The sequence below is a fragment of the Ahaetulla prasina genome, chromosome 4 (assembly GCF_028640845.1).
Source record: "Ahaetulla prasina isolate Xishuangbanna chromosome 4, ASM2864084v1, whole genome shotgun sequence".
NCBI lineage: Eukaryota > Metazoa > Chordata > Lepidosauria > Squamata > Colubridae > Ahaetulla > Ahaetulla prasina.
Genome location: NC_080542.1, coordinates 90,929,584 through 91,054,608, shown reverse-complemented (window position 1 = coordinate 91,054,608; position 125,025 = coordinate 90,929,584). Strand labels below are relative to the sequence as shown.

The following is a 125,025-nucleotide window of genomic DNA, read 5'->3' as shown; positions in this document are numbered from 1 at the left end:
CTAGTTGTTCTGGTGTGCAGTGCTCTATAATGTCGTTTTGAGGGTAGGAGTTGAAACAGTTTATGTCCAGGATGCGAGGGATCTGCAAATATTTTCACGGCCCTCTTCTTGATTCGTGCAGTATACAGGTCCTCAATGGAAGGCAGGTTGGTAGCAATTATTTTTTCTGCAGTTCTAATTATCCTCTGAAGTCTGTGTTTTTCTTTCTTTCTTTCTTTTTTTATTCAAAAAGTTTTACAAAATTTTTTCCCCCTTCCCCCCCTCCTCCCCTCCTTCGCAACCCCTCCCCGACTTCCCGGAACGAGCACAAGGTATAGTTAAAAATAAAACAAACATATGCTAAAAATTTTCATCCCAACTTAATTATACCCCTACAATCATCAATTCCTAACTTCCCCAAAAGCAATCAAAATAATACATCATAATCATTCAAAACAGTCTGATAACTCTTAGTCTGATATCTCGTTGAATATAGTCAATCCATTTTTCCATTCCTTTAAGTATCTTTCTTGCGTATTGTCTTTCAAAAGGCTGATATCTTCGCCATCTCAGCCAAATTGGCAACTTTCAATATCCATTCTTCTATTGTTGGTACTTCTTTTTCTTCCAATATTGTCCTATTAGTAATCTTGCTGCAGTTATTAGATTTAAAATCAATTTAGTCTCAATTACTGTACAATCCGTAATAATTCCCAACAAGAAAAATTACGGCAGGAACTTTATCTTCTTTTCAGAACATTTTGTAAAATCCACCAAATTTTTATCCAAAAGGCCTTTATGTCCTTACAAGTCCACCAAATGTGAAAATATGTAGCGTCATCACAATTACATCTCCAACATTTTGCTTGCATTTCTGGATACATACACGATAATTTTTAGGATCTAGATGCCATCTATAAAACATTTTATAAAAATTTTCCTCAGATTCTGTGCCTCGTGAATTTAACATTTCTAACCCAAATTTTTCCCACGTTTCCAATAATATTGGCTCCTAAAAATTTTGTGCCCACTTTATCATACAGTCCTTTACCAAGTCCCTTTCAGAATCTATTTCAAGTAACACATTATACAATCTCTTTATATGCTCCTGAGACTGATTTCTAATTTGCTTTACCAAATTTCCCTCGTTCTGCTCTATACCAATTTTCTGATCTCCTTCCATCTAGCACGTAGTTGCTCATATTGAAACCAAGTATAATTTTTCCCTTCCTCTCTTAATACTTGCAGAGATTTTAACTGCAAATTACCTCTTTCAGTATACAAAAGATCTTTATATGTAATCATTTCCTGATTCTGTTCTATGTTTATATTTTCTACTGTATGTCTAGGACTTGCCCATATAGGAACCTTATAATTTAGTTTATAAGAGTATTTTTCCAACCACGCAGAAGGGCATTTCTTAGCACATGATTTTTAAAGGCCTTATCCACCTTTTTGTCATAAATTAAATATGCATGCCATCCATATAGCAAATCATAACCTTCTATATTCAAAATTCTGTCCTCTGTTAAATTAAACCAATCACTTATTGCAGAGAGAGCAGCTGCTTCATAATATAATTTAAAATTAGGCATTTTAAACCTCCCTTTCCGAGAATCTTGAATTATTTTCATTTTAACCCTAGCTTTTTTACCTTCCCATATAAATTTGTTAATTCCCTTCTGCCATTCCTCAAGATTCTTATCTTTCTTAATTATTGGTATCATCTGAAAGAGGAATAAAAATCTAGGTACAACATTCATTTTAATAGCAGCAATTCTCCCAGCAAAGATAATTGCAATTTTTCCAAACAATCAACTCCTTCTGAACTTTTTGCCATAAAACCTCATAGTTATTCTTATACAATTTCACATTTGATGACGTAATATAAACCCCTAAGTACTTAACCTTCTTTACAATTTCAAATCCTGTTACTTCCTCTAGTTTTTCTTTCTGTTGTCTGGCCATATTTTTATTATCACTTTTGTCTTTTCTGATTTACCTTAAACCCTGAGACATTCCCATATTGATCAATTATTTCCAACAAAGATTTACTAGAATTTATAGGGTTTGTTAAAGTAATCACCAAATCATCTGCAAAAGCTCTTAACTTATATTCATACTGTCTAACTCTAATTCCTCTATCTCCTTTACTTCGTATTTTATCCAATAATGGTTCTAGAGTTAAAATAAACAATAATGGTGATAAAGGACATCCCTGTCTTGTTCCTTTCGCAATCTTAAAAGGTTCTGTTAAGCTACCATTGATTATAATCTGTGCTGTTTGCTCTCCATAAATTGCCCTAATTATTCTTAAAAAACCATCTCCAAATTGCATCTTTTCTATTAATTTAAATAAAAAATCCCAATGCAATCGATCAAAAGCTTTCTCTGCATCGAGAAAAATAAATGATGCTGGAATAAAATTTTTCTTTTCTAAGTACTCCAGTAAATTAACAATCTGCCTAACATTATTCCTCATCTGTCTCCCTTTTATAAATCCAGATTGATCATTATGAATTCTTCGCTGCAGAATCAACATTAATCTATTAGCTATTATTTTAACAAAAATCTTATAATCATTATTTAAAAGTGAGATTGGCCTATAATTCCCAGGTTTAGAGCAATCCTGTTCCTCTTTTGGTATCAATGAAATAAAAGAGGTTCTCCATGAGGGGGGAATTCCCCCTCCTAGCTGTATCTGATTAAATAATTTCTTAAGTGGACCTAACATCTCATCCTGTAAATTCCTATAATAACTAACTGTGAGCCCATCCGTACCAGGAGTTTTCCCCATTTTTAATTGTTTAATTACCAAAATAATTTCTTCCGAGGTTATAGTTCATCCGTTTGTTCTAAAGTTAAATTTTTAACCTTATATTCCTTCAAATAATTATCAATATCCCTATTCAATATATTATCTTTAAGATATAAATTTGTATAATATTCTAAAAAAGCTTTTTTAATTTTATCCTGTTGATATCTCTCTTTGCCTTTATATTCTATTTTTTCTATAGTACGTTGTTTTTGTCTTTTCCTTAAAGTGTATGCTAACCACCTACCAGGTCTATTTGCATTACAAAAAGTATTATGTTTGGCATATTGTATATTTGTTGCCACCTGATCAGCCATTATCATATTAAATTGATTCTGTAATAACTTTATTGCATCTTTAAGTTTTTGATCATGTGGATTATGTATTAATAATTGTTGTTTCTTATAAATTTCCTCTTCTAAATACCTACGCTGTCTTTGTTGCTTATTTCTCTGTCTATTATTAAGATATATTAATACACCTCTCATAAAAGCTTTACTGGAGTCCCAAACCATTTCTATCGATGTTTCATTATTCAAATTATAATCAAAAAATTCTTTCATCTGCTTTTTACATTGATTTACATTATCCTGATATCTAAACAAATTTTCATTTAATCTCCAAGTTCTTCTACCCTCTTTTCCATATTGCAATTCCATCCAAACAGGACTATGATCAGACAAACATCTTGGAAATATCTTAGTTTTCTTAACCCTAAAAAGCAAATCATTAGAAATTAAAATAAAATCAATACGTGAGAAGGATTGATGCCTATCAGAGAAAAAAGTATAGTCTCTTTCCTCCAAATTCCGCAGTCTCCATACATCTCTTAACTCAAAATCTTCTATCATATCAAAAAAGGATTTAGGCAGCTTTGCATGTGCAGGTATCTTCTTGGAAGAAATTCTCTTGTCCTTTCGTGTATCTATTACTCCATTCCAATCTCCCAATATAATGCACGATTTATAATCCCATAGAATCAACTTATCATATAACATTCTATAAAATTTTTCTTGTTGCTGATTGGGTGCATATATACCAAGCAAGAGAGTCCTTTTTGTTTCTATTATAAGTTCAATAGCAATATATCTTCCGTGAATATCTGCCTCTATTAACTTGGCTGGTATATCTTTTCTCAAATAAACCACTATGCCATGTTTTTTCTCCAAAGCTGAAGCAACAAAATGTTTACCTAACTTTGAGTTTATTAGGTACTTTTGATCTGATAATTTAATATGCGTTTCTTGTAAGCAAATAACATCATTTTTAATTGTTTCAAATAATGAAATATTTTTCTTCTCTTCTGAGCTGAGTTCAAACCATTGACATTCCAAGTCAAGATTTTATTTGCCATTACTGGGCTGCTGAAGCCTTTGAGCAATCAACTGAAGATCGTCCTCCCGTATCTTGACGTGCTCCTCCACCGCTTCTGTAGCAGAATCCTGAACTTTACTTTGAGTTTGTTGCTCCTTTTCTTTACGCTTAAGGGCTCCCCTCGTCAGTCTTTGTTCTTGTGGTTGTTCCTCTGATGGTAACATCACTGGAATCACCTCAGCTTCCACACCCATTTGAGTCTCTTGAATTCTTTTTTCTATTATTTCTATTTCAAATTTCAGCACTGTAGAAAGAAAATCTTTGGCCTTAAGCACTGTGTCAATACGATATCTCCTTCCTTGATAATACACTGTCAAGCCAAATTGAATCTGGTATTTCTTAAGTTCTTGTGTGAAAAATGTAAAGTCCTTTCTATCCCTTAACATCTTGGGAGGAATCTCTTTCAAAACCTTCAACTCCTGTTCCCCTATTTTCAAGTTTTTCTGAAAAGCAACTTGCAAAATTTGATTCCTCACTGTTCTTTTCAAAAAATAAATCACAATGTCTCTAGGAAGTTTCTTTTGCCTAGCAATCCAAGAATTAACTCTATAAATTTTGTCAATTTGATAAGCAACCTCTTGTGGATCAAGTTCAATAAATTCAGCCAGAGCTTCTGATAAAAATTTTTTTAAATCTTCCCCTTTCTCCTCATTCAAACCCCTAATTCTCAGAGCTCCTTCCATCATTCTATACTGCATCACCACCACTTGATCTTCATTTTTATCCAATTTGATTTGCATTCCCCCCATTCTATTTTCTATTTGTTGATTTGACTGAACAATTTCTTGCACCTCCTCCTCCACCACCTCCAGTCTTTTTGCCAAACCTTGAAAAGCCATCAAGATATCTTCTCTTATTTTTTTATTATTCTCTTTTATTTCTTCTCTTATTTTCTCATTATTATCCATAATCTCCTTAAACCTTTCTTCAGACACGGTTCAGAACCCCTTCTGCCCCCAGTCTTAGGTGGTTTAGTAGCCATTTCAGTTTTTAAAATTCACAAAATATAAGTCTAGAAACTTCTCTTTTCCCCTTTAAGTATAGGAGAGCTCAGTTCACTTCATTAAAATCCACACATAACATTTCTTATCTTCTTAGTTGCACAGACTGTTTGAAATTCCATTCGTCACTTTCACTCCCGTTCAGGCGCCATCTTTAAGAGTCAATTAAAACAAAGGAAAAAAAATTTCTCTTTTTTAAAAGGTAGAAGTCAGGAAATCAAAAATACTTGCAATCCAATAATTGTCCGCTGGCACTCATTCCGTCTGCTTAAAGAGATCCATGAAGATAAGACAATTAGCAGAGATGGACACTTTCTTCTTTTCCTGCTTTTGCAGGCACGCACTGAAGTCGGAGTATGGCAGGAATATTTATGGGACCCGTCGACCCTTCGGGGCTCTGCTTAATTAAAACAAAGCCTCTGGGGAGGTCTACCAACATTTCCCTGCTGCTCTTATCTTTTCCCTTTCATCCAGGGAAAAAGATTAAAGCCGGCTTTTCCTGGCTTTTACGGTGTTCAGTGCGGAGCCCCTTTAATTAGGGGCTCAGCGAAGAGGTGGAGCCACCGGAAGAGCAAGTCTGTGTTTTTCTTGTTGGGTTGCAGAACCGAACCAGACAGTTATAGAGGTGCAAATGACAGACTCAATAATTCCTCTGTAGAACTGGATCAGCAGCTCCAAGAAGAAACACATCAGTTTAACATGAAGGTTGTGAAAATGGCAATTAATTAATAGAGCAAAATACAAGCTTATAATTATAAGAAATTTTACTTCAATTATAATTGAAATAGGAAGATGGCTCATTATGTAGAACAATACAGGAAATATTAGAAATATTTGGGAAATTCTATTCAGAGCTATACAAAGATCAAGATCACTCAAAAGTAACAACAGCCACGAAAGAGGAAATGTCAGTTATGCTAGTGGAGGAAATATCAAGTGCCATAAAATCAGTAAAAAATGGCAAAGCTTCAGGAAATGACTGTCAGTGATGACGAACCTTTTTCTTGTTGCGTGCCGGAAGTGTGTGCATGCGTGCATGATAGCACACATACGTGCCAGCACCCATAATGCAATGCGACCCCCCCCCTGCACATGTGCACACGACCCCCTCCTCATGCATGCACCCTGAATTGCGCATGCACCCCCCAGCATATGTACTCCCCCCCATTGGGCCTGGAACATTGTTATTGCCAGTCAGGGCTGTTTAGCCCAAATGATTCTTGCTGAGTCTATACACGGTGGGCTTTCTGATAAACTGGCGAGGCTGCGCAATTACTGTAGCGGCTTGTAAAGCTCGGGCTTAGCCTGTGGGTTGCCAAGTCCGGAGTCGGCAGCAGCTTCTTCCTGTCACTCAGCCCTTGCTTTGGGGGGACTTTTTCCACATTCAGGCCTGAAGTTTACTGGACTTTTCCACTCTGCATGTGCTCAGAGGCAGTCTGCAGTCCTCTGGATCCAAGTCTTGGTGTTGGTAAAAAAGCAAATTTCTGAAATTGATTGGGTGTGAAGGAATGGTGGCAAGGATGGGCAAGCCAAGCTTCCCTGTCTCCCCATCCAAGCAGGCTTCTGGCATAGTCCCAGAACTCTGAGGGGAGGGAGGGAAGCCCAGTCCTGCTGCTCCTGCCGCCGCCGCCACCTCGGCCCCGGCAACAGTGGTTCTCATGCTGCCGTTTCCTTGCAAGCACCAGGGGCAGGGCAGAGAGGGCAGTGGAAGGCTGCGGTGGCAGGCCGTTCATGCCAACTAAGAGGCAGAGGCTGCTCCTGGAACAGGCAGGAGAAGGAGAAGCCGCTGGCGGGGAGGTGAGGTGCCCCAGAAGGAGAGGGTTCCACCAATCTTTAATTGCGCGAACGTCCCCAATCCTACTCTCTCTCTCTCTGTCTCTCTCTCCTCCCATCCACCACAAAATCAATGCAGCAAACAAGCACTCCGGTCCCGATCTCTCCTGAGTATCCTTCAGACATGAACGCATGTTACTTTACAGGCGCCTCTACTTTCAGTAATCCCATCCAAGCACAGATGGGTGGATAGGAGGTTCTGCAGAGTAGAGGATTAACTTTTCAGCACCCTCCCCATCCCGCGATCCAAATCCAACTGCCTTCTCCACGTCCCAAGGACACATACACACACCCTGCGCTCAGCAGCCACTTCTACCGGGGAAGGGGCAGAAGGGTTGCCGGAGTTTCTCCTTTTTCATGCCCTGATATCTTTTGAGACTAAACTAAAACTGTTACCTGACGAATCTGAATCTCTCAGGAGAGATCGGGACTGGGATGCTTATTTGCCAAATTGATTTTTTGGAAGGAAAAGAGAGAGCGGGTGGGGAGGTGGGGGAGAGAGAGATTCAGATTCTTCAATATCAGTTTTAGGACGGAGAAACTGCATCCGCCCTTCCCCAGCTCATGGACACAACTGCAAAACCCATCTGGAGTTGAGAGAGGACTTCAAGACAATCATTACCCTGCATCCTCCTCGACTTGCAACAGATGGCTCGGGTGGGGCGCAAGAAGGCGAAGCCGGTAGAAGTGGCTGCTAAGCGCACTGTGTGTGTGTGTGTGTGTGTGTGTGTGTGTGTGTCCATGGGACACGGAGAAGCCAGTTAGGTTTGGAAAGTGGGATGGGAGTGTGTGCTGAAAAGTTAACCCTTCCTCCCCACCCCGCTGTCTCTTTTCTTTCCGAAAAATCAATTCGGCAAATAAGCACCCCAGTCCCGATCTCTCCTGAGAGATTCAGATTCGTCAGGTAACAGTTTTAGTTTAGTCTCAAAAGATATCAGGACAGGGAAAAGGAGAAACTCTGGCCACCCTTCTGCCCCTTCCCGGTGGAAGTGGCTGCTGAGCGCAGGGAGTGTGTGTGTGTATCCTTGGGATGTGGAGAAGCCAGTTGGGTTTAGATCGTGGGATGGGGGGGGGGGTTGCTGAAAAGTTAATCCTCGACTCTGCAGAACCCCCTACCCACCCATCTGTGGTTGGATGGGGTTGCTGAAAGTAGAGGTGCCTGTAAAGTAACATGCGTTCATGTCTGAAGGATACTCAGGAGAGATTGGGACCGGAGTGCTTATTTGCCGAACTGATTTTTCAGAAGGAAAAAAGAGAGGGGAGTGGGATAAGGGAGGGAGAGAGAGAGATTCAGATTTTTCAGGTATCTGTTTTAGTTTAGTCTCAAAAGATTTCAAGTCATGGAAAAGGAGAAACTCCATCCATATTTCTGCTGCTTCCCTGGCGTTGCGGGGGTCAGGCAGGGGTGCCACGCCACCTGCAGTTGGCCCCTCGCCTGACCTCCACCATGCCCGCTGCTGTGCCACCGGCTGAGCCAACGATCTCTTCTGAGTAACCTTCAAACATGAACTAAACCCGCGCTGCAGCCGCACGTTAATTTACACCCCCACTTCACCTTCTTGCACCCTACCTGAGCCATCTGTTGCAAGCCAAGGAGGATGCAGAGGATGATTGTGTCCCTGTCTCAAAGTCCCTTCTCAAGTCCAGAAGGGTTTTTGCAGTTGTGACCCTGAGCTAATGCTGGGGAAAGAGCAGAAGGGCGGCCAGCTGCTCCACCCGCTGCTCCTTCTCTGGTATTGGTTTGGCCAGCGGCGCAGATGCGGGCATGTTGGAGATCAGGCAACGGGTACAACCGCAGGCAGTGCGGCACCCCCACCCGCCCCACATCAAGTCCACCACTGAACAAGGCTCTCTGGCCTCTGCAGGGTGAGGTGGTGATGCCCACAGTCCAGGGGACATGTGAGACTGGCAGAGTGAGCCAAGAGGGTTTCTTGGCCCTGCTTTGACAGCGGCCATATGGTCATCTGCGCAGGCAGCCCATCCCCCCCACCCTCACTGGCTGCTGGTCCATCAAAGCCCCACCAGCTGCACCTACTCGGCCGGCAGCTCCCAGAAGGAGCAGCCCAGGCAGGGCGGTGGAGGCCATGCGTTCTAAGGGTGAGGTGATCTGGTAAAGACGCTGCTGTCACGACCCACACATACACCCCCCATGCCCCGTTTTGGGCCTGGGAAGGCTCTTGCCAGCACGAACAGTCTGCTGCAACCTCTCCTCCTCCTCCTGCCAGCCTTAAGCTCCGGGCAGCATCCAGCATGGCCGTTCACTCCTCTCTAACCACTTCTTCCAAGGGAGCATGGCCACTTCCCAGCTGGCGCACCTCTTACCGCTTATGGCGGACCAGAGAGGGTGGCGGCAGGTTGTTTCCACCAGCTAAGAGTCAGCGGTGGCTCCTCATCCTCCTGCATGCCTCGTGCTCCGGGCAGCATCAAGCCAACCATGCCTGGCATCCCCCTGCGGCAGCCCCTGTGGATCCCAGGCAGTGCAGCTTTGGGGTCTTTCCTCACGGTGTCAGTGGCAAGGTCGGCAGGCAGATGGACTGGCGCAGGGTAGTGACTGGGGGAGCACTCCTGGCTGGCAAGGGGGAATGGATGTCCCAGGGCATGCATGCGCAGCGGCCAGCTAGTCTTTTGTTTACTGGTACAGCAAGCAGCTAACCATTGATCTTCCGGTTTCTGGCGCTGCCACACACATGAAGGTCAGCTGATTGTCGCATGCGCATGCACACCAGTAACCAGAAAACTAGCTGGCTGTTGTGTCTCGCCCGCCCCGCTCTCTGCAGCCAGGCCCCTCTCATCTCCTGCTATCTCAGCCAGAGACTGATAGTGCAGATGAATGGCCTGGCATGCCTCCAGCCCCCAGTCCTGGCACCATGCCTGGACAGACTGAGCAAGACGAATGGCCTGGCATGCCTCCAGCCCCCAGTCCTGGCACTATGCCCGTACAGACTGAGCAAATAAACCTCCCCCCCCCCACAGCATGTGAGCAGGAAGCCAGTCATGAGCTGGAATTGCCGGCAGCTGGAGGGTGGACAGATCCCCGCTTCCGGAGAATGGAGAGGCGACATCAGCAAAAGGAAGGGAGGGGCAGGCCTGGATAAGTGCTGAGTCATGGAGCCATACCCCATGGCCTATATAAAGGATCTGCTTTCTGGCATTCCTTGAGTCAGGCAAAGTCTAATCTGATTGCTGAAGTCACACCTTGGATTCCTGCCTGCCCTGAGAACTCTGACAGGACTTTGGCAAAGCTGCAGAGGCTTCGTGGCCACGCTTGAGACAGACTTTCCAGACCCAGCCGTCAGAGGAGGAGTGGGACACGACATTGGCTGATGCGCATGTGAGCACCAAAAACCCGAAAGAGGAATGGGTGAGGCTGCGTGTGCCAGGCGAAATGGCTCTGCATGCCACTTCCGGCACACGTGCCATAGGTTTGCCATCACGGGACTATATTATGGTTGAAATGCTGAAAGCTGGTGGTCATAATTTACATAGTATACTAACAAAACTATACTCAAGATGGCTCAGAGAAGAAAACATACCTAATACATGGGAAAAATGAAGAAGTGATTCTTATATATAAGAAAGGGCCCTAAGATGATTTTAAAAAATATTGCCAATAAACCTTCTTTCATTCTACAAGGCTTTCACCAAGATAAGAGCAAAAAGAATATTGACAGCATTAAATAATGCACAGTCAAAAGAGCATGCAAAGTTCAGAAATGGTTACAGCACAATGGATCACATCCAGGTTGTTCAGCAAGTCATTGAAAGGCACAATGTGTACACCATGACTCTGTGCATGACTTTGATTACAATATTCCAGCAAGGAATAATTTAGGTATTACTCAACTAAGGCATAGATATTGCTTACATAAACTTATTACAATCAATATATGAAAAAACAATGGCAACAATTTGCCTTAATGATCTTAAAGTGGAAATCAACATAGAATGAGGTACACAACAAGGCAGTGGTGAAATCCTAATTTTTTTACTACCAGTTCGATGGGCATGGCTTGGTGGGCTTGGTGTGGCTTGGTGGGTGTGTCAGGGGAAGGATACTGGAAAATCTCCATTCCCACCCCTTTCTCGGGCCAATCAGAGGTAGTATTTGCTGGTTCTCTGAACTACTCAAAATTTCTGTTACCAGTTCTCCAGAACTGTCAGAACCTGCTGGATTTCATCCCTGCAACAAGGTGATACAGTATTACTTATCCTTTTCTCAGCCTGCCTTGAAGACATATTTCGCCAACCTGACTGGGCAAAAGATGGAATAAAAATCACTGGCACCTATTTTAATCAGTTAAGATTTGCAGATGATGTTATCTTCTCACGAGGCTCCGAAGATATATACAAGAGCTGCACATGGAAAGATACATGCTTGGCATTACAAGACAAGGTAGTGAAGGGATGTAATAATAATAGAATCAGTAAAATTAATTTAACTGCTCTTTTGCTTCTGTAAGAATTAGAATTGCCTCTGCCACTTGCTTCTACCAGTAATTAACTCCTACTATCTTGTTTTTCTGTATGACCCTGTGCCTGGTGCATGTCTCAAACAAGAAGCGGGGTGTGTTATGACCTGGCAGGGTTCAGACATTGGGCAAATAACTGTGTTGCTAAGCTCCCAGCCCCCCACCTTCCTTGCTGCACTGGTGAAAGAGAGAATGGATATGCAGGGCTACAAGGAAATCTTTAAGGCATGGGTACCCAACCATTGTCTCCGATTGGTTACCTGCAGGTGTAATATGTTTATCACACCCTCGCTAGGTGTGGCTTTTTTCCTTATGGGCTGGCTACCTGTATGTTGTGGGAAATAGTCCACCCAGCTCTTTCTTTGTACAAATAAAAGCTATCATTTTTCAAGCCTCTTCTTGAATCTCTTTTTGGTGACTCTGATACTCAAGAAAGACCTGAACATAGGGACTTCCATGCTGATGTCATGGCAGGACAGTTGTGGCAAGGAGAGCTCCCTGAAGCCCAGCCGATTTCTGCCTGCCTGGAGATTCTTCAGGGCCAAAGTCACCCGGTAGGCATGACGAAGATAGAAAGGGCTCTCCATAGATTGCAGGTGGATAGCAGTCCCTTTGCTCGATCCGGAGGAACCTTCCTGACACGTGGAGAAGAAGATGGCCGTAATAGCTGAACTGGAGCTGTGACAGCCAGAACAAAGAAAGCATGAAGCAGCAGCGGAAAGAGGAACAGTGTATTGGATCTGGGTAAGGATTGCCTTATTTCTACCCAGAATTAAATTAAATTCTCCAAAAGTACTTTAAGAAAGTGGGGCTCCAGAGAAAGAGGGAGGGAATTGTCTTTCCTCCCTCCAAAGAAAGTGGCAAGTGAAAGTTTTGAGCTGATTACAAATCTGCCTGAATAGAGAGAGAAGCGAATGAAAAATAAATTTTAAATGGAAAGAGAAGGACTGGACTGGCTATTTTAATAAGATTATTACCTAAGATATGGATATGGACAATATGCTTTTTTAAAAGCTATTTTCTCGTTATTTTTGGTTATAGTGAGCAAAAGTTTTCCTCTTTCTATTGATTTTTAAAACTTGCAGTAGTAACAGAGAAAGAGAGTAAGGGTAACACCTACTGGCCAAAGACAATATACAAAGGAAATATTTTGGAAGTGACTGAGTTAGATAAGAGACTGAATTTACCATACTTTTTGGAGTATAAGACGCACCCTCCCCCAAAAGAGGGTGGAAATGTCGGTACATCTTATAGACTGACTATGGCCATTTTTGGCCTCTCAAAACCCCACCCCACATGACCCATTTTAGCCAAAAATGGGCCCATTTTTCACAAAAATGGGATGTGCAGAGGGTTTGGGAGGCCAGTAGAGTACTCCTGGGGGCTGGGGAGGTAAAAAATGGGCCTGTTTTTTGCAAAACTGGCCTTACTTTTCACAAAAATGAGATGTGCAGATGTTTTAGGAGGACTGCAGAGTGCTCCTGGGAGCTGGAGACGGTAAACATGGGATACGTGGGGGGTTTGAGAGGCCAAATATGGGGCCATTTTTCACAAAAATGGGATGTGCAGAGGATTTGGGAGGCCTTCAGAGTGTTCCTGGGGCACCAGATACATAGAGGCCAAAAACTTTTTTCTTGTTTTCCTCTTCGAGAGCTTGGTGTGTCTTATACTCCGGTGCATCTTATAGTCAAAAAAATAATGTAAATACTTTGTTTTGGGAATTGCTGCACCTGGTGTTTAGAGATAGATTGAAGACGGAATTTGTTTTTGAAACCAATGTGGGAGAAGCAAGTGGCAGCTGTATTGAAGAACCCCTTTTGAACTCTTGTGGATTATAAATGCTTTTGACTGACTGACAGAAATAGTGGAAGACATAAATCTCTTTTGAGAACATAGGAAAAGATTTTGAGTCTAGCTTGATATCTTGGATTATTGGAGGAGTAAGACTGGGGGACTCAACGGGCCTTGTGGATTATAAATGCTAATTGACAAGAGACAAGATAGAATAATGCAGCGGTTCTCAACCTGGGGGTCAGGACCCCATTGGGGGTCGAATGACGATTTGCCAGGGGTCGCCTAAGACCATTGGAAATATGAGAAGTATACTTGCGAGTCGAAGAATCGCGCTCCAATGGTTGACTCCACAAGCAGCTGCAGGCTCTTCAAATCGCTAGCTGAATTCGGCTTCAGGCGCAATGAATTAAAAAAGAGAGAAATCTTTGCTCTGATGTCTCCCTCTCAAGCCAGCTGCAATCATTCCCAATCGCTAGCCTAATCTGGCTTCAGGTGCAATAAACTTAATAGGGGAGGAGTCTCCACTTTAATGCCTCCATCCTCAAGGCAATCGCAAGCAGTTCAGATTGCTAGCCAATATGGCTTCAGGCGCGATAAATTCAAAATGAAAATAATTTTATGGTTGGGGTTGCCACATTGTGGAAAATTGTATTAAAGGGGTCACCACATCGTGGGGAATTGTATTAAAGGGGTCGCAGCACTATAAAGGTTGAGAACCATTGGAAGAACGGATGTTCCTAAGGACAAATATTTTTTTTTCTATTTTTTTCTTTTTGATTCCCTTCACAAAGGACTGAGTGGATTGACTTTCTGGATTATAAATTTAACTGACTGAAAATTTAGCCAAAAATGGGCCCATTTTTCACAAAAATGGGATGTGCAGAGGGTTTGGGAGGCCTCTGAATTTGAAGGAACTGGACTCATGATTTGATCATTTTTTTTCTCTTTTTAAAAAATTTGACATGTGGGGTATTAAAGTGTTGGGGAGCTGCCTGTAGATAGCGTCTGACTGTTAGTGAGGCTGGTGGGTGTACCTTGTGTCTAGCTTGGGAAGAAAGGAAACAAGGGATTAATATTAGCTGCTGAGATGACAAGTATTCCAAATGTGACTAAAATAGGAAAGAAAGCATCTTCTACACCATTATCAGCCTCCTCAAGCCCATTCAATCAGAGGTCATTAGAAAGCATGTTGAAGCAAGATAAATCAAATATATTTCAAAAGAAAATGCAAGCGATGTTTCAGTTGCTACAGGAGGCCATGACAAAAAATCATATGAGATAAAAAAAGACTCAGGGGAAGAAATGATATGAGCGAGATGAAAGAAAAAATGCAAAATGTAGATGAAAAATTTGAGAACTTTCAGCAAATGATGATAAAAAACAAAGAATTCAGAAAATGGAGAAGCAGAGAAAAAAGTTGATGAAATAAATTAAAGATTGACACAAGCCAATAAAGTGCTAGAAAATAAAATGATAATGCTGGAAACAGAAAAGGCAGCCCACTATTTAAGATTCCAGAATATAGAAGAGGAAAAAGGGGAAGACCTACCAGACATAATGAAATAACTGTTGGCAAATGCATTAGAAATCGATAAGTAGGAGATGGAGGCAGAGATAGATGAAATGTTTAGAATACATATGAGCTATGTGAGGAGGCACAAACTTCCAAGAGAAGTATGTGTGAGATTTGTAAAAAAGTCGACAAGAGATTAAATACTTAATAAGACAAGAGACAAACCATTACAATATAAGGGGAAACAATTGGCGGTCTTGAAACAGATCCCTAGAAGAATAAGAGACCTAGGTAAACAATACCAATTATTGACTACTATGTTGATTAAATATAATGTAAACTTCAGATGGCTGATACCTGAAGGTATACTAGTTACTTGGCATGAAAAAAGATACAGACTGGACTCATTGGATAAAGTAATGGAATTTTATGATAACCACTTTAATATGGATGAGAGACAGAAAGAGGAGAAATAGAAGATAAAGCAGTGGTTCCCAACCTTTTCTTGTTTGAGGCACAACCTTTTCTTGTTTGAGGCACCCTTGGAAAGCCTTTCAAAAGTTCCCGGCACCCTTATAAGGAAATAGATATTTAAAATCTCCGTAGCTCAAAAGTTCCCGGCACCCTCAAAAGATCTCACGGCACCCCTTAGTGCCGCGGCACACTGGTTGGGAACCACTGAGATAAAGTATCAACTACAGAAGAAATATGTATACAGCAAGAAAGCAAAGTTCAGAAAAAAGAACAAGCAGAGTGAGAAGGAGCAAGAGCAAAGGAACAGAAAGAAATAAGAGCAACTAGGAGAATAAGACCTATATACAAGTGAAGCAATGCAAGAAGAAATAAAGATTCTATCAATTAACAGAAATGGATTGAATTCCCCCATGAATAGAAAAAAATATTCACAAAACTATGAAGTCTAAGATTAGATATAATATCATTACAAGAAGTACATATTAAAAAGCACCATAATAAATTATTGGAGTATCCTAAATTGAGGAAACTATACTCTTAATTATTGCAACAAAAGAAAAGAGAAGTGGCATTATATATTAAAGAAACAATAAACACTAAACAAATCTTTAAAGATGAAGAAGGGAGAATTTTGATGGTGGAAGTGACATTAAGAGCTGCGGTGGCGCAGTGGCTAGAATGCAGTATTGTAGGCTACTTCTGCTGATCACTGGCTGCCAGCAGTTTGGCAGATTGAATCTCATGAGGCTCAAGGTTGACTCACTCTTCCATACTTCCGAGGTTGGTAAAACGAGTACCCAGATTGTTGGGAGCAATATGCTGACTCTGTAAACAGCTTAGAGAAGGCTGTAAAGCACTGTAAAGCAGTATATAAGTCTAAGTGATATTGCTATTAAATAAAAAAGATACTTTTAATTGCAATATACGCGCTGAATAATGGACAGGAAATTATTTATTTATTTATTTATTTATTTAAGTAATTTTTATTAAACAGTTTTTTAAAAAAAAGACAAAAACAAAAACAAAAACGAAATATTGACACTTTCTTCTTTTCAACAGTTTCGCGTCAGTGATCAATACTTATACATTTTTTCTCTCTTATCCTAATGTATCTTTTATACATATATTTCTAATATATCATATGTATATCACTATAATATATTATATTTTTCTAATTATTTTTACATATATACTTAGATATATATACAAGTGTACTCAATTTCATTTCCACAATTTCTGTTTCTTCCTATTTGTTCTTCTATTTCTACTCCTAGTTTATCCGTTATTTAATCGTTCCTTGCACTTCTTCCCCCTTTTCCTCCAACCATTTGTACCATCTCTCTCATACTAAATAATATTCTGTTTCCTCTTTTTCTTGTATCTCCTTTGTAAGCTTATCCATTTCTGCACATTCCATAATTTTTCTAATTACATTGTCTTCAGATGGTATATTGTCATTTTTCCAGTTCTGTGCGTAGACTATTCGTGCTGAAGCATTTTTACTGGGAATAATACCAGGGTCATATGAAAAGGAAATATGGTATTTAATTATCCACATAGAAATTTTTTATTTAAAACTTCATAAGAAGATATTTGAAACATAGTATTAAAATATTTGTCTGATAGGAGACTTTAATGCAATAGCTGATACAAAATGTGATTATAAAAGTAGTAAAATAAGGAAAAAAACCAAGAAATACCTAGAACCTTTTTTTAAAATGGCAGAAGAACTATGTATACAGGATACTTGGAGAAAAAGAAAATAGTAGAGGGGAGACTTCATTACAAAATGTTTGGGACACAGTGAAAGCATATATTAGGGGATTAGCTATAATGTATATAGTGAGGAAAAGCAAGAGAAAGAAACAATATCAAAAGATACTAGAAGAAGAGCACAAAAGACTTGGACTAGAACTACAAAAGATGAATTTAAAAAATCAATGGAAATATTTAAACATAAGCTAAACATAATAGAAAAAGAAAAACTGGCACAACAAATAAAAAAACCAAAAACAATTTAAAAAAAAAAATGCCAATAAACCAGGAAGATGGTTAGCCTATAAACTGAAGAAGGAGAAAGAGAAGAAATCTACAAGATGGGGAAGGTACATTACATTACCAAATGGAAAATAAAAAGAATATAATTTAGGAGTTCTACAAGAAGTTATATAATGATGAAAAAAATTCAGAGGAAAAAATAATACAACACTTGGAAAAAGCTAACTTGCCAAAAGTGTCTGAAACAGTGAAGAATATGCTGAATGAAAAAATAACAATTGTAGAACTAGTAGAGGCAATTAAAAGACAAAAAACAATGAAACAGCAGGTCCAGATGGTCTATCAGCAGAAATCTATAAAAATTTACAAGATACACTGAGCTTGTCAATGTTAGAGGTATATAATGAAATTCTATTAGAAGCCAAGGTATCATATATATAGATGTAAGCCAATATCACTTTAATCCCGAAAGAAAATTCAGATCTAACAGAAATAAAGAACTATAGGCCAATATCCTAATAGAAGAATAGAACAGAACAGAACAGAACAGAACAGAACAGAACAGAATAGAATTCTTTATTGGCCAAGTGTGATTGGACACACAAGGAATTTGTCTTGGTGCATATGCTGTCATATGCACCATACATAAAATAAAAGATACATTTGTCAAAAATCATAAGGTACAATACTTAATGATAGTCATAGGGAACAAATAAGCAATCAAATCATATTAGGAAACAGTCAATATAAATCATAAGGATACCAACAACAAGGTTACAGTCGTACAGTCATAAGTGGGAGGAGATGGGTGATAGGAATGATGAGAAGATTAATAGTAGTGCACACTTAGTAAATAGTTTCAGTGTTGAGGGAACTATTTGTTTAGCAGAGTGATGCTGTTTGGGAAAAAACTGCTCTTGTGTCTAGTTGTGCAGTGCTCTATAGCGTCGTTTTGAGGGTAGGAGTTGAAACAATTTATGTCCAGGATGCAAGAGGTCTGTAAATATTTTCACAGCCCTTATTAAATGCAGATTACAAAATATGTGCTTCAATAATAGCTGAAAGACATAAGAGATTCTTGAATGAGTTTATACACTCTGATCAAAATCGTTTTTTACTTAAAAGGCAAAATAATGTGAGAATTATCTTAGATACGTTGAAATATTATGAAGTACACAAGAAAAACAGTTGGCATTGATCTTTTTAGATGTTCAGAAAGCTTTTGATAATGTAAATTGACTATTTATGGTGCAAGAAAGTGTATGGACTTTGGTGAAAAATTTATAAACATGATCAAGGCAATTTATACAAATCATAATTTTAATATAGAAAATGTTTTTATCAAGAACTGGCCCTTCTTATCATCACAAGAAACCAAATATAGATGAGAAATGGTAACTAACATAAATGGTTAAGCTGTACTGATATATTGGAATTTTTCCAAGGAGATTTCAAAATAAAATTTTATGATATATATGTCAAAGATTTTCTTATGTAAAAGTACCAGAGAGATTTATAATTGATAAAAGGACTTTTGGTTCTGAACATTGTAATACAAAATTTGAAAGAGAATTATGTACAAATTATGAACATGTTACTGCTAAAATCTATAAAAGTTTACTAAAATTTGAAACTGAAGAACAAGTGAAAGAATGTATGACAAAATGGGCTAAAATGTTGATTATAATATACAAGTGGAGCAATTTGAAAATACCGTGTTTCCACAAAAATAAGATCCTGTCTTATATTTTTTGAACCCTGAAATAAGGGCTTGGCCTTATTTTTTTGGGGGGGGGGTGTTATTACTTTGGGGCACAATTTGGGGGTGGCAGGTGGGGAGGGGTGGGGAAGGGAATAAACAAGGGGCAGGAAGCCCTGCCATGCCTGGTGAGGTGGGGGGAAGAGATGGCAAGAATCACAGCTGCTTTTGCAGCTCATTGAGGCTGCAAAAGCAGCAGGAGGCTCCATGCGTCTCATGCCCCCTTCAAGAAGAGTCTTACCTCAATCAGTTGCCAAGAACATGGCCCCAATTGAGGCTTCCTGTGGTGGAGCCTGCAGCCTGGCAATTGAGAGGGTCTTGTGGGGGGAGAAAGCCCTTTTATGCAACCCAGCCTCTCTTTCAGGAGGGCAGGAAGCCACCTCCTACCATGCAGCCGGCTGGGAACTGCTACCTGGCTGGACATGGAACTCCAGCAGGAAGGTGTCTCCTTTGGGCTACTGAGCGCCAGCCTGCAAGCCTACTTGGTGCTGCAGGTACCAGGCTACAATCCTGGGTCTGATGGGTGCTGCAGCTCTCAGGCCAGCTGTGCACAGAGCTGGCATGAGAGTTGCAGTGGCCATCAGGACCAGAGCCTGAAAAGTGCCTCGCTTGGCATAGCTGTAGCTCAACCCCTGCAGCACTGAATAAGTGTACAGGCCGGTGCTCAGCAGGCCGGCACCTATCAGGCGCCCAAACACTTTTCACCCATTTTGTCTCCTTCTCTCTGTGTGTGAGTGACAGAGAGAGAGAAAAAGAGAAATGGTGGAGGGGAACCGGGTTTGAGGACCAAGCCTCCCCTGCCCAGGAAGATCAGGTAGATGAGATGCTGGGCAGTGAGGGTGGCGGTCGTCACCTGCCACAAGCACCAGGTGGAAGTACCTGCTGTGCAGGGCTGGCTGAGCCTGCATCACATGGCTGGCTGAGGGGGGGGGATGGTACAGCTTTCTGAATGCGAGCCTTTTCTAGTCACAGGACACCAGGCCCTTCCCGCCCTCTGTTTCTGAGCAGAGAGGCTGTCCTTGGAGGGCGAAGCGGTGGCTTCCTCCTCCTTCTCCCTGAAGGCTCACCCCACTTAAAGGCCCAGTGCAGTGCTTCCTGTAGTCTGCCCATGCTCTCCTTTGGGCGCCCCTCCAAGTGCACCGATCGTGCAGCCTCCTTGCCCCTCAAGCTAAACCAGCCAAAAGGCACACACAAATTCATTCACAGCATCGAGCTGAACCTGTCCAGAGCCTCACCACTTTCAGTCGCTGCCTCCCTGGCCTGAGGCTCCCGCAGTGCACCCGTTCATTTAGGGAGGATGTGCCCTTTTCTGGACAGTCACTGCTTTGGAGAAATGTCACAGCGGTTACAATGTGGCACTATTTCTCCAACTTTTAGGCCATATATTCATGCATCTAAAGAAGACCTTGCTTGGCCTTTAAACAACAGGCTCCACTTTTGTCAGGCTCCTCGGCTCCTGGTTCAGGGTTTTTAAACACCACTTTGGGCTTTGAGGCTCTGTTTCTGAATGGCCTTTGGACATAGCTAATCTCCACACGGCTCGCCCACAAATGGCACAGGCCAGGAGCCTTTTACCCCCGGTTCTTCTGTCAGGGCTCTACTGAATGGTCACCTCCCCACATATCCCTGGCCTGCCTTTGTCAACATTACAGAAGATGCAACACTGTATGCTGCCCAGAAGCATGTAGTCTCTCACAGTAATGAGAATTGCCTGCAGTTCTCCTTACTGTGAAAGGTTGTATGTTGCAAATAACGAAGCAAGGTGATGGGGTTGGGTGGAGGAGAAACAAGGCAGGGTCTGCAGCGCTTCCCCAAGGCCCCAAATCGACATGGACGGCCTGCCTTTTCAGCCAGGCCACCCATGCCAAACCCCCCTCCCCCCCAGGGCAGCCACATCCCTTCACTAACCTGCTTTCCAGCTGTTCTCTGCTGGGCGTTCAGGACAAGAAAATAGTCTGCTGGACAAGGGTAAAAAAAATACCGGTAGTGCAGACCTTCCAACTTCTCATGAAGAAAAAAAATCTTGCGAAGTTGGAAGGTGTTTTTACCTTAATCTCACAGACTACTTTTTTTGCCCTACATGTGACAGTGGAACATGGAACTGGAAAGCAGGTTAGTGAAGTGATGTGGCTGCCTTGGGAGGTTTGGGTAAGGGACCTCTGTGTGTGTGTGTGTGTGTGTGTGTGTGTGTGTGTGAGAGAGAGAGAGAGAGAGAGAGAGAGAGAGAGAAAGAGAGAGGGGGTGGGTGGGACAGAGAGAACATTACTGCCAGTCCTGGATAACTTTCCGAGGTTGGATCAGATCTCTTTCTCTCTCACACACACACCATTCTTAAAGAACGATTAAAGAACGATTAGCAGAAAAAAAGGGGTGGGATTTTCCTGCAGCCTGTCCTTTCTCTGGGATTGCAGCAGACATACATCCCCAAAATGCTCTACCCTGAGCCTTCAGCCTTGCAATCCTGGCAGGAGCATCTGTGCTGCGATCCCAAATAAAGAATGATTCACAGGAAAAGGGGAAGGAGGACGGCAGCTGAGGAGGTGCTCTGAAGATCTGGGCTGAGTTGCCTTTGCTGGCTCAGCTGATCAGCGGGCAACTATTATGGTGCTGAACCTGCAGGAGGTACCAGGGAAAGGAAGGGCTTATTTTTAGGGGAGGGCATATATTTATGCCTACCTGAAAAATCAGGCTTAACCTTATTTTCGGGACATGTCGTATTTTCAGGAAAACATGGTATGTGGATGAAAGGATTAAAATTTACATTATAATCTTAAAAGAAAACTTTTATAAAATGATGTAGTTAGTATATGTCACCAGAAAAATTTTCTAAATACTTGTCTATGATACTTCAACTGATGGACAAACAGAAAAAATTCATGGACTTTGCTCTTTTGTATGATAATGACAGTGTTTATATATACAATGGTGCGAAAACTTGACATTAAGTGAAGATGAAAATGGCCGAGATTGCAAAAGAGATAGCTTTGATTGGAGATGCTGACTGAAAGACCTTTTAGGACTTTTTGTGGGAAACAGAAAAAAATGAAATTATAATATATTGTAGTAATATAAACATGCAAGTTATGTTGTAAACTTAAGACTGGAGAATTTATATCTGTTGTAAAATAAAATCAGAAATCATTTCTTTGTAGTTCACTTTTTTCCAGCATTTTGCCTTTGCTTTTTTTTTTTTACTCTTTTCTCTCAAATATTAGTTTGTTTTTTTAGTTTTAAAAAAATCTACTAGTTATTTTTTTAAAAAAAGTTTGGTCCTTCTGTATGATCACATTAGAAAGCAAATTTCTGTATTATTTTCTTTTGTTTGAAACTAAAGTTGAACAAAGTAGGTAGGAGTCTGAATACAACAGAAACAAGCTTTATTGATTCATTTTAAACAATGATTACTCTAAACGAAAATCTTCATTGACTAAAAAAGCCAACTGTTTAAGTACACAAGTATTTTGCAAACTATTCTGTCCTCAGAACTATAAACTTATTATTTGCTGGCAGCAGCTTTGTTTTTGAAATACGGTAAAGATTATGAAACCTCTAATTCTAACCCTGAACTGTGAGCATATTTTGACACAGAAAAAGAACATGCCCTTCTGAATGACCATGCCTAAAAAGCTGTATTCTGAATTGTTTTTTTAAAGTTAAAAACCAAAAGATCAAATTATTAAGTGTCTGAAAACAACAAACAATCTTTATTTATTTATTTTAAGCAATGATTACTGAAACCAAATCTTGACTAAAAAAGCCAGGCTTTTCCTGCCCATTTCATATTCTCTTTCAACCATTTAAGTACAGAAGTACGCTCCAAACTATAAATTTGGTCCTTATTAATATTGACTATCAAATGCTTTATGAAAAGCTTTGGCTTAGTTATCTGAACAGCTTGAAACAGTCTTTCTGTAGCATTCTGATATTTTTCACTGTTTGGAATACTGTTACCTTCACATCTGGAAAAAAATGCAAAATCACAAGAGTTATGATTAACATTCTATTGTTGTGGAAGATTTTCAATAGCAACATTTCTGTGACTAGAAAAGACAGCAGAGTTTATGTCAATTTTATTAGTCTATTGGTTGTCAAATAAATATCTAAATTAATAATAAAATAATATATCTTTTGTAGGGGATAAATCAATACATGAGCAACTTTTTCAGCTGATTTGGAATATATGCTAACCTTTTTAATACTATTTGAAGTATTTGATTGGAAGCTCCAGGACTCTGAATACTACTGGCATTTGAAACCAAAAACATTTCAATTGCTAACAGCATTTCAACTTCACTCATATAAGATGGAATCAGTAAAGGTTTACGATAAAAATTTCCTTCTGGTGGTGAATAGCAACCCAATGCTAAAGCACCTAAAAATGACAAAAAAAGAAAAAAGAAGGGTTAATATCAGCTAAACATGTATCTCTTGTTTTGGTAGCTTATTACAAGTTTTAGACAACTGAAATTTCTCCATTTTCATACTGTTGATTCCTCTGGATATTTTGGTAAGTGGAAAAGAGAAGAAAAGAAGAATTAGCAATCCTCAGAGTTTATTTAGTATGCTCAAAGATGTTTTAGATACGCCAGTACAACTAGGAAGCTGTAAAACATTTTTAACATTCTTCCACTGATTCTTAAACAATCTAAGACTTGGCTAGGGTTTTTTTTTCTTTTTACAAAAAAACCCACCAAGTTATATTGCTGCAGTATTTTTTTCTGCCATAAATCTCTTCTAAAATAACTCAGTGTGTGACATTAAAAAAAATGGGTCCACCTGAAAATATATGTATCACATCTTAAATCATAACAGATAGACAATATCTAAATGTTAATAATTATTGGTAGAAAATATGTTTTGTTATGAGCCCAAGTTACCATTATGTTCTAGAAGTTTTGTTGAACTGTTTCAGATTGCTGGAGTTCAATATAAATACAATCTGGAATGTAACAGTTGTTTTGGGGCTTATCAACACAAAATCTAGAAGAATCCCCAAGTAATTTTTTAGGACAGGTAGATTATTACTAGTGTATGTGGCCTCATTCTTTGTAAGGCTAGCATGTTGGCCTGCCTGCTACCAGACCATCCCTATGCCCTGCCATAGGGACCACTGTCTATACATATGTTCTCCAGCCTTGCTTTTCCTGCTCTTTACCCCTGTTCAACCCATTCCAGCCCAGAACAAATGTATCTAGAATATGAGATCCATTCTTCCCAGAAACAGACCAAAACATTCAGACCAAAACATGTTTTAATTTGGGCATGATGCACCCCAAAAAATCTGTTCCATGCACAGAATGGTTAATTTAGACATGTCTTACACAATCTTTTAATAATCTCAAATCATTTTATTGTTTGTTTCTCAGTCTACAACAGGGGTAGTCAACCTTTTTATACCTACCGCTCACTTTTGTATCTCTGTTAGTAGTAAAATTTTCTAACCACCCACCGATTCCACAGTAATGCGCCATGTATCGTCATCTGCGCATGCCTCTCGCACATCGTGGATTGGGTTTGGGGAGGGCGCTGGCTACCAGCTCTGCTTGTCTGTTACAGCTGGGTGGTGTGGGGGGAGATGCGTGAGGTATTCTTGGACAAGGCTCTTTTGTTTGCGGTCGCACTATAGCACCATTTAGTTTTACTTATGTAACGTGAACTAAACTTATGCGATACAAATAGTATATTTTCAGAAATTTAAATTGTCACAGGGAATTTTATGAAAACCTAATGTAAATGTTTTTAAATAATGCTATGAACATTTTAAAAAAAGTAAATTAAATTAAAAAAAGGAAAGTGCTTCAATATCGGACAAAACCTCTACCGCCCACCATGAAAGCTGGAATGCTCACTAGTGGGCGGTAGGGACCAGGTTGGCTACCACTGGTCTACAACATATTTTGTGCAATGAATTGTTTCATAAATTGAAAATGATATGCAAGTACATGTCCCCCAAATTACTCTGGATAGTGCTCAATATTAATGTAGCCATAATAATTTTTAGAGCAAATATTTTCATAAGAAGTTGGTCTAACATAAAAAATGATGTGTCTTTAAGAAAGCTTACTTTTATAATGTTTCCTGGCCTTAATCCACAAACAGTTTCTTCCTAGTGCTGTGATTAATGCTCGAAGTAAATTAAATTCAATATGAATATTTCTTGCAAGCATGAATGACACTACAATAGATGATATTTCAATGTTCCTGCTTTCTGAACAAGCACTTAGCAGTTTATTAAACAAAAAGCCATACTGGGATACATCCAGAGAGTCTGTAAGAGAAAATTCAGGAATATTTTTCAGCTATGGAGCATACTACTTTTTCCATCAGTGAAATGATGCAAACTATATAAAATATTTTTCTTATTTTTAATTTTTATATCGATGCCAAGAACAATTGAGAAACTTTTTTTTTCCTCCTTCAATTTCATACAGAATATTGTTACATATATAAGAAGTCAAATAAAAGGACTATAATAAATCTTATATATATACTGGTACTAAATTTCCCCTGTCAGAGGGATGTTTTTTATCACCATTATTGTTTATTTTAACTCTGGAGCCATTATAGGATAAAATATGAGAATCGAAGGAGACAGAGGGAATTAAAATCAGACAACATGAATATAAACTGAGAGCTTTTGCAGATGATTTGGTGATTACTTTAACAAATCCCATAAACTCAAGTTTATCTCTGTTGGAAATAATTGATCGATATGGAAAGGTTTCAGGGTTTAAGGTAAATCAGAATAAAACAAAAGTGATAATAACAAATATGACAAGACAACAGAAAGAAAAATTAGAGGAAATAACAGGATTTGAAATTGTAAAAAAGGTTAAATATTTAGGGGTTTATATTACACCATCAAATGTGAAATTGTACAAGAATAATTATGAGGTGTTATGGCAAAAAGTTCAGAAGGAGTTGATTGTTTGGAAAAAAATGCAATTATCGTTGCTGGGGAGAATAGGTAAAGGTAAAGGTTCCCCTCGCACATATCTGCTAGTCGTTGCCAACTCTAGGGGACGGTGCTCATCTCTGTTTCAAAGCCGAAGAGCCAGCGCTGTCCGAAGACGTCTCTGTGGTCATGTGGCCAGCATGACTCAACGCCAAAGGCGCTTCCTAGCCCCTCAACGTCCTAGCCCCTGAGCCACCGCTGGGGAGAATAGCTGCTATCAAAATGAATGTTTTACCTAGATTTTTATTCCTCTTTCAGATGATACCAATAATTAAGAAAGATAAAAATTTGGAGGAATGGCAGACTGGAATTAATAAATTTATATGGGAAAGTAAAAAAGCGAGGGTTAAAATGAAAATAATTCAAGATTCTTGGGAAAGGGGAGGTTTAAAAATGCCCAATTTTATTGCTGGCAGCAATAAAGGCTCTTGGATCACCACGCCTTCTTGAATCTCTTGAAGTTTTTCTATCACTTCTGTTTCAACTTTCAAAACTGTAGAAAGAAAATCCTTTGCCTTTAAAACAGTGTCAATTCTATATCTCCTTCCTTGATAAAATACTGTCAGTCCAACTGGCACCTCCCATCTGAATTGAATCTGATGTTTTTTAAGTTCTTGTGTAAAAAAACAAATTCCTTCCTATCTCTTAACATCTTAGAAGGAATCTCTTTCAACACCTTCAGCTCCTGTTCTCCAATTTTTAAAGTTGTCTGATATGAAGCTTGCAGAATCTGATTTCTCATAGTTCTTTTCACAAAATAAACCACAATGTCCCGAGGAAGCTTCCTCTGTCTTGCGATCCAGGAGTTAACTCTATATATTTTATCAATTTGGTAAGCTACCTCTTGGGGTTCCACTTCAATAAATTCAGCCAATGCTTCTGATATAATTTTTCTTAAATCTTCTCCTCGCTGTTCTTGCATACCACGAATTCTAAGAGCTCCTTCCATAAGTTTATATTGTAATATCACAACCTGATCTTCATTTTGATCCACTTTTTTCTGAACACCTTGCATTTTATCTTCTAAATGCTTATTTGACTGAGAGATCTGTTGCATTTCCTCTTCCAATCCCTCAATTTTTTTACTCAGTCCTTGAACTGCCATGAGAATATCTTCTCTTATTTTTGCATTAAAATTCTCCATCATCTCTTTTTGCCTATTTTCAGAAAGTTTTAATTGTACTTTCAATATATCCTCAAGACTTGGTTCAGATCCCCTTCTTCCAGAAGGCTTTAAAGGTTTAGCTGCCATTCTGTCTTCAAAAAGATCAGGAATTTAAACTTAACAACTTTCCTTTACTCCATTCAGTATAAGAGAACTCCGTTTGTAACAATCCACAAATAACGCTACTTTGTTGTACTAAAAAATTTTACTTTCACTTTCAGACGCCATTTTAAAAGTCAATTAATCAGAGACAAAGAAAGGTTTCAGGTTTCAAAAAGGGAGTCGGTACTTGCCGTGTTGATTCTACATCAAAGATCGAACGCTTGTGAAATTCCCGTCTGCTTAGAAAATCAATCAATTTAATAAGTCCTTTTGAGCAGAAGCGACTCTCCTACTCCTTTTTCCTGATAAAAAACAGGAGCGCGTTTGAAGTTGGAGATAGTGGAATTCGGTGGGATCATAAATCCAGGAAAATTCGCTCTTAAGAGCAAACTCCCTGTCTAGATCTACCACTTTTCCACAGCTCTGCACACCCCCTTATGCCCAAAGGGTATGCTAAGGTCAGTGAACAGTGATTTATACTGTTTCACTGACTTTTACAATCTTCTAACGCGGAGTGCCCTGTTTGCTGCCAGCATTAGAGGAACCACAAGAGCAAAGGGTGACAAGAGGAGCTCTTAAGCGTAAAGAAGAGCAACAGTCTCAAAGTAAAAGTCAGGACCCCAGTATGGAAGCTGTGGGAGGAGCCAGACGGAAGATACCGGAGGAGGATCTTCCGTCGTTTGCTTCAAAGCTTCAGGAGGCCAGTAATGGCAAATAGAATTTTGTCATGGAATGTTAATGGCTTGAATTCAGCTCAGAAAAGAAGGAAAATATTTCACTACTTGAAACAATTTAAAAATGATGTGATTTGCCTGCAAGAGACACATATAAAATTATCAGACCAAAAATACTTAATTAACTCAAAATTAGGTAAACATTTTGTTGCATCAGCTTTGGAAAAGAAGCATGGAATTGTTGTATATATCAGGAAGGATGTTGTATATATCAGGAAGGATATACCAGCTAAGTTAATTGAGGCAGATACTCAAGGAAGATTTATTGCTATTGAACTGGTGATAGATGCAAAAAAGATGCAAAAAAGACTTTGCTGATAGGTATTTATGCACCTAATCAGCAACAAATTTTTATCAATTTTAAATGGGGTATGGTAAATTTTAAATTTCCAGGCTAATTTAAAATAAGTTTTTTAAATCGCATTTTAATTGTACTTTGTATTGTGTGTTTTATTTTGCCTGTACACCGCCCTGAGTCCTTCGGGAGAAGGGCGGTATAAAAATCAAATAAATAATAATAATAATAATAATAATAATAACAAGAAAAGTTTTATAAAATGTTACACGAGAGGTTGATCCTCTGGGATTATAGTTCGTTTATTTTATTAGGAGACTGGAATGGAGTAATTGATACAAGAAGTGATAAGAGAACCTCTTCCAAGAAGATACCTATACATGCAAAACTACCAAAATCCTTTTTTGAAATGATGGAAGACTTTGAGTTTAGAGATATATGGAGGTTACGGAATCCAGATGAGAGAGATTTTACTTTTTTCCCCGATAGGCACCAATCTTTCTCACGTATTGATTTTATTTTAATTTCTAATGACTTGCTTTCTAGGGTGAAGAAAATGAAGATATTTCTGAGGTGTTTAACTGACCATAGCCCAGTATGGATGGAATTATTACAAGGGAAAAAAGGTGGTAGAACATGGAGGTTGAATGAAAATCTGTTTGGATATGAGGATAATGTAAATCATTGTAAGAAACAGTTGAAAGAATTTTTTGATTTTAATATGCACAAAGGGACACCTATAGGAACTGTGTGGGAGGCGAGTAAAGCTTTTATTAGAGGGATATTGATATACTTGGACAACAGGCAAAGGAATAATAAACAAAGGCAGCGTAGGTACTTGGAAGAAGAAATTCAAAGGAAGCAACAGTTATTAATTCAAAACCCACAAGATCACAAACTTAAAGAGGCTATAAAAATATTACAGAGTCAATTTAATATGTTAATGGCAGACCAGGTGGCAACAAATATACAATATGCTAAACATAATACCTTTTGTAATGCAAATAAACCTGGGAGATGGTTGGCATATAACTTAAGGAAAAAACAGAAAGCACGTGTCATACAAAAAATAGAATATAAAGGCAAAGAGATATATCAACAGGATAAAATTAAAAAGGCATTCTCAGAATTTTACACTGCTTTATATGCAAAAGACAAAATATCGAATAGGGACATTTATGATTATTTGAAAGATTATAAGGTTAATATTCTAACACTAGAACAGAGGGAGGAGCTGAATCGGCCGATAGCTACTGGAGAAATAGTGGAGGCAATTAAACAATTAAAAATGGGGAAAACCCCTGGTACAGATGGTCTTACAGCAAGTTATTATAAAAAAATACAGGATGAAATATTAGGCCCACTTAAAGAACTATTTAATCAGATACAACTAGGAGTGGGAATACCCCCATCATGGAAAACATCTTTGATTTCACTGATACCAAAAGAGGAGCAAGATTGCTCTAAACCCGGTAACTACAGGCCGATTTCACTTTTAAATAATGATTATAAGATTTTTGTAAAAATAATAGCAAATAGATTAATGTTAGTTTTATAACAAAGAATTCATACTGATCAATCTGGTTTTATAAAAGGGAGGCAGATGAGGAATAATGTTAGACAGATTATTAATATATTGGAATATTTGGAAAAGAAGACTACTTCAGCAGCACTTATTTTTTTGGATGCAGAGAAAGCTTTTGATCGATTGCATTGGGATTTTTTATTTAAATTAATAGAGAAAATGCAATTTGGAGATTGTTTTGTTAGAGTAATTAAAGCGATTTATGGAGAGCAAACAGCTCAGATTATAATAAATGGTAGTTTGACAGAAGTTATTAAGATTGCGAAAGGAACGAGATAGGGATGTCCCTTATCACCACTATTGTTTGTTTTGACTCTGGAACCATTATTAGATAAAATACGAGAATTAACGAAAATAGAGGGAATTAAGATTAGACAATATGAGTACAAAGTTAGAGCTTTTGCAGATGATGTAGTGGTTACCTTAACAAATCCTATAAATTCAAGTAGATTTTTGTTGGAAGTAATTGATAAATATGGAAAGGTATCAGGATTTAAAATAAATCAGAATAAAACAAAAGTGATAATTAAAAATATGTCTATACAACAGAAACAAAAACTAGAGGAAATGACAGGATTTGAGGTGGTAAAAAAGGTTAAATACTTAGGGGTTTATATTAGCTCATCGAACAAGAAACTTTGTAAGAATAATTATGACTTGCTATGGCAAAAAGTTCAGAATGATATGAGTGTCTGGAAAAAATTGCAGTTGTCGCTATTGGGAAGGATTGCGGCTATTAAAATGAATGTGTTACCTAGATTTTTGTTTCTGTTCCAGATGATACCAATAATTAAAAAGGATAAAAATTTGGAAGATTGGCAGATTGGGATTAATAAATTTATATGGCAGGGTAAAAAGGCGAGGGTTAAAATGAAAATAATACAGGACTCACGGGAAAGAGGTGGCTTAAAAATGCCTAACTTCAAATTATATTATGAAGCAGTAGCCCTTTCAGTAATAAGTGACTGGTTTAATTTAACGGAGGAAAGAATTTTGAATATAGAAGGTTATGACTTGTTATATGGATGGCATGCATATTTATTTTATGAAAAAAAAGTGGATAGGGCTTTTAAGAATCATGTGTTGAGAAGTGCTCTTTATGGTCTGGAAAAATATTCTTATAAATTAGATTACAAGATTCCTATATGGTGAGCCCTAGACATGCAATAGAGAATATAAATATAGAACAGAAACAGGAAATGATTACTTATAAAGAACTTTTGTATGCTGAAGGAGGTAGATTGCAATTAAAATCATTACAGGTATTAAATGAAGAAGGGAGGAATTATACTTGGTTTCAATATGGGCAAATAAGTGCTAGATGGAAAGAAGATCAAAAAATTGGTATAATGCAAAGGGAGGAAAATTTAATAAAGCAAATTAGAAATCAGACCCAGGAGCATATAAAGAGATTGTATAATGTGTTGCTTGAAATAGATTCGGAAAAGGATTTGGTAAAGGACTGTATGATAAAATGGGCACAGAATATTCAGGAACCAATAATGTTGGAAACATGGGAGAAAATCTGGGTTAGAAATGTTAAGTTTACACAAGCACAGAATTTAAGGGAAAATTTTTATAAGATGTTTTATAGATGGCACTTAGATCCCAAAAAATTATCACGTATGTATCCTAATATCCAAGCGAAATGTTGGAGGTGTGATTGTGATGACGCTATATATTTTCATATTTGGTGGACTTGCAAGAAAATTAAGGCCTTTTGGATAAGAATTTGGTGGATTATTCAAAATGTACTGAAGAAAAAGATAAAGTTCCTGCCACAATTTTTCCTTTTGGGAATTATAACGGATTGTACAGGGACTGAGACTAAACTGATTCTGAATTTAATAACAGCAGCAAGACTGTTGATTGGACAATATTGGAAGAAAGAAGAGGTACCTACAATAGAAGAATGGACACTGAAAGTCATTAATTTGGCTGAGATGGCTAAAATCTCAGCTTTTTTAAAAGACAATACGCAGGAAAGATATTTAATTGAATGGAAAAAATGGATTATCTACAAAACAGATATCAGATTAAGAAATATCAGATTGCCTTTGAATAATTAGAAAGTTATTTTATTTAATGGGGAGGGGGTTGGGAGATGAAAAGCTTTGGATGAGGCTGATTGGATTGGAAGGGAAAATTTTATTCTATGTTTGGTTTATGTATAACAATACCTTGTGATTGACCCGGGAAGCCGGGGGAAGGAGGGGAAGGGGGTTTTCTGGCAGGGAGGGGGAAAAAAAGGGACGAAAATGTCTTTGTTTTTTTAAAAAACTTTTTCAATAAAAAAAAAATGCCCAATTTTAAATTATACTATGAAACAGCTGCTCTCTCTGCAATAAGTGATTGGTTTAATCTAACAGAGGAAAGAATCCTGAATATAGATGGTTATGACTTGTTATATGGATGGCATGCATATTTAAATTATGACCAAAAAGTGGATAAGGCTTTTAAAAATCATGTGTTAAGAATTGCTCTCTTGCGTGTTTGGAAAAAATACTCTTATAAACTAAATTATAAGGTTCCTATGTGGGCGAGTCCCAGGCATACAATAGAGAATATAAATACAGAACAGAATCAGGAAATGATTACATATAAAGATCTTTTGAATACTGAAAAAGGTAATTTGCAATTAAAATCTCTGCACGTATTAAAAGAAGAAGGGAAAAATTATACTTGGTTTCAATATGGGCAACTACGTGCTAAATGGAAGGAAGATCAGTAAATTGGTATAGTGCAGAATGAGGAAAATTTGGTAAACCAAATTAGAAATCAGTCTCAGGAGCATATAAAGAGATTGTATAATGTGTTACTTGAAATAGATTCTGAGAGGGTTTTGATGAAGGACTGTATGATAAAGTGGGCACAAAATTTTCAAGAACCAATATTATTGGAAACTTGGGAAAAAATTTGGGTTAGAAATGTTAAATTTATGCAGGCACAGAATTTAAGGGAAAATTTTTATAAAATGTTTTATAGATGGCATTTAGATCCTAAGAAATTGTCGTGCATGTATCCAGATATGCAAGCAAAATGCTGGAGATGTAACTGTGATGATGCTACATATTTTCATATTTGGTGGACTTGCAAGAATATTAAGGCTTTTTGGATAAGAATTTGGTGGATTTTACAAAATGTTTTGAAAAAGAAGATAAAGTTCCTGCCGCAAATTTTTTTACTGGGAATTATCACGGACTGTACAGTAATTGAGACTAAATTGATTTTAAATCTAATAACAGCGGCAAGATTACTAATAGGACAGTACTGGAAGAAAAAAGAATTACTTACAATAGAAGAATGGATATTGAAAGTTGCCAATTTGGCTGAGATGGCAAAAATCTCAGCCTTTTTGAAAGACAATACGCAAGAAATACTTAAATGAATGGAAAAAATGGATTGACTATATTCAAAACAGATATCAGATAAAGAGATATCAGACTGCCTTTGAATGATTAGGATGTATTATTTCTGATTGCATTGGGGAAGGTTAGGATTTGATGAGAAATGCAGGAGTATAATTGAGTTAGGAGGAAATTTTTTTAGCATATGTTTGTTTTATTTTTAACTATACCTTGTGTTTGTTCCGGGAAGTCGGGGAGGGAGGGGGGAGGGGTTTTTTTGAAGGGAGGGGTAAGGGGGGAAAGGGGGGGAAGCTTTTTTTTTTGTAAAAACTTTTTCAATTAAAAAAAAAAATCCCGTCAGTTTGTACCCTTCAATTAGCCAAAATAGTGTATTACAGGGCAACAATTTTTCACTTTTAAATAATTTTTATTTCCATTTTCCAACATCATATTTATGTACAAACTATTATCCATCATTAATCATTTATTTTATTTATTACTGATTCAGGTCTGCCCGACTGCCACTTCCTTTCTTCACAACCTCCCTCTCTACAGGGCAACAATTTTTGAATCAAGAGACCTCAAACAGCCTAATTTAAAGAATGCATTCAAAAGCTGGGACCAATTACTCAAGTGCAATTGAAATTTCAAAGATATTCAGACGAATTGTATTGGAAAAGTTGTGGTCACTGCAGCACCACTGCCAGGTCATCATAATTCTGGTGCTCTCTGCCAGCTTCTCACAAAATCGAACGGTAAGCCAGCAAGAAATTGGAAATCACTCCTGCTCCTATAGTTTTTTGTGTACTATGGCCATTGTTTATCAATTTTGGTAAGTAAATATTAACAAAGGATGATCATCTGGATCTCAGGCCTTTTCAAAGGACAGGTCCAGTGACAGAGAAGGAACAGAATCTCTGTGAATAAGTAGAGCTATCTATATTAGGAAACCTGATTTATTAGGTGACTGAAAACAAAAATATTTGCTTAAGATTTTACTTATAAATTCCAAAATCACAGCATCTCTGGGTAATGAAAATTTCAATGATACAAATTCAAACTATAAGTCTGCTATTTTAATTAGTAAGTAACAAGTAACTAACAACTTACCACAAATATTCTGAAAACCTGGGAAATTTTTTAAGACTTCAAATGTTTCATTATACCGTTTTTTGGTCATTAATTCAGATGCTACAGTACATAGCAGATTATGTCGATTTAGGACATCCATTTTTTCACAAGGCCATGCTGCTGTATTTATTATCCATTCTGACCCTATGGGAAGATTAATGCTAGTGTTTTAAAATTGTTAGAATATACAGCAAAAAACAAAATTATAGGACAAATCTCAAATAATACTAGGCTTTCTAAGTAGCCTTTAGCAGAAATTTAGATTCCTAATATTCTTTGAGCTACATTACATAGTCTGAAGGAGTGTAGTAGTATCCTTACAAAAACAGCAGGTCCTTATATTTGATCGTTGGAAGAGCTGCCGAAAAATTTCCATAAGCATTACTAAAAGCAACACATCACACGGCAAGGATACAAAACAAAGGGCATGCTTGATTACATAAGTTGTTATGTAATATTTTTGAGGAGCAAGTCCTTCATTGCACAGAATGTATTAGAAACTAGGAAAAGCTATTTAATTAAAATAGAACTAAAATAACAATTCTCCATGATGTAAAACAAAGTTAGATGCCAAATTTTAGATGTCTGAAGTTGTGTGCAAAAGTTCAGGAAAGATGTGATATTCAATCTTACACATGTAAAGGTTTTCAGTTTTTGTTCACTTAGGGATTCATGGAAATATATAACTCATGAGAGAGGATGGTGTTTAAATGTTTGCATGCACTGTATTTCTTTATTATTTTAAAACTTATTAAATGATGAAAAACAATTGAAAAATAAGCCTTTTATCTCTAATAATCCTTCTGAAATTTGTCTTTTAGATTTTAAGTTTCCTAATAAGAACATTTTTAGTAATTATTGTAGCCTCTTTGTAGATACTGTTTTTGGCTAAATAATGGAAATAAAATGCTTTGAATATAGCAAGTGCTTTTGTTATATCATTATTCCAAAACCAGGAACTAAACATGCCCTTCCAAATATAATTTTTATTTTATTTACTTATTTTTAATTATTTATTAGGTTTGTTTCATTGGAAGGTGACTCTGGACAGCTTATCTTAAAATAAAAGCATAAATATTTATATTTATGGAAAATCACAATAAAAATGCAGGTTTATTTATTTATTACATTTATAAGGCAGCCTATCTCACAAGAAGTGACTTTGGGAGGTGTATAGCAACAAAAATATAAAAACAAACTCTTCAATATATATAACACACATATGAGATTCAATCAGCAACAAAGCCACCTCAAGAACTCACTGGTCCCCTAAGAACCTCAGGCCTTATGACAAAGCCAGATTTTGAAGGACTTCTGGAAAATAAGGAGGGATGGAGGGAGAGAATATTCCATAAGGTGGTGCCATGGTAGAGAAGGCCCATTTTCTCAGACTCATTAAATGTAGCTCCCTGAAAGACAGGATCCACATTATGCCTTTCTTGCTAGATCTGATGAACAGATGGAATCGTGGAGAAGCAGTCCTTCAAACAACTTAGCCCCATGCCATGAGAGGCCTTAAAAATCAAAATCAGCACCCTGAATTGGATCCAGAAGCAAACTATGAATATTTATATAAATTTGATCAATAAATACAATTTTGTTAATTTAAATTTACCTCTCAATACCCATAATGCTCCATCAAGTTTCCCACATTTGAGAAAGATTTCTACAGCAACATTAACAACTTGACATCTTGATACTGATTGCTGTGATTCAAGAAGTCCTTTAAGAAGTGTGAAACGTATCTTTAAGATATGAAACATATCTAGAACCTTCTTGGCCTAATATAAAAAGGGAGAAAGCAGGAATAAAAATTGCAAACAATTTCGTGCTTTTTAACATTGGTTTACACCTTTATCTCAGAAACAGTAATGCTCCTGGTATGTGAAAATAATAGTTTTGAAGTTATCAATGATTCAAATGCCAACTCAACTCTACCACTGGAAATTATTTTTGGTGTATAAATTTATTCAAGATTATGACTGGGTATGCTGAATTGCACCAACATGTTCTGCCCTCCAAAGTGGGGGCATAGAAATAAAAATGCTATACCAATATAAAATTGAAACCAATTTTGAAATTTGGAATACCTTCAAGTGATCTCCAGTGCATACAACACACAAAATCAAAGACAGCACAGCATATGTTTTCCTCACCTCATTTACCAAGAAATAGATCAGGGGTGTCCAAACTACGGCCCGCGGGCCAACTGCGGCCCGCGGGTCAGTTTTTATTGGCCCGCAGCAAATTTTGAAAGTATAACTGAATATGGCCCTTTTCGGCCGCCTCCCGGTGCTTGCCCGGTGGTTCGCTATGAGGCTCATGCTCCTCCCATGGGCGGGAATAATGAAGGAGGGGCGGAGGCGGCGAGCGGGAAAGAGGCTGCTGGCCGTGCCCGACCCCAGCAGTTCTACCCTCGCCTTCCTCGGGCCGCCTGGTGAGGCTCCTCACGCCTCCCCATGTCGGACACGCGTGGCGGCAGTGACAGCCATCGAGAAACAGGTGAGGAGGCGGCGAGCGGGAAAGAGGCTGCTGGCTGTGCCTGACCCCAGCAGCTCTACCTCGCCTTCCTCGGGCCGCCTGGCGAGGCTCCTCGCGCCCACCCCTTGGGCAGGGAATAACGAAGGAGGGGCGGAGGAGGCGGTGAGCGAGAGAGAGGCTGCTGGCTGTGCCCAACCCCAGCAGTCCTACCCTCGCCTTCCTCGGGCCGCCTGGCGAGGCCCCTCGCGCCTCCACCCCTTGGGCAGGGAATAACGAAGGGAGGGGGCGGAGGAGACGGCGGCGAGAAAGAGGCTGCTGGCCGTGCCCGACCCCAGCAGTTCTACCTCGCCTCGGGCCGCCTGGCGAGGCTCCTCGCACCTCCACCCCTTGGGCAGGGAATAACGAAGGGAGTTTCAAGTTCATACCAAATACAAAACAAAGTTAAGATCAGGGGTGTCAAACCTGGTCTCTTTAAGACTTGTGGACTTCAATTCCCAGAGTTCCTCAGCCCGCTTTGCTGGCTGGGGGGCTCTGGGGGGTGGAGTCCACAAGGCTTAAAGAGACCAAGTTTGGACACCCCTGGCCAAGATGAATGAATGTGAAACATTTTCCCCCCTTAAATGAAGATGATATCCACATATTGTAAACTGCACACTTCCCTGCGCTGTCTGAAATCAAGTCTGCTTTTCCAAAGGCAGACCTTTCTGCTAAAAAGGAGAAATATGTTTCTGTAATTACATCTCTTGTGACAGAATTCAACCAGCGTTTTCAAGATTTTTCTGTCATTGAAAAACAAATCAAGCTGTTCTCGACCCCCTTCCTGGTGGATGCAGAAGAAGTGGAGGAGAGTCTGCAGTTAGAACTGATTGAAATGCAATGTGATGATTCTCTGAAGAGTCAACATCAGCTTTTCTCCCTCCCTGACTTCTATCAGAGTTTGGATCATGCCAAGTTTCCTCTGATGAGACGCCACGTGAAAAGAATGATGAGCCTGTTCGGCTCAACATACATATGTGAACAAACATTTTCTCTGTTAAATCAGAACAAAAGCAGACTGAGATCCAGAATGACTGATAGCCATCTCTGTGAAGTCCTTCGTGTCTCAACCACCAAACTTTCGTATACTTAAGCCTAAACTGTGCATAGGGACTACCCAGATGGCTGAAAAAAGTGATTTCTGACAGGTTCTCACACTTTTGACCAGTCCTCACACTTATGACCAGTCATCATTTATGCCTGTTGCAGCATTTTGTGCATAAGGACTACTCAGAGGGCTGAAAAAGTTATTTTTGACCTGTCCTCACACTTTTGACTGGTCCTCACACCTACAACTATCTTTACATTTTGCACCCTATCTTGTAACCGTGGTGAAGAGAAGCAGTTGTGAAATGAGTGATATGGTTGTTAAAAATGCTGCAATGGGCATAAATGTGAGGATGGTCATAAGTGTGAGGACTGGTCAAAAATTACTTTTTTTAGCCCTCTGAGTAGTTTCTATGCCCATAGCCACATCCACTCAGTCACATGAGCAGTTAGCCACGCTCACTAGTCACATGACCACCAAGCCACACCCCAAAATAAGCCACGCCCACAGAACTGGTACGAAAAAAAATCCCCCCCCCCCGTTCAATGGTGTGGCCCGGGCCTTTGCTTATTTTTCTGTATTTGGCCCTCACCAAAAAAACTTTGGACACCCCTGAAATAGATCCTTGAAAGAAATTGTGCACTATAATTATGGATATATGTAGCTCTCTTTTTCCAATTATAAATTCTGCATATAACAGGTCTATGAATCCCACTGAAATTAGGATTTTTTTAAACTTTGGCAATATTTAAGCATAAATTTAGAAATTTATTCTAAAATTCTGACATTTCTGACACTTTTATTTCAGAATAAAACAGAATTCTGAAATACTGTATGTTCAAAGTTTGATCTGTTAATTAAGCACAGACATTGATAAAATTTTCCATCTTTTAATATTACTGATATTCAAAACACAGCGAAAACTGGACTTCAGCTATGTGGAAGTTATTAATTTAAACTTTTAGGTATTTTCATCAGGGCAAGGTTGGGAAAACATATAATTGATTTAACAGAATATCAGAGTTGGAAGGGACCTTTTAGGTCTCATCTAATCCAAACCCTGCTCAAGCAGGAGATCCTATACCTCTGACAGATGGCAGTCCATTCTCTTCTTGAAAGCTTCCAGTGATGAAACTCCCACTTCTGATGACAAGCTGTGCCATTGATCGTTCTCATTGTCAGAAAATTTCTCCTTATTTCTAGGTGGAATCTCTCCTTGATCAGTTTCCATTCATTATTGCTAGTCTGGCCTTCAGGTGTCTTGGAAAATAGCTTGACCCCTTCCTCTCTATGGCAGCCCCTCAAATATTGGAACACTTCTAACATGTATCCCCTCGTCTTTCTCTTCATTAGTCTAGCCATGCAGAGTATTTGCAACTGTTCATCATATGTTTTAGTCTCCAGTACCCTAATTGTCCTGGTTGCTCTTCTCTCCACTCTTTCTAGAGTCTCAACATCTTTTTTATAACGTGATGACCAAAACTGGATGCAGTATCCCAGGTGTAGTCTTTATAGAGTGGTATTAATACCTCACATGATCTTGATTGAATCTCTCCGTTAATGCAATTTAGGATTGCATTGGCTTTTTGGCTGCTGCAGCACACTGTTGCCACATGTTTAATTGATTGTCTGCTAAGACTCCAAGATCCCTCTCACAGTTACTGCTATTAAACCTGATTTCTTCCAATTTATATGTGTACTTTTGGTTTTTCTTGCCTAAGTGTAAGACTTTACTTTTCTCTACATTGAATTTCATTTTTTTAGTTAGGGCCAAACTCTGTCAAAATCCATCTGGATCTTGAGCCTATCATCTAGGGTGTTGGCTATTCCTGCCAGCTTAGTATTATCTACGAATTTTATACATTTCTCTTATCTAAGTTGTTTATGAAGATATTGAAGAGTACTGGACCTAAGACAGAACCTTGTGGTACCCCACTGCTTACTTTCCTCCGTGTAAATTTAGTACTGTTAAGGAAATTGCAGACTTGGCTGCAGCAATTTTTCCAAATTTCTACACTCTCCAGTTATCTGCTTTAGAAAGGTATCTAAATTAGAAAAAAACCTCTCTGGGGAAAGTGGAAGTTCTAGAAATCAACCTTTTTGCTCCCCAGTATAGCTGGGTGCTCTCAGAAAGCTTGTGGAAGAAGTGGTGATCCGGTAAGTCTCTGGCTGGGGGCTGGGCAACCAAGAAACAAGTTCACTGTGGAGGAACCAAATGTTTCAAATGGACAATAAAGTTTGCCTCTGCTTCTTAAGACACTAGCTCTGCATATTTACCTTTCTTTTCTAAATGAGGGTTCCTTTGGTTGCAGCCTGCTTTTCTCCTTTTTGTGGAATCATCACTTCTGAGGCTTTGGGACGTTAACATGGCAAATGAGGAGCAGTTGGAGGAGCCAAATTAAGCTGGAAAATACTGTGGAAACTATCTCTGAAACTTTTGGACTTAAAACAGGGGTGAAATGCTACTGGTTCGCAATAGTTCAGGTGAACCAGTAGTGATAAAAGCTGCTGGTTTGTCTGAACCGGTATTTCTGACGATTAGTTGTGCCATGTGATTTATATTCATTAGAAAGCAGGAAATCCTGCTTTCTAGCGAATCTAAATCGCACGGCACAACTGTTTCCCCCCTCGCTGTTCTATTTACCTTGTTAAGCCTCTTTTTTCTGACCACACATGCTTTTGGTGTGCACTGCACATGCACGCAGCATGCTTTTGGCACACAATGTGCATGCATGTGCAGCGTGCTTTTGGTGTGCACTGTGCATACGCGGGCAGTGTGCTTTTGGCACACACCACGTATGCGCGGGCAGCGAACCAGTGGAAATCCACAAAGGATTTCACTGATTTAAAATATTTGGAAGATGGTTTGCCTTTAACAGACTCTGCTGAAAGTTTTCATCTTTGAAACAAAGCTTGCCCAATCGGCATTTTGTTGTGGCTGGAAGGAGAGGGTAAAAACAGTTTTGGTTTCTATCACTTTTGATTGGTTTAGCAGCAGGCAGAGATATAGAGGTTTCTTTTACGGCAGTGGCACTGTTTGTCCACACGAGGGAGCCAACTAGGTAGAGGTAGAACGGTGATTTCCTTTTTAACTTTTAAGTGACACAATTTAAGCTATAGGATTTATGCTATTAATTATGGTGACCCGTAAGAGAATAGAGTAGATACCAGGAGATGCAGAATCTTTAAAATCTTTTTTGGATGAATGCACAGCCAAAACTAATGAAGTTTTAACACATCTTTAACACATTCTTTGGCTCAGACTTTGTTAACAGTAATGGCTCATACCCGACATTCCCCTATCGTACCAACAATGAGTACAACGACCTAACACAAATAGATTTCACAGAAGATAATGTTGAAAAAGCTCTTCACAAACTGAAACCATCCCTATCTATTGGACCTGATGGACTATGTGCATACTTCTTGAAAAAGCTTTCCACTAATACAGCGGAAACCCTAAGCATAATCTTTGAAAAAGCTTTCATGACCAGTTCCCTTCCCAAACTTTGGTCACTAGCCACGGTCATCCCAGTCTTCAAAAAAGAAGACCCCAGCCTAGTTGAAAATTACAGACCAATCTCTCTATGTTGCGTCACCTGCAAAGTAATGGAATCTATCATCAACCAATCCATTACCATCCACCTAGAAACAAACAACCTACTCTCTAATAAACAATTTGGTTTCAGAAAAAATTTATCATGTAATTTACAACTTCTCCACTGCAAAAACATATGGACTACAAATCTTGATCAAGGCAAAACAATAGATGCAATTGACATAGACTTCTGTAAAGCTTTTGACTCAGTAGTACATGATAAACTTCTCCTAAATCTAAAATCCAACAGCATCTCAGGACCCCTCCACAATTGGATAACAGCTTTCCTGTCAGACAGCTTTCCTTTCAATTGGATAACAGCTTTCCTGCCAGACAACAAGTGGTCAAAATTGGCAATGCTCTATCAAATCCTGTTCCTGTCAAAAGTGGCATTCCCCAAGGCAGCGTTCTTGGACCAACACTCTTCATATTATACATTAATGATCTCTGTGACCATATTACAAGTAATTGTGTTCTCTTTGCTGACGATGTCAAACTATTTAACACCACCAACAATACTACTACCCTTCAAAAAGACCTTGACTTTGTATCTGAATGGTCTAAAACTTGGCAACTCCAAATCTCAATCAGCAAATGCTCAGTCTTTCGTATTGGAAAAAAGAACCTAAACACTAAGTACAAGCTTCATGGACATTACTTTACAGATGACCCCCACCCTGTTAAAGACCTTGGAGTTTTCATATCAAATGATCTAAGTGCCAAAGCCCACTGTAACTACATCGCAAAGAAGGCTTTAAGAGTTGTAAACCTAATCTTGCGTAGCTTCTTCTCCAAAAACACTACACTACTAACCAGAGCATATAAACATTTGCTAGACCAATTCTTGAATATAGCTCGACTGTCTGGAATGCATACCACATTTCAGACATCAATACAATTGAAGTGTCCAGAAATATTTTACAAGAAGAGTTCTCCACTCCTCTGAATACAACAAAATACCTTATGCCACTAGACTTGAAATCCTGGGTTTAGAAAATTTAGAACTACGCCGCTTTCGACATGACCTGAGTTTAACTCATAAAATCATCTATAACAATGTCCTTCCTGTCGAAGACTACTTCAGCTTCAATTGCAACAATACACGAGCACACAATAGATTTAAGCTTAATGTTAACCGCTCCAATCTTGATTGCAGAAAATATGACTTCAGTAACAGAGCTGTTAATACTTGGAATATACTACCTGACTCTGTGGTCTCTTCCCAAAATCCCCAAAGCTTTAACCAAAAACTGTCTACTATTGACCTCACCCCATTCCTAAGAGGCCTGTAAGGGGTGTACATAAGAGCACAAGCATTCCTATCATTCCTGTCCTATTGCTTCCTTTCATTATATCCAATTAATATAGTTATTACATACTCATGCTTATATATATGCTCATATATTGTATAGTTATTTCATGCTTATGCTTATATATACTGTGTGACAAAATAAATAAATAAATAATCAATTTATTTATTGATAATGAAAGTGCCTATTTGGGTTTCCATGAAAGTACCTATTTGGGTTTCCCTACAGGCAGCTTTGGGTTTCCATGAAAGTGCCTGTTTGGGTTTCCCCACAGGCGGCTTTTTAAAGAAAAGAAATGGGAACAAGGCCAAACCTATGGTAAAATAATCTTTTAATTTAGGAGACCTACCCTCAAATCTAAGGAGGAGCTAGAATCAGAAGGTCATGTCTGTCATTGGTTTACATATTTACAACTGAAAGATTTAAACTAGATAAAAAGAATCAAGGGTTTAACTTTGTTAAAAATGAATTAGATACTTTAATGTGTGGTAGTGATGAACATATTATTGCTAAAGTCTATAAAGTGTTATTGAATTTAAATCTGGAAAATGAAGTAACTGTATGTACGATTCAGTGGGCACGGAATTTTGGATATAATGTAATGCTTGAACAGTGGGAGGATATGTGGAATAACGGTTTAAAGTTTACATTAAATTTAAAGGAAAATTTTTATAAGATGAATCGTTGGTATTTTACTCCAGATAAATTGTCAAGAATGTATAAAGGTACCTCAAATGAATGTTAGAAATGTAAATGTAAAGCAGGGACTTTTTATCATTTTTTGTGGGCGTGTGATAAAGCAAAGAAATATTGGAGTAGGATTCATATCCTAATACTGGAAATTCTTAAAGTGAATATAGAAAAAACCCCAGAGACTTTTCTTTTGGATTTAATGGAACAAGACTTGAAAAAAAATTCGGAACTCTGATGTTATATAGGGTGATGGCAGCAAAACTACTCTACGCACAGAAATGGAAAGACACCTCAACCCCTACAATGGATGAATGGCTGCAAAAACTGATGGAGTTAATAGAGATGGCTAAATTGACTGCTCTGATTAAAGGAAAAAACACAAACACCTTTACTTCGATCTGGAAACCACTTCTAGATTTTGTGCTTGAGGTGAAAAAAGATGAAACTTTAACCCTGGGCTTTACTAATTAGATAGATTTATTGTTATAGAAATGGGTAGATTCTATTATTATGAAAAAGTAAAAAGCTGAAGGTAGATCTTAATGCCTTATTTTACTGCACCAAAGGAATTGGAAGTCAATGCCTTTTTTTCTTTTTCCCTTCCTTTCCACTGTTCCCTTCCCTTTTTCCCTTCCTAATTTCTCTAATATTTGCTTTTGTATTCTCTTTGTATGTTATATTATAAACTAATAAAAACTATATAACAACAACAAAATAAGGAGTACTAAGTGAGTATGGTTTGTCAGCCAGTTACAAATCCATCTGATTGTGATGCTATCTATCCCACTTTTTTCTAACTTTTCTAACTTATCGAGAAGTAGGTTGTGGTCTACCTACTTAGACCCATAGTCTAAGTATACTATGTCCACAGCATTTTGCTGGTCAAAGAATGAAATAAGATTGGTTTGGCATGATCTGTTTTTAACAAACCTATGCTGATTTCTAGTTATTACTTTACTCATTTCTACATGTTCACAGATCTATTTTTTGATTATCTTTTCCAGTATCTTCCCAGGTATTGATGTTAGGCTGACTGATCTGTATAGTTTCCTGGGTCTGTGTTTTTTCCCTTTTTTGAAGATGGAAACCACATCAGTTTTTTTCCAGTCCTCTGGTAGTTCCCAGGTGTGCCAGGATTTTTGAAAGATATAGTACAGTGCTTCTGAGATGACATCTGCCAGCTCCTTTAAAATGCTGGGATGTAATCTGTCAGGTCCCGGTGATTTAAATTCATCAAGATCAGACATGTGTTTTCTTATCTTTTTTTTCTTTCTAATTTTAACTTTTATTTCTAGTCTGTCTTTTATAGTTACAGTTTTGGTAGGTTGGGCTATAGTTTCTTTTTTGTGCTCTGCTTTCTCTCTGCTGTTAGTTCCTTGCAATTTTCTCTCTTTAGTAGACTATTTCCTTGATTTTTTTCTATATGTTGAATATAAATTTTTTAAAAAATCTTTGACTTTTATTGCAAGTCTTTGTTCATTCTGAGCCTTTGCAGATTCTAGCTATCTGCTGATATTCTGCCTTAGTTATGTGTCTCTTTTTCCATTTCTTTTTGTATTTGTCCTTTTTGTCTTTCAGTTTATTAGAGACATTTTTGTGCAGCCATGCTGGTTTCTTCTTGGATTTCTTGTTTTTCTTTTTCAATTATATTGTGGTGGATGGGACTTTTATGATAGTATTTTTCAGAGTTTCCCAAGTTTCTTGAGTTATTTTGTCCTTTAGGATTTTCATCCAAGAAATCTTTCTCAAATTCTGAGTTTGTTAAAATCATCTCTTTTAAAATCTAAGACTCTTGTATCATTGTATCTTTTATCATGCTTGTGTTTGCATTATGTTGAATTCCAGTATGATGTAGTCACTCTCAACCAAGGTTCCTGCAGTTTCAATTCCCTCTATCACTTCTTCTCTGTTTGTAAGAATTAAGTTCAGTATGGCTGTCCCTCTACTTTCCTCCTCTACCTTTTGGACAACAAAGTTGTCAGCTAGGTCGGTCAGGAACCTATTTGATTTCTCACTTGGTACAGAATTAGTCTTCCAGTTGATGTCAGAATAATTGAAGACCCCATTATTATTGTAGTGTGTTTCCTACATATATGTTAATTGATTAGCAAAAGGTACATTTATTTTTTCTGCTTGGTTGGGTGGTCGGTAGACTCACTGTATGGCAATGTCATTCTTTTTTCTTTTATATTGACCCATATGAATTCTAGTAAGTTTTCATTTTTAGTTTCATGCATTTCTGTAGCAATATAGTGATCTTTTACATATAGTGCAACTCCACCTTCTTTTTTATGGGGTCTGGGTTTTTTGACCAGTTTGTATCCTTCTATCAGTATGAATTTCTTCATCCCTATATTCAAAATATGCATCTATGAGAAATTATCCAACAATTTCACACTTATTGGCACTGAAATAAATTTTTAAATTATCTTAACTTTAAACTTTATTTTACACAAATATCTCAATTTCACTTGCAGAAAGAAAAATGTCTTAATTCCCACCACCATATACTTGAAAGAAAATATGAAGAGTAATTTATTTCTTGTTCAACAATGATATCTTGGTTGATGGCTATTCAATAGGAAAATAGGCTATTCAATGGGCTTGCAAGGCATGTAGCAATATATAAGATGTTGTATCTATGGCCCACCCCTCAAATTAAAATTAAAAAATTCATATAATAAGCATTATGACTTTGTAAGTTACCTTTGACCATTGCTGTACTTTGTAATATGAAAACATGACACTAATACCAATCCGTCCTAATGAAGAAATGTTTCTTTCATCACGATGACCACCAACGTTAACTAAAAAATTAATAATAGTTAATTTAAATAATTAGCATTGTTTTTACATGGTGCAAAGGAAATACAATTTTTGAAACATACGTAAGTATGATATTGGAAGCAGACAATGTACAAAAGTTGAGTTTCCTCAAGTAGAAAATTATTATTTAGTCCATTTTTTTTCTTAGAAAAAAGATCAAAGTAGAATATATTGATTTGATACCTTAATTTCATCCATGCAATCCTGTAAAATTGGCGGGTGTACCCAGAAATTAAAATTCATTCTTTTGTTAAGGGGCTGAGTGAAAGTCCATTCTGGAAGTTTTGCCAAACCATTTTGGACTAGCCATAGCTTTGAAGACATAAAACCCTGAACATTTTGATTTTTCAAGTTTCAATTAAAACATCATCTGCAGGAATTCTGAAATTAGTTTGTGGGGTAAAATGACAAGACTAGTGTATATTGCACCTCTCTTACTTATCCTTCACACTGCTGGCTCCTTCCCAAAGTTTTCCCTTTTCACCTTGCTCTCAGCTACTCCTTCTGCCAATGATATATCTCATTGGTTTGCCTGATCCTCATCTTCCTAGTGCTTTCTTTCCCCTCTCCTGCCTAGCCAAACATATTATTGTTAGAGAAAGCCCTCAACTTTGCAATTTTCTCCCACTTTTCTTCCTAACCAGCTTGGAACCATGTTTTCCATACAATGTAGAGTCAAACATGCATTTTCAGTTGAAGGGCAGACTATTTAATCCATGTTCAGAATGTTTACATATCCTAATTATCAGATGCGTAAACATTTCTTTTCTGATCAGGCAGATTTTAAAATATTTTTATTTGCATATTGTTCATCTCCTAAAATTCCAGGTAATTCTTAAAGATGCAATGCAACACATCCCATAAAATACAGAACATAAATTGGACCCAGAAAGCTAATAGAAATCATGCTGTTGCTCTAAATTTATTTATCAAGCAGTATGGTAGCATAAACGGTTATGAAAGGAACATGTTATCTTTGCCAGGACTTTCCTGATCCACAAAGTGTAGCAAATGGCATACTAATCTAAGCTGTGTCTCCACCTGCTATTCCAGAAGGAACCACAAGTCCTTTGGAACCCCAGGTCATAGAACCATTCCTATAGGGCAGTGGTTCTCAACCTTTATAGTGCTGCGACCCCTTTAATACAATTCCCCATGATGTGGCGACCCCAACCATAAAATTATTTTCGTTTTGAATTTATCGCGCCTGAAGCCGTATTGGCTAGCGATCTGAACTGCTTGCGATTGCCTTGAGGACGGAGGCATTAAAGCGGAGACTCCTCCCCTATTAAGTTTATCGCACCTGAAGCCAGATTAGGCTAGCGATTGGGAGTGATTGCAGCTGGCTTGAGAGGGAGACATCAGAGCAAAGATTTCTCTCTTTTTTAATTCATCGCGCCTGAAGCCGAATTCGGCTAGCGATTTGAAGAGCCTGCAGCTGGCTTGTGGAGTCAACCATTGGAGCGCGATTCTTTGACTCGCAAGTATACTTCCCATATTTCCAATGGTCTTGGGTGACCCCTGGCAAATTGTCATTCAACCCCCAACGGGGTCCCGACCCACAGGTTGAGAACCGCTGCTATAGGGAAAGTATGACTCCATCCAAGCCAATCATCAAAGATGAATAAAGTTAGTACGTTTCTGGACAAACAGTATCTATTTTGCTAGGACTCAATCTGATTTTATTTCAACCAATCCAACTTCTCATAACCTTCCACTACTGGATTAAGACTGCCACAGTTTATGACCTTTCTCCATAATTTCATAGAGATATTAAGGCGTATGTATAAGGCGGTGACTATTTCATCTACCGCCCGAGACTGAGACTGAGATGGATTTCCATCGACTTTTCCCACCCGGAGATATCCTGACCGTCCAGGATGGGTCTGTTTGCCGTGTTTTTTTCATCATGCGGACATTTTCAGCGGCTGACCTTCTTGCCCTACGAGATTCCCCTCTCTCGTGGGTTTGGCCCTCTACGTTATCGAGGGCCCATCTTGAGGACGGGTTTTGGAACCCCGAGAGATGGCATGCCAAGAATAGGAGACTTAGGGGATTTTTAATTAATTGTTTTAACCGTTTTTTTAAGGGGAGTTTTAATGGGAATTTTACGGGGAGGGTGGAAATTGACAGGCTTGGGTTGGGGGGGGGAGGGAGGGGGGGTGTTGGGGGAAACCCGTCGGGGAGGGTATGTCCAGTCCCAGCGTGTGCTCACGACACTATTTCAGTTGGTCCGAAGACAGGGGGGGAGGGGTTTGTACAGAGCAGAGAGTGTTATCCCATCTGTACGGTAAGTGGGAGGGGCAGATATGGCGGAGGCAGGGGGCCGTATCGTCCTTTGGGAGCACGTGGTCGATGTTTAAAAGCGATCACGTGCTCCAACCCCCCAGTCCTCACTCGTTCCCCGGATGGTCAAGACCCTCAGAGCTTGGGTCTTCGGCTGATGCTCTGCAATGCCCGGTCCGTGGTCAACAAGGCTCCTCTGATTTGTGACCTTATTCAGAGGGAGTCCACGGACTTTATGGACATTACGGAGACCTGGTTGGGCGCAGAAGGGGGTGTACTCCTGGTTGAACTGTGCCCTCCGGGTTTCCGTGCATTCCATCAGCCGAGGGCCCAAGGTAGGGGTGGGGGGGTGCGGTTGTGATCAAAGAAAGTCTGGAGCCGAGGGAGTCCACTGTTCCTCAGATAGCTGGCTGTAAATCCCTCCTTGTGAAGTGGGGCCATCGGAATCAGATGGGGCTGTTGATCACGTACCTGGCTCCTTGCTGCGTGACTACAGCCCTACCTGAGCTACTAGAGGTGCTTGCTGGCGTGGCGGTTGAGATTCCCAGACTTCTAGTCTTGGGGGATTTCAACTTGCCATCGGCCGGCTTGTCATCAACGGTGGTTCAGGAGTTCCAGGCCTCCATGACAGCCTTGGACCTGATTCAAGTAACTGATGGCCCTACACACATTGGGGCAGGCGCGCTAGACTTGATTTTTATCTCTGGTCAGTGGGTTAATGATCTGGATTTAGGAGATGTAGTGAAAGAACCGGTGTCATGGTCAGATCATTTTCGCCTAGACTTTCGGACCGCCGCTCACCACCGCAGGGAGACGGAGCCAACACGTTGGTTCCGTCCCAGGCGCCTGATGGACCCGGAGAGGTTCCTGACGGAGCTTGGGCCGTTCCCTGAGGATCTTGCCCACGGCACGACTGAAGAACTGGTTGCGGCTTGGGAACAGGCCGCGGCTGGGGCTTTGGACCGTGTCGTGCCTTTGCGGCCTCTGACGCAGCGTAGATCTCAATTGGCTCCCTGGTTTTCCGAGGAGCTAAGAGAGATGAAACGCCGGAAAAGACGCCTAGAGAGTACCTGGAGGTCCAGCCGTTCCGAGGCTGATCGGACACTAGTGAGGTCTTTTACTAAGACCTACCTAGTGGCAATGAGGGAGGCGAAACGTTCCTACGTTTCCACCCTCATTGCATCGGCAGATAACCGCCCGGCTGCCCTGTTTCGGGTGACCCGTTCCCTCCTTCATCAGGAAGGACGGGATGACCCCCTACAGGGACAGGCTGAGGAGTTTAACGGTTATCTATACGATAAAATCGTTCAGCTTCGGGATAGCTTGGACCAAGATTGCGATGATCCAACCGAGATGGCGGAGACACGTCTTGTTGAGGTTATTTGGGATGAGTTTGATTCTGTGGCTCTCGAGGACGTGGACAGGTTGCTGGGGAGGTTGCATGCAACTACATGTTTACTGGACCCGTGTCCTTCCTGGCTAGTGCTGGCTGCTCAGGAAGTGACACGAGGCTGGCTCCAGGGGATTATAAACGCTTCTTTGGTTGAAGGGGTTTTCCCGCCGCCTTGAAAGAGGCAGTGGTGAGACCTCTCCTGAAGAAGCCTTTCCTGGACCCAGCTATTTTGGGAAACTACCGTCCAGTCTCCAACCTTCGCTTTGTGGCGAAGGTTGTAGAGTGTGGTTGCGTGGCAGCTCCCCCGGCATCTGGAGGAAGCTGTCTATCTAGTCCGTCTTCCGACCCGGTTACAGCACGGAGACGGCTTTGGTCGCGCTGGTGGATGACCTCTGGAGGGCCAGGGACAGGGGTTGTTCCTCTGCCTTGGTCCTATTAGATCTCTCAGCGGCTTTTGATACCATCGACCATGGTATCTTGCTGCGCCGGTTGGAGGGATTGGGAGTGGGGGGCACCGTTTATCGGTGGTCCCCCCCCTACCTCCCTGACCGGCCGCAGACGGTGTTGACAGGGGGGCAGAGGTCGTCCGCGAGGCGCCTCACTTGTGGGGTGCCTCAGGGGTCGATTCTCTCGCCTACCCTGTTCAACATCTATATGAAGCCGCTGGGTGAGGTCATCAGTGGTTTCGGGGTGAGTTATCATCTGTACGCTCATGATACTCAGCTGTACTTTTCCACCCCGGACCACCCCAATGAAGCGGTCGAAGTGCTGTCCCGGTGCCTGGAAGCTGTACGGGTCTGGATGGGGAGAAACAGACTCAAGCTCAATCCGCAGCTGACTGTTGGGGGCGAGTTAGTGGCCCCAAAGGAGGTGGTTCGCAACTTGGGCGTCCTCCTGGATGGACGGCTGTCCTTTGATGAACATCTGGCAGCCGTCTCCAGGAGGGCCTTTTACCAAGTCCGCTTGGTCCGCCAGTTGCATCCCTTCCTTGACCGGGATGCCTTATGCACAGTCACTCACGCTCTGGTTACGTCTCGGTTGGATTACTGCAATGCTCTCTACATGGGGCTGCCCTTGAGGTGCACCCGGAGACTGCAGTTAGTCCAGAATGCGGCTGCCCGAGTAGTAATGGGAGCCGCTCATGGCTCCCACGTAACACCACTGCTCTGTAGTCTGCACTGGCTTCCTGTGGTCTTTCGGGTGCGCTTCAAGATTTTGGTTACCACCTTTAAAGTGCTCCATGGCTTAGGACCCGGGTACTTACGAGACCGCCTGCTATTACCCTATGCCTCCCACCGACCCGTACGCTCTCATAGAGAGGGTCTCCTCAGGGTGCCGTCCGCCAAACAGTGTCAGCTGGTGGCCCCCAGGGGTAGGGCCTTCTCTGTGGGAGCATCGACGCTCTAGAATGAACTCCCCCCTGGCCTACGTCAAGTGCCTGATCTTTGGACCTTCCGTCGTGAGCTAAAAACATACTTATTTATTCAAGCGGGACTGGCATAATAGTTTGATTTTAAATTGGGGTTTTATTAATATTCTTAAATATTTTAAATTTAATTTTAATTATTAGCCGTTTTTGTAATTTTGATATGTTTTAATTTGTTTTAATTGTACATATTTTGTATTTTATCTCCGGCTGTACACCGCCCTGATTCCTTCGGGAGAAGGGCGGTATAAAAATTCAATAAATAATCAATAATAATAATAATAATAATAATAATAATAATAATAATAATAATAATTAAATGATGAGGAAAATCCTGTGGCAATCTACATTAGAACAATCATGGGTTTGATGGGTTCCTCCTCACAATTAACTGGAATTGTACTTAGAAAGAAACAGACCCTTTTAGAATGGAACCTTACTGTAATGTAGTTGGTCCAAAAGGATAACATACAGTATTTGTTGATATAAAATTACTCAGCAAGACACCTAAAATATTAGGAGGATCACATTCTCTCTATCCAGTTCCCAAAGGAAGTTACACCACTGACCAATGGTTATATATAATACCCAAGTCTAAATCGCGACTTGAAATGATTTACACAATCATCTGACTTCCAGGATCTTCTCCAAAACAACTTTTATTTGGATCAGCAACAGCAAGTCCATCAGATTAATTTATAGAGATGGGTAGTAATGGATCTACTAGACAAGGCACTAGGAAGTTGAGAACACATCACATTGCACTTCATAGAGTTGTAGCTGCTCAGTTTTCAAGCAAAAGGCTGGAACTGGAGCCAATCAAACCAACTGGATCTAGATCAGTGGTAAAATCTAAATTTCTTTCCTACCAGTTTGGTGGGTGTGGCTTGGTGGGGGGGTCATGTGATTGGGTAGGCATGGCAATGTAACCATGTGACTGGGGGATCAAAAGACAGAAACTCACTAACAATGTCCTGCTGGAGCAGGGTTGGACTAGATGACCTCCAGATCCCTTCCAGCCCTGGATTATCATCTGAAGCTGCATTTGTATCCTCTGAAGCTGCCAGGTTTGCAGTCCTTCCTTCCTTTCTTTTTCTTCCTTCCTTCCCTCCCTCCCTCCCACTCTCCCTCTTTCTTTCTTTCTCTCTCTCAAAAACGAACCCCCCCACCCCCGCATTTTTGTCTACACCCTTTTGCCTTCAGGGTAGCCTACTGAAGCAAAAAGGGACTCCCCCACCCCCATAAAAAAAAGGCTCCGATGATCGTGCACCACAGCTGTATTTGTCAGAGCCTTTTTTTTAACCTTTTAAAAGCATTTTTTTTTACTACCGGCTCGGGTGAATAGGTTGTAAAAAATGCTTTTAAAAGTAAAAAAAAAGGCTCTGACGATCGCGCACCACAGCTGTGATTGTCAGAGCCTTTTTTTATCTTTTAAAAGCATTTTTTACAACCTATTGCCTGAATAGGTTGTAAAAAAATGCTTTTAATAGTAAAAAAAGAGGCTCTGACAATCACAGCTGTGGTGCGCGATCGTCAGAGCCTTTTTTTTTACTTTTAAAAGCAGGAAGTAATGACACCTGGATGGGTGGGTGAAGCCTCATGCTGCCATCGCTACGGGTTCTCTGAACCATCTGCCATAATTGCTACCGGATCCCTCGATCTGGTCTGAACCGGGAGTATTTCACCCGTGATCCAGATTCAGGAATGTTCCTTATAGTATGTTTGTGAAAAATGTGCCCAGTTTTGGGCCTGGAAAGCCTCCTGCAGCAACCTGGAAGCCAAAATGGAGCATGGGGGCGCTGTGTTGGGCCTGGCAAACCTCCTGCACCAACCTGTGCATGTTCCCTGCCCCCCACGCATGTGTGAGGGCATCCCCTGCATGTGCCCCACCCCTGCACATGCGTGGTAGAGACCCGAAGACCAGCTGGCTGGTGGGAGGTGCGTGCACATGTGCGGTGGAACTGGGCTGGGGTGACGGCTGGCATGCCTGTAGAGAGGGCTCTGCATGCCATATGTGCCATAGGTTGTGGCACATGTGCCATAGGTTTGCCATCACGGCTCTAAGGGAACTTAACTAAGAGTAATTCCTTACAAGCTACTGTATGGGTTGGATTCATGTGTCACCTGCTTCAAGCAGCTGGTAGCATCTCTGGGAGGTGATCAAAGCCTCTTTAACAGCAGCAATGTTGCTGAATGATTTGATAAGGATGGTGGTGATCCATCTCCAATCTGAAAAGGCTCTCCATTGTAGCAGCATTAAGCTGGAGATACAACTGGAGGCTGGGAGATTTGAAAGGGAGAAATAAGCTGAACCCAAGCAAGCCCAAGTTTTTGTTTGTCCAGAAACATCTAACCCTCTGCACTGGAAGGCACTTTAAGCATGATGTTTTCTCAGAAAAAAATATGTAGGAGATCTCCTATACTCACAACTACTACAAGAGAGACATAGGGGAGACACAGTTAGAGGAACCTTTATCCAGTGGTGGGATTCAAATAATTTAACAACCAGTTCTCTGCCCTAATGAACCGCTGGGTGGTCATGGCCAACTTGATTGGTCTCATCCTTAGGAAATTTCTCCTTAGTCTAACTCATAATAAAATAACACAATAAAATAGCACTGTTACAATATTTAGAATAGAATACAATACAATAGCAGAGTTGGAAGGGACTTTGGAGGTCTTCTAGTCCAACCCCCTGCTTAGGCAGGAAACACTGCACCATTTCAGACAAATGGTTATCCAATCTCTTCTTTGAAACTTCCAGTGTTGGAACATTTACAAATTCTGAAGATAAATTGATTAATTGTTCTGTTAGGAAGTTTGAGGGGCTCCTACAAAAATGAGGGGGTCAATCTATTTTCCAAAGCACTAAAAGGCATGACAAGAAACAATGGATGGAAACTAACCAAAGAGAGAAGCAACCAAGGACTAAGAAGAAATTTCCTAAGGATAGACCAATCAACCAATGGAACAGCTTCAGACCATTGTGGGTCTCCATCACACACAAGCAACATAGTTACAAGATAATTTGAAATCTTTACAGTCTAATACTGTAAGATAACTCTTAAATGCTGAAAATGCAGGATCAAAATACAAAAACACAGAAACAGCATTGCAACCCTATTCCAAATTAATAAAATCAATTCTGCTAATTAGAACATGTATTTAAAAAGACATAAAACTCTGACAAGAAACTCCTGCTCTGTATTAACGTTTTTAAAACTCCTTCCCTGGCCTAATCCTGTCAAGAACAACCTAGAAATAAGGAGGGATTTCCTGTCAGTGAGAACAGTCAGCCAATGGAACAGCTTGCCTTCAGAAGTTGTGGGAGCTTCATCACTGCAGGCTTTCACAAAGAGATTGGGCTGTCATTTGTCAGAAATGGGGTAGGGTCTCTTGCTTGGGCAGAGTGTTGGCTAGATGACATACAAAGTCCCTTTCAACTCTGTTAATCTGTAAGTTTCTACTGTTTCTGTGCTGACTGCATTCCTATGTTTTGATATCACAATTAAGTATTCGCCTGTTAAATGGTTCTTGGCTGTCTGCCCGGCGCTATTAACTGAAGGGAGAGAGAAGAAAAAAATCCCTCTCTTTCACTTTACACCCCCCCCCCCCCAGTTTTAAAGGGGCTAAAATTTTTCTGGTGAGAAAATGGCTATGTGGTTATTTCTTTTTTTTTTCTTTTCCCTTCCTTTGGATAATTACAAATGAGCAGGAAAATCTGAGGTGTGTGACCTACTGGATTCATCAGGCAGGCAGACAGCCTTTACTATTCAGCCACTTTGTAGAACTCTAGAAAGAGTTAACAAACAGTTCTTCCGAAGCGGTGCAAACCAGCTGAATCCCACCACTTAACTTCCTAGAATAAGGCATCAGTAACTCATGACATCATATTCTTTTGGACAGGCTACTGTAGTGTTTTACATAGATTGCTCCTGAATATTACCTAGAGATTGAATATTCATTTAACACTAATACATTGCAAGTATTTCATTAGCTGTAGTTATGGGAACTCAAGGATTCAGTAGAACTAAAACTTTAAGTGTCAAAGTGGGAGAGGTCAACAGAATTATCAGTCTGATCTACTGGCAAAATTCTTGATAAGGAACAGCTCCACTAATCCTATGCCATCCGTCTGGTAAACTTGCAAGATTTGTTTCTCTTGCCATGAGCATGTATACATCTGAACTAGACTGTGTTGTTTCTCCATGTCATGTAATATACGTGGATACATGCATAATTATGTATGTATGTATGTATGTATTTATCTTGTTATGTTTATGTTTATATTAGAGGTAGAGACCCTTTGAGAGCTATATGCAACATAATTTTATTTTCATGTATGCCGATTAGTGTACATTCAAAGTCACAATAATTCTATTCTATTCTATTCTATTCTATTCTATTCTATTCTATTCTATTCTATTCTATTCTATTCTACTCTACTCTACTCTACTCTACTCTACTCTACCATCACTTGCCACTAATATCTGAATTACTCCATTTGCAGCAAGAACTGAAATGAGCCCTTAGTAGAAGCTGCTTAGAGAGTTTGTGTGATCCTTGGGGCAGTCTCCATATCTGCGGCTGCTGTTGCCTTTGTATATTGCTCACAAGAGAAAAATGTGAGAGAACTTGCTATTGAGTAGAAAAATGTAATCTCAATGGTCTGATAAACTCATTCCTTTATTTATCTAGTGAAAAGAATCAAGATTATTGGCCATTTTCCCTTCATGAGAGCTACCAACAGATAATGAAGTTCTTATTTTAGATGTGCTATCAGATATTACATAGGAATTGAACTAAAGGGCAGAGGCCTCCTTCATATATATTCACCAAAAATGTTTCTGCTTTTGAAAGTCAATGGGATGATGAGCAATAAAGCAGAAGAAAAATTCACAATTTTCACTGCAGTGAAATCAAGTGGAGATCAAGTGGACCTGATACTTTTGGGAACCCACATTCAACTTTAAAGATAACTTGTTTTTCTTTGCATGTAACCTTGAAATATTTGATAATATTTCCTGATTTTACCTGCAGTTGCAAATTCGCAAAATGGAATGCCTGGCTTTTCTTCCTTCACTGAACTGGTTAGTATGGTGGCTACATGCCATGAATATTTTTCAAGATAATCAGCATTTTTACACCCTCTTGTCACTTTAACATACAAAGTTCCCAATTTAGTCCAGTCATTTTTTTCTTTACAATGCTGTTCAAAAGTGAGAAAAGATAAATAGCATTACTAACAATAATTCATATACATTATAAACTTAATAAGTAGCTTTTTTAAAAATAGAACTAAATTCTTTAAATAGATTTTGTCTACTTAAAGAATTGCTTATCAGTAACTGTATTTGGATGTTCTATAATTTTATATAATTTAAAGATTCTTCCTTGTAACCTATATGACTGTAAAAATATTGAGAAAATAAAAAGAATACTTATAATTCATTCCAAAACCTTAATAACATATAGAAGATTTGTTGTTATTTAACAATAACTGTTCTTAAAATCTCTCTTAACTGACTCTGAAAAATCAAACATTGTAAAAACTCTTGAAATTGTTAAGATATTGGGGCAGAACCTCAAATGTTTTGTTTCAGTCAACAGGGTCATTAAGAAACTTGTTGAAAAAAAAGGTACACATTAACTTCAAAGATTTGAGAAGAATCAAATGTGAAGCTACCAGGAATCCATTATCCTTTGGTGCTGTCATATCCAGAACTGCAATCTACCTGGAATGCCCAGAAGTACAAGGTGTCCAGTGCTCAGAGACATAGCCAAGGTAAGGAAGGCTGAAACCCAACCATCACTGAACAAGACACATAAGTTGAAATGGCAAGACTGGGCCAAGAAATATCTGAAGACAGATTTTTCAAAGGTTTTATGGACTGATGAGATGGGAGTGACTTTTGTTGGACCAGATGGATGAGCCCATGGCTGGATCACTAATGGATACAGAGATCCATTTTGACTCAGATGCCAGCAAGGTGGAGGTGCGGTACTGGTATGGGTTGGTATAATTAAAGATGAGCTAGTTGAACTTTTTTGAGTTTAAGATGGATTCAAAATCAACTTTCAAGCCAGTTTTTAGAAGACACTTTCTTTAAGCAGTGGTACAAGGAAAAAGTCTGCATCTTTCAAGAAGGCAACAATTTTTATGCAGGACAATGCTCCATTAAGTATTCCACTGCATGGCTAGCCAGTAAAGGCCTTAAAGGTGAAAGAATAATGGCATGTCACCCTTCCTCACCTGACCTAAACTGTATTGAGAAATTGTGGACCCTTCTTAAATGGGAGATTTATAGTGAAGGAAAACAGTACACCTCTCTGGACAGTGTCTTGGAGGCTATGGTTGCTGTTGCATAAAATGTTGATTGTCAACAGATCAAGAAACTGACAGATTCCATGAATGGAAGGCTTATAACTGTTACTAAAAAGAAGGGTGTCACTGATTTTTTTTTTGAAATATCAGAAATGTTTATTTGTACATTTTGAGTTGTTTGCTTATTATTCTCACTTTAACAGATACATTTAGTTGCATAATTCTGCATACTAATAGTTACCCAATAATGGTGCATACAGATATTCTCCTAAGAAAGCCAAAACCTCACTTTTACTTTCTACTTTCTTAAATATTCAGGTTTGAGGTTTATTAACATTTTGAATTGACCAAGAACGCTGTAGTTGTTCAATAATAAAATTAATCTTCCAAAATGCAACTTGCTTAATAATTGTGCACAGTGTGCTAACATGCCTGAAGTTAGGTTTGTTGTAGCACCCCCATAGTCATATGATAAAAATTTAGATGCTTGACCAAATGCAGGGGTGATGCAACTCCCCCACCTAATTTTCCCACCAGGCCTTGCCTCCAAACTGCTGCATTTCAGAGCTGAGCTGAGGAAACCGCGGTTTTGCACTGCACTGCACTTACCCAGCATATATGGCCTGTTTTGGGCCTCCCCCTCTCTCAGGCACCCCCCACACTGCTTAAGGTCACTTAACAATCTCAACAGGAAAGTCAGCATTGGGATCATTGCGTAAAACAATAACATGGGTGTCTCACTTAACAAACATAATGACTTATGACCAAAATACTGGGCTCAATTGTGGTTGTAAGCTGAGAATTCCCTATAACATAAAATATAGGTATGGTTTAAGAAAATAGTGTATGAAAATGAAAAGTACTGATTAAGTAATTAACTACTCAGTTTTAAAAAACAGAGTTTATTTTCCATATTTACTATTTTCACAATTTTTACATTATTTCCTTTTCATTTTTACAATAAATAGTAAACTAATAAAAACTGAGACAGCAACAATTTACCCTGTGAATCATAATGTTTACATAATAACTAATCATTAATACTAAGGTCCTAAAAATATACATGGTACCTTAAATGCTGCTATTGTTGAATCAAAATCACAAAAGGTGGCCTTGTGAAAATGTCTTTCCTGAAATCTTTAAGAACAAACTTTTATATAGTACACTGCAATTGAAAAATCTTTTAATCAGTGTTTAGCATAAAAGGCAATAGGTCAAACCCCAAATCACTGCATAAGTGCAGCTTTTTCATGCTAAAGATCTTATTTTATCTTTGGCGACTATTCTAAGGTGAGTATTATACTTTGGCGAGTATAATACTTTGCAATACTTTGGTGAATGTTCTACACTAAAAAACGTAGGCAGAATTCAACAAAAATTAAACTCAATTGTTGAATTTAATTCAGATTATAATTACATGATTGTATTTATATTTTTAACAGTTTTTCCATTCTACACATTAACATACAATTTCCCATCAACTTTTAGAGGACTATGGAGCTGCATCCAAATTACCATTGCAGTTTGGGAAGCTTGAACTGTTCATCTCTGTCAAATCATTATGTTCCGTACCAGAACCACGGAAGCTTTTAGCCTAGTATGGCTTCCAAAGCTGACACATTAACTATTTCTCTATTTTATTAGGATACAACAACACATACTTCGCAAAATATACTTTGATTATCCTATCACATGTGAGCATAGGAAAGCTTACCAAGAAAACTGTTATCTTGTAGTACTGCAGAAGATTTGTAGGTGGACTTTTTTACTCAGTATTGATGGGGGATGAAAACGAGGGATGGCTACGATCTTTGAAATTATTTCAAAAGCATCTCATCACTGCTTCGTATCAGCCATTGCCTTTAATTTTGTCTTGGCACCAGTATTTGTCCATTACTGGCATCTATAGAAGCTATCATTGGGAATTTTTAAATTTTGGGTTACAAAATGTGAACAGCCTTATTTATTTTTGTCATATATGTAACTCATGAATAATGCCGCATTTGGTGGTTGTGTGGTCATGATGCAGAATTCTGAAGTAAGATACTAGGATCACTACCAGGAATTTGAAGGTTAGGAATAGTGGCTGTTGTGGATTGTGAACAATGCAGAGAATATAAAAACTTCAGAAGTGCTTTGCTGGATGACTTTTGTCAGGAACTTGGATGTGGGATGTAGCCCTCTTCATCAACCTCTCAATGGCATTCAGTGCCACCAATCGTATCTTTCTGGCTCACGTATGAGGATTACCTTCTGAACTATCTTCTTTGATTATAAGTAGTTCATTTTGTACTTATTTGACAAAGGGATATTTAATAATTTGTCTATTCAAGAGATTGATGGGAAAAGGTTTAGAGGTAATGTTTTATCTGCTACAATCTCTTTGGAACAGATCAACTTTGCCCTTGTGATGCACTTGGTTCCTTCTTTGAAGTCCTCTAGGAATGTCATTAAATAGTGCTGTTTCGTAGAACTTTTGATCTGTATAATCGCTAGCAAGATTAGTGCTAGTGGTATTTTTAAATTTTAAACTGCTTGTTTATTGCTTGTTATGTTTTTATTTAATTTGTGAAATAATGGGGGTCATTTTGGAATCCAGCAGCACAGAAAACTTGAGAATGAATATTTAAGGCATGATCAAATACAGCTAGTCCTCAATTTAGAACAGTTCATTTAGTGACCATTCAATGTTACAACAGCACTGAAAAAAGTGACTTATGACCAACTTTCACATTTATCACAATTGCAGCATCCCATGGTCACACGATCAAAATTCAGATGCGTGGCAATTGATACAGTTGCAATGTCCCAGGATCATGTGATCACCTTTTGCGACTTTCTGATAAACAAAGGAATAGGGAAGCCAGATTCACTTAACAACCATGTTACTAATTTAACAACTGCAATGATTCACTTCACAATTGTGGCAGGTCATAAAATGGGGCAAAATTAACTTAACAAATGTCTCACTTAGTAACAAAAATTTTGGAGTCAATTGTAGTTGAGTCAAAAACTACCTGTAGATTCAGCTAGTATCATATTACAAAGATCATGAATACAAAACTGTATACAGCAATTTGCTAAAGATCTTTCATTTACAAGTATTAATTTTGCCACTGCATTCCCTTATATGTCTTTTGAACAATTCAGTACATAAATTGAGGAATAGGTATGTCAGGGTAATGATGATTTAACACTGACCAGCCAATGTAAGGCTGATGCACCTGTAAAGCTGATGAAATGTAAGGATGCAATGAGAATGAATCAACATTGGCGTAGTCAGCTTGAGACTCTGAAGGGGTCCACACAAGTCTTTTACCACTTTAAGAGGCGTCTATTTAAAGGCAGCCATGAGAGGGCCTATTTCTCTCTTTTCGTGTATATCCTTTGCTACGTTCTCAGTGTAGAGAAGATTGATTACTCATCAGGTATTTGCTACCAGGTATGTTTCTGTATAGATCTTGTATATAAACCACTGTTAATTGTCTAAGTCTCTATGTGTTGTGTTTGGCTCCTGGGTTGTCTCCTAAAAGTAGTCATGCTGCAAATGCTCCGACAAGGTATGAAGTTAAAAAACATAAGATAATGAGTAATTACTTATGAACAAATATAGCTGGTATAGATTGATATTTTATAGCTTTATGGGCATTGATACTTCAAAATGTTATCCACATGAAGCTTTAAAAAAATATTAAAAAGTACATACCTGGACCTAAGCATAGCAATTTCCTCACTGGAAACATGTAACTGGTTTAGTAAGTTGGTGATCTGTCTAATATGTTCATGTTCGAGAACCATTCCAGCATCAATAAGCTATAGTAACAAAAAATCCATTTATAAAAAACTTTTTCAAGATTTCCACAAGTGCTTGCAAAATTCTTTACAAAAATAAGGAAAAAATAGATAATATATGTCAAAGGCTCCGTGTTTATGATTAGAGATGTCAAGATAACAGTTGATAACAACATTTTCATAGTTCCAAATACTCAATCTAGATATTGCTAAATTAACCATGGACTGCTCAATGGCCACAATATAATACTATTTTGATAAGATGGTTAGAGTATACTTTAATATGAAACAGTCATAGCAGCCAAGAGATTCAAAGCAAAATTTTATATCCAATAAACAAACTATAATATCATTTAATGATATATATATTTAGATTTCATTATATGTTTATATAAAAGTGTTGAAAAGTAGTAGTAAATGTTATCTTTCTAACATTATATAGTCTCAAACTTTACCAAAATCTACAGCAAGTGGCAGATGCCAAATTTTTAGGTGGACAACTCTTATTCAAATAATTGCTGCCAATTCTTTCATGCATTTACCATTTTAGCAATACCCAAAAAATGATATTATTTATTATTCACTCAAATGTATTAGTTGCCCAACTCCAATGGATTCTACAATATTTCTATTGTATTTCCAAAAATTTGCTCCTTTCTCATGTTTTTGAACTATAATCAACATAGTACTTTTCAAACATGGTCATTAAAATTTAACCTTCTCCATTTTTTGGAATTTATTTTACATGGGCTGCATTTTAGTTGAAAATGCCAATAAACCATTTTAAAAATAGATATCACTCTAAAAACATGACTCTGTTCTTGTTCTTTGGTATGAGATACCATAAAAATAAAAAAGTGTTATTTGTGAGATTATCTCCAAGTACCATAAAGTCTCTTGAAACGAAGTTTCTAAGAAGAAATGAAATAATCCAAATCATACCTTATGAAAGATGTCAGATAATTCAGGTACTGCCTCTTTTATTTTCATCAAAGCCACTTCTTCAAATATTTTGAATAGAATATCTATAGTTGGCTAAGCAAAAAAACAAAACAAAAATAAACCCTTAATATTTAAAATATGGAATTTACAAAAAGATAAGCAAATGTTAAAGATTCTCATTTCCACAACTTTTAAGATTTTAGATATGCCTGATGTAATATTGCCACTTGTGAAATGGCTTGAATTCAAGTTTTGTGCAATTATCACAAACAGAATTTAAAGATCAGACAATATGATCCTGTGGAAACTAACCACATCTATCATCTCTAAATTGTTTTCAGATCATTTTTGGCATGATATCGTAAGAAATTCATTGGACAACCATGGAAATTCTAAACTAAGTCAACAACTAAACAGCAATCCAAAATCCAAACAGCATGTAAATATAAAGATATTACAATAAACTAAAAATACTCCAATTATTTGAGAGTAGGTTCAATTAAATTCATTGGAATTTATAGAATATTATTAAACACTGAAGGATCACTTACTAATATTTTAATCCTGATGCCAATGTCCACTACATGAAAAAGTTCTTTCAGCAAACAGGACTGAAGCAAAGATGTTAGGAGATCATGAAACATTTGCAAATCCAAGTGATATATGGTAGTACCTTTTTTGCAGTAACCTGAGAATATATGTACTAAAGAAAACAGGAAATTTAAAGGTGAACGCAAACAGTATTTAAGTAATTTATTACTGAAATGATTTACAGATAACCTTCAATTTTGTTCATTTCATGATGGTCAAAGTTATAATAAACTCAGAAAGTATGCTTTATGATCTATAATCAGACTGATGATCATTGCAAAGCATTGCACCATCCCAGAAGTCAAATGATTTCAATTTGGTCACATGAGAATTGTCTTACTTTTAAACTGGTTGCAGCATCCTAAGGTCACATGATCAAATTTGTGACCTTTTTTGCCAATTAAATTGGGGAAAGTGGATTTGCCTATTAAACACAATCACTCACTTTATAACAATCATTAAGGTGGTCATAAAATTGAATCTAGTAACATGGTAACTTAATTTAGGATGGCAATTCTGATCCCTAGTATGACCGTAAGTCAAGATTATCTGTACTGATTTTGAAAAAGTAAACTGCATAAAGGATACAATGGGAATTCAGTTTTAGAAAGGGATGTAGAAAGGAATTTGTCTAGAGTATCATTTTTTCATACAATTTTTGTAACCTTATTTCTTATATATTAGTATTATTCCATGAAATATTAGTTAACAATGAATTATTTTTTACAATTTATACTCATTTATATAAATTTTATAATCCAAAATGTTTTATGTTATGCATCTAAAAATATTCACTTTCTTAATTAAAATAGCTAAAACTTGAGTATTTCAAATTCCTGGCTATTTTAATATTCACTGTTTTGTATCTTCATTCATCTCAAGTACAAAGTGGGATGAAAAAATAGTTAAACCATAACCCTCAGAATTAAATGTCTAGTGTTTTAAAAGTACAGTGATCTTGCCTATAGAACTTTATCTTGAAGAATGACTTTTGACTTTTTCTTTTAGCTATGAACAGTCATTAATTTCATATGTATTCCCTAGCAATGTTTGTTCTCAGGATTAAAATTTCTATGTATTGTTTTAAATATTCAATTTAAATATTTGAATATTTATAAAGTTTTCAATACCAGGAATTAATGCCATAACATATTTTATTTCAGCTGGAATTTTAGTTTTAGTTCTGATGTAAAGGTTCTAGTTCTGATGTATTTGGATAGCTGCTTGAAGATTTTTATATGTTTGGAATCTACATACCTATCTGACTACCAATACTGATGACTTGGCAACCTACTAATTCCTAATTTCCTATTATTTGTGAACTATTATACTGTGCTAGGATAAAGATTTAAAAACTATACATTGGCTTCAGCTTTATGGATCTTATATCCATAGCGCTCTAAACTAGATCGAATCTGACTGAATTAAGTGGTACTTTACTAAACTCAATTAGATTAAATTTAAATTATTGTAATGTCAACTTTCTACTCATTAGTGAAATATCAGGATAATTCTTGAGCTATTAATATGTATTATATTCTGAAATCAGAATCAACAGATGTCAATCTCAAACTCAACATATTGAGTATGTAGTAATGTTGAATTTTTATTACCTGCCCGCTGCAGCAAAACTACGCCACCAATACTTATATATTTCTTAATTATTTCATTGCAAAGCTAGTAAATAAAATAAAATCACAAAGTTAATACTCTTTGCTAAACAAGAAAAGGAAAAAAAAGGTGCAGAAGAAAACACAAAAGATAACACATAGTTTTTTTCTATTATTATACATTTATTGTAAACGAATTATTTTTAGAGGCTACAATTCAAAACATGTTTATATGGATATGTTCTAGTGATACTTATAGGACATTGTTCCCTATAAATGGAATACAAATAGGGAAAATTCTCAAATAGGTGGATCAATTCCAGTATGGTAAAACAAAATAAAAGCAAATTTGGAAAATTGTACTGATAATATTCAAATATCTATGGTCAAGTATTCAGAAATTCTATTCCCAAACTTTGTCTGCAAAGAATTATTATGTATTTTATGTCATTCTTATTTCCACCCTTCCTCCTTTTCTGAAGTTCTATGGCATGTACAGAAAAGTTAAGAAACAAAGGGGCATTGCTTTTTTGAAAGCAACACTTTAGTGCTGATACCTATTATAAAATCTCAATGAGAAAGAATTGTTAAATTTCTCTATTAAATTTTCTCCAGACAAAGAATCCTCTCTTTTTCTCTTCAATATTCCATGAAGGTGATTTATCTTTAACAAGATATATCTTGCATAATTCAAAAAGAAATAATAAAACAGATTAGACATCTGGGATTGAAAGAAATTTGGGAAATTTTCTTTCTTTTTTAAAATGGATTTTCTCACATGAAAGCAGCAAAACACCACTGATATCTGCAAGTGTGTCAATTGAGCAATTCACATTTTTAGAAATTGAAAAAAAAAATTACCTTGTTTCCTTTTTGAACTGATTTTGGCAAAAAGCACTATAATTGCCATTAGTCAGGGGCCGTGATAGCTCAGGCTGTTAAGAAGCCTGTTATTAGAACACAGTAGCCTGCAATTACTGCAGGTTCAAGCCCGGCCCAAGGTTGACTCAGCCTTCCATCCTTTATAAGGGAGGTAAAATGAGGACCCAGATTGTTGGGGGGGCAATAAGTTGACTTTGTAAAAAATATACAAATAGAATGAGACTATTGCCTTATACACTGTAAGCCGCCCTGAGTCTTCGGAGAAGGGCGGGATATAAATGTAAACAAAAAATTTTTTTTTTGGCAAAATCCCAAAATGATATACAGAATAATTGTTCATTTCCAAGAATAAGAAAAAGAAACATTATCTTATCTTCCTAATGATAACTTCAGTTGAAAAAATTCCAGAATCTGACTCCTCTTCTTTCAAACACAGAATTATACTGACCATATCAAAGTCAGATTACAGTTTATTTATTTATTTAGATATGTGAAGATGAAAAGAGGAAAGATTGGAGGCAAGAGAAGAATGGGACAATAGAGAACGAGATAGTTGGATGGAGTCACTGAAGCAGTAGGTGTGAGCTTAAAGGGACTCCAGAGCATGGTAGAGGACAGGAAGGCCTGGAGCAGGGGCTTCCAAACTTGGCAATTTTAAGACTTGTGGACTGCAACGCCCAGAATTCCTGAGCCAGCTTTGCTGGCTGAGGAATTCTGGGCGTTGAAGTCCACAAGTCTTAAAGTTGCCAAGTTTGGAGACCCCTGGCCTGGAGGAATGTTGTCCATGGAGTCGCGTTGGGTCAGACATGACTTCGCAACTAACAACAACAACGTGAAGATGGGCATAAATCCCCCCAAACAAAATCCAGGAAACAGTTCCCTCCCCAAGAGATTCTGCCCAAAATTAGGAAAAATATGATGAGAAAATATTGTAAGTAAAATAGTTAATATGCAAAACAAATCAGTATAGGTTTGGAAAGATCTCTTACCCTTAGCAATGTTATGTGAAGTGCAGGAAGTGTTAAGCAGTAGTTAGCAAAAATGTAGCGGCAGGAAATTTTAAAAAACCCAATCTAGTTATACCAATGCCAATCACACCAATCCATAATTGGAAAATCATCCTTGCTTCCACCATTTTTATCTTGATTCATATATTGCCTTACCTACATTTAATGTACACAATCTCTTGCCTGAGAACTCCATCAAATGAATTTCTTTCGCCCTCTTCACTATTTTTATACTATTTTATAGTATATCTTATAGTATAGTGATTCAATCCCCATTCATTTTGTGTGACTGAATGACCAAAGTTTACTTAAGTGTACTTCTGTGTGGTGTTTGCATACATTTATAGCCCTACTCATTTTACTTTGCACAGTTCTTAAGTTATCTATTCCCACACTTAACTCTTTTCTGACACAGCCACTCTCATTTCCATAAAACAAAGTGTTATATGATCCTATTTTCAAATATTTTTGACATTTAATTTCTTGCAACAGTTCAATCTTCTCTTTAAATTTCTTCTGATTTTGCCATTTTTATTAATGTTTAACTAAGAATGTTAATAAAAATTCCCAGAGTTGCTAAGAATTGGTCAGTATATACATTTAATAAATTAGTATTAAAGAGTATTAAAGATATTTACTTGTTCTTACTTTTTCCATTTTTTGTGTTTGTAATAATTCATTTAATTTACCATGTTATAAACACAATTATCTTGTGCTTTGATCTAGTTCATTTCAGATGCAAATTCTTCATGGAATCCAACAATCTACATCCAGCTCATTTAAGAGTACATATTTCTATGTATTTTATGTATTCAACACCCCTCTAACCACTTGCAGACATTTCTTATACAGCTAAACATAAATATGTTAAATCATAGCTGAACTATATTTGGTTCTTTTTATTCTAATGTGTTTTACTTTTACTGTATGCCACACTTACTGCATGGAGCAAATATCAAACTTTGCAATATTTTACTGAAATCTATTCATTTTTATCATACACTTTCCCCAAATCAACAAATATCTAATGAACTTAAAGATTTAATAGTCATATAAATGATTTGTCAAAAGGCAAACATTTATGATGATTTTGATGGCTGTATTTAAGGTTGAAAGTTAGCAAAGTATTTTATACTGAAATGGAACATGTTTTACCTTATCATCTCCTGATACAAGAATGTGCGAAAACCGGCATTTTGGTTTCTTACAGCCATTCAATGAATTGAAATGATATCTGCAGTATTCACGAGGTAAAGTCAATCCTAAATTAGTCTGCAAAATTATTTAAAGAAAGTTAAAATATTTTTGTTTTCAAATTCATTTAAAACCAAAATGGAGGAAGGAGAAAAAGTAAGATTTCTCTGGTATATAATTTTTGGAACCAAAGCTTGTAAGTAGCAAAAACGAATGTTAAACTTACTATGGTATTTTCCTTTTCTATAATGGAAGCAATGTAGTAAAATGAGTTGGAAAAAAAAGAAATGAAATCTACATTCCGATCCAGGAATTTATCAATAATAAAATTGGTTTGAAGATAACAGTATACAAAATTATTTTTATTACAATTAAAATTTTAAGATATTTCCCCTTTAAATTCTGATAATGAATATCATCAAGCTAAATGAGTAGGATAACCAATGTAGCAGAAGGAATTATATTAACTTTTTTTCCTCCTAAAAATCAAGATGAGTATTCTTACATGTTATTGTGAACTGGTGGCACAAAACCTCAGGGCTAAAAGCTGCTGACTATTTTTTCAAAGAATTTTTAATAAGGCAAAGATACATGTATCCCGATTTATGACCAGTTGCTTAGAAACTATTCAAAGTTATGACTTACTGGAACCAGCAAGTTACTACCCAGTTCCAACAGTCACTGTCAGTCACATGACTGCATTTCAGACACTCAGCAACCCAGTTGAATTTTCGGCTGTCTGCAGTGTCTTGCAATCATGTGACTGCACTTTACAATGTTTTTGCCAAAATGAAAATGACTTATGGTTTTAGGAAAAACCACATCATAGCGAACAATGGGCTTATTTAATGACTGCCATGTTAACCAAAACAATCTGGAACTGAACACACTCAAAACCGTAGAAATGGTGGTAGACTTTAGGAGAAACCCTTCCATACTTCCACCTCTCACAATACTAGACAACACAGTATCAACAGTAGAAACCTTCAAATTTCTAGGTTTTATCATATCGCAAGATCTAAAATGGACAGCTAACATCAAAAACATCATTAAAAAAGGACAACAAAGAATGTTCTTTCTGCGCCAACTCAATAAGCTCAAACTGCCCAAGGAGCTGCTGATTCAGTTCTACAGAGGAATTATTGAGTCTGTCATTTGCACCTCTATAACTGTCTGATTCGGTTCTGCAACCCAACAAGAAAAACACAGACTTCAGAGGATAATTAAAAATGCAGAAAAAATAATTGCTACCAACCTGCCTTCTATTGAGGACCTGTATACTGCAAGAATCAAGAAGAGGGCCATGAAAATATTTACAGACCCCTCGCATCCTGGACATAAACTGTTTCAACTCCTACCCTCCAAACGACGCTATAGACCACTGCACACCAGAACAACTAGACACAAGAACAGATTTTTCCCGAAGGCCATCACTCTGCTAAACAAATAATTCTCTCAACACTGTCAAACTATTTACTGAATCTGCACTACTATTAATCCTCTCATAGTTCCCATCACCAATCTCTTTCCACTTATGACTGTATGACTATAACTTGTTGCTGGCAATCCTTATGATTTATATTGATATATTGACCATCAATTGTGTAGTAAATGTTGTACCTTGATGAACATATCTTTTCTTTTATGTACATTGAGAGCATATGCACCAAGACAAATTCCTTGTGTGTCCAATCACACTTGGCCAATAAAAAATTCTATTCTATAAAAAAAATTCTATTCTATTTATTTAATTTATTTATTATTTATTATTTATTTATTTAATCAAATTTTTATACCGCCTTATCTCCCGAAGGACTCAGGGCGGTGTACAGCCTGATAAAACACAAAAATAAATACAAGATAAAAACACTATTAAAAAACTTATTGAATTAGGCCAAATTTAAAATTATAATTAAAATAATAAAAACCCCATTAAAAACAAAAATTAAAATTAAAATTCTAATCCAGTCCTGCACAGATAAATAAATGTGTCTTAAGCTCGCAGCGAAAGGTTCGAAGGTCAGGAAGTTGACGGAATCCTGGGGGAAGTTCATTCCAGAGGGTGGGAGCCCCCACTGAGAAGTCCCTTCCCCTGGGTGTCGCCAGTCGGCACTGCCTGGCAGACGGCACCCTAAGGAGTCCCTCCCTGTGAGAGCGTACGGGTTGGTGGGAGGCAATCAGTGGCAGTAGACGGTCCCGTAAGTAACCCGGCCCCATTCTAATTTAACAACCACATTTGTTTAATGATCACCACAAAAAAGGTCATAAAATCAGGTCAGTCAAGGGACTCACCCAATTTATGATCAGCACAACATACGATCGTAATGGGTGAACTCTATTATGGTTGTATGTTGAGGACTACTCATATTTAGCTTGCAATGATGCACAATCAATCACTTCAAGAATTACGTAGCTGCCTTATAAATCTCAATTAGTGAAATAATGTTTATAAACACAACACATGGAGCAGTGTTTCCCATGTGCCTTGACACAGTCAGATACAGTAAATACAAATTTCTAATGCACACAGCGTGAAATATCTGAAGAATGTGAAGTTGGTCACACTATCCCATGATAGATGAGAAGACAAATAGAAAAATGATAACATTGTTGACGGTATACTAATAAACATTGAGCACAATCCCCAGTGAAACTATACCTTCATGTGGTTGTGGGGCTTGTGTGCTCTGAGAAAGATGAGAGCTATTCTACAGGTTCAACTATACTGGACGGGACAGAGGAATCCAAAAAAAGAATGCCATTCTCATAAAAAATATGGTGAGACATAAATTATAAAAATCCATACCGACTCAGTTGTCGCCCAGGTCAAAGAGGACCACTTTAGGTATTGGAGTTCCTAGATATCTGGTTGAGAAATGGGCTACAGGATTCAAGACTGTTGGCTGAACAACCAGAGCCAGCAGTGGCAGAACTACTGGAAGGAAAGGTGTTTAAAACAAAGAAATAATAATTTGTTATTTTGGATCAAGTCCAGAAAGGCCAATCCATTAATGGAGAAACTGCAGTGAATCACTTAGTACCTGACAAGGAAGTTCTGGACACAGATATGGGATTACCCAAAGTAATACAACAAGGATGCAGCTTGCTTAAAAGAGGGGATTAAGAATAAAAAAGTTGAAATAAAAAAACTTGTAACAATAGCAGAAATGGTGAAAAAAAGAGCAAGGAAGATCAAGAATTTGTTAGCATCTGATGAAGATGAACTACATAGTTTTTAATTGAAACATCTAAGTGATCTACATCCACTTATTGCCACACAGTTTAACAACATATTGCAAGAAGGTGAAATTGCAGAGTGGTCAATGTCTGGCAAAAGCTACCTGATAATGAACTATCCAGGAAAGAGGCAGCACCAGATAACTATAGTCAATTATCAGCTTGCCAACTACTTTCAAAATATTTATTTATGGGATAACTGATGCAATCCAACAGCATCTATTTGAAAACAAGCTCTTTCTATTTTAGCAGATGAGGAACAAAAGATCAACTGCTAATTGACAAGATTCTGGAAAACTGTAGGATAAGTATGAATGTACTTAAATGTAGCATGGATTGATTACAAAAAGGCATTCAACTCCCTGCCACATGATTGGGATAATCAATAGAATTAAGAAATAAGAAGAAATAAGGGGAGTCAAGAAAAATATCAGAAGCTTTGTACAAAGAATAGCTCAGGCTGTTACGAAGCCTGTTATTAGAACACAGTAGCCTGCAATTATGGCAGGTTCAAGCCCGGCCCAAGGTTGACTCAGCCTTCCATCCTTTATAAGGTAGATAAAATGAGGACCCAGATTGTTGGGGGGGCAATAAGTTGACTTTGTAAAAAATATACAAATAGAATGAGACTATTGCCTTATACACTGTAAGCCGCCCTGAGTCTTCGGAGAAGGGCGGGATATAAATGTAAACAAAACAAAAAAAAAATCAATGGCACAATGAAAGACATGGTTACTGGTGAATGATGGTACATTGATAGAAGCTAATAACAAGTGACAATGACCACTTTGTCCTCTGAGAACAATACTGAATAAGTGGATCATTGCATTCAAAAATTAAAAATATCTGCCAAACTATTCACCTCCTTTATATGGACAATCTGAAGTTGTATGGAAAAACATCTGAAATAGAATCACTGCTCAATACTGTCTGTATATACAGGCAAAATATTGCAATGGAATTTGGACTGGACAAATGTGCCATGTTCAACAGCAAATAGGGAAAATATTGAAAACTAAAAGAATCAAGATGCCCTATAGAAATAGTCTGGATGAAGACTATCAGGGGTGAAATGCTCCCGGTTCGCATCGGCTCGCCGTATTAGGTAGCGATGGCAGCTGCTGGTTCGGAGGACCGGTAGCAAAAATCCCTGGCCCTGCCCCCTGCCTCGGTGAGCTGCACCAACAGCGGGTTGTTTTTTTTACTTTTAAAAGTTTTTCTTCAGCCGAAACATGCCTTTAAAAGTTAAAAAAACAACAACCTCTGATGATCGCAAGGCTGAGCAGAGATCATCAAAACCCTTTAAAAGTTTTTTTAAAAAAAATCTTCTTCAGCCGAAGGGAAAAAAAACTCAAGAAAAAAACCCCAAGGTTTTAAAAGTCTCCTCTGGCGATCCCAGAGAAGTTTCCTGATCCTCACAGGCTTTTAAACTCACTTTTTAACAGCCCCCACTTACAAGAGCCCCCACCCATGCCCAGCCAATTCCCCCTCCTCACTTACCTATAATTACTGCTCTTTCGGGCTGGCAACAGCCATGCTTTCTTCAGCTACTGAAGAAAAAAAAAAGCTTGCTTTGACTTCCTGCTTTGCTGGCTGAGGAACTCTGGGATTTGAAGTCCACAATAAAATAAAATAAAATAAAATAAAATAAAATAAAATAAAATAAAATAAAAAAATAAAATATTTGTGCAGCTTTCTGAGATTTGATGTGTTTCTGTAGTGTTTCACTCTAACTACACAAACACACAAAATCTCAGAAAGCTGTATGTGGCATTTTGTGTGTGTGTGTGTGTGTGTGTGTGTGTGTGTTGTGTGTGTGTAAAGTGTGAAAGTTGGTTTTTGAGCTTTTTGTGGCTGTGTGAAGTGTGAAGTGCAGCTGCTTTTACATTGTGAATCAGTTGTGTTGTGTTGTGTTGTGTTGTGTGTATGTAAAGTGTGAAAGTTGGTTTTTGATATCTCTTATTGTTTTTAATATTTTTATTATTTATTGTTATTGGCCTCGCCCACCCAGTCATCTGACCACCAAGCCACGCCTACCAATTAAGCCATGCCCAGAGAACCGGTAGGGAAAATTTTTAGATTTCACCCCTGAAGACTATCACTTCAAATATATGGGCATCCTCCAACATCAAGCACACTGAAATCAAGAAAAAGGTTAGAAATAAATATATCAGGAGAATGTAGAAATCCAAACTCAGTGGAGAAAATACCGTCAAGGAAATTAATACCTGGACAAATCCAGTAATTAGATACACAGCTGGAGTACTGGACTGGATTCAAACAGAACCAAAAGCCATAAATAGAAGACAAGAAAATAATGAAAATGAACTGTGCCCTTCATCCACACAACAATGTTGACAGACTCTATTAACCAAGAGAAATAGGTGGGCATAGAATGTTGTAAATACATCAGGTACTTGAAGAAGAAAAAAAAAGGCATTGAAAGAATATCTGAAGGATGGAGAAGATGCACTGAAGCTATAACACCAGGAAGGTCTACTGAGTACTGGCGAGACCAAACTGGCCTACAAGAAAAACCAAGGAAGACAAAGCATTACATAGCCAGTATATTAAAAAAATAGCAAAATAGGTAATAACAAGACCTAGCAATGGCTAAGAGCAGGAAAGTTGAAGAAAGAAACAGAGTGTAAGGCCCAGGGTTGGTGTGCAAGCAACACGTGCTAGACAAAAGCTTGACAACTTTTATTCAACCACCATCCCCAAAATCCAGCAATTCCCAGTCCATTCTCTTAGTCCAAGAGAAAGCACACACTTCATGCAATTTCCCAGCAGGGAGCAGCACTGCCCTGGGGGCAAGGAAGGTTCTCAAATTTGGCAAAGTTCACAATGAATGTCAAAGCAAAGGATCAAACCTTAGTCCACACACCAGGAAAAATTCTGAATTAAAATTCTTCTCTGAGCCTTAGAGCATGTTGCTGCAAAATACAATATTTGTTCCCAACAAAAACCCCTCCCCATGTTGTCTCCTTAAATGCTACTCTCTAGGTGATCTTCAGGAGGAGGGGCAGAGAGCCCTCCTCCCGCGTAGTCAGGTCACCCTGAGCTGATTCTACCTCCTCTCCATTCTCCACACTTGAGGATCAGGTGGGGAAGCATTTGCTCATCTCCTCTGCCCCACTGCCTGTACTTTCCATCTCCTTCTCCCCTCCTTGGTCAGCCTGCACCCTCTCTTTTTCCCTGCCTACTCTTCTGAAGCCTGAGGAATTCAGGACCACTTTATTCTCATGTTGTTCCTCATGGGCCATTGGGACTGCACCCTCCCTCTCCATCAGCCCTGGCTCTATCTCCTCCTCGGGCTCTGATGGGGCCATGACACAGAAGATCTAATTCTGGCTGCACAAGACCAAGCCAGACAACAAATGCATACAAAGCTAGGATTGAAAAGACAGCAACAGGTAGAAGATATTGCCACTGAAAAGAAGCTGAAGAAACAATGAATCATCAAGTTAGCTACTGGAAAAAGATCACACAGACTGACTACAAACAATGGCATGACAAATAGCAACAATGGTGCATGGGAAGATTTTTAAGAAATACCATTTGCCTGCAAGCAAGATCTGGTGGGACCAGAAAAGAGATAAAGCTATATAAAATGAAAAAGATTAAGTGTTCTTTGACTTTAGAATTCAAATAGACAGACACCTGCCACATAACACCCCAGACTTAACAACTGTTGATTAGAAAGACAAAAAAGTCTGGATAGACTGTAGAGAAAGAACTGGAGAAGATAACAAAATACAAAGAACTCCAAACAGAATAGAATGAATGTGACAAAAGAAAGCAAAGATAGAATCAATAGTAAGAGGTGCCTTGGCTGAGATCCTAAAACAATTGCAAAAGACAGTGTCAGTGTCATTCCTGACCTGCTCTCAAGTTGCCATAGGCAATGGGATGGGGAACTGAGCCTCGCAGCTGCAACAAGGAAACCACACTTCAGTCAAAACAAAAGCACATTCTAGCCATCTCTATGTTAAGGCCATCTCCATGGATACCCACAGTGGCCGGAGGGAGGGATTCTACAACCCATGAAATTGCTTCATTGGGGAATTTGACTGATGACACATCTTGGGGGGAGGGGGAATCAGGGTCAGAGCAAGGGCATGTAATAAGTGAGGTCAGAGTTGTCATCACTTGGAACGTGCTGACATGAAGTTCCTAATAAATAACTGGAATTCTTTTGAAGCTTGGCTTGATGTTCATGATTTAATTAGGCATCAGTCGGAACCCTGACAAACAGCTTTACTTGGAACACCTTATATTTTGCAATAATACCTGTAATACCATCAAACACCCACATCTGTTTATCCCAAGTCCTTGGGAAGGAACTGACAGGCAGGCAATAATTCCAAATCCAATCTGAACATCTAGCTGACTGTGCAATGAACCATAATAATAATAACTGCTATCTATACCCAGGTACCATGTTTCCATAAAAATAAGATCCGGTCTTATATGTTTGGGCTGAGTGCTCTATCCTTGGTGCACACACTGGAGGTGAGTGCATCGGCCCCTTGACTGGCACACTCTGGGGCTGCACAGTCTGCGCAGCACAGGTAAGTCAGAGCGCTGTGACTGCCGGTCTTGCCCTCCAAGCAGAGCCTGGGCATCAGAAGGGTGTGTGCAGGAGAAGCATGGCGAGGCAGGTAGCCTCACCCTGGCAGTTGGAAATGATGGGAATTTTGTCCCTCACCTCAGAAGCAAGGGGAAGGAGGAGAGAAAGGGAGAGCGATCACTCAAGGGTTGCCTCTTCACGGCTGATCCCTGGGCTTGCTCACAGGGATTCGGCATAGAAGGAAGGGTCTGTTTCTTGCAGATTTGTACCGAACCTCCCTCCTGAGAGGGAGATGGATAGCTAACCTGGGCTAAAGCAGAGAAGAAAGAGTGGGAGGAGAAGCCATGCCGCTAAGGGAGAGGGGTTCACCCGCTTCTACATGAGACCTCTCAGAAGACATGGTGTGCAAATGTAAAAGCTGCTCCTTTCAAATCAGCAGCAGCGCCTGGGCTCTGGCAGCGGGCCCACTTTTATTTATTTTATTTATTTTATTTGTCACAACAGTATATATTTATTTATTTATTCATATAAATTTTCCGAAGACTCAGGGCGGTGTACAGCCAATAAAACAACAAAAATCCCAACAAATTTAAAATAAAATATCAAATTTAAAAAACTGATTCAATCGCTGTAACTTAAAATATTAGCTAAAATTTATCAAAACTAAAACTTTGGTAAAACCCTATTAAAACCCACTAAAACCCCCATACTAAAATCAATAGCTCAAGCTATAAGGAGCCTGTTATTAGAACACAGCAGCCTACAATTACTGCAGGTTCAAGCCTGGCCCAAGGTTGACTCAGCCTTCCATCCTTTATAAGGGAGGTAAAATGAGGGCCCAGATTGTTGGGGGGGCAATAAGTTGACTTTGTAAATATACAAATAGAATGAGACTATTACCTTATACACTGTAAGCCGCCCTGAGTCTTCGGAGAAGGGCGGGATATAAATGTAAAAAAAAAAAATCAGGCCAGCCCCGCTTGGTGAAAAAAGAAAGTCTTGAGCTCGTGCTTAAAGGTCCGGAGATCAGGGAGGAGACGGAGTCCCACTGGCAGCTCATTCCATAAAGCCAGGGCCCCCACAGAGAACGCCCTTCCCCTGAGGGCCGCCAGCCGACATTGACTAGCCGACGGCACCCGAAGAAACCCTCCCTGTGGGCGCGCACTGGACGTATCAGACAATGGGAGGTAACTGTCGGCAGCAGGCGGTCCCGTAAATATCCCGGTCCAATGCCATGGAGCGCTTTAAAGGTGATAACCAACACCTTGAAGCGCACCCGGAAGACCACCGGCAACCAATGCAGCCTGCGCAGGAGAGGTGTTACATGGGAGCTACGAGGAGCTCCCTCAATCCCCCGCACGGCCACATTCTGCACCAGTTGGAGCCTCCGGGTGCTCCTCAAGGGGAGCCCCATGTAAAGAGCATTGCAATAATCCAGACGGGAAGTGACGAGGGCATGAGTGACCGTGCATAACGCATCCCGGTCCAGGAAAGGGCGCAATTGGCGAATCAGGCAAACCTGATGAAAAGCTCCCTTGGCGACGGCTGTCAAATGGTCTTCTAAAGACAGCCGTGCATCCAGGAGCATAAGCATAAGCATGAAATAACTATACGATATATAAGCATATATATATAAGCATAAGCATGGAATAACTATACAAATTGGACACAATCAAATGGAACATTAGGACAGGAATGGTAGGAACATTGGTGCTCTTATGCATGCCCCTTACAGTCCTCTTAGGAATGGGGTGAGGTCAATAGTAGATAGTCTTTGGCTAAAGCTTTGGGGATTTTGGGAAGAGACCACAGTCAGGTAGTGCATTCCAGGCATTAACAACTCTGCTACTGAAGTCATATTTTCTGCAATCAAGATTGGAACAGTTCACATTAAGCTTAAATCTATTGTGTGCTCATGTATTGTTGTGATTGAAGGTGAAGTAGTCTTCGACAGGAAGGACATTGTAACAGATGATTCTATGAGTTAAACTCAGGTCATGTCGAAGGTGGCGGAGACATGAGAGGAGTTTGTCCTCTCCCGGGGAGTGTCTTGTAGCATCCCCTTGGCCTTTCCTCTCCCTTGCACAGTTCCCAGGGAAGGAGAGGGGGTGATAGAGAAGGGGGGGGAACAAAAGGGAAAGGCACACAGATTCACAGCACTTTGTTTTGAATCAGGTGCTGCTGCTGACTTGGAAGGAGAGGCTTTTACATTTGCACGCTGAGAGGTCTCGTAGACAGGCAGGTGAACCACTTGTCCTTAGCTGTACAGCTTCTCTCTCTGCTCTTTCTTCTCTGCTTCACCCCAGGCTAGCCCTACCTTCAGCAGCTAAGGATGAGGGATTTGTCTTTCCACAAGACCTCTTAGAAGGCATGGCATGCAAATCAAAACAAAGCACCACAAGTCCAGGTATTCTTCTTTTTTGTTCCCCCCTTCTCTCTCTCTCTCTCTCTCTCTCTCTCTCTCATCCCCTTTCCCTCCCTGTGAAATGTGCAGGGGGAGAGGAAGGGCCATCAATGGGATGCTGACAAGACACTCCTAGGGAGACGACAAAGCGAGCCTGCTGCCAGAGCCCAGATGCTGCTGCTGACTTGGAAGGAGTAGCTTTTACATTTGCACACCATGTCTCCTGAGAGTCTCGTGAAGAGTTGCACAGCTTCTCTCCCCACTTTCTCCTGTGTTTCAACCCAGCCTAGCCCTCCATCTCCCTCGAAGGAGAGAGGCCAAGTTCAAAGGGGAGATTCAATTTAGGATAAATCTGCAAGGAATAGACCTTTCCTTCCACACTGGGTTCCTGCGAGCAAGCCTGTGCAGTAGCCCATGAAGAGGCAGCCCTTGAGTGACTGCTCTCCTTTTCCCTCCTTCTTGCTTCTAAGGTGAGGAATGAAAAGCCCCATCGTTCCCTGCTGCAAAAGCGAGGTTACCTGCCTCTCCATGCTTTTCCCACACATAACCACTGGGAAAAGCGGTAGCTGTTTCTTGTGCCATGTTTGGGTTACTTTTGCAAAAGAATGGGAACTCTCCAGGTAGCGTTGGGCTCATTTGCATTGGGCTGTTCCATTGTCTCAAGGAGGGAGTGGGAACACAAAAAACAATAAATCAGAGCCCTTTAAGATCCCATGAATGGATGGAGCGGCTGGACTGTAGTTCGCTGTGTGTTTGTGTGGTAACCTTGAGAGCCAAGTGTCAACCTTGGGAAAGTTAACAGCAGGGGGCCCTTGAATTGATCCCTGGATTTGCTGAGGTGGAAATGCACTTGGAAAGAGGGTTGTTTATAAGTCCAACAAATGATCTTTTAATGGCCAAAGGAGTCAGGTGGATCCCCGCAGAGGAAAATGAAACTTTGCTGATTGGTGGATGCAAAGGGCGGCTTCTGTCTTGGGCTGAATCCAGGGGGAGGGAGATTGTTCCTTCCAGATGATAGCCTTTGGAAAAGGAGGTCAGGTTTAAAAGAGGGAAAACAGCCTTGAAGGCAAGTCCCTCCAAGCAGTAGGTGGAGCAGAAGCATGGAGGTGGGGGCTCTTGCTGCCTCCTGTGCTGGTTACTAGCTACACCCCCCGCCAATGAAACTCCTAACTAGGGTTTTATTTTGGGGGTAAGACTTATATTGCAAGCCTATATTGCAAGCAGCATGAAAAATCATGCTAGGGCTTATTTTCTGGGTAAGTCTTATTTTTGAGGAAACACAGTACCGTATATACTCGAGTATAAGCCGATCCGAATATAAGCCGAGGCACCTAATTTTACCACAAAAAACTGGGAAAAACTATTGACTCGAGTATAAGCCGAGGGTGGGAAATGAGGCAGCTACTGATCAATGTAAAAAATAAAGATAGAGCCAAGTAAAATAACATGAATATTTATTTGAACGAAAAACAATAAAAGTGCAAAAGGGGGAAGGAGGATTCCCAGCTTTAGAAAATTTAGAACTATGCCGCCTTTGGTATGACCTGAGCATAGCTCATAAAATTATCTGCTACAATGTACTTCCTATCAATGACTACTTCAGCTTCAACCACAACAATACACGAGAACACAATAGATTCAAACTTAAAAGTGAACCTCTCCAATCTAGATTGCAGAAAATGTGACTTCAGTAACAGAGTTGTTAATGCCTGGAATGTGCTACCTGACTCTGTGGTCTCTTCCCAAAATCCCCAAAGCCTTAACCAAAGACTATCTAGTATTGACCTCACCCCATTCCTAAGAGGTCTGTAAGGCGTGCATAAGAGCACCAAGCGTGCCTACCGTCCCTGTCCTAATGTTCCCTTTAGTTGTATTCCTTTTATGTATTCAATTCATGCTTATATTTATATAATTATTTAATATGTATTTGACAAAATAAAATGAATGAATGAATGAATAGAATAGAATAGAATAGAATTTTTATTGGCTAAGTGTGATTGGACACACAAGGAATGAATGAATGAATGAATGAGTGAGTGAGTTACTTCAACAACATTGTCTCACAGAAATTGACAATACAACTGCAAGCATGAAAATGAGTCCTCCTTTAGCTTCCAAGGGACCAGGGTGCCTCTGAAGGTCAGTGCTCTAAGCACTAAGAACCCAGCACAAATCTAAGCCTGTATGCACACCAATAGTGAAAATACCCTGCACAGTGTCTCTTGGCAGAAGGTTAATTTTCATAGGCGTTGGGGTGGCTCTTTTTTTTTTTTGGCAGGGCAATAAGGGTCTCTAATATCATTAAACCCAAGTGTGAGGAAAAGACAGCAGCTAAAATGTTAAGGCCAGTTGTGTGACCTTCTCCAATACAGTTGGCCTGGCTGTTTGCCAAAACTTAAAACACCCTCCCATCCCCCCCTCCCTGCTAAAGCTTCTTTCTTAAAACAATTGTGGTCTTTGCCTTTCATGTCGCTCAACCTTTCACCTGCCAGGTTCCTAGCCCTTCACCCTTGACCCACTGCTGTGTTTGCTTAGCATTGTGCCAATCGACTTTAGAAGTCTGTGTGTGTGTGTGTGTGTGAGAGAGAGAGAGAGAGAGAGAGAGGGAGGGAGGGAGTGCAAAAGGGGGAAGGAGGATTCCCAGCTCTAAACAAAGGGAAATCCCGGAATGCCAGCGCGAAAGGCGGTGCTCGCGTTCCTCCTCCCTTGCTCAAAAGCCCCAATAACCTTCACCAGCAAGGCAGACCCCCACGGGAAGGAAGGGGACGGGCTGACTCACCGAGCATCTGGCTGAAGAGCAGCTGCTCCAGGTCGCCCAGCACGGTGACTACTAGCTCGGGATCGACCTTCAGGAAAGCCTTCTCCTCCGTCGGGGCCCCCTTCCCGGCCGGTTGAGTGGCCGTTTGGGGCGGCCGTTTGGGGCAGCGCCGCCGAAGAGAAGGGGACTAGGGCACACAGGCGCGCACACACACGCCCAGCTTCTGAAGCACGGAGGGAGAAGAAAGAATGAAAGAAGGGGAGGAACGGCCCCTCCTTTCTCTCTCTCTCTCTCTTCCAGCGCCGCCGAAGAGAAGGGGACTAGGGCACACAGGCGCGCACACACACGCCCAGCTTCTGAAGCACGGAGGGAGAAGAAAGAATGAAAGAAGGGGAGGAACGGCCCCTCCTTTCTCTCTCTCTCTCTCTCTCTTCCAACGGGAAAACGCTCTTTCGCTTGCGGGGGAGAGGAGGGAGGGAGGGAGGTAGGTTGGCTTACCTTCCCGGCTAGCCATCCAGCCCTTCCCAGGAGAAGGCGAGGAGTTTTGGGCGAGCGACCTTTTTGCTAGAAAGCGGCAGCGGCTGCCCCGACACCACCAGTTGGGGCGGGAGCCGGGTGAGCCGCAGTAACTCCCGCCAGGCTATGCATTGGCGCGGGGAAGCCCTGGCGGTGCAGTCCTTCTCGGCTGAGGAGGAGGTTTCCCGACGCGAGCTCGCCGCCGCCGCGAGCCACCCAAAGGCCAGAAGAAAAGGTCATTCCATCGGAGTAATGGAGCAAAGGCTCCTTCCTCTCCGCCTTACCCATGCTGTGCGAGCCGGCTGGGCTGCAACCCCGCCGCCGCGCTCCTTCCTCAGCCTCCCGGGGCTCGCGCTCTAGCAGCCGCCAAGCTCAGGCGGACTCGGCAGCTCCCATCAGCACTCGCGCGGCGCGATTCGGGCAGGAGGTCGGGCTCGCTCCGTGGCAGTGGCGCCTCCACCGCCTCCGCCGCCACCGCCACGGAGCGAGCCCGACTCCTCCTGCCCGAATCGCGCCGTGCAGTGCTGATGGGGAGCTGCCGATTTTTAAGCGGCAGCGGTTGCCCGACACCACCAGTTGGGGCGGGAGCCGGTGAGCCGCAGTAACTCCGCCAGGCTATGCATTGGCGCGGGAAGCCCTGGCGGTGCAGTCCTTCTCGGCTGAGGAGGAGGTTTCCCGACGCGAGCTTCGCCGCGCGAGAGCCACCCAAAGGCCAGAAGAAAAGGTCATTCCATCGGAGTAATGGAGCAAAGGCTCCTTCCTCTCCGCCTTACCCATGCTGTGCGAGCCGGCTGGGCTGCAACCCCGCCGCCGCTCCTTCCTCAGCCTCCGGGGCCCGCGCTCTAGCAGCCGCCAAGCTCAGGCCGGCCTCGGCAGCTCCCCATCAGCACTCGCACGGCGCGATTCGGGCAGGAGGAGTCGGGCTCGCTCCGTGGCAGTGGCGCCTCCACCGCCTCCGCCGCCACCGCCACGGAGCGAGCCCGACTCCTCCTGCCCGAATCGCGCCGTGCGAGTGCTGATGGGGAGCTGCCGATTTTTGCTAGAAAGCGGCAGCGGTTGCCCCGACACCACCAGTTGGGGCGGGAGCCGGGTGAGCTGCAGTAACTCCCGCCAGGCTATGCATTGGCGCGGGGAAGCCCTGGCGGTGCAGTCCTTCTCGGCTGAGGAGGAGGTTTCCCCGACCGCGAGCTTCGCCGCGCGAGAGCCACCCAAAGGCCAGAAGAAAAGGTCATTCCATCGGAGTAATGGGCGGCTCCTTCCTCTCCCGCCTTACCCATGCTGTGCGAGCCCGGCTGGGCTCCAACACCGCCGCCGCCGCTCCTTCCTCAGCCTCCCGGGCCTCGCGCTCTAGCAGCCGCCAATCACAGGCCGGACTCGGCAGCTCCCCATCAGCACTGCACGCGCGATTCGGGCAGGAGGAGTCGGGCTCGCTCCGTGGCGGTGGCGCCTCCGCCGCCTCCGCCACCTCCGCCGCCACCGCCACGGAGCGAGCCCGACTCCTCCTGCCCGAATCGCGCCGTGCGAGGGCTGGTGGGGGGCTGCCGAGGCCGGCCTGGGCTTGGGGGCTGCTAGAGCGCGAGCCCCGGAGGCTGAGGAAGGAGCGGCGGCGGCGGGGTTGCAGCCCAGCCGGGCTCGCACAGCATGGGTAACCTCTCACTGCACCACCAGGGCTTCCCCGCGCCAATGCACAGCCCGCCAAGTTTGCGCCGTCCGCCCACCAGACATGGGAACGGGGGCCGGCCTGGGGGCGACAAATCCCGCGAGACCTCGGCGGGCCCGCTCCCCGTCCCTCCCATGGGAGTCCGTTCGGTACCCCCTCCTGTGCGGGGTTCCCGAAGATGTAGACTCGAGTATAAGCCGAGGGGGCGCTTTTCAGCACAAAAAACGTGCTGAAAAACTCGGCTTATACTCGAGTATATACGGTAATTTATTATATGCTATTTTTTCCAGCAAGTTTCCAACAAGACACTAGAAAGGTTTTAAATCACTTAGAATCCTTTGTGAACCTACTCTTCTGTCTTTCCAAGTATCTTTATGATTTAAAAAAAAACTCTTCTTGGCCATTAAAGAAATCACATCTTTTACATTTGAAGTGGCAATCACTGTGAGATCTTTTTAAGCAAAGTTTTCAGAAGTTGTGGTAATAAATTATTGCATAAATATAAATTATTTATGTTTGTTTTAGAGATATTGATAAACTGATTATATTTAAACTGATAAACACGGCTTAGTTTAAGCTTAGTTATAAATACATGTAATTCTTAAACTTACCCTTGGATGTTTTTCTCCTTTCCAGATTTTATAACTATTAGTAGTTGATAAGGGCAAATGAGGATATTTCCTTGGGAATCTGAAATCTAATGTTTAATTAAGAATACTGCTTATGTAAAAATTTATTAAATAATAATTAAATTACTTTCTTTAAATATATTTCTTTGAAATTCTCATTTCTATATTTATGACATTCTTTTCAAACATTATGATAGAAAACAAAGTATAAAATGAACAATTAAAAATGTTCAATCTTACTATGTTATATTAAGTAAGTTCTTTTAGTTTAAGCTGACACCATTCTTATGATTATTCTCTGGATGAGAGTACAGTGTGCAGTTATTTGCATTAACTTCTATTATACAGACATTTTGACAGGGATTATAGTATACCCTAAATCTATGTTATAATGGATAGAACTATCTTTCTGTCTTCTCTAAATAGTTCTATGAAATTATAAAGCATAATTCATATCAAATAATTATATCAGCTTACTAGTTTCTTTATAGAACAATTCAAAAATGTTCAAATAACACATTGAATTGGAAAAGGATCCTTATGTGTAGATGGAAAAGTAATGCAACAGAAAAATAATATAATACTTAAACATTATCAATTTATACCATTCATTCTTGATTTTAGTACTGGCTCTTGCTGTTGAGGAACAATGGTCTTCACAGTAGGAAATGACAATTCCAATTGATGATCACAGCTCAGAGGTTCAATTGTTAGGGTATTCTCACTATATTCCAGATGGAGAAATAGATATTCACATGACTATTAAATTTATTTATACATTATTAAATTTGCACTATTATTATCTGTAAATCTGTATCCTCTTCCTTTCAAAAAAAGCAAAAATGTCTCTCTTAAAGGACATACATTTCTTGATTCATGGTAAAGTAGCAAATGGTTTTCCATATTTAGTAATTGCAATGCTTTGTACGCGGAGATTGCCTCCAAAATTAATTTAGTTTGAAATGATTCAAATAACAGCTATATAGATAACATTTAAAATGATCAACTGGAACATATTAATATAATTTATACTTATAATAAGTATTAGCTACAATGACTTCAATAAATTAAAGGAAATCTAAAATATCTGCATCCAAGTTTCTAAATATTTTTTTTTTCACATGTGAAAATTAACAGATTTTATGGTAGAGTTTCAGAAATCTTTTTTCTGGCTGCCCCCTCAGTCAGTCCATAACAGTAAAGAACATAAGAGGCTAAACTGCTTTTATTGGTGGCTCTCAATCTGGTAAAGTACTTCTCAAACAGGTTTTTTAAAGCGTTTCTGAGCAGTTAGTTAATATTTGGAACCCACATCTAATTTTAATCTTAAAATTAAAGGAAAATAAATCTGAGAAAGTTGTTTTTTTCCTTCACATAATTAAGACTGATTTGAATATTACTATCTGAATACATACATTTTTGCAAAGTCTTGAACATTTGTTTTCTGTTCTTGCATAGGAAGCAATTTCTTTGAAAATTCATACTGTAAAATGAACATCAAAATAAAGTTATATAAAATTTAGAAATTATTTTTGTTTTAAAAGCAATCCATATTCTTAAAAAGAACTAGAGGAATAATTCTTTTTGATTATATTCTTGTACTGTTGTTTTCTAGTGGACATTTTAATAAAGCAATATGGATATCCCTGGTAGCTCTCTAAAGGTAATTCAAAAACTTTATTATGCAGCTCATCTTATTAACGAATCCATATTACAGTAAAAATTATATATGTTCTCCTTATTCCTTTGCTATACTTCATATGTTTTTAAATTTATTTAATAGCACCAATAGATTCCACATAGAAGATCAGAAACAATCTTTGGAAAAATACTTATATTTAGCAATCTAATCTTCAATATCTAACAGAAACCTATACATGTCAACTCCAAGTAAACCCCATTTCTTTTAGATAACTTTGTCTCAAGTTAATATGTCAACAACCTCTACATTATAAATCTTTGTACATTTATGTGGAATTAGAACTACTGATCTCAGTGGGAAAAATATATAAATACCTACATATGTAAAAAAGTGCAACATATTACTTGTCAAAGATAAACTTTCCCCAATGCAGTATTCATTACATATCGAATTATTATTATGCAACGAAATCAATATACTTCTATACCTTTTCATCTGTATCAAAAACTTTGGTAAGTTTATTCGGTTCTGACAGCTGTCCATCTTCAGGAGATGATTTTGATATTCCTCCTATAGAATTGATTCCATTTAGAGCTTCTGACTTAATTTCATCAATTGGAAAAAAGAATGTCATGTGTACTTCTGAACTACAGCAACATTAGAAATGGAATGCTTAACTAAAAAATGGGGTATTTTCCAAAATTCCTAAAGTAGTAACTCTACATTTAAAATGACACTTCTATGTTGGAAAGAAACTTGTGGTACCAGATGTGACATTATTAATCATTTGATCAATGGTTGCCACTTATACCATTCAAAACATAAAGCTTATCATGAGAATTATCATGAGAATATGCCACTATGGAACTCATTTGATATCACGCCCTAAATGCTCCAAAAGAGATTAATAACATGTCAAAATTCTTAAAATAAAGGTTAATACATTTTAAAAATCCAGGCTAATTAATTTTTAAATTTCACATGTACACATACTGTATACACCTATTAAAGAGGAAACAATAACATTAACTGGAATGCAATTTAAAGTTCTTATGAATTGCTGTGATTTGATGTTTCAAAAAAATGCAGACATAATTCAGATATGGTAAATTCTCAAGAATTACAAATAAACTACAGAATTCTTAATTCTCTAAAAATATAGTATACAGTGATTTCATATTTTTAATTAAGATGTATAGAATCATTCATTAATTATATCTGGTTATGTCTTCTGATCATAAGACTTACATATCCTGGTTCACAGGTTGAAAAACCTAATTCTAGCACAGTATTTAGAAACAAATCCAATAGGAGGCGAATGCTACTGATCTACATGCTTCTTTTCCTTTTATATTTAGAACCCAATGCAATACTTTATATAAATACAAAGCAAACCACAGGAAAGGGGAGCAATCTGGCATTATACATAAAATATATGTTTGGCTTGCATATTAATTGGACCATAACTTTTTATACAAAAACAGTTAACAATGTTTCTCTAAAACTGGGGTTTCTTAACTTTTTCAAGCTGTTAGAACCTTAGTTTAAATAAAATATCAGAACTCCTGATTAAAATGCAAAGGTCTAATGATAGAAAATTGGCTAACTGCAAGTAACTTTATTTTTGCACTTAGTCTCTCTGGAACCACATAAAATTTCCGTGGAATCCTAATTTTAGGTGGCAAAAAATCTACTTCCTACAATATTTTTCCATTAATTATTAATTAAATTAGAATAGAATGAATAGAATAGAATTTTATTGGCCAAGTGTGATTGGACACACAAGGAATTTGTCTTGGTGCATATGCTCTCAGTGTACATAAAAGAAAAGATACGTTCACCAAGGTACAACATTTACAACACATTAATTAAATTAATGGACTGAAAAGTAATAAATATTGGATACAATTGATTATCAATTGACTTGTGATAACAACTTTAAGTCTGAACCTGTTTTAAAAATAAAACACAAATCTGGAAAATACCGAAAGAATAATATAACTGAATATGGATAACTACCTCCCATATGCTGATTATTGTTAGTTCTCAATTGACATTGGCATTTGGACAAGATACAAGATTCTTTACAGTTCTTATTTAAATTAAGGACTTATTGAGTAAAATGCATTAGAGGACTAAAGTGAATAGTGTGCTGGAAAAGCATAGGAGAAGAAACTGATATCACAGCAAAACAATTTAGGCAGGGATTCTATAAGTTCTTTTACTAGCATAGGTAATCTGGCACAGTTGGTGGAATTCCGAATCTGGAGATCCGGGTTCCTCCCTCAGTAATACAAACTCCAAAATCTCCACCCTCATGACCCCTCTGCTTATACATGCTCCAATCTTCAACCGTCCCATCTCAAGACATCACTCCGGCCACTCCTTCTCTCAGCCTGACCTTGACCGGCAGGAGGAATGTTGTTATGTCTAATAATCCCTTGTACTACCACCCCCTCCCTTATTTTCCCACACAGGAGAAAGTGGCAGCGTGTAGAAGCCTTCGGCCTAGTATGGCTTCCAAAGCTAACATCTGGTAGGCAGTGTCTAAGACCGTGATGGGCACAGGTGGCACGCGTAGCCGTATTAGTGGGCACGTGAGCTCAGCTCCGGCACACATGCGCATGCCGGCAGCTGATTTTCGGGCCTTCTGGGCCCACCAGAAGTAGGGAAACAGGCTGTTTCCTGCCTCCAGAGGGCCCTGGTAGTGGTGGGGAAGGCCCGTTTGTCTCTCTCACCTGGCTCCAGAGCCTCTCTGAGTCTTGGGAGGTTGAAAACTGCTTCTCTAGAAGTCTCTGGAGGCTGGGGACAGCAAACAATGTCACTTCCTGTCCAACCTGAATGGCTGTTTCTGGCCTCCGGAGGGCCTCCCGGGGGTGGGAAAGGCAGTTTTCGCCCTCCCAAGACTCACAGAGAGGCTCTGGAGCCAGGTGAGAGAAAAACGAGCCTACCGGGCCATTGTGTGCCAGGAGCTGGGGTGGGAGTCGCACACGGATGTATGGGGGTGGGGTGCATAGAATTATGGGTATGGGCACGTGTGCACGCAACCCCCCCCTCCTAACACGCGGTGGCAAGAAGTTTAGCCATCACTGGTCTAAGGTATCTCATTATTCTATTACCCCTGAATCCTGTCAGGTTTTATACACTTTAAAGTTATTATAAATTTCAGAATGTTTTAGAAAAGGAAAATTTAACCATAACTAGGGATGAAAATAACATATTTTGCTAATAGAAAAGCACAAGTTTAAAGCGTGTAAAACCTGATGGATTTTTAGATATCTAAAGAACTCATAATTCCGAAGTAATCGCAAGTGCAGTCATAAGTAATCACATGAATAAACCTGATTTTACAACTATTTTTATCATGGTCAAATAGCAAATCCCCAATCTTTTAGTGAATCACATGGTTGGTTGTTAAGCAAATCCAACTTCCCCAAAGGATTTTTCTGGGGAAAAGCTGAAAAAGGTTATAAATCATCATCACATGACTGTAAACTGCTGCAATCTGACGTATATGTGAGCCAGTTGCCAAGCGCCCAAATTATGATCATACATCTGTGGGAGAGGTATGACCTTCATAAGTGCAAATACAGGATGTGGCTCTTATCTGAAAAAAGACCCTTAGTTAAATGATTTTTTCAAAAGGTTGATGAACTGATAATAGTTGTAGAAAATATTCAGATTCTGTAGCTCTTGATAAATTAGGTCCCCAGAAGGAATGATTAAAGCAGCAGATCTGTTGGAAAGAAATATGGACTGTATAGACTTAGAAAATGTTGGATAACCATCTGTCTGAGTTGGTGTAGGGTTTGCTGCCTGGACAGGGGGTTGGACTAGAAGGCCTCTAAGGTCCCTTCCAACTCTGTTGCTGTTATTATTATTATTAGAACTGAGTTGATTCCATACCCTTCCCCTTCAAGCCAGCATTCTTTTATAACAGAAACAACTTGAGTGAGGGGAGAAGTGATAAACTGATTTTTTCCAAAAGGACTGAAGGACATTGGGGAATGGCTTACACGTAAATTGAAAAACAATATTATCTGGACTTTTTTTTGTGAAGATAGACTAATTTTGGAGGTTCAATTTATTATGTTTATATTTAGATTTATATTGGCTGTTTCCTAATATGATTTACTTATTTGTATCCTATGACTATCATTAAGTGTTGTACCTTATGGTTTTTGATGAACATATCTTTTCTTTTAGTACACTGACAGCATATGCATCAAAACAAATTTCTTGTGTCCAATCATATTTGGCCAATAGCATTCTATTCTATTCTTCTATTCTACAACAATTGATAAGAGATGGTCTTAAGAAACAAATGTGTGTGGGGTGGAGCTTGCCAAGACAACAAGTGGTCAAAATTGGCAATGCTCTATCAAATCCTGTTCCTGTCAAGAGTGGCGTTCCTCAAGGCAGCGTCCTTGGACCAACACTCTTCATACTATACATTAATGATCTTTGTGACCATATCGCAAGTAATTGTGTTCTCTTTGCTGACGATGTCACATTATTTAACACCACAGACAATGCATCTATCATTCAAAAAGACCTTGATCATCTAACCACTTGGTCTAAAACTTGGCAACTCCAGATCTCAACCAGCAAATGCTCAGTCTTACATATTGGAAAAAAGAACCCAAACACTAAGTACATACTTGATGGACATTACCTTAGAGATGACCCCCACCCCGTTAAAAGACCTTGGAGTTTTCATGTCAAATGATCTAGTGCCAAAGCCCACTGTAACTACATAGCAAAAAAGGCCCTAAGAGTTGTAAACCTAATCCTGCGTAGCTTCTTTTCCAAAAACACCACACTACTAACCAGAGCATATAAAACATTTGCTAGACCAATTCTAGAATACAGCTTACCTGTTTGGAACCCTCACCACAAATCTGACATCAATACAATTGAGCGAGTCCAGAAATATTTTACAAGAAGAGTTCTCCATTCCTCTGAAAACAACAAAATACCTTATCCCACCATACTTGAAATCCTAGGCCTAGAAAACTTGGAACTCCGTCGCCTTCGACAAGACCTAAGTTTAACTCATAGAATCATCTACTGTAATGTCCTTCCTGTTAAAGACTACTTCAGCTTTAATTGTAACAATACAAGAGCAACCAACAGATTTAAACTTAATGTTAACCGCTTTAATCTAGATTGCAGAAAATATGACCTCTGTAACAGAATCATCAGTGCTTGGAATACTTTACCTGACTCTGTGGTCTCTTCCCATAATCCTAAAAGCTTCAACCAAAAACTTTCTACTATTGACCTCACCCCATTCCTAAGAGGACCATAAGGGGCGTGCATAAGCGCACAAACGTGCCTACCGTTCCTGTCCTATTGTTTTTGTTTTTTTTCTTTTCTTCTTCCTATATATATATATTGATGCTTATACCTCCTAATATTTACTCATATATATGTTTATATACTATATAATTCTTTTTATATGATGTTGTGACAAAAATAAATAAATAAATAAATAAATAAATAAAAGATGGAAGACGACACTCCTCCAGGCCATCGCAGAGAATGAATTTAAAAAATACAACACCCATCTAAAGATTATGGAATTTAAGAGATTATAAAACAGGAGTTATTTCCCTTGCTTTTTTCTGAAGACTGAATTGTATTTCACTTGGAATTGGACATTTTTGGACATTTTCCAGAGAAGCTGTGAGCTTGGACATTTGATTAAAAGTCTTGAGAGGCCTTTGAAGGTGATAGGAGAGGAAGGGCCCTTTAATTGAAGACTGAGGAAAAACTTGGGATGAGTTTAAAAGGAGCACAGCTGAGAAGATAATAGCTGATTTATGAGCATACAGCATGGAGACCTGTTACTCCCTTCTTTCAGTTGAAGTAGAGCCCGGAGAAGGTGGAAGAGCAAATATTTTTTAAGACACAGCCTTAATAAGTGTGTGTGTAATGAAGCTAATTGTTGCTATTGGATTTATTTAGTTTTATTAAGTTGCATTTACGGAGATAAGCTGATAAGGACCAGACAAAGGAGGAAGTAATGTTTGTGAACTATAGATTGGAAAACCCATAAAAGGTCAAGAGCTCCTTTTGGATGGTCGGATGTCAAAACTCAGCAAAAATGTGGAAATTGTTTGGCAAAGACCCAAAGTAGACCTTAGATCTTCAGAGTTACGTCTGATTCGAGTGGCAAAACCCTTAGAAATGGATGCGAGGAAAAAATCACCTGAGAAAACACTGACTCAATCAGATAAATTTGATGTTCTCTTACAAGAATTAAATCAAAGGGGGATTTAAAGCAAATAAATGTTAAAATGGATAGTATGGATGTAAGAATAACAGAGTTGGTGAAACAAAATCAGGATATGATGCAAAATATTACAGAAGTGAGGACCCAGATGGGAGAACCTGATAGGGCGTTAAAAAGCCAGATGATTATGATGCATCGGGTGAAAAAGGATTTGATCAAGATACAGGACTGTCAGCGCTGTTCAAATTTACGGATAGGTGGGTATCTGGAGAAAAGTGAGGAAAATGAAGCAAAGTTGATCCAGGAAGTTTTGAACTGGGCTACCTTGATCCTCCCAGATGTCTCCTTTACAAGAGACAATATTGACAATATTGATGCAATATATAGAGTTGGCCCAAAAAGATAGGGAAGAAAACTTCTGAGAGGCATTCTGGTCTTACGCAAAAAAAGAAAAATTGATGCGTAAATTGCGAAATATGGCATTAATAGTATTTGGCGGTCATCAGATACAAGTTTTTCCAGATTTAAGCAGTGAGACTTTACAATGGAGGAGAGAGATGCATCAAATTTGTCAATTTCTGAAGAAAAATAACATTAATTATAGTTGGGGCTATCCAATTTTTTTGAAATTTCCATATGGTAGAACATTTTATAGAGCTGAAACAAAGGAGGCAGTGATGGAGAAACTAAGGGAGCTCAGAATCATTAAGAAGAAAGAAGATCTACAGGAGAAAGGGAGGCTGGATGAAGCAACCGGAGTTGAAAATTCACTGTAGAGACAATGTATACCTTTTTGTAATAGATATACTAAGGGATATGTGTTATAGTATATGTTTGGGTGTAGAAATAGGGATGTAGAAATAAAGATGGCTAAGGGAGCAGGAGTGGGCGTATCCAATCATACTTGACCAATAAAAAATTCTATTCTGTTCTGTTCTGTTCTATTCTATGATGAGAGAAAAATTGTTGATATTTCAGAAGTTCTTTGAAAAGCTATAAAAGGGAAATGATATAAAAGTGAATGAATGTCAGGCATGTATAGAAAAAAAATTAAATTGTAAAATTCAAGCATACAATAAAGAAATAATGGAATCACAAATAGAAGAAAAGGAAACAGTGGAAGTTATTAATAAATTGAAAATAGGTAAGGCACCAGGGTTGGATGGACTAGGCGTAGAATATTATAAAAATTTTAAAGGATTATTGGTGCCTAAGATGGAGAATGAATGTTTAATAAAATAATGGAAGGGGAAAATATTCCAAATTCCTGGAAGCAATCTCTGATAATCCTGATAGCAAAACTAGATAAAGATCATACAAACCCAGGATCATATAGACCAATATCTTATTATTGAGGATGTTAAGATCTTTACAGCAATATTAGCAAATAGATTGAATATATTTATAGAAAATTATATTAAAAATGACCAGTGTGGATTTCTAAGAGGTTGACAAATGTCAGATATAGTAAGTAAGGTATTAAACATAGGTTATTATATAAAGAATCAAAAATTGAAGGCAGGTGTATTAGCATTAGATGTATTTAAGCCTTTGACTGTGTGAAATGGTCTACATTGAAGGTATTAATAGAGAAGTTAGGTTTTGGAAAAAAATTTAGACAAGTGATAAATCAATTATATTTAGAGAATAAAGCGAGTACAGCTATAAATGATGGTGTTACAGAGACAATAACCTTAAGCCGGGGAACGAGACAGGGTTGCTCTTTATCCCCAGTTTTATTTGTATTATTGATGGAGGTTTTGGCAAATGCAATTAGGGAAGACTCATTGATCGAAGGAATTGGTATACAGAAGAAAACTAGAATAGATTTATTTTCAGATGATACATTATTAACATTTCAAAATCCTGTAGTTAATATAGAGAGGACATATTTACATCTGAATGAATTTGGGAAATATAGTGGATTACAAATAAATTGGGAAAAATCAGAAATGATGTTATAAAACCATAGTAAAGAAGTGGATGTATTGAAAGAAATATATAAATTAAAAATAGTAGATAAGATTAAATATTTAAGTACTGACATCCCAAAAGTATTCAAGAGTTAAAGAAAATACATTATGAAAAGCTAAAGAAAGATATAAAAGATAAAATAGATAAATATTAGAAAGTAAAATTATCATGGTTTGGAAGAATTGCAATGATAGAAATGAAAATTTTACCAAAAATTATTTTGTTTTGTTTTGGATGATCCCAATTAAATTTTCAGATCAAGAATTAAAGCAAATACAGAGATTGCTGAAGGTGCATTGTAATGAAGGCAAGAGAGCAAGAATAGGAAAAGCATTGTGGTATGAACTATTAAAAAAGGGTGGGCTTCCAAATGTTAAAAATTATTGGGTAGCTAATCAATTAAAGGTGGTCCCAGATATTAAAGCAGTAACTAGAGATTTAATATGAGAGAAAGAATTTCAATTTAATATAGAGTTGAAAGAATTAAGGGAAATAGGTGATTCTATAGAAACATATTGGTTTAAAAAGGATATTTAAAAAATTGCTAGGATGATTCAAAATCCCTTTTTAAAAAAATTTGATAGAATTATGGAATAAATGGAGATACCGGTTAATGCCAGGAATTTCTCCTTTAACACAGTGGTAGAAACGGAGAAGTTCCCTAAGACTGGATTGAAAGAATGGATTAGTAAACTAAAAGAAAATAAGATATATAAATGGGAAGACTGGAAGAACAAGATAAAGAATATAACACAACTTAAGAATGTTTTAGCGGATGTTAAAGTAAATTGGTTGAATTTAATACAATTAGAGAAATGGAAAAAAATGGAAGAAAGCTTAGAGGAAAAAGATAGACAGTTTACAAAATTTGGAATGATTATAAAAGAATGTGAGGTGAATGAATAATATATAGGTAAAGGAAGAATTGGGAAAATATATAGAATATTAATTGAATTAGAAGAGCAGGCAAAAGATTTAAAATTAATTGGGAATCAGATTTAGGAGAAATAAATGACAACAATTGGAAAAACATTTGGAATAGAAGAGTATATAAGAATATGTCAGATAGAATTAAGAAAAATGGATATAAAGTGATATGGAGGTGGTGTTTAACACCACATAAACTAAATGAAATAGATGGTAAATATACAAATATATATTGGAGGTGCAAAAAAGAGGTCGGAACATATAAACACATGTGGTGGGATTGTGATAGTGCACAAAAATGTGGGACATGGTGTTTAGAGAAATTAGGGCACTTTTGAATGTAAATTTAGATATGTCACAGAGAATTGCATTATTGTTGCTGGTGGAATAACGGGATATAAATGAAACAAAAAAAGAAATGATTGTAAATTTGATAATGCCAGCTAGATTAGTGATGGCTAAATACTGGGGATGAAATTGAGATATTCAAAGAAATGAATGGTATAATGAAATTTGGAACATGGCAACGAATGATAAATTAACAACAGAAATTAAATTTAAAAAAAGGATGATTAAAACAGAATGAAATATAGGGTGGATTTTATAAAATCAGTGTTGGTGGAAGGCAAAGGGAATAAACCTATTCAAGAATATATGCTGTTTTGGAGGGGATAAAGGCACATTCAGAATATATTGTATATTTTTTAGCTGTTATAGAAGAATTATAAGGGGGGGGAATGGTCTCTGGGGGTGGGGGTGCATTGTATTATTTGAATTGTTTTTCTGAGGTTGTCATAACTTTGAATAGTCATCAAATGGTCACAAGTCAAAGATTACCTTATAATGACTATATTTCTGTTTGGACTGCCCCTATAAAATAACAGGCAATCTATTCTTTCCAAAATCTGTCTATACCATTGCTAGATCTGTACATTATCCATATATATTGTATATTATATGTATCCATTTATTTTGTTATGCAAATTAACTATGTTGTCAAAACTTATGTAAACTATTTTTCTCCATGTCTGCATTTTAAACTCTTTACCTTGTATCACCAAACCATCAGCATTTTCATTCAATTTCAGTGTTTCATAATCTTGAATGAGGCTGTCTCTGTAAATGAAGGATTTTATAAAATTTAAGAGAAATTATATTATCAAGCCTTATCATCCTACTAAAATAGCACAGCATAACACACTCTATTTAACTCATAACTTATGCTTCCCCTTCCTCATCCAGCAGCTCTTCAGCTGGCTTGCAATACCTCTCCCCCACAAATGGGAGAAATCAAGGGAATCCTACTTTCTTCTCCAAACAATGATGAAGATAACCCTGCTTTCTGTCCCTGTGTTATTTGAAAAGGATCAGAATATAACACACAGGAGGAGCTGGCAGTCTGGATGGGAACCTTCCAGGGGGATAAATGTAGCCCACAAACTAGTTTGGAGACCCCTGCACTACACCAAATTCATTATATGTAGTAGCTATACATACAGCGATTTTATCAATTTCAATCTTTTTAACAAATACATGCAATTCAGGAACATGGGATCAGATGCAAGTACTGAATAACCGAGAAATAAACTACTCTTATATTTCCAACTAATTTGTTCAGAAAATGCCACTTAAATAAAGAAATATCATCTGGAAGATGAAGTAACATCAAGAACAAATAAATGAGAGTAGCCTTTTAGGAATCTGATGGAAATAGTTTGGAGATGAAAGTGGATCTTGTGGGCAAGAGAGTATTCTATCACAGGTCATACAAGGAACATCTTAGTCTGAACTGTTGATGTGATGCATGTTTGCAATATTTTATTATTTTAAAGACAAAGTTAATGTTTTCTAAGTTGGTTCTTTTGTTATGCTTGTTTTCATTAAATGTTTTAATATTTCAGGAAAAATTGCACACACACTACACACACAATAATTCTGGAGAATTGTTCTGAAGACAAACATTGTGTTCCTCTCTAAAATTAGGCACTTTTATTGTATAACCTTATCTCACAAGAGTCAAACCTGAAATACTGAAACTATATTGATAATTCATTACCATTTGCATCATCTAAAATGAATGTTATTGCACTACTTAACATACCCATTTAGGCATGAAGGTTTATGTAGGTCAGGGATGTCAAACTCAATTTCACCGAGGGCCATATCAGCGTTGTGTTTGACCTCAGGGACCAGGGTGGGCATGGCCAGTTTAACACCACTAGTGTCGGGGGCGCCTATGGTGACCTGAGTGCTCTGCCAACAAAAATGAGCTCCATAGCTCCGTTTTCAGATAGTTTCCTGCAACCCTCTGCCAGCAAAACAGCGCTCAGGAGGGCCTCACACGGCCCTCCCTAGCTCTGTTTTCACTGGCAGAGGCACCATGGGTTGGTCCTTCACTGCTTCAAGGGTGGCCCCAAAGGCCAGATTAAGCACCCCATGGGCCGGATCTGGCCCCCGGCCCTTGAATTTGACACCCCTAATCTAGGTGTTTAAATGAAAAAAAAATGCAAAATAATTTGTATTTAAATCTTAACATTTAAGAATATACTCTATCTTGTACTTCTTCCTATCTGTAATATATAATAAAGTGAATATGAACCCAAATAAGTCTGAACATAAACAGCTAGATTCTTTACTATAGGTAAGTGCTATAGCATATTTAAAACAAAAGAATCATATAAAATCCTAGTATTAGAAGACATGTTTGCTTTACAATTACCGTTGACATGCTTCAAATTTCTCTGTGAACAATTTTAATATAGTGTAGGAGTAAGGTATACTCTTGATTATCTTCCCATCTCCCAAATTCTAATTCATCACACATTCATCACTTCATATTCTATAGTTCTAAGATTTTGTTTTCTTAAAGGTCTTTGAATTGTACTTTATTGAAAAGCCACACCATAAATAAATAAATAAACAAACACACACACACAAAATCAAAATTCAAAGCAACAAGCCTACCTAATGCATTTCAAATGAGATTTTGATTTCCATTCCAGATCTTTTTCTGAAAAGTGACTGCTATAAATCTTTTTAGTATTATGAATCTTTGCATAGTCATCTTCTTGCTCAACATTATCTCCAAACAGGTCAGGATCATCTTGAATAACATCGATTACAAGAATATCATTTTCATAAGCCTTAAGAATATCTGCACGAATGTCATCTTTGTTCTGTGCCAACTCATTGTTGTCATTAATTTTATCCAAGTAGGCCAAAGCAGAATTTAGTTCCTCTATATTTTCAGTACTCAAAGAGAAAGGAGTAGCATCCAAAGTTGGGGATTTTAGTTTATTCTCATGTGAAGTATTCTCAAAAATATTACAAATTCTTCTCTTTTTAGAAACATTTTCAGAAATATCACAGTTGAATTGATGCATGTATTTTTCTAGTACAAACTTATAGTTTTCCTGTTTTGATTGGATTTGTGAGCAAGAATTTTTGTCAGATGAAGCCACTTTAATTTTAGCTTCTTTTAGAGAAAGAGCATTCTCTAAAACATTTGAAGAATTGCCAGTATCTTTTTTGGATGATGTTTCAGTTTCTAGTTTTCTAAAATTACTTTTACCCTTAAGTAAAGAAATTTTGAAATTTGACAAAGTTCCTGATGTCAAATTTTTCAACACTGTTTTTTGTTTGGTAACTGATGCTTTTGGATTATCTGTCCTCTTTTTCCTAATGCCTGCAAATGAGTTATTCTGAATATTTATACTTTTTTCTTTGACTTCTTTCCTTAAATTCAAAATTTCTTTTGATTTTACAATTTCAGAACCAAGTGCATTTTGTTTAGATCTTTCCATATCATTGTAAGAAAACCTATTCTCAGTAATAGGTGAAAGTATCTTGCCTATATGCATTATAGAGTCTGAAAATGGACTTTCAACAACACATTCCATTGCATTTATAGATATTTTACAACTATCTACCAATGGTTTATGGACCTCCAATTTGCTGCATTTTGTTACTGAATCAGTATCTTCTAAATATCCTCTATGTGATTCTAAAGCATGATTTTTACAAACCCACAAGGATGTCCTTGCGCATGATTCACGAGGCCATATATTTTTACCACTAATTGGGATTGCCCTTTGACAGCTAGACAGTTGCAGTTTCCTACCAGTTTTTTTTTTTTTTATGTTACATGTCCTTTTTCTTTTCATGTAGGGAGCAGTATTACTATTACGGATCATACTTTTTTCAATATTCAGTGTCTCCGCTATGGATTTCTTTTCATCCATTTTACTGAAGTCAATAAATGCCTCTATTTCTTTTAATTCATTCTTGTCTGTTTCAAGAACTATCGGTTTCTCAAAAATACTGTAACCGTATGCAATGAAGTGCTCTTGGACTGCTGTTTCATTGCTAGACATGGTGGCAACTTGATTTTGAGAAGGCAGCTCTAGACTAATATCAGGTATACAATCAAGGAAAGGTAAAATACTTGCTTCATTATCATCTGGTTTTTCTGAAATTACTGCAGAATCTATGGCAACAGTATTTTCTTCTATTGGTATTCCATGTTCAGTGGAAATATCCTCATTTATGAGAACTTTCATGACTGATGATTCTAGGTCCTCTGGCATTTTTATTTTTTTGCCTGGCTTTTTAAAATCCATGGACAATTTATTTTCTTTGATTTGCTTTCCATTTTGACTTTTAGTATGTTGGAACATTTCTCTTGAAACCAAAATGTCTTTTTGTGTGATTAACTTTATATCATTTATAACATTGGGGATACTATAAAGTTCTTTCTGTCCCATACCCTTGGAAGATAGGGATTTTCCTTGATCAAATGCAGTATGCAGAGATCCGCAATTAATTTTATAGCTTTGAGGCTCAATACCTGTAGGTTGTAACAAAGTCTTAATGTAACAACGATCAAATGATTTTATTACTAGACTCTTTTTGCAGGGCAGAAAATTGTACATAGGAAGCCATTCAAATCTTTCATTCTGATACTTCACCAATGTGCTTTTTTCAATTTTCTTTTCAAGTATTCTTATGTCAAAATTTTCTGGACATGCAGAATTTGTGATAGAAAAAATAGTGTTACAATATTTTTTAGTCTGCTTCCAAAAGCAAAGTTTAACAGAATTTTTGTTCTTGATTACATTTGCCTCAGTTATTAGTAGACATGCAAACTGTTCTAATGCTGTCTCTATATTGCAGTTCTTTAAAGTATTCAGAATTGTATATGGCAGCCTTCCATATTGTCTACTTAAAATCTCAAGGGTATCTTCTCCTGATTAAAAAAACAAATAATCATTAATATATTTAATATATTCTCAAGTACAACATAATACTTCACTATAAAAATATTTATAAATACATATTCTACAAAACATCATTAGAAACAAAAACTTATCTTGCATCATCTAAATTTATTCTAGGTCCTATTTTAATTAGTACAAGTAGTCCTCAACATATAACTGTAATTGAGTCTGGAATTACAATTGTAAATCAAGACATCACATGTCTAGATTTGAAGATAAGAGCAAGTATCTATTTTCCCTATGAGTTTTTTTTTTGCTAGAATCTGACAAAAAAGTAACAAATCATGGCCATATGACCACACAAAGCTGCAATTAACTGTAAAGATGACATGGTTGCCAAGCATCCATAATAACAATCATGTGACCACAAGGAGAACAGCCTGTGGTTGCTGTAATTCCAAAAATGGATCATAAATATCTCTAGGAAAGCCTGTCATAATATTAAACAATTGTTAAGCAACAGATAGTAAGTCAAGGATTATCTGTAAAGTAATATGGTTATTACATGTTTATTTAATAAAGTAATTTAAACATTAAAATAAATAATTATGCAAACATATATACATACTACACAAGGGAATTTTAATTATAATGTAGCATTAATTTAGTGTAAAATGCAGCAGACCCCCAAAAAAACCCCGATACCTTTAAGAGAATTAATAAAAGTTATCTAAGTTTCAGTTCTAGCTACACTCCTTTCAATGGTAATCTTTTCAGTCAAATCAAATTTATTATTTTAGGAACTGTTGCAGTTCCTAAAGCCATTTTACTACTTTAGTTTTCAAAAGTGTTTGTTATTTTCCAGCCAAAATATAAAAGCAGCAGCTTTATACAAACTGTACAAGTGCGCCCAGTACAAGCATGCCAAGAAATGAATATTCATTCTATATATAAAGAATTAGAGTCCAGCTAGACAGAAGCCCTATGTTATCTTGAAAAAGCTAAACCAGGTCAGACCTAATTATAGTAGTAGTTGGGTGAGAGATCATGATGAAATACTAAAGCAGTTGGATAAATTGAGAAATGTTTTTAAAAATCCATCCAAAACAGAAATCACTTCCAAATTTTAAGAAACAGCATGGACATGGACATTAAATTAGCAGGAATCAGATGAAATTGAAGGAGACTCCATTTCAAATGCCTGCTTTCAAGCATGGAGCTTTGACTAACATCTCTTGGAGAAAGTTTAAAATTGTAAAATGTTTTAACTTCAATTGCAAATGCAATTGGGGCCGGTTTAGCTCACGCTGGTAAAAGCCTGTTATTAAGAACACAGTAGCCTGCAATTACTGCAGGTTCGAGCCCGGCCCAAGGTTGACTCAGCCTTCCATCCTTTATAAGGTAGGTAAAATGAGGACCCAGATTGTTGGGGGGGCAATAAGTTGACTTTGTAAAAATATACAAATAGAATGAGACTATTGCCTTATACACTGTAAGCCGCCCTGAGTCTTTGGAGAAGGGCGGGGTATAAATGTAAAAAAAAAAAAATTTGCAAATGCAAAATTAAAAAACTTAATTTTTTACTATACTATCCCAATTTTAATTTTAAAATCATTTTAAAGTTTTTAAATTTAGATTCAAGCAGTCAATAATAGATGCAAAAAACAAATTCAACTCTAAAGTCATAAAACATATATTTAGATGAAAAGAGAATAAGCATCCTTACTAAATGTTTTGATTTCTTTTTCAAGGTCAGTTGAAGACACAATTTCATCCTTTCCATCTTTCTCTTCTTTATGAGTTCCCTCTGTTTTGGTAACTAACAGCTTCTCTTTAGGTACACAATCCATTTGTTCTTTAGTTATTTTCTTCTCTGAAATCTGTTGGCTATATTCCACAATGTCTGTAATACTTCTTTCGAACTTCCAACTTTGTTTTTCACCATCACTTATATATATATTTGATTTTGAAAATATTTGTGTTACCATCCTATTTATTTCTTCTTTTACATTACTTCTGCATTTATTTTCTTCAAAGTCTGCTATAAAATCCAATAAATCTTGCCTATGTCCATTTGAAGTTTTTATACTCTTTTGCAATTTTGAGACAGTCAGTTCTTTTTGTTTTACAAAATTCACCATGGCGTTTTTCATTAGACTCTCTATTCCTTCTATATAGTTACTTGAAAAATGTATCACAGCAGCTGACCTCACACTATCTGGGTACTTTACATATACCTGCGATTTTGGGAAATTTTCTCTATATTTTAATACACTTATGTTCTGTATGATACATTCTAACTTACATATGCTTCTCTTTATTCTCTGACTTCTGTCCTGCTTTTGTTCTGTCCAAGCTGGTTTAATCCTCTCCCCAAAATTCCATGTTTTCTGCTGAAGTCTCAATGGTGAGACTATGCAGCTACAGCTTTTTTGCAGGTTTTCTGGTGCTTTTTCAGATCCTAAATCTATTATTACTGAAGTACCATGCTTCTCTGTTATGTTTCTTTTGACTTTTTTACTTCTGTTCTGCCTTTGTTCTGGCCAAATTGGTTTAATTCTCTTCCTAAAATTCCACGTTTTATGCTCAAGTTTTGATTCCGAGGATATATGGCTGTGGCTTTTCTGCAGGTTGCCTGATACTTTTTCAGAGCCTAACTCAATTATTACTGAAGTCTCATCCTTTTCAGTTACAGTTTCCATCTCCTTGTGTAACCTTTTCATTATCAAAGAATGTTTGCATTTTTTCTTTAAATTCTTTGCATTTTCTGTGAAACTTTGTGTTTTTTCTTCATGTTCTAGTAAAGAATTAGTATATGTTTTTTCTATGACAGTGTCTCCTTGAGATCCCACTTCCAATGAAGAACTCCTACGCCTTCTTTTCCTACCTTCTGATTGCAGTGTATTTTGCAAAGCAACATCATGTTTCCTTTTCATCACACTTGATACTCTCTTCTTTGATTCTCTTCCTTTTATCAAAACCTCATCCTCCAATTTAATGTTCAGATTGTAGTCACAACTGACCAGCATCTCTGTATTATGGCAACTTCTCTTCTCTCTTTCCTCAGAGACAATATTCTGGTTCTGTTGATCCTTATCTTTTATGACTGTTTCAGAAGTAGGAATGTATTGCTTACTTAAATTATGAGATTTTACTGGAAACAGCAAAGAGAACAATTGTTCACTTTCCCTACTTTCATTTTTTTTAGAGTTATCTATCACAGATGTTGTCTGTCCAATTCCAGTTTCCATCCCAATTTTTAGTAGCAAACAAAATTAACTACACTACAGATCAATTTTCTAATATTTCTGAATTAATTTTAGGCAACAGAATAGGCAAAATTTGCTGGTAAAACTTTAGAAACAAATGAGCTTTTCAGGAAGCCAATTGTGAGCTTCCTAGAAACTCACATTCAGCTATGGCTCACCAGAACTATAGACTTAAACTCTTTGGTCAACGTAATTACAATATAAAAATTGCTAGTAGTTTTGTTTCCAAATAAGCTCAACCTTAATTGTTTTAGTTCGTTTTTGTAAAAGAAGAAATAAGCATTTAAAGACAGTGTTAAGAAAGCCATTCAAGTAAAGATTTACTCAGTTTCTTCTTCGGGGATGCTATAACTGAAAGGGGGAAGGGGGGAATTGGGAGAAAGAGAGATAAATATGTTATCTTCAAAAAAAAACAGAGCCTGCTTCTATCCTCTTAAGTTTTGAGATACTGAAGGCTTTAAGGCAACTGGGAGGATGTCTGTTCAGATGCTGAAAAGAAGCCGAGTTTGCTTAGATTCTTCTCCAGAAGAAAGCGGAGGGGCCACTTCTCTACAGCCGACGCAGATTCCCCAGTTCGCAACTTTAGCGCACCGCGCCGGCAATAAATCCGAAGGAACAGTATTCGAATTACTGTAAAGCGAACAATGCAAAAAACTATATTGAGAAATTCCCTAACCACAGGAACCACGGATAATTTACTTCCACCCCCAACTCAGTTACTACATTAAAAACCAAGCCAGGTTATCCTAATTAAACTTCCCTCTCGCTCCGGGCCCACCCATAGCTGCTGCTGCCGCCTGCAGCCTCCACACCTGTATTCATGCGTTTGCTCTTGGAAAAAGGCGGACCCCACTTGTCGCGGCGAGTAAATAAGCAGCGAGACGCGGCTCGGGGGGTTGTACGCAGGCGCTTTAGGAGGGACAGAGTAAAGGGACGAGGACATTAGCGGTTTTCCCCTCATACGAGAGTTTGGGCGCCCCTGGAAGAATTAGACTGCGTATCTGTGGAGGGTGGGGTGGGTTAGTTGAGTGTTATTACCTTGGTATGTCTACTATGGCATTCAAGAGAGTGAATACAAAACGTTTCGCCTTCTATTCCCGCTATTTTAACAAAGAGAGTACTTTATGTGACAGCAGCCATAAACAGAAGGACGCGAGATTTGCGCTTAAAATGGCGTGCGAGGATATCGGGCCGTTCAGTTTCCTCGTGTCTGCGCCTGCCTGCTCTTGGCGTACAGCTGAATTTACAAAGAAAAATGTAGGCGGGCGGGGGAGGTTCTGTCAATAAGCCCCTTCCTCCTTTTCTTGCCTGTTAATTTTTAAAGAACTGGAACGCACCTAGTCTCTTGGGAACTGGGTTCATTTAGGAGGACGAGAAGAGAGATGTGTGTCTTGTTAATGGGGTTTCATTAGAAAACCGATTTCGCGCTCACATAAACCCAATTCTACACAACGAATTTTAAAAAACCCAACTTTGATAGTGCTGGTCTTTAGTCTTCGCGAGTATGGGAGCAAGGCCTGAACTCAGCTTTTTCAATATAGATAGTTCAGTAGTCCATATTGGTCTGGACTACCGAGAGTTTTGATTCCCGTCATCCTCCAAGGTAAAGGCCCATTGCAATGATCAAGGGAATTGCAGTTCGGAGCTGTAGGCTTGAACGGGTCCCCAACCTTTTGGACCTCAGGGACCACCAAGTCCATAATTTTAAATCCCGTGGACCACTAATACAAATCCAGCACACACTGCTTGCTGAAGCGCCTGGACTCCCAGTGACGGGATGGAGTCTTTCAGGCACTGTCCCTCCTCTCTCTTTCTCCTCTCTTCCTCTCTCTCTCCCACTCTTTCTCATTCTCTCATCTCTCTTCCCCCCCACTTACTTACTTTTTCTCTCTCTCTCTCTCCCTCTCCCTCTCTCTCCCTCTCTCCCCTCTCTCCCACTCATTCTCTCTCATTCTCTCATCTCTTTCTCTAGCCCCACTCTTTCTTTCTCTCTCCATCTTTCTTTCTCTTTCTCTCTCCCTCCTCTTTCTCTCTCTCTCCCCACTCTTTCTCATTCTCTCTCTCTCCCCTCTCTCTCCCACTCACTATCTCATTATTTCTGATTCCTTCTGTCTCTTTCTTTCTCTTTCTCTCATTCTCTTTCATTCTGTCTCTTTCTTTCATTCTCTCTTACTCCCTCCCTCCCCCCGTCCCCTTCTCTCTCCCCCCTCTCTTTCTCATCTCTCTTCCCCCTTTCTTTCTCTCATCCACTCTTTCTCATGGGCCAGCCAGTGTCTTGGGGGTGAGAGGAAGTCAATCTTCCCCCAAGAGACTGAGGTGCAGGAGCACAAACAAGGGATGGAAAAAACTTGCAACTTTGCAGTGCAGCCCTTGCCGGTTGGAATGAGGTAATGGTGCAAGGGGTGGGGGTGGTGCAGGCGGGCCAAAGCAATGGGTGGCGGGAACCCCGGGCTGTTTCTTCCCCCTGCTGTAGCTTCCTGTTAGCTGAATCCACCAGTGGCTGTCCCTGCCCCTCACACCAGCATGTCGACCAACCAGGATTTTAACCAAAATACCGAGGGGGCCAACAGGAAAAATTTGATGGAAGGCCAGCCGCCTGCTGAGCCGAGGGAGGCGTCCGGAGGAATTTCTGCTGACACTTTTAACCCTGAGCTGGAAGATTGCAGAGCTCGGTGGATAGAGTAATTAAAGCTGGAAGAGAAAGGGTGGAAACCAAACACCGAAGAGCTTCCGTCTGGAGTAACTAAAAGAAAAAAAAAGGAAAAAGAAAGACTTGGAAGCAGAACAAGAGATAAGGGACAAGCTCCAGTTGGAGGAGGCCTTGCTTCTTTTTCGTGAAGTGAAAATAAGGCAAGCAGCTCGCCAAAGGTATGAATCCCCTATTCGGTCCTCCAGGTGGGAGGGAGAAGAGGAGGAAGAGAATACAAAGGGGCCAGCTGGAGGAGATTCCCAGGGCGGAGAGATTTCTGAAGGCCCAGAGCCGGGAACCCTCTTCCCAGAGGCAGCTGAATTGGATGGGGGTCGCACGCAACCTGCTGATCAAGCAAGGCTGCGCATGGGAAGGAAAAAGCCAAAAATTCCCCCTATATCAGAGAAATTTGATGGAAATGCTAAGGAGCTGGAATTGTTCCTGGCAATAGTGAATGACCACATGATAGACTGGGGGGAAGATTATTGGTCACAGGCGGCACAAGTTAGAGCTGTGACCCACAACTTGACCGGAAGAGCAGCTGCATGGTTTGTGTCACTATATACCAACCACTCCCCCTTACTGCAAAACTACGAGCATTTTATTACTGCGCTGAGGAGGAGGTTCGAGGACCCCCTAGCAGAGCAGAAGGCCAAAGGCCGGATGAAAACCATCAGGCAAGGGAGAAGGCCGGTGGCGGATTACAACCAGGAATTCAGTGATCTAGTTCCCTTGATGAGAGGATGGTCAGAGGTGACCCTGGTCGACATTTACAAAGATGGTCTGAATGGAGATCTCTATGAACTGTGCCGGGCACGAGCCTCTCCAACCACGTTGTACAGCTGGTACACCCTGGCAGCGGAGATGGAAATCGAACTGGTGAAAGACCGTGGCAGAAGACAGCGCACTGGAAGACCGTACCCTGCCCATTCTCCTGAAGGCCCTTCTAGGGACGCTCCTAGACCGGAGGGAGGGAGACAACGTTCAACTGCATGCTACAGATGTGGGAAAGAAGGCCACCGAGCAGCTGACTGTCGGGTGAAGCTGGTGCCAAAGACGACCTCTGGTGGTGAAAAGGAACCAGTGAAACCAACTGCTAAGGGCGAAAGCCGGCAAAAGTGGGAGAGGGCGTCGCCAAGAAGGCACGCCCATCAGGGAGGATTGCGAAGCATCGACCGAAACTGATGACAGCAAACCCACGTCAGAGTCCGATGAAGACCTTCTGGTGAGTTGGACACGGGGTCCCTTGGACATTCCAGTCAACCTGCATGTACCCTCTTCGGGTAATAAGGGGGAAATGTTAGCACTACTAGATTCTGGATGTACTAGATGCATGATCAGTCCCGAACTAGTAGAGAAAATGGAACTAAAACTGAGAACCCTAAGTAGGCCCATAGCGTTTGCCCAGTTGGATGGCTCTGTGGCAGGGGGAGGACCCGCCCATTTCGTAACAGAACCCATAGAAATGATAATAGGAGACCATTGCGAGATCCAACTTAATGTCAGGCTGCCTCTGATTATAACTAGGAAAGAATACACCTTGACTTCATTTGCAATGAAGAAAAGTACTTTTACTAATTACAATCTAGATAGCAGGAGTGCAAAGTTGGATCTGAGACAAAATATGGCTAACATATCATATCCCCCCATTTGTCCCTCCTCCTTCAGGAGGTCAGGCTGGTCTGGTCCAATGCCAGCTCCTTCTCGGCCCCCGTGGTAATCTTCCTCCGCCGGTCGCTAGCTGTTAATCATCTTAGGAATGCAGTATCTGTTGGAAAAACCCGCGCTCTTAACATTCAGCCGTTAATCACCCCTCCCCCACTGTTATGTCAGCCGACACTCTTATTAGGCCCCTTTCCCTTACCCTGTATGTTGCAATGATACATCTCATTTCCTTAACTATTTTACATTACAGAAAGAAGCATTTTACATTCTATCTACTGAATATAAATTGTACAAAAATTATGCGAAGATTGGAGTGGAGGCTGACACCCTCCCTTCCCAGTCACTCCTCGCTTGGCAAGGGAAGGGGAGGGGGGAATGGAGATTTGCTCCCTAGTCCAGAATGGGAGCGAAGCTTCATCTCTTGCTCTCAGCTGTTTCTTCCATCCCTTGTTGGTGCTCCTGCATCTCAGTCTCTCGGTGGCATGATTAACTTCCTTTCAGCCCCAAGACACTGGTTGGCCCATGAGAAAGAGTGGGGGAGGGAGAGAAAGATCCAGCAAGAGACGAACCTTCGCTCCCATTCTGGAATATGGAGTGAATCTCCACCCCTCCCTCCCCTTCCCTTGCCAGGCGAGGAGTGACTGGGAAGGGAGGGCGAGGGGCGGGGACAGCCACTGGTATATTCAGCCGACAGGAAGCTACAGCAGACGGAAGAAACAGCCCAGGGTTCCCGCCACCCGTTGCTTCGGCCCGCCTGCACCCCCCCCCTTGCACCATTACCTTATTCCAGCCGGCGAGGGCTGCACTGCAAAGTTGCAAGTTGCACGAACCTCCCTCAAAGGCGGAGATTTTCAGCCCCACCATGAGCTGCCTGGCCAGTCCCATATTCCAGAGCTCTAGTCACAGGACTGGCCATTGCTTATCCCAGAGCAGCTCCTCTACCGGGTGTGCCGTGGACCACCAATATTTTCTCGCGGACCACCAGTTGGTGACCGCTGGGCTAGAATACAAAATCACCCATGTCCCTTGTTACATTTAAAGTGCTATGGCTCTCACTGAGTCGATTCTGAATGAAGATAAACCCATCACTTGGACATTAATTATACATTAAGTGTACAATTTTACTGCCATAAGATTTTTCTTAATGACTGTGGCAAGTGGATCTCACAGAGCTGTTCTGGGAAAGTTTGCAGAACTGCATACTATATGCCACCTAGACTCATTGTTATGAGTTTGGGGAGGATATATAATTTTTTAAATGCTACATTGAGCTTCTAGATAAAAGGTGGGATATAACTCAAATAAGATTAAATGAACTATAATTTATTCAGTTCATTGTCTTGGATATGGATGGTGGCCTTTGTCTCTGATATATCAAATGCCTGTATATCACTGAAAACTCTTGAACACTCCTGGTGTTGTGAGAAAAGGAGAGAACTATCCCTTTTGTCCATGTTATGAATAATTAAATAGGCTTACAGTTTATTTCATCTCTGTGCTGTAAAGGAGCCTCGTGTTTTATTAAAATTAGACAAATAGCACACAATGTATCTGTTAAAATTATATCCTGTAACTACACAATGAAGCATGGTTATCTGAACTGATACAGCAGCGGATTTTCTTTGTGCCGCTATGTGTATGTATGCATTAGGGGTGAAATCTAAAAATTTTCCCTACCGGTTCTGTGGACGTGGCTTAATTGGTGGGTGTGGCTTGGTGGTCAGGTGACTGAACGGGCATGGTCAATAATAATAAATAATAAAAATAATAAAGTATACAAAACTTGAGAGGCCCTGGTCTACCTTCTTTAAAAATAGAGGCCCCGGTCTACCCATTGCCTTTTACTGAGAAGCCCTGGTCTACCAATTGGCTTTTACTGAGAGGCCCTGGTCTACCAAGTGCTTTTTACTGAGAGGCCCCGATCTACCAAGTGCCTTTTTTTGGCAGGCACCTGTCTACCTTCTTTAAAAATTGAGGCACTGGTCTACTAGCTGCCTACAGCGCTGATCAGCTGTAGTGCCGCGGCAGTCATTTAAGGCCATTTGCAGCTATATCACCACCGAGAGCTTCAGGGATAGAGAAGAATAACAGCGAGGTGTGGGCATTGGGGGAGGGGGCAGGGATTTTTGCTACTGGTTCTCCAAAGTACCTGCCCCAATCACTACCAGACTGCGCGATCCGGTCTGAACCGGGAGCATTTCACCCCTGGTATGCATGTATATAACTATATCTATATAACTTTATTAATGCCTTCAGAGTTAAGTGGTTAGTTTATAGTAAGGATGCAACTGCTTTTAAATGATAAAAAGTTAGAAAAGGTTTTATAATGTCTGATGAGCATTAAGTTAACTGATTAGGTTGGACAAACAACCATGCAGGCTTACTGGGAAATTTTAGATAACTTAGTAAAATTATTTATTAATTCCTGAAATAGCTGGATAACTGATAAAGCTGTTGTAACAATGCTTCATTTGTTTTGGTTCTTGTGTTTTGATCTAGTGAATATTCCACACTATTCAAATCAGCCTGTGTAGAGCAAATTAAGTAGTCCCAATGTGTCTCTATAGCAGATCTCTCTAGATATATCTTAAAACTGAATGCGTAGAGTGCATTACTTTAACTGGAGAAAGTAATTTCTAGTCACCAACAAAAACTCAATTTTCAGGTCATAGATTGAAACTAGAAATATAGTAAAACTAAGTTTTCAAGGCAAGAATAACTTAAATAATCTTCGTTTTGATTTCACATTTGCCTTGTTATTAAACCAGAGCACAGATGTCAAACTTGTAACATCACATTGCTGTTGCATGACGTATCACGATGTTTTCCCCTCAGAGAGCTGGGGTGGGCATGGCCTGCACATGATCTGGTGGCCCATGGGCTACCAGTTTGGCACTCCTAAACTAGAGTATCCCATAAGCAAAACTGAATCCACATCTTGCTGATTTGAAGCTGGATTCCACCATCTTTTCCAAGAATAAATTATTGAAGACTGGCTGTAAATTACCCAATATGATAAGATACTCAGTTCATTGATGTTTACTTCAGATATGATTATTCTCTTATACTTTAGACATTATATTCTATTATTGAAAAGCATGTCAACTTCTTACTGTCTTAGACAAACTAGCTCTCTATGCACAAGGTAAACGTTCTTCTCTTTTCAAAACATGATGATCATAACATTGAAAATAAGATACTGGTGCCTAACAATGGGACAAATGTGCTCTGGTAGCAACTTTTCTCTGTCCTGCCTGGTAATATTGTCTTCATTTCATTCCCAGCCTATGAATGAGACAGGATTAAGTCATCGTTAGCTACATGTTAAAAAAAATTTTCTCTCTATGCCTATAGAATCCAATGACTAGAATGGGTATGCAATCTTGTTACTCTTTGCCATACATTAAAAAGAAGTCAGAGTCCTGCAGAAGATGAAATTAAAAAAATAGCTTATTGACTATTTCTGTGGGTGAGGGAAGCTGCCTCCTCCCTGGTCCAAGGTTGGCTTTCTTTGCCACCATTCTGCTGTTGTCTCACTAAATAGCTGGAAATAGCAATGCTACACTAATGATATATTAGAATTGCATAAGATGTTGTGTCAACATGGTATTTGAAACCTAAGCCCATAATCAGTTATACAGTAAACTGCAACAGTAGATAATTGGATTCTTCCACTGCCTCCCAAAGGAAGGTATACAGAATTACTCTGTTTAAGATTGTAGAAGAACAATGTGGAAAAAAAAGGAAAAGTGGGAAAAGATGGAATGGGACCCAACACACTGCATGGTGGTATGAAGAGTTTAAAGAAGCAATAAAGTTGAAAAAAGAATTCTACAAATGTTGAATAAAATCAGGGAAAGAGGAAGATAATTTAAGTTACAGGTTGTCAGAATATTCATGACCGGGAAGACATGGAAACAAGATCAGCCAATGAATAGGCATAGTAACAAGGTCAACCAATGGGAACTGTTTTGGAAACAGAAACTTAAGCAAGAAGTCTGGGCGTGGCTTAGCTCTGTGCTCAGCTCTAAAATGAAACTAGTCTGGACTAGTATGCTCTGAACTGCTGGAATTGAAAGCAATCTTTCCTCTCTCTACCACGTTGGAAGAATCTGCTGTCGGTATTGTACATTTATCTTCATGTGTTATATGTATATAAAAAGGTTAATGAATTCTGCTGAATCAGTTTACCTGTGTGTGCTTTCTGGATTTGATTTTTGTAATAAACTCTGACACAGGTTATAATGCAGAGATACAACAGGATAATCAAGAAGGTAAAACAAAAATACTGGGAGTGGTTTTAAAAAACATTAGCAGATAATGAGATATTCGCCTGCAGAATGCTTTTCAAAGTAGTCAAAAGAATACAGGAGAATTATAACCCCACAGAGATTTATTTTTATTTTTATTTTATTTATTTGTCAAAACAGTATATATAAGCATAAGCATGAAATAACTATACGATATATAAGCATATATATAAGTATGTAATAACTATACGAAATTGGATACAATCAAAGGGAACATTAGGACAGGAATGATAGGCACGCTGGTGCTCTTATGCACGCCCCTTACAAACCTCTTAGGAATGAGGTGAAGTCAATAGTAGATAGTTTTTGGTTAAAGCTTTAGGGATTTTGGGAAGAGACCAGGGGTGAAATGCTCACGGTTTGGACCAGCTTGTGCAATCCGGTAGTGATGGTGGCTGCTGGTTCGGAGGACCGGTAGCAAAAATCCCTGGCCCCGCCCCCTGCCTCTGCTGAGCCGCACCATCAGCAGAGGGTTTTTTTTTTTAACTTTTAAAAGCTGGTTTTTCTTCAGCCGAAACATGCCTTTAAAAGTAAAAAAGGCCTTTGAGGATCCCGCCCCTCAGCTGAGATCGGCAGAGCCTTTAAACTTAAAAAAAAATTAAAGTCTCCTCTGGCGATCTCACCTGAGTTCCTCATCAGCAGAACCTTACTTGTACTCTTACTTGTAGAAAACATGTTTTCTACAAGTAAGAGTAGAGATTCTAAGGCACTTACCTGATTATTGATGAACACATGGCTTTTTTCCAGCCCAAAAGCCCCAGTTTCACTTTCAGCCAGACAGAATCAATTGCTTAGCTAATCTATTTCCTCATGTTCAACTAATGCTGGCTGGCTTTGCTGGCTGAGGAACTCTGGGAATTGAAGTCCACAATAAATTAAATTAAATTAAATTAAATTAAATTAAATTAAATTATAAAATAAATAAAATAAAATAAAATAAAATAAAATAATAAAATATTTATGCAGCTTTCTGAGACTTGATGTGTTTCTATAGTGTTTCACTCTAACTACACAAACACACAAAATCTCAGAAAGCTGTATGTGGCATTTTGTGTGTGTGTCTCGTGTGTGTGTAAAGTGTGAAAGTTGGTTTTTGAACTTTTTGTGGCAGTGTGAAGTGCAGTTGCTTTTACATTGTGTGTGTCAGTTGTGTTGTGTTGTGTGTGTGTAAAGTGTGAAAGTTGGTTTTTGGTACGTCTTATTGTTTTTTATACTTTATTATTTTTATTATTTATTGTTATTGGCCACGCCCACTCAGTCTTCTGACCACCAAGCCATGCCCACCAATTAAGCCACACCCACAGAACCGGTAGGGAAAAATTTTAGATTTCACCCCTGGAAGAGACCACAGAGTCTGGTAGTGCATTCCAGGCATTAACAACTCTGTTACTGAAGTCATATTTTATGCAATCAAGATTGGAGTGATTGACAAGAACAGAAGGCCACTAATAGAACCATCAGAATTCGTAAAAAGGTAGAGAGAACACTTCAAAGAGCTCCTCAACCCCCTAGAATAATATCAAAAAAAAGCAACACAGCTAGTTGATCACAAAACAACAGCTAGAACTAGAAATACTTATTAAGGAAGTAGCAAAACTTGTTAAAAAGTCACCCAAATGCAAAGCATCAGGAATAAATGGGTTGTCAACAGAAATAATTCAAGCAGCGGAGGAAAGCAGCATCAGATGGCTACAGGAAATCTTTAATTATAGTGACCAGACGTCCCGCTTTTGGCGGGACAATCCCGCTTTTTAGAAATTTGTCCCGCGTCCCGCGACGTTCTAAAAAAGTCCCGATTGAGTGAGGGTGCATTTAAGGGTGCTTTGTCTTTAGGCTGGGAAGGGAAGGTCTTGACTGTGATCAAACGGAACTTCTGTCTTCGAGAGAGCAAATCTTGTTAAAGCAAAGAGAAGAGAGGCAAAGCAAAACAGGGGAGGGCAAAAAGTTTCTTCAAGGACATTCTAGGAAATGCCTGTTGTTTTATTTCTGCCCACCCAGTCATCTTCGAGCACCCGCCCCTCCCGCCCCATCGGCAGCCTGTATTCTCCGTTCGGTTTTAACTTCCTCTCTGGGAGCAGCGAGCCGAGCGGTGGGGCGTGGAAAAGAGCGCTCCATTACTGGGGCAATAGCCAGTCGCGGCCGAGCGCTCTCTCTCCACCCTTTGCCTATCAGCTTCGCCTCGGTTGCGCGGGAATTCCCTAGTGCTTGAACCTCTGGAAGTTGGTGCCACAGCAAAATCCAGCAAGGTAGGCTTTAGAAGAAGAGCCGCTGGGGTTCGTGCCAGCAAAATAAAAAAGAAAGAAAGGTCTGGTTTGGATTTTCTCCCCTCAGGCGATGTTTGTCGTAAGTGCCCCATTACACCGAATAGAAGAAAGCGGAGAAAAGAATGCCTATTTTGCTTGCAAAATTCAGTTCCCTTTCTTTTCCTGGCTGCTGGGGGAGTGGGGATGGGTGGGGGAGAAGGGGGCCTATTAAATGCAAAATGTATTTCTGTACACAAAAAACCCTACCTTCACTACAGCAACTTGTAATGCCCCTTTTCGGGAATTCAGCCCAAGTTTAAACTTAAAAGTAGAACTTGGCTCGGGAATTACTTGGTCAGTTTTGGAATGATTAAACAGCAGCCACAGTAGCAGCAGCACTACACTCGTTCCAGTTGCTGAAATGAAGTAAAGATGGAGTAATTAGGTTTGGATTTTTGTGGAAGGACTGGCGCAGGAAACTCCTGGTTTCATTCATTTTAAGCATTGGCTTTTTGCATCAATTCCAGTTTAGTAAATCTCGGAGTTTTTCTAAATTTAGCAGATACGATAATCCCACAGACCTCCATTTTATACACTTTTGCCAAATACTCCATATGACAGTATTTCCTCCTTGCCCCACACCTTTATGCTATCTGTATAAATTCATCCTAATGTTTCTACCCCCCTTTAATATAGTGTATTGTAATTACTCCTGATAGTAACTGCAATACACCATATGAGATAGGTAGGATCACTGTATTGTAATTAATTGAAAATGCAGTGTAAGAGATTTGATATGATCTCTGAAGATATTTTGATGGAAGGTATTCAAGAAGGAGGATATGCAGCTCCTGAACATGCACAGATCACCTTTGCTTCACATCAAGGAAGGTCACTGCTTTTTTTTTTAATAGTCCTCCAATTTAAAGTTGTGTGCCCATACACACTCTGCACCCTAACCTTTGACGTGAGAGATATCAAGTTGGCCACACCCACTTAGTCACATGACCAAGCCACACCCACCAGACAAGCCACACCCACGGAACTGGTATTAAAAAAATTAGACCCCCCCTGCTCCCCCATCAATGGTGTCCCACTTTACCAATGTTAAAATCTGGCCACTATATCTTTAATACAAGTTGGACACAACTAACTGCACCTACTGATTGGCAATAATAATATCACTGTGGGAAAATAAAGCAGCAAATGAGAATGCACACATTATGCACAGTCCCACTTTTAAGCCATATAGGGAAATGTACTATTGTTTATACATTGACAGCATAAGCAATCCAAGAATGGAAATAATATTACAACCTATTTTTGCAGATAATTAGGCATTGATAGTATTGATTGATAGCATTGATAGAACTGCAAAAAAATAATAATTGCTACCAACCTGCCTTCCATTGAGGACCTGTATACTGCACGAATCAAGAAGAGGGCCGTGAAAATATTTACAGATCCCTCACATCCAGGACATAAACTGTTTCAACTCCAACCCTCAAAACGACGCTATAGAGCACTGCACACCAGAACAACTAGACACAAGAACAGTTTTTTCCCGAAGGCCATCACTCTGCTAAACAAATAATTCCCTCAACACTGTCAAACTATTTACTAAATCTGTACTACTATTAATCTTCTCATCGTTCCCATCACCAATCTCTTTCCATTTATGACTGTAACTATAACTTTGTTGCTGGTAATCCTTATGATTTATATTTATATTGATTGTCCCTGATTGCTTAATTGTACCCTATGATTATCATTAAGTGTTGTATCATTAAGTATTAATTTTGTACCCTATGACCATCATTTGTGTTGTAAATGTTGTACCTTGATGAAGGTATCTTTTCTTTTATGTACACTGAGAGCATATGCACCAAAACAAATTCCTTGTGTGTCCAATCACACTTGGCCAATAAAAAATTCTATTCTATTCTATTCTATTCTATTCTATTCTATTCTATTCTATTCTATTCTATTCTATTCTATTCTATTCTATAGCAAGTACAGATAAGAAACTGCAACAACATCTTATAGCCATGAACCAAGAATGCAAGATAAATATGAAAATCAGCAAAGAGAAAACAGAAGTGATGGCAGAGACGAAAATAATAAAGGGAAGAAGTCTAAAACAAGTAGGAACATTCAAATAACTAGGAACAACATTAATTGAAAATGGTAAAATGGACAGAAATTAACATATGATGCAATAAGGCAACAAGTATTGGGGCAGCTAGTTCCACTCCTACAACATAAGGCAGTACTGATCAGCACAAAGAACCATCTAATGCGAAGCATATTCATCTCCACGTTATGTTGCCAGTGCCAAACATGGACATTGACAATAAAACAAATGAAAGTTAATCTCTTACTATGGAAAAAGATGTTTGAGAAAAGCTGTTGGAGTGACCAGAAGAGGAAAACAATCAGAAATGAGACTATAGGAGAAAGAATTGGCATTGAACCAATTCTAAACTACATACAAAAAGCAGCAAATAAAGTGCTGGGCTCGCCTGGAGAGGCTGTTTTGGGATTCCATATCATACAAGGCATATACAAAAAGAGAAGCAGTCAAAGAACATGAGGCAGACCCAGAAGAAGATGGAGAGAACATCAAAGCACACTACAACATCATCAATTAACAATAGTTGAGGGTGCCAAGAACCAGAACTTTGTATCTCCCTCTACACCTGAAGTGGGAAAAGAGGAAGATAAGAAGAAAAGGCAGAAGGAGCTGGAGAAGGGGAAGGGCAAGGAGGAAGAGATGGAGAAAAACTTTATGTCTCCCAAGACAGCATGAAGTAACTCAGAAGTCATCATTTGATACTTATGTAAAGAAAGAAGGGAAAAGGAAGATAAATCCTAAATAAACATGAAGCTTATGGCTCAGTTCTCTTTGACACCTGTATTTTTGAAAAAAATGTACAGGTAGGTGGTAATTAATGTGAAGTTGAGTACTGCAATATTCAATTTAATGTGAATTATAAATTGATACCAGGTTTTCTTTAATGAAAACTAAAATTCAGTTAATATGAGGCTAGTACACATGAAGTAAAGGCTAGCAACATGACAACACGAATAGTTGTCATTTTAGATGCTAGACATTATATCTGCAAAGTGGAGAAAAGGAAGTTTCATATGAGGAAAGCTCAAAAAAAGGTCATTTTGAAGAATTATAGATCTCATTATTACCATTCATTCAGCAACTGTTCAGTGTTACTATGATACTATCAATAGGAGGGACATGCTGGATCCTTGAAATTCTGGCCATGGCAGTGTCTGCAGTCATGTGATTGTGATCTGAGTGCTTTGTACCCAGTTCATGATTACGATGTCACGGTTATCCACATAATCCATATGATCATGATTTATGACATTCCCTGCTGGCTTTCCACAACCAAAATCAAGGGGGAAGCTGGCATGAAATCAGAAGTCATGGTGACATGAAGTCTTGGATGTGGAAGATTGTTATTGCTATGCTAGTGTGGTCACATGACATTATGGATTACAACCATATATGTTAGAGATAAGAGTTCCTAGTTCCTTGCTATCATAACCTAAGGACTATCTGTACAGCAGAACACAGGAGTTAGCAGGTATGCTTTGGACAATAGTTTAACCTTCAGTTTATCCTTTATTCAACTGATTATTTATTTTAAATGTTTATGAGATATTTCTAGAAGATCTCATGGCAGATTGCCACCCATTTACAAACAAAACTAAACTAAAACCCTAAAACCACATAAGAACTGAGGAGTGATCTAAATAATAGCCTTACTATCACTCAGCATTACCCACAGTTTCTGAGCAGCCTTCAAGGACTGACTTCTGTAGGAAGTTTTTGTCAGTGTGAACTTATTGTTAGAAATAATAATCGTTTTTTTCTTACAACTACAGTGTGACTTGTTAAAAATAAGTTGTAAATATATTGCAAGATTTTGGTGTTATATTTCATTAATAAACATGTGTGTCTGTGTTTGTTTAAAAAGTTGCATTAGCTATTTCTATTGAGCTGGAACCAATTGCAATATTTTCCATAGAAATACGACTTTAAACAGTGAAAATTTGAATAACATGATCATTTGTGGGATTCATTATCAGTACCAATTGAGACATAACCCTATTCAACTTAGATTACAATATAATGGAATTGTTAGAAAAATAGCAGAGGGGTTTAGAAATGATGGCCACATTTCTGTTGTCAAACCCTTTGTAAGGTCTTGCCTCTCTAATCTTCCCAAGAAAGCAGGACTCTTGAAACTGCAGTTGTTCCGAAAAATAACCTTCGCAAGATGAAATTATTAGGAAGATGATGGAATGTGTAGAGATGAATAAATTGACATTTGAAATTACAGAACAAGAAGATAAGCAATATTACAAAATATGGGATTTATTTTATTACTGGTTAGAAGGAAAGATGTGTTAGAAAAGACCTAGATTGAATAAGAGATCTAGATAATATAAGATATATGTACGAAAGAGATGTCTATTTTGAGATTGCACAAGAAGATATGTAAACACCCCACCAGCACATTATAATTGGTTTGATGAGGTTTTTTTATATTTGTTGTTAAAAAATAAATAATAATAATAATAATAAAAAAGAAACTGCAGTTTTCCCAAAAGGAGCTTTTATTGAAAGGTTTGTAATAAAAAGAGATCTAGGCAAGAACTGAAGCTTCTCACTTAAAACCAGCTATTTAAAGCAATTTATTTATTTTATTTATTTTGTCGAGTACATATTCGATAATATATATAAGTATAAACATGAATTGAATACATAAAATGAATACAATTAAAAGGAACATTAGGACAGGGACGATAGGCAAACTGGTGTTCTTATGCACACCCCTTACAGACCTCTTAGGAATGGGGTGAGGTCAACAGTAGATAGTCTTAGGTTAAAGTTTTGGGGGTTTTGGGATGAGACCACAGAGTCTGGTAGTGCATTCCAGGTATTAACAACTCTGTTACTGAAATCATATTTTCTGCAATCGAGTTTGGAGTGGTTTATTTTAAGTTTGTATCTATTGTGTGCTCGTGTATTGTTGTGGTTGAAGCTGAAGTAGTCATTGACAGGTAGGACATTGTAGCAAATGATTTTAACTCAGGTCATATCGAAGGCAGCTTAGTTCTAAATTTTCTAAACCCAGAATTTTAAGTCTGGTGGCATAGTGTATTTTGTTGTGAGCAGAGGAGTGTAGGACTCTTCTTGTGAAATATTTCTGGATGCGCTCAATTGTATTAATGTCTGATGTGCAATGTGGGTTCCAGACAGATGAGCTATATTCAAGAATTGGTCTGGCAAATGTTTTTTTCCGGGCAAATTTTTTTATTTTCCATTAATAATTCCCACAATTTAACCAGTGTACAGTACAATCACTTATCCAACAATCGATCGTATACTCAAATTATGTTCAATCAGGCCTGCTCGGTTGCCACTCCCTTCCTTAATCCTTCCTACCCTTCTCATCCTTCTTCTACTTTCCCCACCATCCTCTCCTCGCTTTCCTACTTCCCCTTCTCTTTCCCACTTCTCACTTCCATCCTTTCTAACCCTCTATCTTCCCCTCCTTCTTCTCCTCCTATCCTTTCTTCTCCCTCCCTTCTTTCCTACCTACCTACCTGCCTACCTACTTTCTTCCTTCTTTACTCCTCTTTCCTTACCCTTTCCCTTCCAGAATGGTTACCGAGCAGCCCCAACTTTACACCATTCCAACTTGTTTAATTCTACCATTATTCCTGTACAATGGCAATCAATTTATAAGGTCTGGCAAATGTTTTGTATGCTCTGGTTAGTAATGTAATATTACAGGAGAAGCTGCTACATGTCAACTTGCTTCAGATCAGTGTTTAAGAAAATAAAGACCCAACTCCATCATTTTGAAGAAATTGGTAATTTATACTAAACGAGTCTGAAAGTGATACAAGCAAAGCCAGAACTAGAAGTAAATCAAAACCACAGAGTCATATCCTCTCCTGAACCCTCCCCCTACTAGAGGTCATACAATAATAATCCAATGTCGTCTTCCTCCTTGGCCATGTGTAGTTTCACTTCCAATATTCTCCCTCTATCAATCTTCTGGATGGAATGTGAAGCAAGCAGCTGCCGTTACATTCATGTGCCAAAACAGTTCAAACATCTATTTAAAAAGGCTATCTCCCTCCCCCACACATGCAATGTCAAGCCGAATGCCGGGAACAGTAAAACCTCCCCCCCTCCATAAATCATGCAAGACACTCAGTAAGAGCAAACTTTTAACGAGGTAATAAAACAGTAAAACAGTCTAGTAGGAGAAATACACTTAATTAAAGTGGAGGCTGACACTACACAAGATTAGGTTTACAACTCTTAATTCCTTTTTGGCGATGTTGTTACAGTGGGCTTTGGCACTTAGATCATATGATATGAGTACTCCAAGATCCCTGACAATGCTATGGCAATGCTAACCAAACCCTTCCCACATTACATTATTGCAGGGAAACATAAACTTCATATAGAGATTAACTCAGTAATTGAAGAAACAGAAACTTCATATAGAGATTAGTACAGTAATGCAGGAAACAGAAACTTCATATACAAAGCACTCCATTCTTCCCCACTTCCTCCCACCAAAATGCCAGCATTCCTGTAAAAATATCTGGGACCTGACATGCCACTTCCCTAGAAAAATGGGAAGTCAACTTGAAAGAAAATAAAAGATGGAAGGGGAGAAAAAGCAAACATAAAACCAATGAGGTTTGTCAGAGTACAATTGATGAAATATATGTACCAATTTAGGGGCATGCACATGATTTTTTTATGAACCCATTCATTGTGTGAGAAGGGGAGGTGTTTCCAAGCCGCCAGGTACTGAGTGGTTCTGTGGAATTTCCTAGAGTCAAGAATTTCCTGAACTTCAAAATGTTGTTCACCCTCTACCATAATAGGGGGCGGAACAGGGGTAGTAGCTGGACAAAGTTCAGAAGTGACTTTTGGCTTCAATAAACTACAATGGAAAATAGGGTGGACTTGCCGTAGTGACTTAGGGAGTTGCAATTCCACTGTGACAGTGTTAATAATACGAACTATGGGGAAAGGCCCAAGATATTTAGGACCCAACTTTTTAGACTGCACAGATTTTAGAAATTTGGTGTAAAAGTAATCTTTGTCCCCCACTTTATAAGATTTAGGTTCTGTTTGCTTTTTGTTTGCTTGTGCTTAAGCCAAGGCTATGCTTATAGGCACCCTTGGCTTCATTCAGGGCTTTGTAGACCACCGACCAAATGGTTTGCAAATGACTGATCCACTGTTTCAAGGAGAGTATATCGGGTTCATGTGAGGGTAACTCAGGCATAGCATTAAATTCTTGCCCTGTGGCCATTCTGAAAGGGGTAAAACCTGTGCTAGCATGAACTGCATTATTATAGGCCATTTTTGCAAAAGGCAGTAGTTGTCCTGCTGGGAATTAATAAAACAGTGCAGCTACTCTTCCAGAATAAAGTTTGTTTGTTCTGTGGCCCCATTCGTCTGTGGATGATGACTAGAACTACGTCCCTGCTTGGTCCCAAGTAGATTCAAAAAAGCTTTCCAGAACTTGGACATGAATTGGACCCCTCTGTCCGAAATAATAGGTCGTGGTGCCCCCATGCAAGTGGTAAATGTGGACTAAAAACAGTTTAGCTAAGGCTTTAGTTGTAGGGATCTTTTGGCATGGGATGAAATGAACCTGTTTTGAGAAAAGATCTGTGACAACCCAGATCACTATGTTTCCAGAACTCTTGGGCAATTCAAAAATGAAATCTATGGAGATATCTCTTCATGGTGCTGAAGGGTTGGCCACCAGCTGCAGTAGACCAGGGTTTCCCCCCTGCCTGCATTTAGTGGCAGCACAAATAGGGCAGCTTCATACATAACTTCATACATAACAGTACCTGGATGAAGCTATCTATCTAGACCCGTTCCAGTCCGGCTTCCAGCCCGGTCATAGTACGGAGACAGCTTTGGTCGCGTTCGTGGATGACCTCTGGAGGGCCAGGGATAGGGGTTGTTCCTCTGCCCTGGTCCTATTAGATTTCTCAGTGGCTTTTGATACCATCGACCATGGTATCTTGCTGCACCGGTTGGAGAGTTTGAGAGTGGGAGGCACCGTTTATTGGTGGTTCTCCTCCTATCTCTCCGACCGGTCGCAGACGGTGTTGACAGGGGGGCAGAGATTGTCTGCGAGGCGCCTTACTTGTGGGGTGCCTCAGGGGTCGATTCTCTCGCCTCTCCTGTTCAACATCTATATGAAGCCGCTGGGTGAGGTCATCAGTGGTTTCGGGGTGAGTTACCATCTGTACGCTGATGACACTCAGCTGTACTTTTCCACCCCGGACCACCCCAATGAAGCTGTCGAAGTGCTGTCCCGGTGCTTGGAAGCCGTACGGGTCTGGATGGGGAGAAACAGACTCAAGCTCAATCCCTCCAAGACGGAGTGGCTGTGGATGCCGGCACCCCGGTACAGTCAGCTGCAACCGCGGCTGACTGTTGGGGGTAAGTTATTGGCCCCAATGGAAAGGGTGCACAACTTGGGTGTCCTCCTGGATGGGCGGCTGTCGTTCGATGATCATCTGGCAGGAGGGCCTTTTACCAAGTACGCTTGGTTCACCAGTTGCGCCCCTTCCTTGACCGGGATGCCTTATGCACGGTCACTCATGCTCTGGTCACATCTCGTTTGGATTATTGCAATGCTCTCTACATGGGGCTGCCCTCGAGGTGCACCCGGAGGCTGCAGCTAGTCCAGAATGCAGCTGCGCGAGTAGTAACGGGAGCCACTCGTCGCTCCCATGTAACACCACTACTACGCAGTCTGCACTGGCTTCCTGTGGTCTTTCGAGTGAGCTTTAAGATTCTGGTTATCACCTTTAAAGCGCTCCATGGCTTAGGGCCCGGGTACTTATGGGACCGCCTGCTGTTACCTCATGCCTCCCACCGACCCGTATGCTCACACAGAGAGGGTCTTCTCAGGGTGCTGTCCGCCAAACAATGTCGGCTGGCGGCCCCCAGGGGTAGGGCCTTCTCTGTTGGAGCTCCTATGCTTTGGAACGAACTTCCCCCTGGTTTACGCCAAGTGCCTGATCTTCGGACTTTTCGCCGTGAGCTGAAAACGCATTTATTTATCCAAGTGGGACTGGATTAAAAGTTTTACTTAATTTTAACTGGGGTTAGTTATCAATTTTTAGGTAATGGGGTTTTATCATTTTAATTGTAATTTTTAAATTTTGGCCTATTTAAATAAGTTTTTTAATTAATGTTTTACCTTGTATGATATTTGTATTTTATCGGGTTGTAAACTGCCCTGAGTCCTTCGGGAGATAGGGCGGTATAAAAATTTGATTAAATAAATTAAATAAAATAAATAAGTAACTTTCTATATCCTTTTAAAATGAGGGCCACCAGAATTGCCATTTCAGTAAATGTAATGTTTTTACAAAACCAAGTGATCAGGTAATTTGGAGTCATGACAATCTTGCATAGTTCTCAACTTTTCCCTAGCTGTGATATTTCTAAACCAAGCTAACTTCTATTTTATTATGCAGGTATGTTTATCCGTTTCTAAGGCTTTTCTGAAATTTGTGATGGTGGCATTGTCTAAGGTGGAGGGGTCATTCTTCTCCTGAGAGTGTGATATGACCTTAGTTGCTAATTGGAAGGTTGGGATCATGGACTTAATTACTTCCGCCTTGACACTTGTATTGCAGTAGTCTGGACAAGGTATCTGCCAAAAAGTTTTTCCCTGCCAGTAAATACTTCAAAGTGAAATTAAAGCATTGGAAGTACTGTGCCCACCAGATTTGTTTTTGAGATATTTTCCATGAGGTTTTGAGTGCTTCCATATTCTTGTGGTTGGTCCATACTTGGAAAGGTATTTTACTTCCTTCCAAGAAATGTCTCCAAGTTAGAAGTGCCGATCTAACTGCAAAAGCCTCCTTTTTCCATATTACCCATCTCTGTTCAGTTTCAGTAACTTCCTAGAGGTGTATGCATATGGTTGTAATTTGCCTTCTTCATTCTCTTGGAGTAAAACAGCATTGACTGCCACATTACTGGCATTGGCCTGGATTATAAATGGTTTCTCTGGGTCTGGGTGTTTTAATACAGGTTGAGGTGAAAAGAGTTTTTTAAGTTTTTCAAATGCTGCTTGGCAGTCCATAGTCCAATTCAGTGGTTGGCTAAGTTTTGGTTTATCTACTCCCTTGGTTTTTAACAGATTTGTAATCAGCAATGCTATTTGGCCAAAAGAGGGGATAAACTGCCTATAAAAATTAGCAAACCCAGGAAGCTATGCAATTGTTTGTGAGTATGGGGGGTTTCCCACTTGAGGACTGCTCTGACTTTTGCAGAATCCATTTCCACCCCAGTGAGAGATTCTGTACCCTAGGTAATCTATCTTGGTGAAAATCACATTTGGAGAGTTTGGCAAACAAATTAGCTTCCCTTAGTTTCTTCAAGACCTCCCGCACCAATTTAACATGTTGAGTCTTAGTTTCAGTATAACAAGGTTGACTCAGCCTTCCATCCTTTATAATTCCATCCATCTCGCCTGGATTACTGCAATGCTCTCTACATGGGGCTCCCCTTGAAGGGCATCCGGAGGCTGCAGTTAGTCCAGAATGCGGCTGCGCGGGTGATAGAGGGAGCCCCTCGTGGCTCCCGTATGACACCTATCCTGCGCAGACTGCACTGGCTACCTGTGGCCTTCCGGGTGCGCTTCAAGGTCTTGGTAACCACCTTTAAAGCGCTCCATGGCATAGGGCCGGGTTATTTACGGGACCGCCTACTGCTACCGAATACCTCTCACCGACCCGTGCGCTCTCACAGAGAGGGACTCCTCAGGGTGCCGTCAGCGAGGCAGTGTCGTCTGGCGACGCCCAGGGGAAGGGCCTTCTCTGTGGGGGCTCCCATCCTCTGGAACTACCCCCAGGACTTCGTCAACTTCCGGACCTCCGAACCTTCCATCGCGAGCTTAAAACACACTTATTCATCTGCGCAGGACTGGATTAGATTTTAAATTTATTGGTTTTAAATGGGTTTTATTTTTTATATTGTTTTTAAACATTCGGCCTTTTAGAATAAGTTTTTTAATTGTTATTTTAATCTGTATTTATGTGTTTTTATTTGCCTGTGAACCGCCCTGAGTCCTTCGGGAGATAGGGCGGTATATAAATACGATTAATAAATAAATAAATAAATAAATAAATAAATAAATAAATAAATAAATAAATAAATAAATAAGGTAGGTAAAATGAGGACCCAGATTGTTGGGGGGGCAATAAGTTGA

At 39.1% G+C, this 125,025-nt stretch overlaps 1 protein-coding gene across 1 annotated transcript; it reads right to left on the bottom strand.

Moving 5' to 3' along the window:
* Window positions 1–22,495: 22,495 nt before the first annotated feature.
* On the bottom strand, window positions 22,496–102,788 carry TOPAZ1 (testis and ovary specific TOPAZ 1). The gene is made up of 21 exons (XM_058182724.1): window positions 102,015–102,788; window positions 101,264–101,555; window positions 97,286–99,566; window positions 95,370–95,437; window positions 85,670–85,752; window positions 84,956–85,023; window positions 84,146–84,264; window positions 83,523–83,608; window positions 67,725–67,841; window positions 64,684–64,747; window positions 63,031–63,182; window positions 62,480–62,572; window positions 61,452–61,558; window positions 58,816–58,882; window positions 56,455–56,629; window positions 46,196–46,296; window positions 35,939–36,104; window positions 34,303–34,467; window positions 25,074–25,277; window positions 23,198–23,381; window positions 22,496–22,968 (listed from the first exon to the last, which is right to left on the bottom strand). The coding sequence occupies exons 1-21, from the start codon at window positions 102,786–102,788 to the stop codon at window positions 22,758–22,760; spliced, it is 5,577 nt and encodes a 1,858-aa protein (XP_058038707.1). The 3' UTR covers window positions 22,496–22,757.
* Between the last annotated feature and the right edge of the window lie 22,237 nt (window positions 102,789–125,025).

What these genes read in the sequence shown, in the direction of transcription:
- TOPAZ1 (XM_058182724.1), bottom strand. Translation starts at nt 102,788, where the DNA reads ATGGAAACTGGAATTGGACAGACAACATCTGTGATAGATAACTCTAAA. An exon ending in ATTGCTATGCTTAGGTCCAG is followed by an intron (nt 58,883 to 61,451) that starts GTATGTACTTTT and finishes TTGTTCTTAAAG; the next exon opens with ATTTCAGGAAAGACATTTTC. An exon ending in AGCATTATGGGTATTGAGAG is followed by an intron (nt 34,468 to 35,938) that starts GTAAATTTAAAT and finishes ATCTTCCCATAG; the next exon opens with GGTCAGAATGGATAATAAAT.